This window comes from Zea mays, chromosome 3 (genome assembly GCF_902167145.1).
Source record: "Zea mays cultivar B73 chromosome 3, Zm-B73-REFERENCE-NAM-5.0, whole genome shotgun sequence".
NCBI classification, from domain to species: domain Eukaryota; kingdom Viridiplantae; phylum Streptophyta; class Magnoliopsida; order Poales; family Poaceae; genus Zea; species Zea mays.
The window spans coordinates 212,338,439-212,477,236 of record NC_050098.1 but is presented as its reverse complement, the minus strand read 5'-3'; the positions used below and the strand labels follow the sequence as shown (position 1 = coordinate 212,477,236).

General features: G+C 47.2%; 16 protein-coding genes and 2 long non-coding RNA genes across 22 annotated transcripts in view; 15 read left to right on the top strand and 3 right to left on the bottom strand.

Moving 5' to 3' along the window:
- Window positions 1-15,904, top strand: part of LOC103651322 (LEAF RUST 10 DISEASE-RESISTANCE LOCUS RECEPTOR-LIKE PROTEIN KINASE-like 2.1) — a 16,829-nt gene extending 925 nt beyond the window's left edge. Inside the window, exons 1-4 of one of the 2 annotated variants that reach the window (XM_008676941.4) lie at window positions 1-84; window positions 6,645-6,674; window positions 7,254-7,689; window positions 15,676-15,904. The exon at window positions 1-84 is cut by the window's left edge and continues 923 nt beyond it. In XM_008676941.4, coding sequence (XP_008675163.1) covers window positions 1-84; window positions 6,645-6,674; window positions 7,254-7,689; window positions 15,676-15,691 — 566 coding nt within the window. In that variant the 3' untranslated portion in view covers window positions 15,692-15,904. Of the gene's footprint in view, window positions 85-6,644; window positions 6,675-7,253; window positions 14,465-15,675 lie in introns of those variants that run through there. The other variant, XM_035966431.1, reaches the window with a different exon arrangement.
- Window positions 15,905-43,990: 28,086 nt separating this feature from the next.
- On the top strand, window positions 43,991-52,431 carry LOC103651319 (uncharacterized). The gene is made up of 19 exons (XM_008676937.3): window positions 43,991-44,197; window positions 44,286-44,402; window positions 44,523-44,691; window positions 45,714-45,936; window positions 46,020-46,076; window positions 46,445-46,588; window positions 46,664-46,744; window positions 47,588-47,675; window positions 48,161-48,498; window positions 48,604-48,679; window positions 48,763-48,956; window positions 49,192-49,355; window positions 49,428-49,500; window positions 49,590-49,703; window positions 50,956-51,036; window positions 51,164-51,223; window positions 51,480-51,563; window positions 51,649-51,791; window positions 51,882-52,431. The coding sequence occupies exons 1-19, from the start codon at window positions 44,182-44,184 to the stop codon at window positions 51,961-51,963; spliced, it is 2,304 nt and encodes a 767-aa protein (XP_008675159.1). The 5' UTR covers window positions 43,991-44,181; the 3' UTR covers window positions 51,964-52,431.
- Window positions 52,432-53,259: 828 nt separating this feature from the next.
- On the top strand, window positions 53,260-58,938 carry LOC100274310 (uncharacterized). Of its 2 annotated transcripts, none has more exons than NM_001148673.2 (10): window positions 53,260-53,653; window positions 53,856-54,002; window positions 54,111-54,178; window positions 54,897-54,954; window positions 55,450-55,560; window positions 55,642-55,692; window positions 56,750-56,893; window positions 56,978-57,073; window positions 57,733-57,804; window positions 58,637-58,927. In NM_001148673.2, the coding sequence occupies exons 1-10, from the start codon at window positions 53,573-53,575 to the stop codon at window positions 58,718-58,720; spliced, it is 912 nt and encodes a 303-aa protein (NP_001142145.1). In that variant the 5' UTR covers window positions 53,260-53,572; the 3' UTR covers window positions 58,721-58,927. The 2 variants fall into 2 exon arrangements, 1 of the variants encoding a protein (NP_001142145.1); NR_157841.1 differs by having other exon boundaries at window positions 53,441-53,653; window positions 54,897-55,166; window positions 58,637-58,938.
- Window positions 58,939-62,037: 3,099 nt separating this feature from the next.
- On the bottom strand, window positions 62,038-62,810 carry LOC103651318 (uncharacterized). The gene has a single exon (XM_008676936.3). It carries the CDS (start codon window positions 62,606-62,608, stop codon window positions 62,237-62,239), a length of 372 nt encoding a protein of 123 aa, XP_008675158.1. The 5' UTR covers window positions 62,609-62,810; the 3' UTR covers window positions 62,038-62,236.
- A 2,698-nt stretch (window positions 62,811-65,508) lies between these two features.
- Window positions 65,509-66,626, bottom strand: LOC100856957 (glutathione S-transferase GSTU6). The gene is made up of 2 exons (NM_001254843.2): window positions 66,101-66,626; window positions 65,509-66,005 (listed from the first exon to the last, which is right to left on the bottom strand). Exons 1-2 carry the CDS (start codon window positions 66,425-66,427, stop codon window positions 65,625-65,627), a joined length of 708 nt encoding a protein of 235 aa, NP_001241772.2. The 5' UTR covers window positions 66,428-66,626; the 3' UTR covers window positions 65,509-65,624.
- Window positions 66,627-70,784: 4,158 nt separating this feature from the next.
- LOC118476759 (transcription initiation factor IIB-like) lies at window positions 70,785-71,319 on the top strand. The gene has a single exon (XM_035966430.1). The coding sequence runs from the start codon at window positions 70,785-70,787 to the stop codon at window positions 71,220-71,222; it is 438 nt and encodes a 145-aa protein (XP_035822323.1). The 3' UTR covers window positions 71,223-71,319.
- A 3,347-nt stretch (window positions 71,320-74,666) lies between these two features.
- Window positions 74,667-75,458, top strand: LOC103651320 (uncharacterized). Its single transcript, XR_002268482.2, has 3 exons — window positions 74,667-74,949; window positions 75,201-75,262; window positions 75,345-75,458. It is a non-coding gene; the product is annotated as an uncharacterized lncRNA (long non-coding RNA).
- Window positions 75,459-75,815: 357 nt separating this feature from the next.
- LOC118476758 (transcription initiation factor IIB-like) lies at window positions 75,816-76,268 on the top strand. Its single transcript, XM_035966429.1, has one exon. The coding sequence runs from the start codon at window positions 75,816-75,818 to the stop codon at window positions 76,251-76,253; it is 438 nt and encodes a 145-aa protein (XP_035822322.1). The 3' UTR covers window positions 76,254-76,268.
- Window positions 76,269-79,177: 2,909 nt separating this feature from the next.
- LOC109945334 (protein ORANGE, chloroplastic-like) lies at window positions 79,178-80,499 on the top strand. The gene is made up of 3 exons (XM_035966428.1): window positions 79,178-79,979; window positions 80,231-80,292; window positions 80,375-80,499. The coding sequence occupies exons 1-3, from the start codon at window positions 79,934-79,936 to the stop codon at window positions 80,492-80,494; spliced, it is 228 nt and encodes a 75-aa protein (XP_035822321.1). The 5' UTR covers window positions 79,178-79,933; the 3' UTR covers window positions 80,495-80,499.
- Window positions 80,500-80,845: 346 nt separating this feature from the next.
- Window positions 80,846-81,298, top strand: LOC118476757 (transcription initiation factor IIB-like). Its single transcript, XM_035966427.1, has one exon. The coding sequence runs from the start codon at window positions 80,846-80,848 to the stop codon at window positions 81,281-81,283; it is 438 nt and encodes a 145-aa protein (XP_035822320.1). The 3' UTR covers window positions 81,284-81,298.
- A 3,118-nt stretch (window positions 81,299-84,416) lies between these two features.
- On the top strand, window positions 84,417-86,324 carry LOC118476756 (uncharacterized). The gene is made up of 4 exons (XR_004857367.1): window positions 84,417-85,010; window positions 85,262-85,323; window positions 85,406-85,492; window positions 85,609-86,324. It is a non-coding gene; the product is annotated as an uncharacterized lncRNA (long non-coding RNA).
- Window positions 86,325-90,575: 4,251 nt separating this feature from the next.
- Window positions 90,576-91,110, top strand: LOC103651317 (transcription initiation factor IIB-like). The gene has a single exon (XM_008676935.3). The coding sequence runs from the start codon at window positions 90,576-90,578 to the stop codon at window positions 91,011-91,013; it is 438 nt and encodes a 145-aa protein (XP_008675157.2). The 3' UTR covers window positions 91,014-91,110.
- Window positions 91,111-94,456: 3,346 nt separating this feature from the next.
- Window positions 94,457-95,254, top strand: LOC118476823 (protein ORANGE, chloroplastic-like). Its single transcript, XM_035966598.1, has 3 exons — window positions 94,457-94,739; window positions 94,937-95,052; window positions 95,135-95,254. Exons 1-3 carry the CDS (start codon window positions 94,694-94,696, stop codon window positions 95,252-95,254), a joined length of 282 nt encoding a protein of 93 aa, XP_035822491.1. The 5' UTR covers window positions 94,457-94,693.
- Window positions 95,255-95,605: 351 nt separating this feature from the next.
- On the top strand, window positions 95,606-96,058 carry LOC109945335 (transcription initiation factor IIB). The gene has a single exon (XM_020551182.1). It carries the CDS (start codon window positions 95,606-95,608, stop codon window positions 96,041-96,043), a length of 438 nt encoding a protein of 145 aa, XP_020406771.1. The 3' UTR covers window positions 96,044-96,058.
- Window positions 96,059-98,967: 2,909 nt separating this feature from the next.
- On the top strand, window positions 98,968-100,289 carry LOC118476755 (protein ORANGE, chloroplastic-like). Its single transcript, XM_035966426.1, has 3 exons — window positions 98,968-99,769; window positions 100,021-100,082; window positions 100,165-100,289. Exons 1-3 carry the CDS (start codon window positions 99,724-99,726, stop codon window positions 100,282-100,284), a joined length of 228 nt encoding a protein of 75 aa, XP_035822319.1. The 5' UTR covers window positions 98,968-99,723; the 3' UTR covers window positions 100,285-100,289.
- A 346-nt stretch (window positions 100,290-100,635) lies between these two features.
- On the top strand, window positions 100,636-101,088 carry LOC109945333 (transcription initiation factor IIB). Its single transcript, XM_020551181.1, has one exon. The coding sequence runs from the start codon at window positions 100,636-100,638 to the stop codon at window positions 101,071-101,073; it is 438 nt and encodes a 145-aa protein (XP_020406770.1). The 3' UTR covers window positions 101,074-101,088.
- Window positions 101,089-104,553: 3,465 nt separating this feature from the next.
- LOC118471906 (neutral ceramidase-like) lies at window positions 104,554-110,291 on the top strand. 3 transcript variants are annotated; one of them, XR_004857365.1, is made up of 9 exons: window positions 104,554-104,799; window positions 105,051-105,112; window positions 105,195-105,281; window positions 105,398-106,177; window positions 106,931-107,418; window positions 107,699-107,965; window positions 108,271-108,362; window positions 109,336-109,757; window positions 110,117-110,291. XR_004857365.1 is itself a non-coding variant. In XM_035966425.1 (2 exons), exons 1-2 carry the CDS (start codon window positions 109,411-109,413, stop codon window positions 110,196-110,198), a joined length of 429 nt encoding a protein of 142 aa, XP_035822318.1. In that variant the 5' UTR covers window positions 109,378-109,410; the 3' UTR covers window positions 110,199-110,237. The 3 variants fall into 3 exon arrangements, 1 of the variants encoding a protein (XP_035822318.1); XR_004857366.1 differs by lacking the exon at window positions 104,554-104,799 and having other exon boundaries at window positions 105,052-105,112; window positions 106,931-107,001; window positions 107,329-107,418; window positions 110,117-110,284; XM_035966425.1 differs by lacking the exons at window positions 104,554-104,799; window positions 105,051-105,112; window positions 105,195-105,281; ... (2 more) ...; window positions 107,699-107,965; window positions 108,271-108,362 and having other exon boundaries at window positions 109,378-109,757; window positions 110,117-110,237.
- A 1,435-nt stretch (window positions 110,292-111,726) lies between these two features.
- On the bottom strand, window positions 111,727-113,016 carry LOC118471889 (probable glutathione S-transferase GSTU6). Its single transcript, XM_035966424.1, has 2 exons — window positions 112,423-113,016; window positions 111,727-112,266 (listed from the first exon to the last, which is right to left on the bottom strand). Exons 1-2 carry the CDS (start codon window positions 112,744-112,746, stop codon window positions 111,892-111,894), a joined length of 699 nt encoding a protein of 232 aa, XP_035822317.1. The 5' UTR covers window positions 112,747-113,016; the 3' UTR covers window positions 111,727-111,891.
- Between the last annotated feature and the right edge of the window lie 25,782 nt (window positions 113,017-138,798).

The following is a 138,798-nucleotide window of genomic DNA, read 5'->3' as shown; positions in this document are numbered from 1 at the left end:
GACGGTGTGGCTACAACAGATCTGGGGAATTCGTGACTTGCCTGTGCGCCGACGGCCACGTGAGCGACCATGAATGCACCAAAGGTAAGCCCTCTCTGTCCTTTACGACCTTTAGAGGATGTTTGGTTTTTAGGGACTAATGTTTAGTCCCTGCATTTTATTCCATTTTAGTTTTAAAATTAGTAAATATAAAAACTAAAACTTTATTTTAGTTTCTATATTTAGCAATTTATAGACTAAAAAGGAATAAAATGAAGGGACTAAACATTAGTCCCTAGAAACCAAACACCCCCTTAGTTTTCTCCTTCCTTGATTTTTCAATTGGGGTCTATATATTACCTTGCTGCTTCAACATTTGTACTCCTAGGCACTAGGGTAGCTAAAGCAAAAACTTGTTTTTGTTTCAAATTTTACCTTGAAATCAGATCTTTCTTGACCCTGAACAAAAGACTTGGATTGATTTCTGAAAACAGAAGCGTTACAGATGGATCTTAAATGGAAGGATGAAAAATCTGTAGAAATCAGTCAACCGGTTAGCAAGTTTAGCCATATTCTGTTAGCATGACCACCAGCTCGATACATCTTGGGCCTACTTCATTTTCTTCCTCGTGTGCCTTCCATGTAGGTTTCCTTCCAACCCTATGTCTGCAACCGCGTTAAGTTCTGTTAGCATGACCAATCTGTAATTTTGCAACTTGCAAGCTCCTTGATTCATCAGAAAATCAAGAATTTTTGTTTACGTGAGTTAGATTCCAGTTCAAAGTGGCGTCATGACCTATCTGATCACAGGCTCACAGCAAGCCTGCAGCTGTACGTGGGATGCAAATAAAATCAATATCCGAACTAGCCAGTAGCCACTCTGACCAGAAAGTCCACAACCTGGACGCAGTGTGTTGTTGTGGAACTCTCTGTTCAAAGTCCACAGCTTGGACCGAGTGTGCTCATTTCTCCACGGCTGCTGTTGGCGGGAATGAGACAGCTTGACCCAGGGCCTGCGACTCCAGCCGCATCACCTGCGTGATCCTTGCCAATCGTAACAATATGCCCTGTCTAAGTGTGTAAAGGTAGACACTTAGACAGGGCATCATTCCAATATGGCCAATCGTAACAATAGCAATTGTTTCTGACTGGGATAACATGTGTTAGTCCTAGCCAACAACTTCTGACCTACTGGGAAGGGTTTAGATCCCCTCAGATAGTTGCATGGCCATGGAATTTAAACCTCTATGACTAGCTCAAGGTTCGCTATCTTGTCGATTGTGTAGCTTAGGAGGAGCCATCATAACCCATATGCAATCACTCCCTGGGGATAACAACCAATCTTATCAAGTACTTACTGTTGAAGGAGATGATTGCATTGATGACCCCATAATCTAGAATCATATGTGCTCCATTAAACCCATGTTAGCTACGAATTTTCTGAACATGCGAGATGAAAGCCCTATATTGAGTGGATACGTAAGCATTTGCTTTTAATATGCTCAAGTTCAATTGTTTGATCCTAGACGTTCTCCTTACAATATAATACTTAATATCAATATGTTTAACAACAACACTTGACTTGGTGTGTATAAGTGTAAAATATTGTTGGCTCATTATTGAAGTATAACTTAATTTGTTTCGTTATGTTGTCTATCACTTTTTAACCAATTACAAATTTCTTACGTCATATAGCCTTCTATGTTACCTCATAACATGCAATAAACTCAGCACACAATGTTGACCATGCAATGATAGTTTGTTTTGAGATTTTTCACGATATAGATCCACCTACAAGTATGAATATGGAACTTGACATAGACTTCCTATGTTCTTTATATCCCACATAATTCGACACTAAGTATCATATAATCCAAAGCCTATTCTATTTCTATACGTTAACATGAGGCTTTTTGTACCTTGCAAATATCATAATACTTTCTTAATAGTTTTTCACTGGTCTATCCCTAGATTCTTCTAAAATATTTAAGCATCTCAGTTGTGAATACCAAGTTTGTGTACATATATGAACTCGTTGTTCCAAGGCGAGCTCCCGAAGCCGCCTGCTGGACCGTAGCGCACTCTAGGAGTCCCTGATCTCACCGTGGATTCGGCGCCTCTCGATGGTGGATGGTTCTGACATTGTTCGGAGCAAGATTGTTGTCGCAATAAGGTTCTGGCTGGCCTTGTGAAAGGCTAGAGGGACTTCAATCTCGTCAACTTCCATGATGCGACGGTGGACATCGTGTGTGCCTTGGCGCGTGCTCCCTCGTCAGGGGTTCTCCCTATCGCTTCCCGCACAAGAACTTGCCGAAGCTGTTGCAGCCATTGCTGCTCTTCCCGAGCTTGGCGTGCAGCTCACGAAGCTGCTCGAGGTGGGCTATGTGACTCCCCGCGTGGGTCTAAGCCGCACCCTGCTCCCTTGGCTCTCCAGCGTGCGGGGGCGGTGCCGGGGCGTTCTCCCGAGGCATGTCGAGTTGGTTCCCTTCGTCATGCTCCTCGTGCCCCGCATGAAAACACTCTAGAGTTGAGTCGTAACCCTCCTCATTGGAGTTGTAGTCGTTGGAGCCATCGGAGAGGAGGTCGTCGCATGCGAACAGGAACTGCAGCATGGCTTCAGGATCACGAAGCCTGGAGAAGTCCAAGCCAAGACCCGGACCGTCTTCCTCCTCGGAGTCTAGGCACCCTGAGTGAAAGGGGAGATTAGCATACATGTTGGTGAAGGCGCTTGTGTCAAAGCTTGCTAGAAAGAGGATAGGGTTGAACACTGATGGTTCTCCCCTAATGGTGAAATCGGCACCTCCTGGCCCGGAGTAGGGGGAGTTGGCGCCTCCCAAACCATAGGAGGAGTCAGCGAAGCTGGCGCTCCTAGACCCGCAGGTGGGAGAGCCGGTGAAGCTGGCGCCCCCATGCTACAGGGGGAGGAACCAGCAGAGTCGGTGCTTGGGAGACGCGTGTTGACGTCGATGCTCTAGCTGTGAGCCTAACGCTCGTCAGGTCCCTCGCAAGGGAGTCTGCGTCGTCAGCTGGCTTGGGAGCGTCGACCAGGCATGGAGTGCTGCCTGTGACGCGATTGCGGTTGTTCCGTCTTCGTCTCCTACGATGAGGAGGTGGAGGGTGGAAGTCTGGTCGTTCCTCCATGGGCCAGGGGAGCAGGAGTGGCCTCGCTCCCCTTGGCTGCGAGAAGCGGAAGTCAGCATCAGCCGGGTGTCTGGGTGGGAGGAGCATCATGTCGTACTCGATACCGAGTGACATGAACTCAAGACTCCCAAACCCGAAAAGGGTGCTGGGGGTTGGCCATCTAGAGCCTTGGTGGGAACGTGGTGTCTACACGCAGCCACCCCTACCTACCGTGCCAACTCGGTGTTTTGATCCGAAGATCCTACTGACTAGTAAATTAGTGATGCGTGCCCTGGCCCAGATGGGTGATGCAAGGAGACACAAGTCTTTATCCTGGTTCAGGCAAGAGAAGACCCTATTTCCAGCAGAGGGGGACGAGACTTATATTTCTTGCACCTAAGTACTTGTAGTAGGGAATACAATCTAGTCGGGGGAGGGAAAGGATCCCAAGTCCTTGGGGTTGATTGAGACAAGTGCCAATATCAGTGTGGAGGTGAAAACTATGAAGTGTTCTCCCCCTGCCTGAAGACCTGGGCTCCTCTATTTATAGCCTGTCGGAGGGTCACCGGGAGCACCAAGGCTTGTCGTATACGGGAGAGGAGGCGTGTCCAAGCCCCTGTAGCCGGTATGGCCTTTGGTATGACCTTTGTACTTGCTATTGACTTGAGCCGGGAAGGGATGTCCGGTTCCTGTATTTGCATCTTTGACTGTGCAGAGAGCCGAGGCTAATGCCCGAGGCTCAGTCGTGTGCCCAAGCCTATCTGATGGAGGAGTTGTCTGAGTTGTAGTGGTTGGAGTAGTGACAAGTATGGCAAAAAGCTCTTGGCAATACGTAGGGTATCCGACGTCAGCTCTACAACTTCTGATGACATCTAGCGTCCTTTCGTCGGTATTATTAAGGCCGAAGCCACGCTTGGTCGAGGCAGAAGTCTTCCCGAGGCCATGGCCGAGCCTGCTCTGGGGTTCGCAGTCGTGTAGGGAATAGTTGAAAGACTGGCCTTCTGTGGGATTCGCAGGGTGCAGGTGGGCGATGCCGGGCTCGGGCGAGGCAGAGTTTGTTCCAAGGCTGAGGTCGGCTTTGGGCGAGGCGTAGTTTCTTCCCGAGGGCCAGACCATGATGTGCCATACGCGCGCCCCATCCGGAGTTGGCAGACAGCGTGGGGGAGCAGTAGCCGTTATTACCGGGCATGCGTCATCATAGTTGGTGAAAGTGGATGGGACCGTGGTCCTATCACTCTTGTTCGCCTGCGATGTCACGTGGGCAGGTATTTACATTGAATGCTTATGTCCCCGCGGTTCCCGCAACCTTTGACTGAGGCCGGGCTCGGGGTTGTCCTCCTTGCCTGAGATGGGCTTGGCCGAGGCGGAAACTGTTGTTCCGAGAAGAGAGGACCTCGGGCAGGACGGGGATTTCCCCGAGTGTCGCCTTGGCCCGAGGGCAGGCTCGGGCGAGGCAGAGTTTTAGGCGACTACCGAGCGGGGGCTCGGGCGATTCATGGCTCATACTTAATTGACCTCAGGGAACGTGTCTCGCAGTAGATTAGGGGTTAAGCGTGTTTAGGGGTGTAATCCAGGTACCCCTAATTATGATACCCAACACCAATGTTCTATCCCTATATTCTTTTAAAATCTCCATCCTAGTTATGAATGCTAAGTTGTGCGAGTACTTATTTGAACATACATTGTATTTCTAACAACTAAAGCGTATGAAACTATTCTTATTCGATCAATCTCATATTGATTCTTGGAACCCTGTTCACTTCTCAACTTATCCTCTATGACTACTAGCATGTGTGTGGTTACGCACATGCATACTAAATTTCTTAAGAATATCTTGTATGTATGTCTTTTTATGGTAAACCTAATACCCCTTTCGTTCTATCTCGGTGAATCTCAATTTCTAAGATATAAGATGTCTCATGAGATTTTTCATATCAAGATGGGAGGGCATAAAACCTCTTAGTTTCCAGTAGCAAATTCTTGTGACTACTAGCTAACAACATATCATCCACATACCACATTAGAAATATGAATTTTCCATTCTTAAACTTTGCATAAATACAATTGTACTTCATATTGTCCTTAAATCAAAACATTTTAATGGTATTATCAAACTTTTACCAATGACTTGATGTTGGTTCCAACCCATAAATGAATTTCTCTAGATGACATCCTAGATTTCTTTATGCCTTTCATGACAAATTTTTGGGTTGATCCATATAATCATTTTCAATTAAATTTTCATTATGAAATATTATCCTTACATCCATATGATGCAACTCTAAATCATAATAGGCAACAAGCGCCATAATTATTTTAAAAGAATCTTTTGTCAAAACATGTGTGATCTCATTATAATCGATTCCTGTCTCTAAGTCAGGCCTTTAGCTGCAAGCTTAGCTGTAGGTGAGCATGCCACCATTGAACTGCCTCACGATGGTGCCCTAAGACCTGCACACGCCTACATCTGTGGTCCGACGACTACAATGCCTCTTCCCCTGGTTTGTCGGCATCATGGATGACCAAGGTAAGCTTGTGCGTGAGAGAGATTTGGGGATCTTAGGGTTAGGGTTTGGGAGATTTGGGGACTACGACTTAGGGTTAGAAATTATGTCTTAATTTTAGCCTTCTCTTCTATTTGTTGTTCTAATAAGATATTGACACGAATTCGAGACTTTTGAGGTGATTTGGTTAGACTCGACCCAAAGCTGAAGGGTATGAACTTTTAGGTTAGGATTGTATCCCAAAATCTAGTGCTCTGATACCACCATTAGTTTTATGGAACCTTAACTTGTAACCTTAGCAACTAGAAGATAAAAAATTAGGGAGTATACCTTGAGGATTGAGGGGAGTTACCATGAGTAGGATTACTTCGGCGGCCAGCATCGGAGTCAACAATTCTAGTAGAGTAGGATCGGTGACATTTCCCTCACTTCCATGTAGAGATAGATCACAGCTCGTTAGATTTCATGTAGGCGAGGAGGTACGACGAACATCAGGACAACTAATACGACCGTTTTGCCCCCGATCAGGGAATGAGAGTGGTCCAGCTCGATCCTTGACCAAATCTAGATGATATCAACCCAACGCACCCCAAACTCTTTCTCCTAATGACATGATGTATGCTGGCCCAACACCCATCTACCGATTTAAAGGCTGCTCGACCAATCGGTCAAATTTTAATGGAAGAAGGAAACAACAAAGAGAAATTTACTTTTGCTGCTTCTAGCTCTTGCTATCGCATCATATAAATAAAATTGTGTTTATACAAATGGAACTCTACATGACCACATCCAATACTCAACTACTAAATTTTCACAAGACCTGGACAGTTGAATGAAAACAACTAGCAAAATTCTCGGTTTGCACTTGATTTTTTACATTTTCTCTCTTGCATGAATTTTCTTTTGGGGCAATTTTTGGTATATTCTGCCTTGTTATTTCGAGTAGAATGTAGTATATTTGTGCTTTGTGTTTCTGTTTGACGTAAATCAGATTAATCTTGTTCAAATCTGACATTAACTATTGTTTGTTGGCATATACAGGATCAAAACGGAAAAAAGCAATTATTGCCGGTAAGCACTACGCAGCCTAGAGTCAGTACCCATCTTTATTTAGTATGAAAGAACATAAGAAAATCATATAATGAGTTTGCATGTTATGTTTTAAAATATATAATTCTCAAAAAAAATTAGCAATGTAGATAAGTTACATCCTTCATTTTGGCAATAATCTGATGGGTTTCCTCACTAGCTAGTGGTGCATTTGTTGCAAATGCGTTAATAGCATGTTAGACTATCTCTAGTAGTTTACTCATACTCATACCTATATTCAAACTCTACTCTGCGAACAATGCAGTCTACAGTGCAAAACAATGCAAAACAGGGTTTATGGGTGAACTGCTGTAGTCGGCCTTATATCTCCAGTAAGGTTAAACCCCAGGACATGTTTGGGAGCAAGATGATTGAGAGAGCTAAAATCTCTTTCTATTCAATTTTAAATAGTAAAATATTCTAACCCCTCAATCCCCTTCAATCTTCTTGCCCCCAACCAAGCCACTAGGGTCGAGTTTTTTATGGCACATTTGTTCTTTGCAAATTGATTTTTTAGAATGCTTTGCAGTTGAATTCGCTTGTGATGTTTCTGTGATGCAGGTATTCTTGCAGGCACGCTGTCGTCCCTTCTATTCTTGTGTCTAGTCATTCTCACATTCTTCTCTGCTTACAAATACGGGATGCTGCCATTCAAATCGAAGGACGAACCAAGGATCGAGTCCTTTCTACAGAAGAACGGGAACCTGCATCCAAAAAGATACACCTACGCAGATGTGAAAAGAATGACAAGATCCTTCACCGAGAAGCTAGGCCAAGGTGGGTTCGGAGCCGTGTACAGAGGCAGCCTCCACGATGGCCGCCAGGTAGCAGTCAAGATGCTAAAGGACACCAAAGGCGATGGCGAGGAATTCATGAACGAGGTGGCCAGTATCAGCAGGACTTGTCATGTCAACATCGTGACACTGACGGGGTTCTGCTTGCAAGGATCCAAGAGGGCGCTTGTTTACGAGTACATGCCGAATGGTTCGCTTGAAAGGTACGCCTTCAGGGCTGCAAGATACATTGAACTTCGATGCCCCCTCCCATGGCGAGCGAGTGCCCCCTCCCCGCCATTGCAGCCGACCCCCCCACCTCAACCCAGCTCCCCACCTCTCTCCTCCACCGCAGATCGATAGATCAACCCGCTACCTCCCTCCCAAGCCCTGTCTCGCCTCGGCCGACGCGCTCTCCTACCGCGCCCCCGCCCTGTCTACCTCCGCCTCCGCCGCCGGCAGGATCACAGAGGAGATCTCGCCCAGCCTCAGTTATTGTGGTTCCAGAGGCTTGCACTGCTGTCTCCTGCCAACCGGCCACCCCCGCTCCCACCAAACGTGTGCGCTTCGCCATTACTCCTCCCCTGCACTGCATCTCCGCCGCGCCGCGCGCATCTGGCAGCAGACCCACATTCACTGCGGCCCCCCTCTCTGCGACACCCGCGAGCTGCGGCAGGCCTGAACACGTCGCCGTAGATGCACTGGATGGCTGGACAACGGTCCGGCGCAAGCGCTCGCATGGTGCCCGCGAGCATTCAAGACGTCCAACCACCAGGCCGTCGCTGCCTTCAAATTCGGCCAGAGACAAATTGCTGGTAAGTCTGAGCGGTAAATGCTTCCGTTGTCTGGGCAGAGGACATCGTGCTTCCTCCTGCAGGGACCCTCTGTGTTGCTTCGGATGCGGAGGCCCCGGCCACAAAGCTCGGCTCTGTCCCAAGGCCAAGACCTCCCAGAATACGACTGCCCAGCAACCGCCTCCCAGACTCCACAGCGACGACTTCCCTCCGCTCGTTCAAGCCACCATGCCTCGTCCAGGCGAGCCAGGGACGCGCCCCAGTGAAACCTTCGCCGTCGCTGCTTCCACCGGCGACATGGAGGCAGAGCTAGAGAGGCTCTCGACCCACGCCGTCGTCGCCTGGCTGGGGCGGGACCGGCCTGAGGTAAGCGCCGACAGGATGAAGAGGGCGTTCTGCCACTAGTTCTGCGTGCGCCCCGACGACATCTCCGTAGCAAGACATCACCCAGCGGACTTCGTTGTCACCTTCTCCCATCAGCACCACAGGGAGACGGCTTTGGAGCGCAGGGAATTCCTCTTCGGCAACCTCGACATCCGCGTTCGGCGGTGGCTTCCGATGACCCAAGCAGACCCTGTGGACCTCAGGTATCACGTCCGGCTATGCCTGGAGGGGATTCCCCTTCACGCTTGGAACGAGAGCATTGCCAAGAGTGTGGTGGCGAGGGCCTGCGATCTGGACTATGTCGAGCTTCAGTCGCTGAGGAAGGAGGACACGCGCGCCCTCTGTCTCTGGGCCTGGACAGAGGACCCGTCCCGCATTCCTAAGGTAACTTGGCTAACTATCTCCCGCAGATCGTCGTTGGTTCGAGATGGAGCTACTCCACCAGCTCGTCGCTCTGGCTCCCACTTCCGAGTCATCGTCCACCTCGACCTCGTCGAGGATCCACCGGAAAGTGACGGCCGCTGCTCCACCCGCGAGTTCAGGTGGGCGTTGGGCGTTGTTGACGGGGAGCGCACACCTCGGGATCGCCACGACCCGGCTCCGGTCGCCATTGTTGGTCGCCGTGACGAGGATGATGACGACGAAGAGCGTCGCGGTCGCCGCAGCCGTAAAGAGGACTCATGGAGCTCCCGTCTCTTCAGGAGCCTTTCACGCGCTCCCCATAGGGAGCGAGACCGCTCGGAGCCACGCAGGGATCGCCATGGCGACAGAAGATCGACCACCGGCGGCCGCCGGCACCTTACTTGCTCTGTGGATGACAGCTTGCTGCAGCGGAACGGGAGCAAGCATGTCAGCCTGGACGTCTTCCCCGACCGCGTCGCGCCACGCCAGCCTGTGTGCATAGATGGCTCTGCAACAAGTGGAGGCGGCCGAGAGCAGCGGCATCGCCAAGTCAGAGGCAGGAGACAGAGCATGAGCCCGTCGCCGCGTCCCCGCCAGGACGCCTACCCTAACAGTGGAATGGCCACGGCTGCTCGCGGTCGCAGCCGAGAACGGATGCCTCGTCGACGCCCTGGGAGGCGCGCGCGGTCCGTACCTCGACGTCAACACGGGACCGGTCTGGACTCTACCGCTGAAGGTTCACGCTGTACCTCGGATGCCCGCCGCGACGACCTCGACAGCACGCACCCACCTCCCCCAAGCCCGCCGGCGATTGGCACCACCATGCCGGCGGGGTCGACCACACCCGTGCGCCGCTTCCGCCCAGGATGCGTCTACCGCAGACGCAGCAGATCGGCGCCGCGCCAGGAGCTGCAAGCGGCGACGTCTTTCATCGACAGCATCTCCGCCCCTGTCGCCCAACCTATATTACGCCCGCAAGATCAGGGGTATGAGCTCCCCAAGAAGACACAAAAAAGTTTCAAGGGAAGTGCAGGAACTTCTACCCGCAGGAGCGCGAGGCTGGCGACCATCGCTTGGCCGCGTGGAGACATTCAGAGCCGCGCGCGCCAAGTGCTCATGAAGCGGCTTGGAATACTTCCAGAGTCGGACTCTGATCAGATGCAGAACCGGGCAACTGACGAGGAGCTCAAGCGCTACTTCAGCCTGTTCAATGGCCCGCTGACCCTCCCAGCCACCAAGGCTTTGGTCGCCCTATGCGGATTGGATGACCCTAATGAGGCTGGGCTGCAGTCATCTTGAGCTGCAGAATGATGTTGTGGGAAGCAACTTTTCCATGTTAGGTCTGTTTATTGTCATCTGCTTGGTATGTGGAAAGTGTGCACACCTCTGCTTGTTCCAGGGGATGCGATTTGCCACTTGTATCACTACATTAGTTCTTGTTAGCTCGCTGGGGCATGAGGTAGCAGCCAGAGGCCTTCAGCTACGGACTACCAAAGCAAGCTTTATCTACATATGCGCCTGCAAGTGTGTTTCGCGTGTCCGGCTGGACGGCCACAGACTCCAGTCGTCCATTGCTATCTGCATGTACCCTACTTCAATATATCCAGCGGGTTGCTCCACTACTTCTATGCCATCAGCGCTCGCTGTGTTTGTGATGTTCACCTTCAGTTCCAGATCCTGCACGCCAGTCCGTATGACGGGCGTTGCAGTTGGGTTTTCTCTGGTACAGGAATGACTCAACGCCACTACCAAATCCTGAGCTGGAATGTGAGAGGCCTAAATGAAGGGGCGAGAAGGGACACCGTGCATGATCTTGTTCGTGATACAGGTAGCACAATCGTATGTCTCCAAGAAACAAAGCTGTCGATGGTAGACCACCATGTCATCGCACGCACTTTAGGGTCAAAATTCCTTACTAGCTATGTTGCTCGGCCAGCAAACCAAACCAGAGGGGGCATTCTGCTTGCTGTGTCGGAAGACTTCTTCACACTCTCTAACGTATCTACTTCCGACAACGCCATCACAGCCATGATCACCATGAAAGCGGACGGCACAGAGTGGTGGATTACAGTGGTCTACGGGCCCCAATCCGATGCAGACAAGCTCCTGTTTCTTCAGGAATTGAGGGCCCTTGCCTCCCAGGGACACGAGAGGTGGCTGGTCCTTGGGGATTTTAATCTCATTTACCAGGCTTCAGACAAGAACAATCTAAACCTAAACAGGCGCCTCATGGGTTCATTCAAATCCACCATAGATGACATCCACCTTAAGGAACTTCGTCTGAATGGCCGCCAATTCACCTGGACCAATGGGCAGGCTGAACCAACCATGACAAGAATTGACAGATTCTTCTGCACGCCCGATTGGGAGCTTCTCTTCCCAACCTGCTACATCCACTCCCTACCCTCCCTCATGTCGGACCACACCCCTCTGCTCTTGCAAGGAGAGATAATGCGCAAAACAAACAGTTCCTTCCGCTTCGAGAACTTCTGGACACGCATTGACGGATTCAAAGAAGCGGTATATTCGGCCTGGAATAAGACGTTACCCTCTGTCCAGCAACCACTCTTGCGCCTGCACATCAAACTGGCACGAACGGCCAAGGCCATCAAAGCTTGGAGGAGAGTGAAAGTAGGAGACACGAAACTTCAGCTGGCCATAGTCAAGGAAGTGATTCTTCGCTTAGAAACTGCTCAGGAAGCGCGCACTCTATCTCTTGTCGAACTGAACCTCCTCAGAAGATTGAAAGCTAAATCCTTGGGGCTAGCACTCGTTGAGAAATCACGAATCAGACAAAGGTCCCGCTTGACCGCCGTCCGCCTTGGGGACGCCAACTCAAGATTTTTTCATCTCAGGGCATGCTCTAGGGCAAGGAAGAACTTCATCCAAGCCTTGCAAACTGAGACTGGCTTGGTCGTCACACAGGAAGGAAAGGAGAAGGTCATCACTGACCACTTCATGCAGCATTTGGGCACAACGGCCCCTAGAGCAAGGACGTTCGACTGGAATTCGCTAGGCTACCACCACATTGATCTTTCCTCCCTGGAAGCTCCTTTCTCCCAGGAAGAAATTAAAGAGACTATCCTCTCAATGCCTCGCGACAAGGCGCCAGGCCCGGACGGGTTCACAGGTACCTTCTACAGGGCATGCTGGGACATCATTAAGGACGATTTAACAGCAGCGTTTAACCAGCTCCACAATTTAAATGGGCAAGGATTCAAACTTCTGAATGCAGGCAACATTGTTCTCATCCCAAAAAAAAAGGATGCTTTGCGGGTGAGCGACTTCCGCCCCATCAGCCTCATACACAGTGTTGCCAAAATTTTCTCAAAATTATTGGCCAACAGGCTTGCGCCCCACCTAGACGATCTTGTTTCAAAGTGTCAAAGTGCCTTCATTCGGAAGAGATGCATCCAGGATAACTTCTTATACGTGCAAAATATTGTCAGGCAATTCCAAAAGAACAAAACACCAGCACTATTCCTAAAGCTAGACATCCAGAAAGCGTTCAACACGATAAATTGGAGCTACCTTTTAGAATATCTACAAGCTCGCGGATTTGGTCACCGTTGGCGCGAATGGATTACCATCCTTTTTAGCACGGCGAGTTCCAGAGCCCTGATAAATGGTGTTCAAGGAGAAAGCTTCGACCACAGGCGGGGGGTGAGACAAGGGGACCCCCTCTCTCCCATGCTGTTCATCCTTGCCTTTGACCCACTGCAAAGGATTTTAGACCTTGCTTCAGAGCATGGTGTCCTGACACCTCTCCCTCTTGCTGCAGCTAAGCTCAGAACCTCCCTCTATGCTGATGACGCGGCTATCTTCATCAATCCAACCCGTAATGACCTGCAAGCGGTCAAACAGATCCTCAATGCGTTCGGAGCTGCAACGGGTCTAACAACAAATTTTGAGAAAAGCTCCATCCACCCCATCCGTTGTGAAAATGAAGATTTGTCCAACATCCTCCAGCCGTTCCCGGGATGCTGCAAAACCTTCCCTTGCCAATACCTCGGCCTTCAACTCCACACCCGCCCACTACAAAAAATTCATGTCCAACCACTAGTGGAGAAGATCGGACAGCGTCTTGCCGGATGGAAAGGTCCACTGCTTAACCGCGCAGGACGCATCACCCTTGTATCTTCAGTGCTCTCCTCCATGCCGATCTACCACCTAACCATATTCCCCCTTGCGAAATGGGCCACAAAGCAAATTGATAAGATTCGACGCTCTTTCCTATGGAAAGGCGAGGATAACGCGCACGGGGGGCACTGCCTTGTTAATTGGAAAACGGTGGCTAGACCAAAGGACCTAGGAGGTCTAGGGGTGCTAGATCTTGAGAAATTCAGTCGTGCCCTCCGGCTCCGTTGGCTTTGGCAAGAATGGACAGACAGCTCAAAACCTTGGGAGGGGCTCCAGGTCCCTTGCAACAAGCTTGATCGCCTGCTGTTTCAGGCATCCACCACAGTGGTGATTGGGAATGGCATCAAAGCGAAGTTCTGGCACCATGGCTGGCTGGATGGGGAGGCTCCACGCAACCTGGCACCTCACCTCTACAAGCTGATCAGAAGGAAGAATAAATCTGTGGCCCAAGAACTAACTAACAGTGCTTGGATTCAGTCTCTGAGAAGGAAAATCACAACCACCACGCAACTTGAGGAATTTGTCTACCTCTGGACTAGGATCCGTCAGGTGAGCTTGCAGCCGGATGTAGAGGACACTTTAGTCTGGAAATGGACACAGCACGGTCTCTACTCCTCCAACTCAGCCTACAGAGCCCAATTCTTGGGATCCTATATCAACCACAAGATCAGCCTCATTTGGCGGGCTAGAACAGAGAACAAATGTAAATTCTTCGCTTGGGTGCTCATCCAAAATAAACTCCTCACTGCAGACAACCTAGTACGTCGTGGATGGCCACACCACCCATCTTGCGCCCTATGCAATGGACCTATAGAATCAGGACTCCATCTATGCCTAACCTGCCCCTTCGCTCATGAGGTCTGGAACACAGTTCTTGCTTGGGAAAGCTTTTCCCTGCCGCAACATGTGGTTTGGAGCAACATCTCCAGCATTAGCGAGTGGTGGGAGAAGACGGAGACTCTCTTTCCGCAGGATCGCAAAAGGGAGTTCAATGGCCTGGTCATCTACACTATGTGGAACCTTTGGAAGGAGCGCAACCGAAGAATCTTTGAGCATTGCTCGCTGCCACCGCTCCAGATCGCAGAGAGAGTAAGAGAGTGTGTCTTGCTCTATAAAAGGGCGTCCAACCGCCTTGGCTTGTACTAGGGCTGTCTGTCGTGTTCCTTCTTAGGTGCCCAATCCTATGGCCTGAGGGTTGCCGCCCCTATGTACTCTAACTTTTTTCCTCTCTCTCTTAATTGAAAGGCAGAGCTCCTGCCACTTTGTTCAAAAAAAAAAAGGTACGCCTTCAGAAGCGACATGAAGGCCGAAAACACACTGAGCTGGGAGAAACTGTTTGACGTAGCGACTGGCACGGCCAGAGGACTCGAGTATCTCCACCGGGGATGCAACACTCCAATCGTGCATTTCGACATCAAGCCGCACAACATCCTGTTAGACCAGGATTTCTGCCCTAAGATCTCTGACTTTGGATTGGCCAAGCTATGCCCGAACAAAGCGAGTAGTGCTGTCTCCATTGTTGGCGCGAGAGGGACAGTAGGTTACATCGCCCCGGAGGTTTACTCAAAGCAATTCGGAGTAGTAAGTAGCAAGTCCGACGTCTATAGCTATGGAATGATGGTGCTTGAGATGGTTGGGGCAAGGGACAAGAGTACAAGTGCAGATAGTGAGCGTAGTAGCCAGTATTTCCCTCAGTGGATCTATGAACATTTGGACGACTACTGTGTCAGTGCTTCTGAGGTTGATGGTGGGACTACAGAGCTCGTGAGGAAGATGATAGTTGTAGGTATGTGGTGCATACAGTTGATCCCAACGGACCGGCCAACAATGACTAGAGTCGTCGAGATGCTGGAAGGAAGCACGAGTAATCTGGAATTGCCACCCAAAGTTCTGTTGAGCTGGCAAGCTAGCATAGATGTTTTCCTATTAAGACCCCAACTAATCAAAGGTTATATAAATTAGACAAAAATTTGGCTAGTAATAGTTCCAGGCCGACAGTGGATCTATAAATTAGCCAAGACATCAAGAGGTTCTACAGAAGGATTGGTTCCAATTTGCTGAACAAGATACCAAGAGGCCCTGTCAAGTGTCAAGACAAAATTTAAATAAAATACACTCCCTGAGGATACATCAATAGTTCCCTTTGAAGGATGCATGGATGGACCTACCATATAGTCTGTAACAGAATGGGTGAACACAACCCCACAAATGTGAAAAGTAACTCCATTTGGGCTAGGAGAATTCAGACTCATTTCTACCTTCTATAGTCATAGAGAATCACCCCAAATCTCCTTGGCTCTTTCTTATTTCAATAGGTCAAATGTCTATGCGAAACTTTTTATCTGGAATGGAAATGAACATTTCTCTCAGCTCTTCTGGGATGTCCAAGTCATCAAAGACCTTAGACTTTCGTGCAAACTTCCCCATCGATAACTTGCTGAAGCTCTTGATCTTCACCAAATTGTTCCATGCTTTCTTCTGGAATTTCAGGTTCGTGAATGTCTGACTAAATGGTTGCAGAAACTCTGCAGGTATCTGCTTATTGCCCACAACATGATCAACTCTTAAGATGAGCACTGTCTTAGAGAATGATAATAAATCTTGATATGATCACATGATCAGAATTGGTTGCTAGTATATGTTGATTATGAATTTATGATGTTCAACTTGATCGATATTACCACTGAGAATATACAAGTGCAGTGCATCTAGTGAGAAAATAGCAAACCTTTAGCATCTTGAAACCTTGTCTTCTTGCTCCCTGCACCGTAAAACCTGGGTAGAAAGGATATGGTACCACGACGCAAGACCGCAAGACAATTTAATAAATAATACTACATCCGTTCTTAAATATTTATCGTACACTAGTTTATTTTTGAACTAGATGATGATAAATAAAAGAGAACGGAGAAAGTACTGGCATAGCGTTCCTAATTTTTACTGCAAATTTCAAACCCACCGATACTAAAATAGACTAGTAGAGAGTAGCAACCGTTTAAAAGTAAGAAAGGAACAGTGGTACACTGGTACTTGTATCTTGGACAAGTTACCTCGAGTTGCTACATGCTACGGGACGACGGGGGATTTGTGCGGTTCCTTCTATAGATGGCCAAATGGCACTAACACGGTGGGTCGGCCCGGGCACGACACTAAAAAGCACGGCCCAGGCAAGGCACGACCCGTTCCTTTTAGTGCCAGTGTCGGGCACGACCCGTAAATAGTGTCGTGTCTGGGCCACCAATTGGGCCCGTAGTGTCGGCCCAGGCACGGCACGGCTAACTGGGCTGGCACGGCCTCGGCACGGCCCATTTGCCAGCGTGCGTGGCCCAGGCGCGGAGCCGCACCGCCCCACCGCGTCCGCGTGTAAACCGCCCCAGCCCCCAGCCGCGCAGCCGCAGCACTCAAACCCTAACTCGCTCACTGCCTCACTCGCTCTCTCTCAGCCGCGGGCGATTCGGCGGTGACCGGCGAACTCTCCTCTCCCTCGTTCCCTCCGCCTCCGCTAAGCGCTCCGGTCTGCGGTCTCCATCTTCGCCTCCGGTCTGCGGTCTCCGGCTCTCCGCCTCCGCTCGGATCGATCGTCGCTCGTCGGAGATCCTCTCCGGCTCTCCCCCGCTCGTATCTGCACATTTGTGAACTGGGTAACTCAGATCCATAACCCAAGCTCCTCTCTCCTGTCTTCTTCTCCCCCTCCGGTGTGATTTGCGGAGATCCCGGTGCTCCGGCTTATTAGGGTTTACACGCGCACGGTGCATGGATCTGCGCATTTGTGAACCGGTGTGATCTGCACTACTGCGGAGATCCCGGTGCTCCGTTCTCCCTCATCTGTCTCCTCTCTCCTGTCTTCTTCTCCCCCTCCAGCCTCCGGTGTGATCTGCGCTTCTGCGGAGATCCCGGTGCTCCGGCTTACTCCGTTGAGGAACCGGGACTCCGGGGTCCGGTACGGCGGCACTGGCACTGGTACTCTCCTCTCTCCTAGCTTTGGTCTCCCTCTCCTCTCTCCTAGCTCCGGTCTCCCTCTCCTATCTTCTTCTCCCCCTCCGGTACTGTCCGGCACTGGCACACAGCTCCGGTCTCCCTCTCCCCCTCCGGCCTCCGGTGTGATCTGCGCTTCTGCGGAGATCCCGGTGCTCCGGCTTACTCTGTTGAGGAACCGGGACTCCTCTCTCCTATCTTCTAGCTACGGTGCTCCGGTCTCCCTCTCCTCTCTCCTAGCTCCGGTCTCCCTCTCCTCTCTCCTAGCTCCGGTGCTCCGGATTCAAATCCGTGGAGGAACCGGTTGGCCGGACCGGTCGTCCTCTTCTCTCTCCGAGGTGGGTCGATGGCTGTCTCCGACGATGAAACTGTTGAGATCGACTGCAACGAGGAGCGACGGTTGTGCGGGTTGGCCGGAGATGACGATGAGGATGACCTCCGGGAGGATGCTGCAGCGCTCTTTGGCCATAGCAGTGAGCATCCCGTCCATGTCGATGATGAACAACAAGTCGGTGGTCAGGAAGGTGAAGGGGATGAACACAGTGCCAAGCGTTGTCGTCCTTCTACTTCTGCAGTCAGGTTAGATTTCGAGAAACTTTTCAAAATCGTGAACGGTAAGAAGGTAAGGTTTGCAGCTAAGTGCATACATTGCTCTAAGCAATATTCTGTTCTCTCTAGTGGTGGCACTGGCCACCTCACCCGACATAGAGATAGATGTCCCAGGAGGCGTGAAAAAAACCCGCATGTCTCAGTCTCAGATATCTTTTAATCCTGATGGTAGTATGCGTAACTGGGAGTACTGTCCTATGGTTGCACGTAATGAATTGGTTTGATTGCTTGCTAGGCTAGAAATTCCTATTAGTTTGGGTGAAAATGCTGCATTTGAACACTACATTAGAACTGCTCATAATCCTAAATTTGTGAATGTCTCTAGGCAAACCACCACCAGAGACATGGTTAAATACTTCACTGACAAACAGGGCTGGAAACGAGCCGAGCCGAGCTCGGCTCGGCTCGGCTCGACGTGGCTCGGTGCAGCTGCGAGCCGAGCCAGGCTCGGTCATTTTGCGAGCCCGACCTAGAGGCTCGGCTCGGCTCGGTAACGGCTCGCGAGCTGGCTTGAGCCAGCTCGCGAGCCTCACACTAAATCACGTTTAGAGTATAAATTATATATTTTTTTTATTATATATAAGATAAAAATTATATATAATATATTTTTAGACTACAATATAAGTGTATCACGTATCAAGTTCAAGAAATTCAATAAAATAGTTCAAAACATAACAATAATATGGTATAATAGTATACTTGACGTTGTTAGCTCGGCTCGCGAGCCGGCTCGCGAGCTGGACCGAGCCGGCTCGGCTCGGCTCGCAGTTCTGGCGAGCTACAAAATCAGGCTCGGCTCGGGCTCGTTTTGGCTCGCGAGCCGGCTCGAGCCGAGCCGAGCCTCACCGAGCCCGAGCCGGCTCGTCGAGCCCGAGCCAAATTTCCACCCCTACTGACAAAAAGGCTAAGCTTGTTGAGACTCTTACTTCTACTGATGTTAATTGTGTGTGTTTGACCTCTGACATTTGGTCTGGTAATGCCAAAGAGGACTACCTTAGTGTTGTTGCCCATTACATAAACCCTGATTGGCAACTAGAGAAAAGGGTGCTTGCTTTAGTGCTTATTGATGTGTCACACAATGGACAAAACATTGCTGATCATGTTGCTGGTGTGCTTGCTGATTATGGCTTGACTAATAAGGTGTTTGCTTTTACCCTAGACAATGCATCATCTAATGCTGCTGCCATGAGGTTGCTTAGACCTATAATGTCACCATATCTTGGTATTGATAATGGGGCAGAATCTGAAATGTTCTTGCATCAGCGTTGTGCATGTCATATAATCAATTTGATAGTTAAAGAGGCCCTAGATGCTCTTAAGAATTTGACTGAAACATTTAGAACTGCAATATCTTTTTTAAACTCCTCTAATCAGAGAATTGCTGCATATAAAAGTTATTGCATTGCTACTAATATTAGGCCTAGAAAATTCCAGTTGGACATGGAGGTTAGGTGGAACTCTACATATCTGATGCTTAAGCATTTGTTTCCTCATAGGATACCTTTCACTACTTTCATTCATGCAAACTATCCTAGGGCTGAAGGTGATCAATTTATTTTAACTGATGAACATTGGGTTATTGGAGATAAAGTACTTAAATTTCTTGAGCTATTTTATGATTCTACAGTTGCATTGTCTGGTGTTTATTATCCTACATCTCCACTTATGCTTCATTTTCTTGTTAAGATTGCTATATGTCGGGGACCATAATTAGGGGTACCCCCAAGACTCCTAATCTCAGCTGGTAATCCCCATCAGCACAAAGCTGCAAAGGCCTGATGGGTGCGATTAAGGTCAAGGCTCAGTCCACCCAAGGGACACGATGTCGCCTCGCCCGAGCCCAGCCTCGGACAAAGGCAGCCGACCCCGGAGGATTCACGTCTCGCCCAAGGCCCTCTCAAGCAACGGACGCACCTTCGGCTCGCCCGAGGCCCAGTCTTCGCAGAGAAGCAACCTTGGCCAGATCGCCACGCCAACCGACCGTATCGCAGGAGCATTTAATGCAAGGATCGCCTGACACCTTATCCTGGCGTGCGCTCTTCAGTCGACAGAGCCGAAGTGACCGCAGTCACTTCGCCGCTCCACTGACCGGCCTGACAAGAAGACAGCGTCGCCTGCGTCGCTCCGACTGCTGTGCCACTCGACAGAGTGAGGCTGACAGCAGCCAAGTCCGGCCTCGGGCGCCATAGGAAGCTCCGCCTCGCCCGACCCCAGGGCTCGGACTCGGCCTCAGCCCTGGAAGACGACGAACTCCGCCTCGCCCGACCCCAGGGCTCGGACTCGGCCTCGGCCCCGGAAGACGACGAACTCCGCCTCGCCCGACCCCAGGGCTCGGACTCGGCCTCGGCCCCGGAAGACGACGAACTCCGCCTCGCCCGACCCCAGGGCTCGGACTCGGACTCGGCACCGGAAGACGACGAACTCCGCCTCGCCCGATGTCAAGCGCCTCGACGCCCAACGTCGCTGGACCGCGGCTACGCAGTTCGTAGTCGCGCTCCAGACCTTCACCGTGAGGGATTCCTCACCGGTGGCTTGAGAGAGGCAAGGGAGAAGAGCAGTTTTGGATAATTGATCTTTCTTGATTTATTCCCTGCTGCCATGCGGCTTATAAATAGCCCTATGGCTAACCAACTTCTCCTACAAACTCTCAACTAACTCCTACTTTCTTGGACTTATCTGATGCTAACCAACTCTCCACAATTCTCTCATTTCGATCTTATTCTCTAACCTTATCCGAGCTCATCTCAATCTTATTCTCTAGCCTTATCCTAGCCTGGCTGTTGCGTCTCGCTCCCTATGATGCCCATGACACCCGACCCCAGGGCTCGGACTCAGCCTTGGCCTCAGACGATGGTCTCCGCCTCGCCCGACCCAGGGCTCGGACTCGACCTCGACCTCGGAGGAGCCTCCGCCTCGCCCGACCCAGGGCTCGGACCGACCACGTCACAGAGGGGCCATCATTACCCTACCCCTAGCTAGCTCAGGCTACGGGGAACAAGACCGGCGTCCCATCTGGCTCGCCCCGGTAAACAAATAATGATGGCACCCCGCGTGCTCCATGACGACGGCAGCTCTCAGCCCCTTACAGAAGCAAGGAGACGTCAGCAAGGACTCGACAGCCCCGACAGCTGTCCTTTCGCAAGGCTCCAGCGCTCCTCCGACGGCCACGACATCACATGAACAGGGTGCCAAAACCTCTCTGGCTGCCACGACGGCATGTACTTAGGGCACTAGCTCCTCTCTGCTAGACACATTAGCACACTGCTACATCTCCTATTGTACACCTGGGCCCTCTCCTTACGCCTATAAAAGGAAGGTCCAGGGCTCTCGTACGAGAGGGTTGGCCGCGCGGAGAGGACGGGACGACGCGTAAAGTCCCTCGCTCTCTCCCACGCGGATGCTTGTAACCCCCTACTGCAAGCGCACCCGACCTGGTCGCAGGACAACACGAAGGCCGCGGGTTTCCCCTTTCGCCTGTCTCCCTTTCCCCCCCCCCTTCGTGCTCCGTCTCGCGCCGACCCATCTGGGCTGGGACACGCGGCGACAATTTACTCGTCGGTCCAGGGACCCCCCGGGGTCGAAATGCCGACAGTTGGCGCGCCAGGTAGGGGCCTGCTACGTGTTGACGAACAGCTTCCCGTCAAGCTCCAGATGGGTAGTCTCCAGCAACCTTTCCGGCCTGGGACGGTGCTCTGTTTCGGGAATCTTGAGTTCATGTCCCTCGACGGCAGATACGACATGATACTCCTTCCTCCGCCGCGTGACAGCGACAATGGCGGCCGATGACCCGCCCGCCAGCGGCGGAATCAACGACGTCTTCCCCACGTGGCGAAAGAACAACATTCGGGTTTGTCCCGTCTCCTCCCCCGCCGACGGAGGAGGAGGCGGGGCAACCAAGGCCAAGCAGGAGGCGGCACCTCGTCGGCTGTCGAGCGAGTCGACGGCGCCAGCGCCCCTACGGGGGACACGTTGGGCGTCGACCTTGTGTCTGAGACGAAGACGAGCGCCGTTTCCCCGCAACACGCCAACTCCGAGCAAACGAACGACGCCAGCACGCTCGCAAGGGACCTGCTGGGTGTCACCCTCGTACCTGAGACGACGATGCAGTCTGCCCCTGACGCGACTTCGTCACCGCCCGTCGACCAAGAGGTACCGACCGATTCCCATCTCGTGCCTTTTGGATTCAGCCTCGACCCACCAAGCGACTTCGCTTTGGTGGAAGCCTTCATAGAGGCATGTCCAAACCCTCCGGGGTACGGTATGCGGTCACCCTGGGACCGGCTGACGGCCGTCTCGACCTATGGACCCTCGGGTTCCGAGGAAGATGACGAGCCCGACTTTTGTTGGGATTTCTCCGGACTCGGTAACCCCAGTGCCATGTGGGACTTCATGACCGCATGCGACTACTGCCTTTCCGATTGTTCCGACGGTAGCCGCAGCTTCGGCGACGAGGACTGCGGACCAAGTCGTGAATGTTTCCACGTCGATCTAGGGGGTCCCAGCGAAGGCAACCATCTTGGTATACCGGAAAACGGTGATCCCCCTAGGCCTGCGCCTCGCGTTGACATCCTTCGGGAGCTAGCTATGGTCCCAGTCCCTGTGGAGGTCAGGACGCACAGCTCGAGCAAATCCGCGAGATGCAGGCCAGGCTCGACGAGGGAGCAGGAACACTTGAGCCGTTCCGGCGGAACATCGGGCAGGAATGGGCAGACCAAGCTCCGGCCGGAGAAGCGCGTCATCTACCCCAGGGCATCCAGCACCGCATTGCCGACGACGTCAGGGCAAGGCCGCCACCGGCTTCTAGTGGTGTCGGCCAGAACCTGGCTGCGGCAGCGATACTACTCCGCGCGATGCCGGAACCATCGACCATCGAAGGGCGGCGTATCCACGGAGAGCTCAAGAATCTCCTGGAGGATGCCGCGGTCCGACGGGCCGAAAGCTCAGCCTCCCGAAGGCAGGGGTACCCCTCGGAGCATCGCGCCGCGACTTCCCGATTCATGCGGGAAGCCTCGGTCCACACCGGGCGCACGCACAACACAGCGCCTGCGGCCCCGGGTCGCCTCGGCAACAAGCACCACTACCGCAACTGTCGAACCCACCTTGACGAGAGGGTGCGCCGAGGCTACCACCCCAGGCGTGGGGGACGCTACGACAGCGGGGAGGATCGGAGTCCCTCGCCTGAACCACCCGGTCCGCAGGCTTTCAGCCGGGCCATACGACGGGCGTCGTTCCCGACCCGGTTCCGAACCCCGACTACTATCACAAAGTACTCGGGGGAGACGAGGCCGGAATTGTGGCTCGCGGACTACCGGCTGGCCTGCCAACTGGGTGGAACGGACGATGACAACCTCATCATCCGCAACCTCCCCCTGTTCCTCTCCGACACCGCTCGAGCCTGGCTAGAGCATCTGCCTCTGGGGCAGATCTCCAACTGGGACGACCTGGTCCAAGCCTTCGCCGGCAACTTTCAGGGCACATACGTGCGCCCTGGGAACTCCTGGGATCTCCGAAGCTGCCGCCAGCAGCCGGGAGAGTCTCTCCGGGACTACATCCGGCGATTCTCGAAGCAGCGCACCGAGCTGCCCAACGTCACCGACTCGGATGTCATCGGCGCGTTCCTCGCCGGCACCACCTGTCGCGACCTGGTGAGCAAGCTGGGTCGCAAGACCCCCACCAGGGCGAGCGAGCTGATGGACATCGCCACCAAGTTCGCCTCTGGCCAGGAGGCGGTTGAGGCCATCTTCCGGAAGGACAAGCAGCCCCAGGGCCGCCCGCCGGAAGATGTCCCCGAGGCGTCCACTCAGCGCGGCGCCAAGAAGAAGGGCAAGAAAAAGTCGCAAGCGAAACGCGACGTCGCCGACGCGGACCTTGTCGCCGCCGCTGAGTACAAGAACCCTCGGAAACCTCCCAGAGGTGCCAATCTCTTTGACAAGATGCTCAAGGAGCCGTGCCCCTATCATCAGGGGCCCGTCAAGCACACCCTCGAGGAGTGCGTCATGCTTCGGCGCCACTTTCACAAGGTCGGGCCACCTGCGGAAGGTGGCAGGGCCCACAACAACGACAAGAGGGAGGATCACAAGGCAGAGGAGTTCCCCGAGGTCCACGACTGCTTCATGATCTACGGTGGGCCAGTGGCGAACGCCTCGGCTCGGCACCGCAAGCAAGAGCGTCGGGAGGTCTGCTCGGTAAAGGTGGCGGCGCCAGTCTACCTAGACTGGTCCGACAAGCCCATCACCTTCGACCAGGGCGACCACCCCGACCGCATGTCGACCCCGTCATCGGCAACATCAGGCTCACCAAGGTCCTCATGGACGGAGGCAGCAGCCTCAACATCATCTACGCCGAGACCCTCGGGCTCCTGCGGATCGATCTGTCCTCGGTCCGGGCGGGCGCAGCGCCTTTTCACAGGATCATCCCTGGGAAACGCGTCCAGCCCCTTGGACAACTCGATCTGCCTGTCTGCTTCGGGACTCCCTCCAACTTCCGAAGGGAAACCCTCACGTTCGAAGTGGTCGGGTTCCGAGGAACCTACCACGCAGTGTTGGGGAGGCCATGCTACGCCAAGTTCATGGCTGTCCCCAACTACACCTACCTTAAGCTCAAGATGTCGGACCCCAATGGGGTCATCACCGTCGGCCCCACGTACCGACACGCGTACGAATGCGACGTGGAGTGCGTGGAGTACGCCGAGGCCCTCGCCGAATCCGAGGCCCTCATCGCCGACCTGGAGAGCCTCTCCAAGGAGGTGCCAGACGTGAAGCGCCATGCCGGCAATTTCGAGCCAGCAGAGACGGTCAAATCCGTCCCTCTCGACCCCAACAACGACGCCTCCAAGCAGATCCGGATCGGCTCCAAGCTCGACCCCAAAAGGAAGCAGTGCTCGTCGACTTTCTCCGCGCAAACGCCGAAGTCTTTGCGTGGAGTCCCTCGGACATGCCTGGCATACCAAGGGAGGTCACCGAGCACTCACTGGATATCCGAGCTGGAGCCCGACCCGTGAAGCAGCCTCTGCGCCGATTCGACGAAGAAAAGCGCAGAGCCATAGGCGAGGAGATCCACAAGCTGATGGCTGCAGGGTTCATCAAAGAGGTATTCCATCCCGAATGGCTTGCCAACCCTGTGCTTGTGAGAAAGAAAGGAGGGAAATGGCGGATGTGTGTAGACTACACTGGTCTAAACAAAGCATGTCCGAAGGTTCCCTACCCTCTGCCTCGCATCGATCAAATCGTGGATTCCACTGCTGGGTGCGAAACCCTGTCTTTGCTCGATTCCTACTCAGGGTATCACCAAATCAGGATGAAAGAGTCTGACCAGCTCGCGACTTCTTTCATCACACCTTTTGGCATGCACTGCTACGTTACTATGCCGTTTGGTTTGAGGAATGCGGGTGCGACATACCAAAGGTGCATGAACCACGTGTTCGGCCAACACATTGGTCGAACGGTCGAGGCTTACGTCGACGACATCGTAGTCAAGACGAGGAAAGCCTCCGACCTCCTTTCTGACCTTGAAACGACATTCCGGTGTCTCAAGGCGAAGGGCGTAAAACTCAACCCCGAGAAGTGTGTCTTCGGAGTCCCCCGAGGCATGCTCTTGGGGTTCATCGTCTCCGAGCGGGGCATCGAGGCCAACCCGGAGAAAATTGCGGCCATCACCAACATGGGCCCCATCAAGGACTTGAAAGGCGTACAGAGGGTCATGGGATGCCTTGCGACTCTGAGCCGCTTCATCTCGCGCCTCGGCGATAGAGGCCTACCCCTGTACCGCCTCTTAAGAAAGGCCGAGTGCTTCACTTGGACCCCCGAGGCCGAGGAAGCCCTCGGGAACCTGAAGGCGCTCCTCACGAACGCGCCCATCTTGGTGCCCCCCGCTGCCGGAGAAGCCCTCTTGATCTACGTCGCCGCTACCACTCAGGTGGTCAACGCCGCGATCGTGGTTGAGAGACGAGAGGAAGGGCATGCATTGCCCGTCCAGAGGCCGGTCTACTTCATCAGTGAAGTACTGTCTGAGACCAAGATCTGCTACCCACAAATTCAGAAGCTGTTGTACACGGTGATTCTGACGCGACGGAAGTTGCGACACTACTTCGAGTCTCATCCGGTGACTGTGGTGTCATCCTTCCCCCTAGGGGAGGTCATTCAGTGCCGAGAGGCCTCGAGTAGGATTGCAAAGTGGGCGGTGGAAATCATGGGCGAGACAATCTCGTTCGCCCCTCGGAAGGCCATCAAGTCCCAAGTCTTGGCGGACTTTGTGGCTGAATGGGTTGACACCCAGCTTCCAGCAGCTCCGATCCAACCGGAACTCTGGACCATGTTTTTCGACGGGTCGCTGATGAAAACAGGAGCGGGCGCGGGCCTGCTCTTCATCTCGCCCCTCGGGAAGCACCTCCGCTACGTGCTGCGCCTCCACTTCCCGGCGTCCAACAACGTGGCTGAGTACGAGGCTCTGGTCAACGGGTTGCGCATCGCCATCGAGCTAGGGGTTCGACGCCTCGACGCTCGCGGCGACTCGCAGCTTGTCATCGACCAAGTTACGAAGAACTCCCACTGTCGCGACCCGAAGATGGAAGCCTACTGCGACGAGGTTCGGCGCCTGGAGGACAAGTTCTATGGGCTCGAGCTCAACCACATCGCCTGACGATACAACGAGACTGCAGACGAGCTGGCTAAGATAGCCTCGGGGCGGACAACGGTTCCCCCGGACGTCTTCTCCCGAGACCTACATCAACCCTCAGTCAAGACCGATGACACGCCTGAGCCCGAGAAGGCCTCGGCCCAGCCCGAGGCGCCCTCGGCTCTGCCCGACGCGCCCTCGGCCCCCGAAGGTGAGGCACTGCGCGTCGAGGAAGAGCAGAATGGGGTCCCGCCTAATCGAGATTGGCAGACCCCATACCTTCAATTTCTCCACCGAGGAGAGCTGCCCCTCGACCGAGCCGAAGCTCGACGACTGGCGCGGCGCGCCAAGTCGTTTGTCTTGCTGGGGGACGAGAAGGAGCTCTACCACCGCAACCCCTCAGGCATCCTCCAGCGATGCATATCCATCACCGAAGGCCAGGAGCTCTTACAAGAAATACACTCGGGGGCTTGCGGTCACCACGCGGCGCCTCGAGTCCTTGTTGAAAACGCTTTCCGACAAGGTTTCTACTGGCCGACCGCGGTGGCCGATGCTAATAGAATTGTCCGCATCTGCCAAGGGTGTCAATTCTACGCAAGGCAGACCCACCTGCCCGTTCAGGCTCTGCAGACAATACCCATCACCTGGTCGTTTGCTGTGTGGGGCCTGGACCTCGTCGGTCCCTTGCAGAAGGCACCCGGGGGCTGCACGCACCTGCTGGTCGCCATCGACAAATTCTCCAAGTGGATCGAGGTCCGACCCCTAAACAACATCAGGTCCGAACAGGCGGTGGCGTTCTTCACCAACATTGTCCATCGCTTTGGGGTCCCGAACTCCATCATCACCGACAATGACACCCAGTTCACCGGCAGAAAGTTCCTAGACTTCTGCGAGGATCACCACATCCGGGTGGACTGGGCCGCCGTGGCTCACCCCATGACGAATGGGCAAGTAGAGCGTGCCAACGGCATGATTCTGCAAGGACTCAAGCCACGGATCTACAACGACCTCAACAAGTTCGGCAAGCGATGGATGAAGGAGCTCCCCTCGGTGGTCTGGAGTCTGAGGACGACGCCGAGCCGAGCCACGGGCTTCACACCGTTCATTCTAGTCTATGGGGCCGAGGCCATCTTGCCCACAGACTTAGAATACGGTTCCCCGAGGGCAAGGGCCTACGACGACCAAAGCAATCGAACAAACCGAGAAGACTCGCTGGACCAGCTGGAAGAGGCTCGGGACATGGCTTTACTACACTCGGCGCGGTATCAGCAGTCCCTGCGACGCTACCACGCCCGAGGGGTTCGGTCCTGATACCTCTAGGTGGGCGACTTGGTGCTTCGGCTGCGACAAGACGCCCGAGGGCGGCACAAGCTCACGCCTCCTTGGGAAGGGTCGTTCGTCATCGCCAAGGTTCTGAAGCCCGGGACATATAAGCTGGCCAATAGTCAAGGCGAGGTCTACAACAACGCTTGGAACATCCGACAGCTACGTCGCTTCTACCCTTAAGATGCTTTCAAGTCGTTCGTACACCTTGTTCACATACAAAGTCTAACCATCAAGGAAGGGTCAGCCTTGCCTCGGCAAAGCCCGACCCTCCCTCTGGGGCTAGAAGGGGCGAACCCCCTCCACGTCAAAATTTTCCTCGGAAAAGGTCTTTTCTGCCAGAACGTCTTTCGTGCTTTTGGACTACTTCGAAAGTGGGATCTTGAAAACGACGGAGTACACGTAAGCAGCCAAGGCTGACCGAGCCGAGGGACTCCTACACCTCCGGGATACGGATACCTCACTCATCACCTTCTGCGATAAGTAATTCACGCTCGGATAAGCGATTCCGCGGACCGAACAAGTCTTGACGCTCGAAAACTCTTCTGCCGAAACGATTTTTCGTGCCTTCTCGACTATATCGATAGCAGAATCCTACGGACGAGTAAGAGTACACGTAAGCGGCAAGGTCGACTGAGCCAAGGGACTCCTACGCCTCCAGGATACGGATACCTCACTCATCACCTTCCGTGAAAAGTAACTCTTGCTCGGACAAACAATTCTGTTACCGACAAATAAGTCCAGATACTCGAAACAAGAGGAAAAGAAACGCAGCTTTACAACGCGACAACAGTATGTCTGGGCCTCGGCGGCCGCAGAAAACATACGCACACTACAAGATGAACCGATCCTGCAGGCTCAGACGTCGACGGAGGGGGAGCAGCATCACCCTCGGCGTCAACTCCACCTTCGGCGAAGTCCGACCGAGCCTCGGACGGCAACACGGTCGGAGGGTCTCCACTCCGAAGGACGACGTCAGCACCACGCCCGGGCCATCGCCGCCGGGGTCTCCTCCAGGAATCCGGCCCAAGCAGACGGCTCGGCCGGCCGCCCCGAAGCCTCAGCCAGCTGTCCTCCGAGGACACCAGCCCGGCTCGTGGCCTCGGCAACTCGACTCCGACGTCGGTCCCGCCAGTGGACGGCCCGGCCAGGCTCTGGTCGACGAAGTCTTCTTTTCGAGCCAACTCTGCCTCTGTCCATGCTAACACCGCTGCCTCTGGCTTCGGCTCATCGAAGAGCGGCCGAGGGTTTCCCTTAACTAAGCAAGAGAAGCCTCGGGCGGCAAGGCCGACTGAGCCGAGGGACTCCTACGCCTCCGGGATACGGATACCTCACTCGTCACCTTCGCACGAGGCAACTCACGCTTGGTGAAGCGGTTCAGTTAGCCGACAGGCGAGTCCTAGTGCTCGAAATGAGGAAAAAACACGGCTCCGTGCCAAAAAATACATACATGTTCAAGCCCCGATAGCCACAATAAACAGACACTGACACTCAAGGTGCCATTACAAACGGAACTCCGGTTCCACCTCCGCAGGTACAAACAACCCCCCACGTTGGAGGGCCTGCGGAGCAACAGAAGGCCGACGGATGGCTCGCCGACGCCCGCTCCGGCAGCAGCGACAACAACCTCCGCTCCAGGTGGCCAAACAGCAGCAGCGATGGCCTCAGGACGGACGCTGCTGCAACAAGGCCCTCGCCCACGTCCCCGCTCGAGGGGCGAGGACAAGCTATCAAAGCCAAAGAGCCGGAGGCCCGGAGCGCGGAAGGTGGCGTTGATCCATCGGCGACGAGGACTTCTTCAGCCACCACCACCTCAGCGCCGACGACGGAAGCCATCTGCCCACCGGCAGATCCCCACTCGGATCCTCCCGGACGAGCGCAGAGGCGCCGTACCGGGGCAAAGGCAGGACCGCCCCAGAACACGAACGCCGCCCTAGCAGCGCGCGACGTCTTGGGCGGTCCTCCGGTGCGCGCGGCGCGACAACCGCTCTCGCGGCAGGAGGGGCACCGGGAGCCGAGCCAGAGCCAGCTGAGCCAGCGAGTCCAACGCGCTGAAGCTGACGACACTCGCCGCCGACCAGCCCCGCGTTGTCGAAGTCCGACCCTCCCGCTAGGCCGGTGAGCGCCCTCTCCCTTGAATGCTGAGGGAGAAGGTGACCCACGAACCCGCGCGGGAGGTAGAGCTACGGCTCAGCCCGGCCTCCGCCCCAGCCAGGATGATGAAGATCCTTGAAGCTGAGGGCGGGACCAAGATCGCAGCCCAGCTCGCTTCTCCCCACCATCGAACTGGTGGTCACCGTCTTGGGTGACCACCGGCGAGGGGATGCAGCCGGGCTGCCTGATGAAAATCCTTGAAGCCGAATGATGGCTGAAAGGTACCAACTTCCGCGAAGTTGTGTTCCTCCAACGACGACAAGGCGAAAGAACCGCGGGCGCCCCCCATCCGGGGGCTCGGAAGGTGGAAAGACGCGATGCATGAGGGGAGCACGAAGACATGGTTGCCTTTCAAGGGGGTCACCCTCCTTTAAAAGGCAACTCTCCCACTTGCATCCTCAGCCGTCGCGGGCTGAGTCTTCTCCAACACGCTCCAAGGTCCTCCCCCTATGACACGGGGGCTAGGTCCCACGCATCGTGCAAGCTGCCCAGGACAGAAGGAGCCAAAACCGCCGCGCGCGATGCGCGCAACTGCCCAGCGGTTACGAGCATTCCTCCACTTTCGCCCAGACCAGCGGGTGAAAGGGCGGACCGCCATGCAGGCGGCATGCAACCGCACCAAGAGGGCGCACCCTTTCGACTTTGACGCGTCCAGCATGGAGGCCCAGGCCCACACGTCATGTAACCGGCGCGCCGGTTACTACGTGCAAGAAACTGCATCGCCACTTGCGCCAGTACCGCGCCTTCTTGACTGCGGAACCGGTACCGCGACTCGAGGTGACCCTGCGCATGACCCGACAGTGCCAACCGAGCACATCGGTCACAGGTCAGTCAGCCGCAGGAGAAGGCGCTACGGTCGATACGGCCAGAAATGGGCCGACAGTAATGGCGGTGGCAGGCGGGCGGAAGCAGCGGTCAAGTCGTCAGCTAAGCTCACGTCCCCTCCTGGGACAGTGAGAGAACCCTCTCCCACGACGTGAAGACGACGCGCCCGTGTTCCGTTCCTCGAACGGCTCGCGCACACACGACGGCCGCCCCGCGAGCCACTCGTCCCGTCGCATTAACTCTGCGGCAGGACAAGCGGCACCCTTGGTAGGCGAAGCAGGCGACGCTTCACCTCCGCCATAATGACCGCGTCAAAAAAGGTGCGCCACGTCGTTCGATTTCGTATCCTTTTCCACTTCCTCTTTCTCTCTCTTGCCACAGGGACCGGGAAAGGGGATACTCCGAAAAGGATCCTTCTCCGCGAAGGAAATGGGCCCCGAGCCCCCTACTGATCAAAGGTTCGAAGGCTGGCCCCTCAGAAGGGTTCAACAGCCGCCTCAGAGCACTCGGGCTCCGCGCCCACTACTGGTCAGAGGTTCGAAGGCCGGCCCCTAGGAAGGGTTCAACGGCCGTCTCAGGCCACTCGGGCTCCGCGCCCACTACTGATCAGGGGTTCGTAGGCTGGCCCCCGAAGGGTTCGACAGCCGCCTCAGACGCAGAGCGAGGGATGACCCAGGGTACGTTGGATACATAACCAAGGCTCGGGCTATGCTCCCGAGGTACCCTAGGACATTTCCGAGACCGACGAGAACGATTTTGTGAAAGGGAATTAGGCTTACACCTAGTTCCTAAATAATTTTGGTGGTTGAATTGCCCAACACAAATCTTTGGACTAACTAGTTTGCTCTAGTGTATAAGTTATACAGGTGTCAAAGGTTCGCACTTAGCCAATAAAAAGATCAAATTTTGGATTCAACAAAGGAGCAAAGGGGCAACCGAAGGCACCCCTGGTCTGGCGCACCGGACTGTCCGGTGTGCCACCGGACATGTCCGGTGCACCAGGGGGACTCAGCTTTAAACTCTCCACCTTCGGGAATTCCCAGAGGCGACTCGGCTATAATTCACCGGACTGTCCGGTGTACACCGGACAGTGTCCGGTGCGCCAAGGGAGATCGGCCTCGGGAACTCGCCAGCCTCGGGAAACGCCAACGGCTCGTCCGCTAAAATTCACCGGACTGTCCGGTGTACACCGGACTGTCCGGTGTGCCAGCGGAGCAACGGTCATCTGCGCGCAACGGTCGACTCTGCAAAGTGTACAGTTGAATTCAGAGTGTCAGAGCAGAAGCCAGAGGGGCACCGGACTGTCCGGTGCTGCACCGGACTGTCCGGTGCCACATGAGGACAAAGCCTCCAACGGTCGACCAGCTCCAATCTCAACGGATAGGATGACGTGGCTGGCGCACCGGACATGTCCGGTGTGCACCGGACTGTCCGGTGCGCCCATCGCCAGCAGCTTCTCCAACGGCTACAAAATTGGATGGTGGCTATAAATACCACCCCAACCGGCCACTTCATTGTGTGGGAGTCCAAGCAACATTCCAAGTCATCTAGTTGACATACTCAAGCCCTCCCAACCACCTATATTCATTGATCCATCCTATACACAAGATTTAGTCCACTACAACCAACACAAGTGCCACAAAAGAGAGAGCAAGCAATTGAGAGCTACTCAATTGAGTTTAGCCCTAGCGCCTTGTGAGATTCATTGAGAGATAGTGTGTGCTACATCTTTGTGTTCATTTGCGCGTGGAGTTTTTGACTCCCATTCGAACTTCCTCCAAAGTGTTGGAGGCTTGTAAAAGCTAGCAAGAGACACCAAAGATTGTGGTGGTCCTTGTGGGATCGAGAGTGATCCTTGAGAAGAAGAAGAGCTCGCCGATCCTTGTGTGATCGGGAGAGAGGGAAAGGGTTGAAAAAGACTCGTCCTTAAGTGGACTCCTCAACGGGGACTAGGCCTTCGAGGGCCGAACCTCGGTAAAACAAATCACCCGTGTTCATTGTGCTTTTGCTTGTGATTTGTTTGCTTTTCCTTACTCTAAGTTCTCTTGCACTATTCTTTGCTCATATCAATTGGTGTTGCTTCAAGTTAAAATCTCATTTAAGTGAAGCAACACTCCGCAAGAAAAGAACTTGAGTTAGTGCTCTTTTTCATCTAAGCTTTCTTGCTTTGTTATCATAGAATTATTAGTTGTATTGATCACTTCCGCATTATTTGAAAGCTATACTCTTTACTAGCAAGAACTTAGTTCTTATACTCCGATAATTGTTCATCTTGTTCTAACCACTAATCAAAGGATCTAGTTGGGGGATAAAGTTTTAATTTTCAGATTTCGCCTATCCACCCCCCCTCTAGGCGACTTACAATTGGTATCGGAGCTAGGCACTTCATCTTGAGTCTAACAACTCGAAGTGATGGCTCGAAGAAGATCCCAAAAGAACAAGAAGACAACTTCAAAGGAAAACAAGGAGGTAATTCTTGAGATATTACTTTCCGATTGTTCTAATTATGATTCATGGTCTACTAGAGTAGTAAATGCTTTTAGAAAAATAGATCCACAATTAGAACAAATCTTAGACAAGAGTATTATCCCTCCTAGTTATGATAGGGAAAATGTTTCCGATGAAGACCAAAGATGTATTCGCTTAAACTATCTAGCTTTTGACATCTTGGTTAATTCTCTTAGCAAGGAAGATTATCATGCCCTCATAATGAATCATTATGAACATATTCCCGATGCGCGTGATATTTGGACTAGAATTAAAAGCAAGTTTAATAAGTCCAAAAATGATAGTTCATTTTGTGCTTCTACTTCCTTTGGTATTTGTGATACTAACCCTTGCAAGGAAGAAGAAGAAAATGAACGATGGAGACCAAACGATGAATCCACCTCTCCAAAAGGTTTGTCTTCCCATTTCGATTCCCACATATGTTGTGTGGCTAATGAAAATGATAGCGGAAGCACAAATGAGGATGAGGAGGAAGAAAGAAGCTTTGTGCATCTCTACGCTCGCCTAAGCCAAGAAGATAAGGCGGTCATGCTCAAACTTCTAGAGAGAGCAAGAGAGCAAAGCGAAGCTCGTCAAAGGCTAGAAGATATTCTCTCCATAAAGATGCAACACTTTGACGAGTTGACTAAAGAACATGAGGAGCTAAAGTGCTCTCATGTTGATTTGGTCCAAAGGTATGAAACTATTTCAATTGAGCAAGATAACGCTTTACATTGTATCGCTCAATTAGTAAATAGGAATACCTTGCTCAAGGACCAAGTAGAAAAGCTAAAAGTTGAAAATCTACCTTTTCAAGATAAATATGATATGCTTCTATGTTCTCATGAAAATCTTATGGATTATCATATCATATTAAACATTGCTCATGAGGTTGTGATAGAGAACTTAAAATCCCAACAACCTCATTCGTGCACATGTATTCAAATTGATACTATATTACCATGTGCTAATGCTTGTTATTTGTCAACAAGCAAATCCTCCTTTGAGCTAGAACTTGCAGGAACAAATGATGATACATATCAAAAGCTCAAGGAAGAAAATGAGAGGCTAAAAATAAGCTTGACACAACTAAAAGGGAAGTGCATTGCTCAACCTTCTCAAGATAACCGTGATCACATGGTGAAGAAGCTTGAGACGGGAACAACCGTGGCATGCACTACATCCCTTGAAGAAAATGTCAAGGATTTGAGGATTGCCAAGAGGAAGAAACAAAAGAAGAAATTCAACACCTCCTCCAAAAGCCTCAACCACGCCTCCACAAAAGGTAACATCCAAGGTAATGATCAAGCCACACTTCACATTAAGAGGTGTAGTGAATGCTTTAAAGAGGGGCACTTGATTAGGTCATGTCCCTATATTAATGGCTTGATTATTAACAAGGATGATAGACTTTGTTTTAAATGCTCCAAGAAGGGACACTTGCTTAGATCTTGTCCCCATTTAAAACAAAAGGGCATAGGGTTAGAAAAGAAGGTTTCTACTAACCATGTAGCAGGCAACAAACAAGGAAAGAAGAAAACTTCAAAACTTGAAAAACGCCTATGCTACACATGCCGAAAGAAGGGACATCAATGCAAGGATTGTCCCATTGGTAACAATTCCACTCCTAACTTGTCAATTGATTTTCATATAACTAGGCAACCCAAAATTGCAACTTGTGCTAGAAATGTAGTGAGTTTACCTAGTGCTAACACAAAGGACTTTTGGGTTCCTAGATCTTTGTTTACTAACCTTAATGGACCCATCAAGCGATGGGTACCAAAATGTGCTTGACAAGATTTGTAGGAGAAGGAGATGGTATGAACCTTTGGAGTGCTTGAGGGAGTTAATTCAATTCTTATCAACTCAAGCTATCAATCTTCAAATGATCTACATATTCAAGATTGACCCAAGGTTACTTCAGTTTATTGTATTCAAAACTCATATCATCTCGGGAAGATATTAATGTTGTAGGAAATAAAGAATCATCATGTGCGGAATATCAAAGCCTACAACATGGAGGAAAGTCAAGGGATGGTAACACTTATATTCTTAAGTGCAATTATCTTAATTTGTCATGTGTCTTGTGTAGTCACATAGAAATTGAAAGCACTTAAGGATGTTTTAAAATTATGTCATCATTCTTTGAAGAAATTCCTCTCATATGGTAGATTGTGTACTTATCAATTCTATATTATGACAATCTACATGTTTTAAATTGTTGCAAGTTCACATGGCATGTCTTTACATTAATTATTCTATTATTGCCATATTCTAGATATAGAGAGATATTTCATGTTCTTAAAAGAATAAGGTGTCATGTAAGAAATTCAAATACTTAGGACACTTATAAAAGGAAAAATTCTCTCTATAGCTAGAAAAGTGAGACTAATGTTTTTATCTAAGTAATTTAAGTAGTCTCAATTATGAGAATAAGTTTCTCTTTGGAAGCATGTAATCTAACATGAAAAGAAAAATCAATCCATTGTTTTATGATGTATTTCTACTTGCTCAAATTGGATATGATTCTTTCCCATTTATCGCTTTCCAAATCATGATTTAGATTTATTCCTATAATCTCAAAGGATTATTTATGCTTGTTTTATGAGTTAAAATTGAGCATAACATCATCTATGGATAATCTAGTTCATGCTATGGAGTTTCCATGTTTTGTTAATCTAACTTCTCATTCCTTACCAAAATGACTACAAAAAAAAATGGAAACTAGTGCTTGTGTTGCTACTAACATTTCTCTTGAGTTCAATTATGAAAATCTACAAGAGAGAAAGTGCACAAGCCTCAAAGGGTACTCTTCACCAAAAAGGAAGAAAGGTAAAAGCAAAGGTATGTGAACTCATCTTCTTAAGTTTGGTTCCCATCTCAATGGGTATTTAATCTAAATTATCATATTCTACCCTTGTGAGGAATAGATTCTTTATTGGACCGAAATTAACTAAGTGTGCATTCAATGTCATTCTCATAAATGCGCTTGTTCATTAGAATCTAATTCATGCCTTTGCTATATCCATTCTCATATTGATGCGCTTCTAAGTCATGATAATAATTATGAAAAAGTAAAATTCCTTTGATTGATCAAAAATGATTAAAAAGGTGCTCACTCATTTTTCTCAAATGAAATGCACTAATGTTGAGGATTTTACTTCATGTCTGTGTGACTTGTGGATGATGAATTTTGTATGCTAATTATCTAAAGTAATCATCCTTCACCATTTACTCCCTTGCGCTATTAACATGTCTCTTGAGTATTTTCAATAAGTTTGGAAGGAAAAAGAGACAAATACAAAGGGAGGACACTCAAATGAAAAAGGAAAAACATCAAGGATAACAACACCTACTTGGACAATAAGGTCTTCACAATAATCAATGGTGTGGTTGTAAGCATTCTAAATTCTTTTTCATTATGAGATTACAAGGCTTAAGTTGTTTATTGCTAAATTTATGAGCCTTGATCAAAATGTATAATGCTTCTCCCTTTATGTCCTTAAAAGTGAATGCATCGAAATCAATTCTTTCAATTACTTGATGCATATCTTTAGGGGGAGTCCATTATTATATTTTGATTATGTTGAGACTATTGCTTTATCTTAGTAATTTCATATAGTCTCTTGCATGAGAATAATGTTTCTCATATAGTATGCTACTTCACATCAATCAAACTTGTTAAAGTAATATCGCCTTTATCAAGGATTGTTGCTTTCATTTCTAAAAGTAGCATGCTTATTGGATTCTCCTATTTTTAAACTTGATTGAAAATTTAATGCCTTTGTTGTTCTCTTGATCGCATATTGGTTGATCATTAAACAACTTCGATTATCACTTATGTTTCTTAGTGCCTCATGTAATTTCAATTTGATCTCAATTGGTAATTTTAATTGACATCTATCTTGATATGCACTAAGGAAAAAGGAGAATTCATGATTCATTTATGCAACTTGTGATCCATTTGATATATGCTAACAATAACTTGAAAAAGATCACTAGTTGTAGAACTCTCTCTTGTGCAAAGTATTCCCATATATTGTCATCAAGTATAGGTCTTAAGCAACTAAGACTAAGGACAAAGCACAATGAAGAGAGCGTCTCTATGTGAAGGTACAAAAGGGTAAAACCACTTCCTTTCATTCAAACTTGTACCTAAATCTTCCTTTTTTTCTATACTTTCTTTACATATCTTGTATAAAAGGAAGAGAAAGCATGTCCATGCATATCCCTGCTTCATATCTAGTTTAACTTCTCAAAAATTCATTCATGCTTCAATGCATCTTTGTTGAAACTAGATGAAGCGATTTAATTGTCAAAGAGCTTAAAGCTTAACCTTGTAACGAGGATAAGCTACCTTTGTTCCAAAGGTGGATGGTCCTTAAGTCTCTTTGAAATCTTTAAAGAAAAAATGCTTAAAATGTTTGCAACATGCTTTCATAAGTGCATAAACTGTCTTGAGCATCACACATATATTATGACACAATGCACCTCACTTTCTCTATGATATAGACTTGTTCTCATTAACCTAATTATGTGCACTTGGCATTTAAGGCCAAAATAAGTATTCCTCTCAAGGCACATATTTAGGGGGAGAAATCTATATTATATAGAACTATGATCATACTTAATTAACATATCTCTTGATCATATCTCTTTCATTTTGGTACAAATGCATATATCCTATTATTCCCGTACCATGACTACGACTAATATGTTTCCAAGTATATTACTATGCTAAGTCGTAGATTGAAAGGGAAATGGAGTCTTCAGCGAAAACAAAGGCTTCCACTCCGTAAATCATACTTCGCCATCACTCCAAGCAACTCTCTATTCTTTGGGGGAGAAATGAGCATCAAAGAAAAGGACTTCGTCTTTGGAGAGAGTAAGAGCCCAAAGCTAAAAGACAGGACTTCGCCTTTGGTATAATCTTAACTCATTTATTTATGCCCAAAGGGGAAGATAGCACTTCAAGGGCTCTAATGATTCCGTTTTTGGCGATTCATGCCAACAAGGGGGAGAAATGAGCCCAAAGCAAAAGGACCGCACCACCACCAATTTCAAAAACTTAGTGCTTTCCAAGAGTATTTATCAATTGGTATCCTATTATGTTCAAAAGGAGGAGAAAATTAGTTTTTCAAAAATGTATATCAAAACCCTCTTGAACACTAAGAGGTGGATCTCTTTTAGGGGGAGTTTTGTTAAGTCAAAAGAAAAGCATTTGAAACAGGGGGAGAAAATTTCAAATCTTGAAAATGCTTTACAAACTCTTATTCATTTACCTTTGACTATTTGCAAAAGATCTTTGAAATGGATTTACAAAAAGAATTTGCAAAAACAAAACATGTGATGCAAACGTGGTCCAAAATGCTAAATAAAGAAAGAAACATTCCATGCATATCTTGTAAGTAGTTACATTGGCTCAATTCCAAGCAACCTTTACACCTACATTATGCAAACTAGTTCAATTATGCACTTCTATATTTGCTTTGGTTTGTGTTGGCATCAATCACCAAAAAGGGGGAGATTGAAAGGGAATTAGGCTTACACCTAGTTCCTAAATAATTTTGGTGGTTGAATTGCCCAACACAAATCTTTGGACTAACTAGTTTGCTCTAGTGTATAAGTTATACAGGTGTCAAAGGTTCGCACTTAGCCAATAAAAAGATCAAATTTTGGATTCAACAAAGGAGCAAAGGGGCAACCGAAGGCACCCCTGGTCTGGCGCACCGGACTGTCCGGTGTGCCACCGGACATGTCCGGTGCACCAGGGGGACTCAGCTTTAAACTCTCCACCTTCGGGAATTCCCAGAGGCGACTCGGCTATAATTCACCGGACTGTCCGATGTACACCGGACAGTGTCCGGTGCGCCAAGGGAGATCGGCCTCGGGAACTCGCCAGCCTCGGGAAACGCCAACGGCTCGTCCGCTAAAATTCACCGGACTGTCCGGTGTACACCGGACTGTCCGGTGTGCCAGCGGAGCAACGGTCATCTGCGCGCAACAGTCGACTCTGCAAAGTGTACAGTTGAATTCAGAGTGTCAGAGCAGAAGCCAGAGGGGCACCGGACTGTCCGGTGCTGCACCGGACTGTCCGGTGCCACATGAGGACAAAGCCTCCAACGGTCGACCAGCTCCAATCTCAACGGATAGGATGACGTGGCTGGCGCACCGGACATGTCCGGTGTGCACCGGACTGTCCGGTGCGCCCATCGCCAGCAGCTTCTCCAACGGCTACAAAATTGGATGGTGGCTATAAATACCACCCCAACCGGCCACTTCATTGTGTGGGAGTCCAAGCAACATTCCAAGTCATCTAGTTGACATACTCAAGCCCTCCCAACCACCTATATTCATTGATCCATCCTATACACAAGATTTAGTCCACTACAACCAACACAAGTGCCACAAAAGAGAGAGCAAGCAATTGAGAGCTACTCAATTGAGTTTAGCCCTAGCGCCTTGTGAGATTCATTGAGAGATAGTGTGTGCTACATCTTTGTGTTCATTTGCGCGTGGAGTTTTTGACTCCCATTCGAACTTCCTCCAAAGTGTTGGAGGCTTGTAAAAGCTAGCAAGAGACACCAAAGATTGTGGTGGTCCTTGTGGGATCGAGAGTGATCCTTGAGAAGAAGAAGAGCTCGCCGATCCTTGTGTGATCGGGAGAGAGGGAAAGGGTTGAAAAAGACCCGTCCTTAAGTGGACTCCTCAACGGGGACTAGGCCTTCGAGGGCCGAACCTCGGTAAAACAAATCACCCGTGTTCATTGTGCTTTTGCTTGTGATTTGTTTGCTTTTCCTTACTCTAAGTTCTCTTGCACTATTCTTTGCTCATATCAATTGGTGTTGCTTCAAGTTAAAATCTCATTTAAGTGAAGCAACACTCCGCAAGAAAAGAACTTGAGTTAGTGCTCTTTTTCATCTAAGCTTTCTTGCTTTGTTATCATAGAATTATTAGTTGTATTGATCACTTCCGCATTATTTGAAAGCTATACTCTTTACTAGCAAGAACTTAGTTCTTATACTCCGATAATTGTTCATCTTGTTCTAACCACTAATCAAAGGATCTAGTTGGGGGATAAAGTTTTAATTTTCAGGTTTCGCCTATCCACCCCCCTCTAGGCGACTTACATTTTGTAACGGAATCCCACCAGAGGGAGGCATCGAGCCCTCGGACCCCGTCAAAAGGGGACCGGGTCCGGCAAATCACCCGCAGGTACTTTTGGAGCGCGCCTCCGGGCCACTAGCCGACCCCTAACGAATGGGGCACGGGCGTCCACTCGGATTACCCGTTAGCAACTCACCGGAGACACCATGTTCGGCGCCCTCCGAGGGCAACATGGCGCTTTCCCCCCTCCTCCTTGCGAAAAGGCGACGCAGGGGCGTATGTAAAAAGCCGAGTCTGTCCTTGACCGTCCTCTCGCTCTGCGCGGAGGCTCAGGGGCTGCTCTCGCAAACCCGACTCCGGCCAAACCATTGACAACGTCAACATACCAGTCCGAGAACTTGGGACTCGACTGTGCACCCGGGCTACGACCAGTTCGCATGAGGGAACAACCAGACCGACCGAGGCATTACGAAACGCGCTAAGACCTCGAAGGAGTCAAACCACTCCTCCGAGGCCTCGGGGGCTACACCCGGCGGGTGCGCTCGTGCGCACCCACCAGAACGAAATGCAACCGAGAAAGGCCGGTCCCCTTGCAAAAAAGTGCAATAAAAGCCTCCAAGCGAGTATTAACACTCCCTTCGAGGCTCGGGGACTACTGTCGGGGACCATAATTAGGGGTACCCCCAAGACTCCTAATCTCAGCTGGTAACCCCCATCAGCACAAAGCTGCAAAGGCCTGATGGGTGCGATTAAGGTCAAGGCTCAGTCCACCCAAGGGACACGATCTCGCCTCGCCCGAGCCCAGCCTCGGACAAAGGCAGCCGACCCCGGAGGATTCATGTCTCGCCCGAGGCCCTCTCAAGCAACGGACGCACCTTCGGCTCGCCCGAGGCCCAGTCTTCACAGAGAAGCAACCTTGGCCAGATCGCCACGCCAACCGACCGTATCGCAGGAGCATTTAATGCAAGGATCGCCTGACACCTTATCCTGACGTGCGCTCTTTAGTCGACAGAGCCGAAGTGACCGCAGTCACTTCGCCGCTCCACTGACCGGCCTGACAAGAAGACAGCGCCGCCTGCGTCGCTCCGACTGTTGTGCCACTCGATAGAGTGAGGCTGACAGCAGCCAAGTCCGGCCTCGGGCGCCATAGGAAGCTCCGCCTCGCCCGACCCCAGGGCTCGGACTCGGCCTCGGCCCCGGAAGACGACGAACTCCGCCTCGCCCGACCCTAGGGCTCGGACTCGGCCCTGGAAGACGACGAACTCCGCCTCGCCCGACCCCAGGGCTCGGACTCGGCCTCGGCCCCGGAAGACGACGAACTCCGCCTCGCCCGACCCCAGGGCTCGGACTCGGCCTCGGCACCGGAAGACGACGAACTCCGCCTCGCCCGACCCCAGGGCTCGGACTCAGCCTTGGCCTCAGACGATGGTCTCCGCCTCGCCCGACCCGGGGCTCGGACTCGACCTCGACCTCGGAAGACAGACTCGACCTCGACCTCGGAGGAGCCTCCGCCTCGCCCGACCCAGGGCTCGGACCGACCACGTCACAGGGGGGCCATCATTACCCTACTCCTAGCTAGCTCAGGCTACGGGGAACAAGATCGACGTCCCATCTGGCTCGCCTCGGTAAACAAATAATGATGGCGCCCCGCGTGCTCCATGACGACGACAACTCTTAGCCCCTTACGGAAGCAAGGAGACATCAGCAAGGACTCGACAGCCCCGACAGTTGTCCTTCCGCAAGGCTCCAGCGCTCCTCCGACGGCCACGACATCACATGAACAGGGTGCCAAAACCTCTCCGGCTGCCACGACGGCATGTACTTAGGGCACTAGCTCCTCTCTGCTAGACACGTTAGCACACTGCTACATCTCCTATTGTACACCTGGGCCCTCTCCTTACGCCTATAAAAGGAAGGTCCAGGGCTCTCGTACGAGAGGGTTGGCCGCACGGAGAGGACGGGACAACGCGTAAAGTCCCTCGCTCTCTCCCACGCGGACGCTTGTAACCCCCTACTGCAAGCGCACCCGACCTGGGCGCAGGACAACATGAAGGCCGCGGGTTTCCCCTTTCGCCTGTCTCCCTTTTTTCCCCCTTCGTGCCCCGTCTCGCGCCAACCCATCTGGACTGGGACACGCGACGACAATTTACTCGTCGGTCCAGGGACCCACCGGGGTCGAAACGCCGACACTATACATCTAAAGAACTATGCTAATGACACTCACATCATAGGTGTCATTCAACCTATGATAGATAAATATAATAAATATTGGAGGAACACCCCTTTACTTTACTCTTTTGCATTCATCTTGGACCCTAGAGCTAAAATGAAAGGTTTTAGTAGAGTGCTTAGAAGATTAATGAACCTGACAACCTGATAAGTACAGATTATGTTGTTTATCAGGTTACCACTAGAGCTAAGCTTACTGATGTTTATAATAAATATGAAGAGAAATATGGATCTGTTAGATTGAACAGGGTTGTCCCTCCTAACTTGTCTGGTAAGAAACGGTCTACTTGGGATGAAATTTATGATGATGTTGATGATGTGGGTACTTCTGTTGGTATGCATTCTTTTGCTTCTACTCTAAACATTGCTAGAGATACCTCTGCAACTGCTCTACTGCATGCTGCAAGCTCTTCAGCTTCTACTGCTTCTGAACTCATTTCTTACTTAGATTGTGACACTGTCAACCAGTTAACTGATGATTTCAACATCTTGCACTGGTGGCATCAGCACAAACTCACTTATCCAGTACTGTCAATTATGGCTAAAGATATTTTAACTGTTCCTGTGTCTACCATCTCTTCAGAATCCACTTTTAGTTTAACTGGCAGGATCATCGACGAGCGGAGGAGGAGGTTGAAGTCTGATGTGGTTGAGATGTTGACATGCATTAAAGTTTGGGAGGATGCTGATGCAAGGATGCAACACATGGTGGATGACAAAGAGCTTGAAGAAACATTTGAAAATCTTTATCTCGATTAGTCTCTTACTCTCTTTGTGACCATTTCTGTAATGGGACTGTAATATTATGCACCTGGACTTTGTTGTAAGGACAATAAACTTTTTAATGAGCTGGGCTGTACTCTTTTTTCCTGTCTAGGGTTTCTCACAAGGGTGAGTTTTACCTAGACAGGTTTGTAACGAGGCAGTCATTGCACTACAACTCATAATAAAATTGTTGTTTGATTAGTCTCTTACTCTCTTTGTGACCATTTTTATGTTGTTTGAAACTGTCAATTCATAATAAAATCATCTTATATATGTTGTGACAATTTTTTTTTGTGATTAGTCTCTTACTCTCTTTGTGACCATTTTTTCTGTACATAGTGCCCGTGCTGGCACTAGCGCTGGCGTGCCGCCGTGCCTGGTGGCACGACACGGCACGGCTAGACGCTGTTAGTGACGTGCCTGGGCCGAGGGTCCAACACGGGGGCACTAACAGACACGACACGGATCTTTTACCGTGCCTGGTCGTGCTAGTGCCAGTGCCGTGCCGTGCGGCCCGGTTGGCCATCTATAGTTCCTTCCCTACAACTACAGCACTATACTTTTTTTTTATAATTTTTTTATGAAATGTAACAGCACTGTACTCTGACTGAACCCCGAACCTCTGCCGACCGACCCCCGTGATTAATTCGGTCTCTCGAAACCCGTTTACGCCAGCCCAACAACCAATGTCGGTTCGCCAATGTTTCGGCCTGGCCCGCGATATATTCGCCGAACCCCTCAAAGCCCACGCGGGAGTTCGGCACGCTGCATCAAAGCCGACGCACCGCAGACTGCTTCGCTGAATCGTATTCTCAACAGTTCTCACCGCGACACCGCCCATCCTCTCTCCGACATCGATTCGCGCCGAGCCGCCGACCACCTGCCGCCGTCTCCTCCTTGGTCCCAGCCATGGCCGGCGGCGACGGTGAGGCGGCGACCCTAAACCCAATCTCCTCCATGTACAGCCTACAGCCTCCCCTCGTGACGCCGTTCCCTTATCTCCTCCCCTGCAGGCGATCGGCATCGCGCGCCGAAGCGGCACAAGTCCTCGACGCCGTCGAAAGCGGCCCTGGTGGACGAGAGCGCCGAGTTCGACTACGCTGATGACTTTGATGACGACGCCCACGATGGTACTGACCGCGGGCTTGATCGCTCCTAAATCTACCGGCTTCCCCCGAATCTGTGCGGTTTCCGCGGAACTTTTTATTGATTGATGGGGGAGTTTGATTGGTTTTCTTGTTCTTACGCAGCTGATACGGAGGTTAAGAAGAGGGATTTTACGAAGCTCGAGTTGAAGGTGGACCACGCGAGCCGTCCGCTCTGGGCGTGCGCCGACGGCCGCATCTTCCTCGAGACCTTCTCGCCGCTCTACAAGCAGGCTTACGATTTTCTCATCGCCATCGCCGAGCCTGTGTGCAGGTTCCCTCCAGCCTCCAATCACTTCCATACTCAAATACCACCAGCCTTGGTTGCAGCTTGTATTCAGACTGCTAATGTTTGTATCCGGGTTGTACACAACACAACCTGAATTCCAGCAGCTGATTTCTCCATGAAGTTCTAATAACATGAACTAGGACTGTAGTAAGACGGCCATGCTTTAAATAGTTTTGGTCTGATTGATTTAGTATGCATTGTTGACACACTGGCTACAATGAATTTGGCTCGTCTTTGGATGTCATGGACCAGGAGATGTCTTTCTGAGTATTTCCAAGACTAGATTGAGGGATTTGCAATATTCCATTCAGACCCTTACTACAGTTTGAATTTAGGATGTGTTTTGCTTTTGGGTGATTTTTTCTATCCCATGTGAACTTTTGATCATGTGATAAGAGTTAACAAGATTTCACATGAAGGAATTTGTGTGAAATTGGTTGGGATGGATACATATGCTGGGAGTTGGGGGGGAGAAAGACACCAGTGTTTTCTTAATTTAATAAATTAATCAACTATGATTATTACAAACTTTTGGTTTAAGTGCTTGAGTGTAGCTGTTGCAATTTTTTTTTTTTGTATTTTTTCTCCGAGCAGAGTTTATTGCTTGTTAGTTATGTCATTTGTTTATGAAGTGGACTCGAAGTAAATATGTGGACCAGTGGACCACTATCTAAACTTGACTAGAGTAAGTTGCAATACTTGTGATGTTTTTTCCTGGCTAACGATTGTTAGGACAGTAGGATTTGCTTATTTTGGAGGATTGAATGACGTCATTAGAGGTATCAGGAGTTCATTACTCAATTTATCTGGAACGGCAATGAACATAAGTAAAAATTGAAACTGAATCTGAGCTCACAAGGCGCTATTAATCTACAATCTAAGAGATATTTGAATGACTATGTTTTTTCTTCAAAATTTCATGGATATGTGTCGAAGGTTTGAAATATATTTGATGGCACATTTGCAATTTTTATTTCTGAAAATTTGACTCTGTTGTTATTGTGCAGGCCAGAATCTATGCATGAATACAATCTAACTCCCCACTCATTGTATGCTGCGGTCTCAGTGGGACTTGAGACAAGCACTATCATCAGTGTCTTGAGTAAACTATCTAAAACCAAGTTGCCCCGTGAAATAATTGATTTCATCCATGGATCAACTGCTAACTACGGCAAAGTCAAGCTTGTCTTGAAGAAGAACCGATATTTTGTCGAGTCTCCATTTCCTGAGGTTGTATCACTTGGCTTGTGCATAAACTTCTGATCACTCTGCTTTTTTTATTTAATGAGAGAACTGTGACACCTGTTGTGCAGGTATTGAGTACCCTTCTGAGGGATGAAGTTATATCTAGAGCTAGGATATCTCCTGAGGTATTATCTAGTTTAAGTGCATTATCTCTTAGTGAAACAAACTAGTCATAGGTAGAGAAGAACTTTGCAGTGTGAAAATGTGTGTTCATGTCATCCGTTTCTTTGTTTTATTTCTTCTGGTCTGTTTTCCCTTTTTTGTTTACTTTTGAGTATCATATACTTCTCTTCCCATATCGGCTCCCAACTTCTTTGGCATTGGACATTTGAAACCATTGTGGCTTGGTTAATTGTGAGTTTGTGACCTACCTCACTAGTCTCCTAGATAGAAGTTGTTTCCCTGCTAATTTGTCTACACTTGACCATTACTATCAATTTAAGTTAGTTGTTTGCTTTACAATGTCATCTAATTTTATCCTAATTTTCTTCAGGATTCCCTTGGGGCACCTTCATTTACTGTTAGCAAGACATCTGGCCAAATAGCTAGTGGACATGAAGACCTGTTAAATGGAATGGAAATTGCTGCTGCAACTGAAGACAAGGAAACACATTCTTTTGAGATTGATCCTTCTCAGGTATCTCTCCACCTCTATTGAAGCTTGGAAACCACTTAGTTACTGAGGGACTGATGTTCCATTCATTTCACACAGGTTGAGAATGTCAAGCAACGGTGCTTACCAAATGCATTGAACTATCCCATGCTGGAGGAGTATGATTTCAGAAATGACACTGTAAGTTTGTCTAGTCTGAGGAGACAGTCACTGCATATATTCTTCTATTTTTGTAATTGATGACCATATACTAGAAAGTTCAGCTCCTCTTGAAGAATGCAAAAAATCCAGACCACATTAGCTCTTTGCCAAATAATGCAAGGGGTGGGATTGGCCCTTGTCTGTCAAAAGAATGTAATAGATGAACACATACCAATGGAAATAAAACCTTGCTCTCTCTGGTCGTAGAAAAATGAAATCTTTGGACATGGAAGCATGACTTATACAACTAATCTTATTGTAATATAATTTGGAATCTGATAAAGTTGTTATGTGGGTGTTTTCAACACAAAGCATGACTTACTCAAAGATGCTCATGAAGATTGTTGGTCTATGTTTATAACCGTTGACTGCATACAACATACATTATGAAATGTCGCTTATATATTGGAGGTATCTCATTCACTTCTGTGATTCTCTTAACATTATATGTCATGGAAATTGTCATCCATGTACAGAACCTTGTGTAATTATATGCATATAGAAAAAGCAATTTGTCAAGCTTTCTATTGAATAAAATGCGCCCTTGGTACTACAGGAAGTTGTTTTAAATAATTTTACTGATTTCTGGCACAGTAAAACTAAACATAGACAAATAGGAACTATATAGTCTGCTATTTGTTTCTGATATTGAAGTAATCTCAACCTGTCAATCTGTAATTGTCCTACCCAAGTAGGTAGCTTATATAATTCGTAAACATAACTTACACACTGTATTCTGTAGCGATTTATCAGCATGATCTATGTGTAGCTATTTTTGCATGGTTTAGTGAACTTAGTTTTCTTTGTCTACTTTGATTGTAGGTAAACCCAGATTTGGATATGGAGCTAAAGCCGCAAGCACGGCCTAGGCCATATCAAGAAAAGAGTCTCAGTAAAATGTTTGGGAACGGTAAGTTCATAATGTAAAATCGAGTTTCAAACAATCATTACTTTGTTAAGAGACCTATATATGGAGACAAAGCTTTCACTGAAGAATTTGCCAGTAATCAGCAGCGAATTCAAAATTGGATGTACCTGATTGCACATGGCTGATATGTGACCATGTTCAAAATGAAAATAGATCTGCCTTGTATGAAATGGTCTTACAGTGTCTTGTTTATATGGCATCCTGTATTGTGCTATTGTTTAGTGCTAGTGAATTTCTAACTGAAGCTAATGTAAGTTTTGAACTGCTAGCAATATATATATATATATATATATATATATATATATATATATATATATATATATATATATATATATATATATATATATTGCTAAGAATGTGTTTCTTAATTTTAGGATTTTTTTACGCTTGCAGGGAGTAACAAATTTGACATACTTGAATTAGTCCGTGCTACCATTACTAATTTGATCTAATTTGTAATTATGCAGGACGAGCAAGGTCTGGAATTATTGTGCTACCTTGTGGTGCTGGCAAGTCCTTGGTTGGTGTATCTGCAGCCTGTCGTATTAAGAAGAGCTGTTTATGTTTGGCCACAAATGCTGTCTCCGTAGATCAATGGGCATTTCAGTTCAAGCTTTGGTCGACCATAAAAGATGAGAACATTAGTCGTTTTACATCTGATAACAAGGAGAAGTTTACAGGGATGGCTGGTGTGGTTGTTACTACATATAACATGGTTGCATTCGGTGGTAAAAGGTCTGAAGATTCGGAGAAGATCATTGAAGAAATCCGAAACAGAGAGTGGGGCTTGCTTCTAATGGATGAGGTGGATTAATCTATTATCTGATTGTTGAGGTGTTTATGGTTCCATGTCTTAATAAAGCGTCACACTCACTTTTTGTCTCCTTTTCTTGTGTATATGTGTTTTCAGGTCCATGTTGTCCCTGCACATATGTTCAGAAAAGTCATCAGCATTACTAAATCTCACTGCAAGCTGGGTCTTACTGGTATGTTCCCATCATATAATCCTGCATGATTTCACTGTTTGCCTTGGTGTATTATAAATTCACTAGGGTTAATATTATGACAGCTACCCTTGTGAGAGAGGACGAACGTATTACTGACCTGAATTTTCTAATTGGACCAAAACTGTATGAAGCGAATTGGTTGGATTTAGTCAAAGGTGGATTTATTGCAAATGTGCAGTGTGCAGAAGTATGGTGTCCTATGACCAAAGAGTTCTTTGCTGAGTATTTGAAAAAGGAAAATTCAAAGAAGAAGCAGGTGAATCTATGTTCCTGCAGAGAAAACACAAAATTCTGCCCTTATTGTGCACAAAATGAGGTTCACATGTTCCATTTGATACTATTGTTACTCACCTTCAACAAGATATACTCTTATACTTTTGTCATAAGTAAACAACAATTTTTTTATGTTTGATAGTCTCACTTCATTTAATTTACTTAATTGTCCTTTATCTCTTGTCCGGAGGATCCCATCTTACTAGCTCACATGCCAGGTACTGTATGTCATGAATCCGAACAAGTTCAGGGCTTGTGAATTCCTGATTCGATTCCATGAGCAACAACGTGGAGACAAGATAATTGTGTTTGCTGATAATCTGTTTGCACTAACTACTTATGCGATGAAACTGCGCAAGCCAATGATTTTTGGTGCCACAAGGTGACTTCACATTTGTGCAGATGTTACCTATTTTCTTCTAATTTTGCCCTTATTTATCTTTGAATCATTTAGCCATGCTGAGAGGACAAGAATTCTCTACCAATTCAAGAACAGTCCAGAAGTCAATACAATTTTTCTTTCAAAGGTGTGCTTAGTAACTATCCAAGCTTGAGTGTATATTTGGAATCAATTTATTATCAGCAATCTTTGTGACTATATGTTGTTCCATGTTAGGTCGGTGATAACTCGATTGATATCCCAGAAGCTAATGTTATCATACAAATATCATCTCACGCTGGTTCGAGACGTCAAGAAGCTCAGCGTCTGGGCCGTATTCTCAGAGCAAAGGTACTGTTGGCTGCTGCTTACTACCATTCCCTCAGTTTGTTGACAAGCTCAATTGCCGCACTTGATCCTTTGGCATTCAAAATTCTGTGTGGGTGGTTGTGTTCCTTTTGGCACTCAAAATTAATGTGGACATTTATATTCCACTCATGTGGGAGCCTCCGGCACTGAGCCTGTCCTTTTTTATTTGTATTCCAGGTTCTTGAGTTCATCATGAATGCAAACACATTATGATGAAAAGTCTTGCTACTAGAAAGAGATTCTTAGAGGAAATTTCTCATTTAGTTTCAACTAGCAAGTAACACAGTAAACCTCAATGGTATTAATGTCGTATCGACACCTGACAATATATTGGATTGATTTTACTGTTGTGATGTTGCATGCCTTGCAATAGCCCCTCCCGTGTTTGTAAATTCGAACATGCCACGTGGTGTCAGAAATGAAAAGTGAACTCACGTTTAGGTTTTAATTTTGTCACGAAGCATGAATGCAGGACCCACAACCAAAAAAAAAAACTGAGAACATCTGATGGTGAGAGAAATCTGCCTTTTTAATTGCATTCTTTGTTGTTGTTGTGGATCACACTAAGGTCTTGTTCGTTTGTGCCGGATCGATGGGTCGGAACGATTCCTAACCGGATTGCTTCTCTAATTTATATAAACTTTGATTAGCTGGAACGATTCCGGGTACAATCCGACACAAACGAACAAGGTCTAAACGACTTTGCACTGTGACCTCCAACCATGGAACCCTCCGCCTATGGTTTGATGCACCACTTCAGCTGCTCTAACTGAATTATCGCTGATGATGACCTGGTATTTGGAATAGTTGCACATAGGTGTTCATGTATATGCACACTACCTTATTTACCTGTATAGAGCTCCCGGGTTACGTCCTGCGCGCCACCCTCCGGCTGGGCCGTTTTTGAGTGGGCGGTCCCTCCGGCTGGGCCGTTGCAGAGTGGGCGGTGACGACCCGCTAGTGATGGGGGCCAGAGTTCGGGGATTTTCTCGGCCAGGACCATGTTTCGGTCTCTTCTTAATATAATATCGGGAGGACGGTCTTTCCCTACCCGACCTAGTTTTTAGAGCTACCATCGTGTAGTTAAGTTTCAGCTTATAGTTATCAGATTAATTACCTTGATTTGGCTAATCAAATTGGGAAAAATTGTAGGGAGTATGGAACGCAGCTTACAGCATTCCTTTAATGAATATCATGAATTATATTCTCGTTCCTGTAAATTCTGTGACTTCAGGGTAAACACCAAGATAGGATGGCTGGAGGAAAAGAAGAATACAATGCTTTTTTCTATTCCCTTGTATCAACTGACACACAGGTTTGTCTCACTTGATTACTTATTTCCTCTTTTTTTCTTCTAGAAACACCAGCATGTAGATATGTCATAACAGCACTGCAAATTATCTTTAGCATATCAGCATTATATGTTGTTTGTGACGACACAGGAAATGTACTACTCAACAAAAAGGCAGCAGTTTCTTATTGACCAGGGATATAGCTTCAAGGTATGGCTTTTGGAGTTTCTCAAGTTGGGAAGGTAGATTGTTCTTTAGGTACTTTTTAAAAGGCAGATCCAATGCTGAGGCTCCCATACGAATGGGGTCTAGAGAAGGGATAAACCGAATAACCGACACAAGCCTTTCTCTCGCAAATGCGGAGAGGCTGCTTCGAACCCGTGATCGGGTGACTCAATGAGACCACTGCACCAGACCTGCATTTCCCTTTTGGTACTTTTTAGTGATGAAATATTGTACTTTCCAGGTTATCACTAGTTTGCCGCCGGCTGAAGAAGGACCTAATCTGAGCTATTACACACTTGATGAACAACTTGAGCTCTTGAGCATGGTGGGGCATTTCTGTACTCACTGGTCGTAGTTTTGTTGGCTATTATTAATCGTGTGCAGATGGCCCCATTCACCTCTACCAACAGGCGCTGAATGCAGGGGATGACATGATTGGTGTTGAGCGCTTAGAAGAAGATTCTGATGGCAAGGCTCTTATTAGAGCACGACGCTCTGCCGGATCAATGAGTGCCTTCTCTGGAGCTGGTGGAATGGTCTACATGGAGTACAGGTGCTCTCTCTCTCTCTCTGATTTTTATTTCGCACCCGAGTCAATCCCTTTTAACTGCATGCGCACCGGCCCGTGATCTTTTCTTTCCAGCACTGGGAAGGGAAAGGGTGTTCAGAAGAAACACAAGGACCCGTCAAAGAGGCATCATCTGTTCAAGAAACGCTATGCGTAGCCTGTTGTGCTTTGCTAGAAATGATTTGGTTCATGACAACCTTGTTTTGGCATCAAAGTCGTTGGTTTAAACACACAAGCCCATGTTATGCACAGTTGTTGCTCTTGGTTAGGACCATCCTAAAGCAATTGTTTTCTCTGTTTGAGCAAGGTTACTGAGCTACTGTAGCGAAGAACAATTTTGGTCTCAGGTTTACACATGCTGCTTAAAGTTGGCATACCCGGCTTTCGGGCGGGACAACAGGACGTGTCTTCTTGAATTGCCTTGTATTATACAAGTATAAACAAACAAACGCTAAATCGCAACGCTTCTTATGTGCTGCTGGTTCTGGCGTGCTGTATTTCACCTGATTAGTTTCCGATCATCTTGTGTATGATGCGGGATTGTCTATGGTTCTTCCTATGGTTCAGTTCCATAATTTGTAATGGATTACGACTAACAATGTAGTATTTGCTCGGTTTTTAATCAGTTTTCGATGTTAAAAAATGGGCGATGATGTAATTCGTTAAGTAGTACGTGCACGCGTGTGAATGTGTCTCATTAACTCAGCATGATCTATAGTTTATTTGTAAAATACTTCCATTCTAAATTGTAAGCCGTTTTGGTTTTGGCTGCTCTAGATGTACACTTCTTGTTACCTCTCTCTTAAAAAGAATATAAATATATAAATTTTTATGTTAAAAATATCTAAAATTTAACTAAATGTATAGAAAAAGTATCAAGATTTATGACAACAAATATATGTTCTCCCTTCGTTCCTTTAAAAATGCAATTCTAATATAATGTATGATTTAGTATCAGTTGTATAGAAAAGTTTTGTAATAAATAAATACTATTATACACCTTCTGTTCCAAAATAAATTTCGGTTTAGATTATTAATGAATTCATACAATACATAATATATGTGCTCTTTATATATATATATATATATATATATATATATATATATATATATATATATATATATATATATATATATATATATATATATATATTCATGACCGCCCATTTGAATATCAACATTAAAACCTAGAGCTAAAACGAATTATAATTTGGGATAAAGAGAGTATTAACTATAAAATATATTTTAATACTTTCTCCGTTTTAAAATAATAGTTGTTTTAGCTCTTAGTTTTAATGTCTAAATTCAAATGAATGATAATAATTTTAGATATGAACTCACTAATTTTCAAAATAATTTTTATTTTGGGACAGAGAATAAGTTAATTTAAAGCCATAAATATGAAAATGTATAAACTCGATCAAAATTCAAACGTGAACCACTTTAGTCCGAGAAGAAAAAGGAAACTGAAGAAGAGACCTCGTCGTCTCGTGCAGCCGCAAGCACGAGGCTGTGAGCGAGACAGCCAAGGTGCTCATCGACTCCAGCCAGCCGCCCAAAGCCAGCCGCCCAAAAAGCCAGGCGCAAATCACAACCTCGCCTCCTGTCCCCTCCCCGGCTCCTCGTTCCCCTCTCGCCGCTCGCCTCCCCGCCGAGATCGAGGAGGCGCCAATAGCGAGAGGGTTTCCTCTTCCCTCCACGGCTCCAACGAGCCCCCGGCCCCTCCGCCTCAAATCCCACGCGCCCGGTTGGCCGCCGCCCCCGCCATGGATGTGGATCTGTGGATCTCCAAGGTCAAGGAGGGCCAGCACCTCGCCGAGCACGAGCTTCAGTCGCTCTGCGAATACGTGAGTCCCTACCCTTTGACTCTCTCGTTCCGCCCCTTAGGGTTTTTGTTACCTCGTTGCTCTCCAGGGCGGCGGCACACGAGCACACAGCTTGCGCGGCTGTGGTGCTAGGGTTCTTCGTGGGAGGAGGTAGATTGGAAGAACGGCTGCTTTTGCTGGCGGTGTCTGTGTGTAACCATGGTCTGCTTTACTGGTTGTCCAGGTGAAGGAGATCCTCATCGAAGAGTCGAACGTTCAACCGGTGAATAGCCCTGTGACGGTTTGCGGTGACATCCATGGGCAGTTCCATGACCTGATGAAGCTCTTCGCGACGGGGGGCCACGTCCCAGAGACGAACTATATTTTCATGGTGCGGATTGCGGAGCTTTTTTCTTCATTGCTATTTCATGAGAGCCGTGTTTGTTGGGAAGGTTTGGCATGACTATCTTTTCTCAATCTAGCCGTTGTTCACTCGTAGGGTGATTTTGTGGACCGTGGCTTCAACAGTCTGGAGGTTTTCACCATCCTGTTGCTACTAAAAGCGAGGTATTTAGTCAGTTTCTTGTTTGGCATACTCAGTTGTTTACTTGATTGTTGCAATGTTTCTTCTGCCTAGCTTCTATTGTAATAGCTGCTTCACTGTTTCGTCTTGTTAGTGCAATAGAACCTCCTTAATGTTTGATGCACAATCATTTTTATTATAACACAACCTTGTTTTAGGAAAATGGTTGCTGCTACATAATTAACCATAGTAGCTTATTTAAATAGAATTATGCTAAATGACTTGTATTGGTTGATTGCCAATTGACTATCCATATCCTTTTGTGCCTTGTTGACTCACTTTTTCATAATACATTTCCTTAATTATTGGCTTCTGTGCGGATCAAATTATCTTTAAGTTTACCATGCAGTGAAAACTTAAATAATGTATGCTGTTTTGATTTCTGAGAAATACAGATGATATCCTGGAGTTGATCTGAATATGTTTAACCATGGTTGGCACTGTCCACCCAACATATGTGGTAGCTGAATGAGTTTACTATGTTCTAACATAGAAACAGAAATTTCCTACCCTTTTTAGGCAGCATGAACCGCAAGTGTGGAACATCCATTCTCATACATTTTCCCAATGAACCAATGCAGTGATGAGATAGTTTTGATTCTCATAGTTCTCATCGTTACTATAGTTTCCATCAAGAATTTTTCCAAGAATTGTCACCATCTATGGCTAATTCTTGCTGATGGATGTTCCAATTGTCATTAGGTATCCTGCACACATAACCCTTCTGCGTGGAAATCATGAAAGTAGGCAGTTGACACAGGTATATTCTTGTATGTGAAAAACATTAATTCTGTACAGTTCATAGTTTTTCTGATTTAGGCCACTTTGGTTGCAACTAAATGCCTTGAGTGGCTGAGTCCAATATATGTCTCCATGATTCTTTGTTCTGCTCTTTACTTGTGAGCTCAAAAGGTGTTGTATTCATCTGGTCACCCTCCACTGTGCCCTCAGAATTGTGAATAGGGATGCAAGGTACACATATGGTTATTGAAGTCTTATGATTCTCAAGATAATATTATCTGGTAATCGGCCTGTGTGTTATGCTTAGGTTTTCTTTAGCCAGTGCCTGTTAAATTACCTGTCAACATTGTTCTTGTTATTTTCCCCCCTGGTTATGACTCTATATGGCTATCTCTTTTAACTCTCAATTTACATTGCATGTTTGTATCCATACTGTACCACAAATGGCTGAAAACACTTGACATGTCTTAGCTTACCATGCTGGCATACTAATAATAATGTGACTTATCCTTAGGTGTATGGTTTCTATGATGAGTGTCAGAGGAAGTATGGCAACGCCAATGCATGGCGGTATTGCACTGATGTTTTTGATTACCTTACGCTATCAGCAATCATTAATGGTCAAGTAAGTACCTCTAGGGAAAAAATACAGGTTTTCATATCATGCTATCTCGGCAAGTCTACCTAAATTATATGCTGGATTCAGGTCCTCTGTGTTCATGGCGGTCTTTCTCCTGATGTACGTACTATTGATCAGGTCGGTGACTTCTCTTCCATAACTTTATTATAACCATCTGTGAACACATTTGTTTATAAATGAATAAACCCTTAAGTATGACCCTTCCAATCTCATCGGGTGCTGAGCTTCGTGTCTTGTAGTTTGCCATACATGACAGATACCTCAAGAATTACAGTTGTTTGAAAACTTCACTGTTATCGGTGATAAATAAAATGCTTCAGTGGATAAAAATTTCGACCTGCGGGGGGTAAGACAGCCCCCGAGCATTGCATTAAGAGAAGACTTTCTTACACAAGTCGGAAAAAACCCTGAACCCCTGTCCCACCCATACATAATGGCACCGTAGCCCATGTGAGAAGACTGCATGGTTTTTAAAGTGGTAAGGCGAGACAAGGTGTTGGACCACCGCCTGAACGCCTAGGCGAGGTAGGCGGGCAAGGTGCCTAGGCGTTGGACCACCGCCTGGACGCCTAGGCGACGCCTTAAGAACAGTGGAAGACTGTGATTGTCGCCGGACCTTACACCTGTGCTTTAGCATGGGAAAAAACGAGGGAATTTTTTGTAACCCTATTCTGATATTTGCTCCCACGCCAGTCGAACTCAGGACCTGTGGAATGCTACCTAGTCCACCTAACCAACTCTGCTAGAGGCCCTTTCATTACTAGTGGCTTGCCATTGGGGGCCTTCGCGCGTTGTCCAGCTATTATTGCTTCGGTGGATATATCTTGGAAGTTTGGAACTTTTAAGTAGTAAACAACAGAACGGGTATTTATTATGTTGTTTTCAGTGATTTTTAGTTTTCTGTTTTATGTTCAGCTGGTTGTGCTAACTGTATTTTTTTGGACATGTTTCTGATATAATTTTCTTTGGTAGTAAGAATGCTTATCATCAATGAACTAGCATTGCTGACTCATTTTTTGAAGAATACTGAGCACATGATTCTGGGGTTGATTTGGTTCGTAGCATTTCTGACTCATTTCTTGAAGAACAGTAGAGTGCATGATTATTTGGATGATTCTTATTTTGACTAATTGTTTCAATGAGATTGAAGCTTTGATTATCTTTTTTTTACCAGATACGAACAATTGATCGCAATTGTGAAATTCCCCATGAAGGTCCTTTCTGCGACCTTATGTGGAGTGACCCTGAGGAGATAGAGACATGGGCTGTTAGTCCCCGTGGAGCAGGTTGGCTGTTTGGATCGCGCGTCACAGCAGAGGTTTGTATGCAATGTAGGCTTATTTTTATTATTATGGATTGTTTTTTTATTCTCTCCTTGTGGATGTCACCTTTTGCCATGCAGTTCAACTTTGTTAACGGTATCGAGCTAGTTTGCCGGGCTCACCAGCTGGTCCAGGAAGGCTTAAAGTACATGTTCCAGGAGAAGGGCCTTGTCACTGTGAGTTCTTGTTCACATATAGATGAGCACTCATGTTAGTAGTATGGAACTATGTTTTTTCAAGCATTTGGCGTTCTATGTGATAAGAGTGTACTACAGAAGCTAAAAGACAAGTTTTTTAGAAGCTAAAAGTTTTTTAGAACGATGATTAGACCTGCTACATTGTATGGTGCAGAATGTTGGCCTACAAAAAGATGACATGTTCAGCATGACAAGTGTTGCGGAAGTGTGTACGTTGCGTTGGATTTGTGGCCATACTAGAAGGGATCGACTCTGGAATGTTGATATACGTGATAGGCTAGGTGTAGCGTCAATTGAAGAAAAACTTGTCTTGAAATGGTTTGAACATGCCCAAGAGGCACCAGTGCGTAATGGGATCCTAAGACGCGATAGCAATGGGTAGGGAAACAAAAGAAGACCGAAGTTGACATAGGAAGAGGCAGTAAAAGGAACTCGAAAGGATGACATGTTCCCAAAGATTTAGCCTTGAACAGGAGTGTCTGACCTTGACTTGTGGTTTGTGTTGTGTTTCAACTTTTGCCTACTCTAACTTGCTTGGGACTAAAAGACATTGTTGTTGTTGTTGTTGCATTTTTATTTGAGTGTGATCATATTGGATTGTTATGATGCCCCATAGTAACTTCCTTTTTCCTTTCCAGGTGTGGTCTGCACCTAATTATTGCTACAGATGTGGCAATGTCGCTTCTATCTTAAGCTTCGATGAGAAGATGGTATGTCAGTTCTTTTGTCTTCAAGGATCTGCTAGAAGCATTACACACACCTGATTACTTTTGACTTTTGAGTCAATTTATACAATAAGTTTATCTCAATCCTCAGTAGGTTTTAGTGTGCATTTTTACAAGCAACTTTTGTACGGTTAATTGTTTCTGATGTGCAACCAAAAGATATATTATGCAACCAGTGTTTCTGGCTAATATTTTTGTGTATTTACATTAGTGTAGATTTTATAAAAATTAATGCTATGGTACAGCTAAGTGGGGTCACCAGCTGCTGTCTTTTGCCATAATACATCAAGTTTGTGCTGGACATTTTTCATGTACTTTCGGTTCGAAATAGGTTGGCTTGTCTTTTCTAGATACATAGCAAAAACTGTGTACCAAAAAAAAACGCCCAATTATTTGAAATGGACTACTTGCTAGTGACATGCAGAGGTTGGACCTGAAACGAGCAATGAAGGTATGTAGGGAGAGGGTTTCAGTTTGACTGTTCATGAAATAAACGAATTTATGTATAAGTGCATCAACCATACTTAGGGCTTGTTCAGTTAATCCCCAAACCGAGAGGATTGGATCCCCTGCAACAAGTCAAAACTCCCCTCCAGCCCCCTTGACTTGGAGTTCAACTGAACAAGGCCTTATTGGGGAAACAAAAACCATTTGAGATTTAGTAGTTAATCAGCATTATGCTTATTGTATCTTTGCTCCTTCTATGGTAGCAAACGGCCAACAAGTTTTGTCCCACTGCTTTCTCAAGTTGCCTACTAATGTTTCATGAGATATATGACTTGATGCCGACTTACAATATGTTTTGCACTGTTACCAGGAAAGGGATGTCAAGTTCTTCACAGAGACAGAGGAGAACAACCAGATGCGAGGCCCAAGGACCGCAGTCCCATATTTCCTATGACTTCAATTGTACAATTTTAGAAGTCTATTCGAATCTGTAAGGGCTAAAGATCAATCAGATGTGTTTATTGTTTTAGGTCCAGATTATAGTGCAATCTGATGCGTTTGATTTCTGTTTTCCTTTAACCACATGTACAATAGACCATCGGGACAGTCATATGTTCCTGTATCTCTTCGGTGACACTGCCAAAGTTTTGTTTGTGATTTTGTTCCCGTGCTATCCATTTTGGACTGTGCTTGCGTTGTGCAGCAGAAGAGTCAGGCTGGTTATATCTTTTATCTCATTTGAGATTGTTCATTCATGTGACAAGATATTTACGTGTACGTAACTCCTGGCATATATTCAATTTAATTAAATGGCTCCACTTATAAGCTGTGTAAACTAAGCTTTAACGCACCTAGCATGTCCACATACGGGTCTCTAATGACATGTTCAATGAACGTCCAAGATAACATTCGTTGATAGAAAAGTTGTTTCCTCCAGTGTAAATTGGTGCGCAAAAAAGGCTAAAGCGTAAAAAGGATCTTGTCCTTGCAGACACCTTCGCAGATCAACACGAGGGAGTTTGATTTTGGTTTCGCTCTATTTTTTGACTTATGGGACTATCAGTGGGACCACTAGGGATATTTTCTGGAGTTGTTTGGGAGAAGGGGATCAAACAAGCCATCATAGCGATAAGAGCAACTCCAATAGTTATGTAAATTTTAGCTCTCTAAATCACAGATTTAAGAAGTTGCTAAATAACTTTGGGAGTAAAAAAATGTAAGTTCTCCAATAGTTCTCTAAATATAGGTTGTAGTTATGTTTTGTATCTATCCACATAAAAAAAATAAAGTCAAAAATGTCATCAATTACCTTCATTATCTACGTAATGCAGTAAACATTTTTGTTTAGGGAGTTGCTAAATGGTTGCCAAATGTAGAGAGAAAATAAGGTTAGATGAGAAGTTGTTAAATTTAGAAAGTTCATTTAGAGAACTGTTGGAGATAAATTTTTGTGTTAGCTACTTAAATTGTTGATTTAGAAAGTCTATTAGAGAACTACTGGAGTTGCTCTAAGAGAACATTCCCGTCTTTAGAGATAAGAGAGACATCAACTTTCCTTTCCGTCTTTAGCGATAAGAGACATCGACTTTCCTTTCCGTCTTTAGCGATAAGAGACATCGACTTTCCTTTCTTCCTTTCTTTACGTTGTGTGACTACGTTTTCTGAAACATTTTTGGTAACAAGAAGATTTAACAATAGAGTTATGTATCGACAAACTTAATGGAGTAAGCTATTTTAGCTACATGTGGCATGCTCACCTAGGAAAATCTTTTAAATTAGATTGAGCTACTTGTGAGCTTGATTTTTGTTTCACTCTCGTCTTTTTTTAAGCCTATTCACTCTAATCTTTCACCTATGGAGGGAATTTAATGGTGGGGAGCAAAAAACATGTCACAATTGACATTTCTGAATGAAAGATGTGAATGCACACATATTCGCACACATATTTTTCACTCTAAGCATAATTCTTATTCATTTGTGATCATCCTGTCCACTAAACTCCTATTTTTTTTCTCCATTCCTCCCACTCTCACTAAACAAATAGACATAACAAATATTGAAGGGATAAAAGTGGATATCTAAATTGTTAGGATATATTTAATATTTTAAAATAAATATGTATGAAATCCGATGATGACCTTTTCTTATGTTATCAAACACATTATTGCAAATACAAAAAAATGTATAAATTGTTTTATGCATTATTTGCCCTCTACAAAAAAGGTGAATAAATATCTGAATTTGTAACCGAATATGCATATGAGTTTTAAATCTATCATAAATTTGAGATTTACCTTTTATGAATCTTTTGAAGTTCAATGTTAAAAACAAGAATACAAATTTGCATAGCAGATTCTATATCCTATTTATTTGCAATTAAAGAAAAAAAAAATAAAAAAAATGATAATCAAATAAGTATCCGTTTTCATCCCATTCCCATCACCACCTATTCTCTCTCGATCAAATGCACCATAGGGAAAACAAAACTATTTTCGGCTCCATGCCTTCGCTAGAGCGTCTCACAGTGCACGAGTAATTTGGCTAAGGACCACTCTAAACTTCTTGGAATCGAAAAAATGCCCTCTTGTCCAACAATCTCAAGGTGCATATTATTAAATTTGACATAGATGAATAAAATTTGACTACTAAGTTCATCGATAATAAAAGTGAAATGAAATCAAAATACATCTCTAATAATATATAATACCGAAGTGAAGTAAAATATGATAGATAATATTTAGCAAAACGAAAATGTGAAAATGTGAAGTGAAAAAACTAAATACAAATGATAGGTGACGAGTAGCCAACCATTTTGCTTTATCATATTTTTATAATTAGAAAAGTAGAGAACAAAGTATTTAGATATATAACATAGGTCATAAAAATAATATACTTATCAATAATTATGTGATATATAAATATATCAATTAAACAATCATTTTTTATCTAATAGTTACCATTAAATTATAAATTTTATAGAAACAATCTACATCAGAAAAAACAAAGTAAAATGTCATAGTGATTGACAACAAAAAATATATATCAGGTTTGAACTAAACTAGAGAAGAACTAAAATTAATTTAATATTTCTATATTAGCGGTGGTACTTAATTAATATTAAAAATACTTATAAAAATACTACCAGTAGTTTCAATACATATTTATTAATATTAAATTAAATAATTAGTTACTAGTCAAAGAGAAAAAAAAATCCTTTTTAAATAGATTCATTATATCTCGTTCTTCACAAACATGGATACACGAATTTGGATACAAGGTTTTGGTATCTATATAAAAAACAATATTGATATGGATATTCATAGTACAAGTTTTAATAGATACCACAAATTGAGCTAATTCGAAACTGCACACGGCTATTTCCACCACTAGTCGCGGTAACAAGAAACGCGCACGGCGTCTCGCACGTGTCGTGCCGCTTTTCCAACGGCGGGGAGAAGGCATTGCCGCCCTCGGCATGCGGTCTCCTCCCTCGCCCATGCGGCCGCCCCGCCGGCCGAGCCCGGACGAATCCTGGACCTCAAGCGATACGCACGAATGATGCCCAGCCAGCAGGGTTTGGCAGACCGACCGATAGTGACGGCTTTTGCATCCCCCCTTCTTGCTCCTTTTTAGTTCGTTATTACTTTTGTGTTTGGACGGCGCTCGCTCGTCAGATCACAGATGAGATATTCGTCGTCCCCACGTGAACCCGAGCAGCCAAACTCTCTAGGCTCCCCTCGTTTCAACAGAGCTTTGGCAGGTTGTGTGGGGTTGTGCCAGTAAACACGCATGTTTATCTTTAGCGATGAAAATTGAATGCACGATAAGTACTACGTTACATTGACCAGCTGCAACGGAATTGATACTTCACAAGACCTCAGTCCACTTCGAAGCCGTATCAGTGAGTGTTACACACAGCCCACAAAATCGCAGAGGAGAAAAAAAAACAGAGAGAAGATGATGAAAAGTGTCAGTAACTGGCTAACTTGGCGCTACCTCCTCCGACCGCGCCGAGGGCTGCTGCCCCCATTGCCCGCCCGCCGGCACCGCCCTGCAGGAACTCCCCGACCTCGGCGTCCGAGAACGACGACGAGACCCCCGGCGCGAGCCGCCGCCGCGTCCACCTGCCGCAGCACCGCCGCGCGACGCGGAGCGGGGCGCGCGCCACGCAGCAGAGCACGGCCACGGGGAGGCACGCGCAGAGCACGCAGCACGCCGCCGCGCACTCCGCCATCGCCGCGCCGCTGCCGGCGGCGTCCGCGGGGGGCGCCGCCGGGGACACGCCGGCCCCGCGCACGCCTCCTCCTGCCTGCCACTTCTTCGAGGCCGGCTTGGAGTCCATGCCCCTGGCTGCTCGCGTTCTCCCCTTGCGGCTTGCTTCGCTTCCGGTGCGGGCGATTCGCGTAGGAGAGGCGTGAGGGGTCGTGGCCTAGTAGTGCCTCTCGGGAAGGACCGGGGTGGGAGGGGAGTAGGGACGGAGTAGTACGCTGCTGCGTTGTGCTGTGCTGTCTGACGTCTGTTGCTTCGCGTTTAAATTCGGGAGGAAGGCATCTCGTGCGTGCGCGCGCGCGCGGGCGGATCTTTTTTTTTAATATCTCTGAACAGATATAAAACTTGATTCTATTTTTCCTTTTGATTATCCATCCAAAACAAAACTAGAGAAGAGATAAATAAATCTCGGTTCGAGTTTTGGCAACTTATTCGCCAGCCTTTTGGCGTACACGTTTACCAGCCGAAAGCTCGTTTGCTGAGACCGCATCGTCGCAGGACTGCGACAGCAGTCGCACTCTGAGGAATCTCGGTATATTTCGCAAAAGAAAAAGAGATTTTTTTTTAAAAAAAAAAGGTGCTAAACGGCAGAAGTATTTTTATAGCATTTGGGCTGGACGCTTTGCCGTTGCACCGTACAACTCATCTAGTCAACTGTAAGATAAGAGTAATTGTCCGGTCAAAACGTGGTCGTGTGTGCGCAGGGCGGTTACAGTTGACCTGAATTTGGTCTGTTCGTTTCAGATTAAGAGATTAAGGGTATGTTTGTTTATCTTCTATATTATATAAATTAGATTATAGTGAAGGGTAGTAGGTTAAAATATTATTTTGGGATTATAAATAAACTAAAAAACGCATATTGAGTAGCTTATTTTAGCTTATTTATAATCTTAAAGTCATATTTTACTCATCTACATTTTTCCATAATGCAATTTATATAATCCATGAGAGAAATAAACAAAACCTAGCTGTGTTGGACTGCTGAGTAATACATATTAAAATCATGCGAAAAGACTAGAATGCCCTCGCGGGACTGGCTAGTGGCCACCCGGTGGCGGCTCGGGGAGAACAGGGATGCATCAAATAAAGCGTGTCCCGCACGAAGCTGATGTGGCCACTACGACGATGGCGATGTCCTAGGCCGGCCGGCGCTTTGCTTTTTAGGTATCGTTCCAAATATCTAGACCTAATTGTTAGCTAGGGCACGGTGGCCGCACGACGCTTCGCTTTTTTAACAAATCATTAACTAGCTAGATTGAGGCAACTAAAAACTAGTTATTCGAGATCAGGTATAACTTATAATTAGTTGGTCTATTAGCTGATCCGTTTTAAGGGTTATTTGATTCGATGTCTAATTTATCATATTTTATTTAATATTTTCTGCTTTAAGGGTAGTTCTTCAATTCAAATGACTAACCTTAAGTAAAATATAACTCAGTTAGCCGTGAACTAAATAGATCTTAAACCTTTTAGCCAACCATGTTATAATTAACAGTTAGTTGATATATTAGTTGACCAAGTTTTGACCGAATAATTTTAGCTGATTTTATTAGTTCTAGAGGTTTAGAACAGGGCCTAGGCTAATGCCGAGGTGCGTGCCTTTAGCTCAATTTAATTAAATATAATAAACAATATTATTCTCTAAACGCATAAGAGAGTTGTACATTTTTATATATTTATATATTAGAGAGGGAAAGATAAAAAAACAAAAACAGAAGTCTTACAAGGCACGACTTGCTGAGCAAGGTCCAAAATCACTCATAAAAGAGAAAATTACGTTCCAATAACATATTTGTTGCAAGTTATCATATTTTGAAACCCTAGAATATTGTTATAAGTTCGCACATTTTTCAAACTCAAAATTATCAAATGATCTTGAATCTTAACATGTTCTATACTAAAGATATAGTTGTCAGTACGATCTGCAACTCCTTAGATAATATTATCAATTTAAATTTCTCTCAGTAAATACAGAGTTCTGCACTGTGGGACACTCTCTCTCTCTTACAGAAGCAGCCCGCGGATTCCCTAGGAGATGGAGCACTCCGGAAGCGCCTTCTCAAGAGTCTCCACCGCACCGCAAGGATGGCGTTCTTGAACGTCTGTGCCCTGTCCCTGTCCTCCGCGGTCTTGAACTTGAAGCACGGCTCCCACGATGGGAAGAACCGCAAACAAATTATACACGTCGATGCTAAAATGCCGAGATCGTAATGTATCTTCTTATGTGCTGCCAATAAAGTCGATTACTGTGAACACGAAAACAAAAGGCGTCCTTGTCGCTGCGCCGAGGACAAGTAAACTACCTTGTTATCGATGTAGGCGGCCCAGAAGCGAGCCTAAAAGTGCTCGTACGGCAGGCCCGGCCCACGCCTCGTCCACGGTAGAAGTGCAGGCACGGGGCGCAGCGCAGCGGCGGCGCAGCACAGCACCGCTCGCTCTCCTGCTCCAGGTCCTCCCTCCGGTCACCCCCTTCATCGCCAGGCGCCAGCGCCTGCTTCACCCGTATGGCCGTATGCAGATGCAGTACGCGCTCAGCCAATCGCCTACTCCCCCAGCAGCAGCCAGCAGCAACCCCGCTCCCGCTGCCGCTCGTCAACTCGTGCCAGTAACTGAAGCTTGTTGCTCTGCCTCTGCTGAGGCAGGAAGAACCGAAGAAATAGAATGGGCCACGCAGAATGCAATCTGGCTGCTGCCATTGCAGAATTACGGAGCTGTTACCGAGCGGTCGTTGGGTGCTGATATATGCATAAACTATGCAATAGATTAGCTTGAGCGACCATCGACGTTTCCTTTTGACTGTCCGAGTGGACGGTTTGGAATCGCTGATGACGAGCTGCCTGCCTTTTTTTTATCTTAAACCTCAGGCGTCAGCGCTGACGCCGATTAGGCTCGGGCTTTATTGTCTTTTCCTTGCGCGTATATGGGATTCAGGTACGAGCGGATGATGCCAGAACCATCATCAGTAGCATTTTAGCCCCCAAAGACATCCGTTTATTCGTCTGGACACAATCAAAGCCTTTCTTGAACCCCAGTACACACCTATTAACGCACGGAAAAGTACACGAACACTGAGCTTCCTGTTACAGCGATCAGTAACCAGCAGGTGAAGGTGGAGCCCGTTTAGCCAGAAACCCCTTGTAGTGCTCCAACAGCCTTCCAGCGTCCGGCATCACCTCCCTCACGGCGTCCACCGCCAAGAAGCGCTCCGCCCACGCCGTCAAGGCCGGGAACTTGGCCTCGTCCAGAAGCTTTACGCCGGCCGCCTCGTCCACCACCCTGATCCACACCACGAAGCTCCCGAGCGCGATGTCCACGAGCCCGACGGCGTCGCCGCCGAAGAAGGGTTTCCCCCTGGAGCACTCCCTGAACGCCTGCTCCAGCGTCTCCACCACGGGGACCACGCCGCCGAGCGCCTCCGCCGCCTTCTCCGCCGTCGTCGACCTGTACAGTTTGATCCACTCCTTGCAGAACTGCATAAATAGCGCAGAACCATTCGGTGTCAACTAGAACTAGCGCAAAGAAGCAAGGTTAGCTTGCGGCCGGCCTCGCTCTGCACTATTATTACCTTGTCGTCGACGTAGGCTGCCCAGAAGCGAGCCGTGGCGCGGTCGTGGGCGTCGGCAGGAAGGAGAGGGGTCCCGGTGCCTGCTGCCCAGGTCTCGTCGACGTACTGCACGATGACGAGCGACTCGCACACGGGGCGGCCGCCGTGGACCAGGACGGGCACCTTCTTGTGCACCGGGTTGAGCTTCAGCAGCAGGTCGCTCTTGCTGAAGAGGTCCTCCTCGATGAACTCGTAGATGAGCCCCTTCAGCCCCAGCGCCACCTTGGCGCGGATCACGTAGGGGCTGTACCATGAGCTCAGCAGCTGCAGCTCGCCTCCGGCCGCCATTGCAGTCTTAGCAGTTAGCAGTTTAGCACTCGCAGGCTCGTAGGACTTTCGTTGGAAATTCTAAACTGTTTCACGATTTGCGTCGAGCGGAAGGGGCGACTGGGCGAGCGCCGAGCGACCATATATTTAACGAGCTGAGTTGACCAGTCAACTTTGAATCGTTGATTGGTGAACCGACGTTGCTAGTCGGCGGGCGCGCTTTGTTGGCACGGCTTGGGCTCCAAGCAGGGACGGAGGCCGTAATTTTTTTTATTTGGACCCTTTTCTTGAAAAATTCTCACGTTTAGATCTTTGAATAACTTAGGGCCCGTTTGGCAAAGCTCCAGCTCCTGCTTCTTTAGCTCTAGATCTTGATCCTTGTGAGGAGCTGATCCTCCTGATTCTCCTAGAAAATCAGAATCATTTTTAAAACCGTTTGGCAAGTAAACTGATTCTTGTCTTCTGAGAGTTGGTGGTCTGTGGCGATTGTCTGTTTTACTCTTTGCAGTTCAACTTTATTACAAATCAATAAGTAGGATGCATATACGGGGAAAAAATATGAAAAAATAACATATAAAATATTCCCATCATAGTAGTGCATAAAATGGTCTCAAATGTTTAATCCATAAATTGGCTCGTTATGTTTTTGTCCAATGGCAATTGCGGGTAATTTCGATCAAACTTTAAGGGGAGATCTATATTTGGTTGGTTGAGGAGCTGTTTTAAGGGAGGGTAGAGCAGGTTTTTTTAGATCCCACCTTTCTTCACAAAAACGACTCCCGATCTTTCGGCTCCACACGAGAATCAGTTTTAAAAAATACCCGTTTGGCACGGCTCCTCCAGATCCTCGCTTAGAATCAGGAGCTGGAGCTGTGCCAAACGGGCCCTTAATTTCGATTTTGAACACTTTGCTCGGGGCCAAAAGCTGTGGCGACGAGGTAACACGGCTCAGCGCCATAAATTTTAGCGCCGAGGTGTGTCCTTCGCTGGCAACGACAGGCTGACGCAGCGTTGACGTGGCTAAACTCGGCACCATGATTTATGGCGCCGAGGTCCGATCAAAATCAACCGAAACGATCGTCAAACTGATGACCACCAGTGAAATTTAATTTTTTTGAGCTAAGAGATTATGCAGTCGGTCAACACATAAACAAGGGTTCAGTCTCAAATCATGAACAGTGAATAATCATCGCCATATAACAAACAAAAATGTGTGGTTGATCTTGACAGGACGATGAAATTTTTGGCTGATCAGTCAAACATGAGCAGTACAACTGCATGCTGGTGTGTACTACTTTAGCAATTGCATATACACCTAGCGTGAAGCAGCTGCCGACCGAGCTGCATCCAGCAGTTAGTATTAACTAGTCTTTCCCATGTTTGGTCGCCGGTACATCGTCTGCGTGTGTCTGTCTGTCTGTCGGATAAACGCATGCAACGCCTTAGCTTGCGCCGAGGAAGCAACATGCATCGTCCTAGCACTGGCACACATGCAAGTTGCTCGATCCCATGGTCGCATGCGCCTCCTCGTGTATTTTTACCATTTAATTCTGGAAGATCTCCGCTGGGGTAAAAAATGACAACCGCTGAGTGTGAGTGCTACCTATTGTTACACTTTTATGTTTGACCGGACATCGGCGCCATGAATTATGGCACCGAGCTCGACCACGTCGACACCGCGTCAGCCTGTTGTTGCTAGCCAAGAACGCACCTCGGCGCCAAGGTCTGTGACGCCGAGCCGTGTTACCTCGGCGCCACAACCTTTGGCGCCGAGCAAAAAATCCAAAAAAACGAGATTAAGTCATTTAGAGGTGAGCATTTTTCAAAAAAATGGTTAAAATACAAAAAAATACGGGGACAGAGACACGGTGGACCGGGCCGGACTCCATCTACCACCTCCGAGCCCATATAGCTTTAGCTTTATTAGAGTCTCTCCTATAATTTAAAATACACAAAATATAAATTTAGAATGATCCTATACTCTATCGATTTAGTTTAGTTCTTCCTATTTTTTTTTGATTTCGTCCCTACCTCCAAGATAGATGCAAATAAAAAGTTTCCTAAAAATTAAAATAATACATTATTTAATTTGTTTAAAGAACTAAAAATAAATTAATCTCTAACAGTTAAACTACTTTGTCTACTGCTTCGTCATCTTTGTAGAGGATTTTCACCTTGAGGTCCACTTCTAGCAGCGTTGGAGTGGGTAGGAGATGGGGATAATGCTCGTTGACATCACAACGATCGCCAGCAACCCCATATAGCTCCTCGTTGCCGCTGCTCCATCATGCGCGATCAGCAAGGGCCGCTATCCTTTTGCTTCCACTACCACCGCTACACAGCCACAATACTACCATGGTGTCTTCTTCCTACCGCGTCGAGGCCACCACGTCTCGATGACCCCTGTGCCTCGACGAGCGCCGCCATGTCGAGGACACCTAGTGTGGGTTCTTGTGACTGCGCTCGATGTTCTTCACGGTGTTGTGCCGCTAACATGCAAAGACCAAGTGCCACGGTGTCAAGGAGAGCCAGCTTAGACCACCACACATGTAAAACGGGACACCAAAACCACTAGAGAGGCTTATTTATCTGTTTTCACAAAGTTTAGGGTGTACAATATAGTTTTATAGGTCGAGGTTCGATGTATCTACCACTATATAGTTTAGGGGGTTATATAATCTTTTCCCCCTTGCTCCCTCACCCTATCGAAGAGTTCCTCTCGCGCTCACCGCCCCTCCAAAAAATGAAGCAGGTTTTGTTTTTGTTCGAAAGCTTTCGCTTCTATTTCTAGTGGAGATTCGAGGCCTACGGTGAAGATGGCATCTAAGAAATTTGGGGAGAAAGTGACTAGCTTCACCATGACATGCAGCCTGTTGAGCCGCTACATCAGGTCGAACGGCGCCACCGCCATGGATATTGACCTCACCATCAGAGATGAAATCTCTTCCATTGTGAGGTACTTCTGCATAGTAGTCGTATCATCTGAATGGATTGTTCTTGGTGGCTAGGAGATGCTCATGAACCTTGAGGGCATGGAATACTTGCACTGGTTTGTGTTGCACATCAGTTGGGAGATTCATGAACAAGGAGACACTCATGAACCTTGAGCGCATGGGTTTCTCGATGTTGATATCGATGCCGCACATGATGCGTTTGATTGGAATGCTCATGAGATATGCCATGAATTGCTGCCTTTTTGTTCAGAAGGACAATAGTACATTGTGATAGTGAAATGGATGCACATCTAATTATGGTTTTCTTGGACAATAGACATGCAAATGTGGACATGGTAATTATTAAGACGGATTTATCTCCCCTTGTTAAGGATTTAGAACCTGTAAATCATCAATGAAGAGGCTACTATACCATAGTAGTTCTTCAAATTGTTTGTAGTGCTTTGAGGCTCTTTGATGAATGCAAGTAATTATAGTGGTGGCTACTATCTTATGTAATTCGTTGTTGTTTCTTGGCAGCTAGGACTTTTCCCTATAGACACGTGGTTTGGATCATGGCTCTAATCCTTCATATAATGTAGATGTTTCATTCATCACACAATGCACAAATTTTTGTCTCTAGAAAATGGTGAGCAATTTATTAATGATCTAAAACTTAATACTTTAATGATCTAGAAAATGATGAGCAATTTATCGAGCATTCGTTTGGTATTCTGAAGATGAAGTGTCGTATTCTTCTAAACCTACATCTTATCCAATAGAGAAGCAATCGAAGATAATAATTGCACGTATGGCGCTACACAACTCCATTAGGGATAGTGCCTTACACAATGCCGACTTTGAAAACTATGCCGACCTTGAGGATAACATAGGAGGACAATATAGTACTAGTGGACCAGTTGATAATTTAGACATGGGAACCTTTAGTGATTATATCTAGCCGTTTTGGTTGGTTGAGCCTGTAATCATTGTACAATCTTTTTCTAGCGCTATATGGGGATTCAAGTACGACACAGTGGTTTCGTAGTCGATACATGCTCACATCAGCTTGAACAAAATGCTTTGCAATTATATGTCAACTCATGCCTCTCTGTCTTTTTTAAATCTATACTACCTATTAAGGCTCTAAGGGGTAGGCTGCCTCCCCTGGTTCTGCCTTCAGCCAATCTGCACCGTCCATCAATATGCGTCAAATCATCACCGTCCGACACCGCCGCCGCGCCTGGCTCCCCCTCCTCCTCGCCCCACTCGCCCTGACGCACGCCACGGTGTCCCTGCCCCGCTCGCGATGCATCCCCCGAAACCCTAGGCCTTCCGCGATGAGGAGTCGCCTCCTCCTTCCTCCGTCGTGGCGTTCTCGGGCGCCGCCTCCGCGAGCAAGACGCCTCTCCCGCCCCTGCCATCCTCGCCCCGCTCCCCGCGAGATGAGCGACTCCTACTGCCCCGACTGCAAGAAGCAGACGGAGGTGGCATTCGACCACTCGGCGGGGGACACGGTGTGCACCGAGTCCGGCCTCGTCCTCGAGGCGCACTCCGTCGACGAGACCTCCGAGTGGCGTACCTTCGCCAACGAGTCCAACGACAACGACCCTGTCCGCGTCGGCGGCCCCTCCAACCCGCTCCTCACCGACGGCGGCCTCTCCACCGTCATCGCCAAGCCCAACGGCGCCCAGGGCGACTTCCTCTCCTCCTCCCTCGGAAGGTGGCAGAACCGCGGCTCCAACCCCGACCGATCCCTCATTCTCGCCTTCCGCACCATCGCCAACATGGCTGACAGGTACGCCTCTCCGAAACTCCCTTTCTTACGCTACAGCTTCGATCTGGTTCTATCCAAGTATGTAGTAGTTTGTGCTGATTTCTAGGATATACTGTGCCGCGTGCTTGTTCGCCTGATTTTGGGTCTGGGACGATGGATTTAGGTGAGGAATGTGACATGGGGTTTCAGGGTTGGTTATCACCGCGGGGGGTCTAGATTTGGAACATCTGATTGATATATTTTCGTCGACGGCTTTTTCTATATTCTTGCTGGGTTTGGTGCTGGATGATTGTCCCTTGGATTGGATGGAGGTTGATTATCGTCCTACTTCAGTTCAGGCTAGAGTTCTGCCAGCTCCCACTGTAATCCTTCTTCCATATCTACATGTGAATGATTTGTGCTGCTGCTGCTGTTATCGTGATGCTCGCGATGACAGGGCCTATGGTCGCGGAGGCCATGTTCGTGAACAGGGAAGAGATCCCTGTGTACCCGCTGTACAGAGATCCTGTGAGTGTATATTCCACTTGATTCCATTTTTTATTGTTTTATTTTTCTCTCCCAGTGCTAATGCCATATTGTTAACCCAAATTTCTGTCCTCTTCTCTGCAAACAGGTACATGATTTTGGTTTTTTTTCGCTATGATCCAGGTGCCATTAAGTTTCTTAAGTATGATGAGATTCAGCTGGCACCTGAAGCAGCATCAGTCGGGCTAGAAATCTGGGTTGTCGGAAATGACAGCGGGGAAAATGTTCCATGAATTATATCTTAATTTCTGCTGTTATGTACCCCTAAAATATACGTCCTTGTTATACACCACAGACCACAGCAGTTGCGTATTTTTTTGAATTGTTACCTGTCAAACCTTAGTGCCTTAGATTTCTCCTTTTTGTGCACTGTGAAACAAATCTTCTGCTTTTGCAATATCCAGAACTCACGGAACTAAGGTTCCACCCATCATACACTCCATCAAAAACTTATTTAGTTAGATTTTAATTGACATAGGGATGCAAATGGTAGGATATTTTCTGGTCAACTGAAGCAGAATAGGGCAAATATGGAAGCGACACCGATTTTCAGACACTATCAATGTCTGACTCCGATTCCAAGAAAATAATATGGGATGATAATATGAGATGCTACATTGATACTTGAGAGGCATCCATCAGAAGCATCAAATGTTAGATGTTGAAGTACTCTATTATGATTTTGCTCAAGACCGCCAATAAATAGGCTTGTTATCACATACGAATGGGAGTTAAAAATATCATGCTCTTAGTTTTCACATCTTGGCAATCACGTTTATTGTGCTCACTCTGATTGCACCCGTAATATGTGAGCTGGCCACAAATGCCTATTCATTGATTAGAGGATACCGCATTCCAAACTTTAGGCATAATTCTCATTGATTGCTCTTGTTTTTTTTTGAAATCGTGTGCAACTCACTTTGGGTTGTAACTTGATATGCAATCATGTGAAAATATGCTCAGCGTCGTGAAGCCGTCCGTGATCCAGCTGCGGGGGCCCACCAAGGTCAGCGTCTTCATCGCCAGCAACGACGCCGAGCAGGCCTGCGACTTCAGGATCACCGGCATCTACCACGACGGTACAAACCTTGCACCTTCTTCGACTCTTCCCGTCTGATTTGACTATCTAAAACTGTTGTTTCTGATTCGGTGCGCTGGCGATCTGGTCGCCCACAGGGAGTTCGTGAAGAAGAACTATGGTGACATCAAGGCCTGCAACCCCTCCCTCCCCTTCCTTGTCCGCGAGTGCTCCGGTGTCCAGCCCCAGCTCTGGGCGCGCTACGGTACGTGTGCATCTATTTCGTCCTCTTTCTCCTGCTGTGGCTAAAGATTTGATTTTTACTGGTTGGGGCATTTTTGGGTGAATTTCATATCTTTGCCTGCCCTGTGAAATGGCTCAATCTGCCCTGTGCATTTGAGGGAAGAGGAATTTAGGCAATTATATTTATGAGAAATAAGTTATAAATGTAAGTTCCATGTTGGTTTGTCATACTCAACTACAAAACTGCTAGAGTCTGTGCAATGGTAACCTGTTGGGGCCAATCCGTACGTTTATATGTGCTCTGCATCATCATCCTGGTCGATCACAGTGGTCCATACCAGCATTTTGTTCAGTTTACTGCTAAATTTCTGGTGGAGCTCCCTGTGGTTTTATGTGATGTTCAATATTATTGTAGAGTAGACAATTACAGTTATGGCTAGACTGATCCTCCACACATTCAGTGTCTTGTATTCCCCCTGTTCCAAATTAAATGTTGCATTAGCTTTGTCCTAAGTCAAACTTTTTTTTTATCTTCGACCAAGTTTATGGAAAAATGCACCAACATCTACAACGTCAGATTAGTTTCATTAAATTCACCATAAAATATGTTTTGGTACTTTAGTATTGAACCTGTAGATGTTAATATAGCTTCCTAAATGTTTGGTCAATTTACATAAGTTTGGCACAGAATTAATCTAAAGTGATCTGTAATTTGGAACGCGGGACATAGATTGTGTTTTGTTTCCTCAGTTGGCTTACACAGTTTGATTTTATATATTAATGACATGATTTAGTTTCACAGCCATATTACAGTTCATGTAGTAAATAAAATACCATGAAATTTGCTCTTAAAAAGTTAAGCGCACTATGACCAGAAGCACATACGAAACTATACTAAACTAGGTCAGGAGTGCTAAGCCTTCAAAAGACTTATGATCTGTTGCTTATAATCCCCAAACCCAACTTATTCGATATGTGCAGTAAGCTATTCTTTTAACTTAGTATTTTGTGGTCTTTCTAACTACCGAGAACCGCCAGGATTACGGAAATATCATAATTCCAAAAGGTCAAGATACCATAAAACCCTATCTTAGTTTGTGTAACAGGAGTACCAGATGTGGTTGCTGGTGCAGGCTTGGTTTGTGGACCAAAATACATGCAAAGAATGTGAGATGAGGAGGTAACCAAACTGTAACGAGCTTCAAGGAAGATAGCATCCGCTTGGAATGGCTTCATATGCATTAAGCCAACCACTCCCTGGCACAATTTGGAAAGATGTAGGATTAGTATCAGAATCTCACCTCTTAAATTCACTAATGTCTTCTCATGATCCATGCCCTGAGCATTAGGTTTCAGAGGAACTAGATTTTATGCTTCTGAGCTAGCCAATCTGGAATAACTTCTGATTATGGTATCAACTTTATCTTATTTTGGCAGATAAGTAACTCGTAGGCTTTCACTAATCAGTGGTGTTAGAAACTAGATCAGCAATCTACACCATCCGCTCGCTTCGGTAAATCTACACCGTTCCTCCCTACACCTCATCCTCCATCAATGCGGCTCCAGTACCCATTCCTCCATCGGCGCGGCAGCATCCAGTTCATCTGCGACGACAAGGCGTCTTCACCAACCACACCCTACTACAAGTGGTGTCAGTCCATCTCAGATAAGTGGAGTAATTTGTTTGTATATATATCTTCTATATTATTTATGCCCTAATCCTGATTAATAGCCTAATCACGCGACAACTAATACATGTTGATTTCTTTCCTTAGACGGCGTCATGCACATGTGAGATCTAGGGAGAGGAAGAGGAGGAAGGGTTGTGGGGACCGGGGGTGCGAGATGGTGGATTCACCTGCAACTACAAGAAAACAAAGAGCGAGAGATTTACAGAAACCTCTAGAGCCGTGGAGGAGGAGGAGATTTGGAGGATCTCTACGACACTGACGGATTAGTTAAGGAACGAAAGATCACATCGTGTCCGGTAACCAGATTCAGATGTGGACGCCGTGCGTGGGTGCGAGGCCAAGCCGAGGTGAAAGAGGTAATGTAGACCTTTCAAAAAATAAAGCTTGAGATATGCATTGATGTTTGCATGTCTTGTGCAACTTCTTTGATTCTGTAATCTGATTGAGTGTTTTAATCTATCTTATAGTTGGTTCTGGTTGCAGTGGTACCAGAAAATGCATCATAAGCTATTTTTTGGTCTTATATCCTTAGTTTCGTGTGCTCTGTTCATAGATTCGACGATTGAGAATACATCAAAGAATAAAAATGTGGAACTCGTATTTTCAGATGAAGAGCGTGACCAAGAACTTCCTGATTTTTCATCATTTATTCCATTCTTACCTCCTCTGGTATGTATGTGTGCCTTTCAGCACTCAAATACTAAGATGCTTGATTGTTACTAAGGTATAAACTTCTACCTTATGTGAACAGAGTGCAGCTAATCTAAAGGTCTACTATGCCACACGTTTCACCATCATAGTTGGGATAATGGTGTTCGGTGGTTTTCTTGCACCAATCGTAAGTCACAGTTCTCAATTTTGGAACCACTGATGGTTACTGTCATAGTTTTATTTTGCCATATACTATACTACCTATTAAGGCTCTAAGGGGTAGGCTGCCTCCCCTGGTTCTGCCTTCAGCCAATCTGCACCGTCCATCAATATGCGTCAAATCATCACCGTCCGACACCGCCGCCGCGCCTGGCTCCCCCTCCTCCTCGCCCCACTCGCCCTGACGCACGCCACGGTGTCCCTGCCCCGCTCGCGATGCATCCCCCGAAACCCTAGGCCTTCCGCGATGAGGAGTCGCCTCCTCCTTCCTCCGTCGTGGCGTTCTCGGGCGCCGCCTCCGCGAGCAAGACGCCTCTCCCGCCCCTGCCATCCTCGCCCCGCTCCCCGCGAGATGAGCGACTCCTACTGCCCCGACTGCAAGAAGCAGACGGAGGTGGCATTCGACCACTCGGCGGGGGACACGGTGTGCACCGAGTCCGGCCTCGTCCTCGAGGCGCACTCCGTCGACGAGACCTCCGAGTGGCGTACCTTCGCCAACGAGTCCAACGACAACGACCCTGTCCGCGTCGGCGGCCCCTCCAACCCGCTCCTCACCGACGGCGGCCTCTCCACCGTCATCGCCAAGCCCAACGGCGCCCAGGGCGACTTCCTCTCCTCCTCCCTCGGCAGGTGGCAGAACCGCGGCTCCAACCCCGACCGATCCCTCATTCTCGCATTCCGCACCATCGCCAACATGGCTGACAGGTACGCCTCTCCGAAACTCCCTTTCTTACGCTACAGCTTCGATCTGGTTCTATCCAAGTATGTAGTAGTTTGTGCTGATTTCTAGGATATACTGTGCCGCGTGCTTGTTCGCCTGATTTTGGGTCTGGGACGATGGATTTAGGTGAGGAATGTGACATGGGGTTTCAGGGTTGGTTATCACCGCGGGGGGTCTAGATTTGGAACATCTGATTGATATATTTTCGTCGACGGCTTTTTCTATATTCTTGCTGGGTTTGGTGCTGGATGATTGTCCCTTGGATTGGATGGAGGTTGATTATCGTCCTACTTCAGTTCAGGCTAGAGTTCTGCCAGCTCCCACTGTAATCCTTCTTCCATATCTACATGTGAATGATTTGTGCTGCTGCTGCTGTTATCGTGATGCTCGCGATGACAGGGCCTGTGGTCGCGGAGGCCATGTTCGTGAACAGGGAAGAGATCCCTGTGTACCCGCTGTACAGAGATCCTATGAGTGTATATTCCACTTGATTCCATTTTTTATTGTTTTATTTTTCTCTCCCAGTGCTAATGCCATATTGTTAACCCAAATTTTTGTCCTCTTCTCTGCAAACAGGTACATGATTTTGGTTTTTTTTCGCTATGATCCAGGTGCCATTAAGTTTCTTAAGTATGATGAGATTCAGCTGGCACCTGAAGCAGCATCAGTCGGGCTAGAAATCTGGGTTGTCGGAAATGACAGCGGGGAAAATGTTCCATGAATTATATCTTAATTTCTGCTGTTATGTACCCCTAAAATATACGTCCTTGTTATACACCACAGACCACAGCAGTTGCGTATTTTTTTGAATTGTTACCTGTCAAACCTTAGTGCCTTAGATTTCTCCTTTTTGTGCACTGTGAAACAAATCTTCTGCTTTTGCAATATCCAGAACTCACGGAACTAAGGTTCCACCCATCATACACTCCATCAAAAACTTATTTAGTTAGATTTTAATTGACATAGGGATGCAAATGGTAGGATATTTTCTGGTCAACTGAAGCAGAATAGGGCAAATATGGAAGCGACACCGATTTTCAGACACTATCAATGTCTGACTCCGATTCCAAGAAAATAATATGGGATGATAATATGAGATGCTACATTGATACTTGAGAGGCATCCATCAGAAGCATCAAATGTTAGATGTTGAAGTACTCTATTATGATTTTGCTCAAGACCGCCAATAAATAGGCTTGTTATCACATACGAATGGGAGTTAAAAATATCATGCTCTTAGTTTTCACATCTTGGCAATCACGTTTATTGTGCTCACTCTGATTGCACCCGTAATATGTGAGCTGGCCACAAATGCCTATTCATTGATTAGAGGATACCGCATTCCAAACTTTAGGCATAATTCTCATTGATTGCTCTTGTTTTTTTTTGAAATCGTGTGCAACTCACTTTGGGTTGTAACTTGATATGCAATCATGTGAAAATATGCTCAGCGTCGTGAAGCCGTCCGTGATCCAGCTGCGGGGGCCCACCAAGGTCAGCGTCTTCATCGCCAGCAACGACGCCGAGCAGGCCTGCGACTTCAGGATCACCGGCATCTACCACGACGGTACAAACCTTGCACCTTCTTCGACTCTTCCCGTCTGATTTGACTATCTAAAACTGTTGTTTCTGATTCGGTGCGCTGGCGATCTGGTCGCCCACAGGGAGTTCGTGAAGAAGAACTATGGTGACATCAAGGCCTGCAACCCCTCCCTCCCCTTCCTTGTCCGCGAGTGCTCCGGTGTCCAGCCCCAGCTCTGGGCGCGCTACGGTACGTGTGCATCTATTTCGTCCTCTTTCTCCTGCTGTGGCTAAAGATTTGATTTTTACTGGTTGGAGCATTTTTGGGTGAATTTCATATCTTTGCCTGCCCTGTGAAATGGCTCAATCTGCCCTGTGCATTTGAGGGAAGAGGAATTTAGGCAATTATATTTATGAGAAATAAGTTATAAATGTAAGTTCCATGTTGGTTTGTCATACTCAACTACAAAACTGCTAGAGTCTGTGCAATGGTAACCTGTTGGGGCCAATCCGTACGTTTATATGTGCTCTGCATCATCATCCTGGTCGATCACAGTGGTCCATACCAGCATTTTGTTCAGTTTACTGCTAAATTTCTGGTGGAGCTCCCTGTGGTTTTATGTGATGTTCAATATTATTGTAGAGTAGACAATTACAGTTATGGCTAGACTGATCCTCCACACATTTAGTGTCTTGTATTCCCCCTGTTCCAAATTAAATGTTGCATTAGCTTTGTCCTAAGTCAAACTTTTTTTTATCTTCGACCAAGTTTATGGAAAAATGCACCAACATCTACAACGTCAGATTAGTTTCATTAAATTCACCATAAAATATGTTTTGGTACTTTAGTATTGAACCTGTAGATGTTAATATAGCTTCCTAAATGTTTGGTCAATTTACATAAGTTTGGCACAGAATTAATCTAAAGTGATCTGTAATTTGGAACGCGGGACATAGATTGTGTTTTGTTTCCTCAGTTGGCTTACACAGTTTGATTTTATATATTAATGACATGATTTAGTTTCACAGCCATATTACAGTTCATGTAGTAAATAAAATACCATGAAATTTGCTCTTAAAAAGTTAAGCGCACTATGACCAGAAGCACATACGAAACTATACTAAACTAGGTCAGGAGTGCTAAGCCTTCAAAAGACTTATGATCTGTTGCTTATAATCCCCAAACCCAACTTATTCGATATGTGCAGTAAGCTATTCTTTTAACTTAGTATTTTGTGGTCTTTCTAACTACCGAGAACCGCCAGGATTACGGAAATATCATAATTCCAAAAGGTCAAGATACCATAAAACCCTATCTTAGTTTGTGTAACAGGAGTACCAGATGTGGTTGCTGGTGCAGGCTTGGTTTGTGGACCAAAATACATGCAAAGAATGTGAGATGAGGAGGTAACCAAACTGTAACGAGCTTCAAGGAAGATAGCATCCGCTTGGAATGGCTTCATATGCATTAAGCCAACCACTCCCTGGCACAATTTGGAAAGATGTAGGATTAGTATCAGAATCTCACCTCTTAAATTCACTAATGTCTTCTCATGATCCATGCCCTGAGCATTAGGTTTCAGAGGAACTAGATTTTATGCTTCTGAGCTAGCCAATCTGGAATAACTTCTGATTATGGTATCAAATTTATCTTATTTTGGCAGATAAGTAACTCGTAGGCTTTCACTAATCAGTGGTGTTAGAAACTAGATCAGCAATCTACACCATCCGCTCGCTTCGGTAAATCTACACCGTTCCTCCCTACACCTCATCCTCCATCAATGCGGCTCCAGTACCCATTCCTCCATCGGCGCGGCAGCATCCAGTTCATCTGCGACGACAAGGCGTCTTCACCAACCACACCCTACTACAAGTGGTGTCAGTCCATCTCAGATAAGTGGAGTAATTTGTTTGTATATATATCTTCTATATTATTTCTGCCCTAATCCTGATTAATAGCCTAATCACGCGACAACTAATACATGTTGATTTCTTTCCTTAGACGACGTCATGCACATGTGAGATCTAGGGAGAGGAAGAGGAGGAAGGGTTGTGGGGACCGGGGGTGCGAGATGGTGGATTCACCTGCAACTACAAGAAAACAAAGAGCGAGAGATTTACAGAAACCTCTAGAGCCGTGGAGGAGGAGGAGATTTGGAGGATCTCTACGACACTGATGGATTAGTTAAGGAACAAAAGATCACATCGTGTCCGGTAACCAGATTCAGATGTGGACGCCGTGCGTGGGTGCGAGGCCAAGCCGAGGTGAAAGAGGTAATGTAGACCTTTCAAAAAATAAAGCTTGAGATATGCATTGATGTTTGCATGTCTTGTGCAACTTCTTTGATTCTGTAATCTGATTGAGTGTTTTAATCTATCTTATAGTTGGTTCTGGTTGCAGTGGTACCAGAAAATGCATCATAAGCTATTTTTTGGTCTTATATCCTTAGTTTCGTGTGCTCTGTTCATAGATTCGATGATTGAGAATACATCAAAGAATAAAAATGTGGAACTCGTATTTTCAGATGAAGAGCGTGACCAAGAACTTCCTGATTTTTCATCATTTATTCCATTCTTACCTCCTCTGGTATGTATGTGTGCCTTTCAGCACTCAAATACTAAGATGCTTGATTGTTACTAAGGTATAAACTTCTACCTTATGTGAACAGAGTGCAGCTAATCTAAAGGTCTACTATGCCACACGTTTCACCATCATAGTTGGGATAATGGTGTTCGGTGGTTTTCTTGCACCAATCGTAAGTCACAGTTCTCAATTTTGGAACCACTGATGGTTACTGTCATAGTTTTATTTTGCCATATACTATACTACCTATTAAGGCTCTAAGGGGTAGGCTGCCTCCCCTGGTTCTGCCTTCAGCCAATCTGCACCGTCCATCAATATGCGTCAAATCATCACCGTCCGACACCGCCGCCGCGCCTGGCTCCCCCTCCTCCTCGCCCCACTCGCCCAGACGCACGCCACGGTGTCCCTGCCCCGCTCGCGATGCATCCCCCGAAACCCTAGGCCTTCCGCGATGAGGAGTCGCCTCCTCCTTCCTCCGTCGTGGCGTTCTCGGGCGCCGCCTCCGCGAGCAAGACGCCTCTCCCGCCCCTGCCATCCTCGCCCCGCTCCCCGCGAGATGAGCGACTCCTACTGCCCCGACTGCAAGAAGCAGACGGAGGTGGCATTCGACCACTCGGCGGGGGACACGGTGTGCACCGAGTCCGGCCTCGTCCTCGAGGCGCACTCCGTCGACGAGACCTCCGAGTGGCGTACCTTCGCCAACGAGTCCAACGACAACGACCCTGTCCGCGTCGGCGGCCCCTCCAACCCGCTCCTCACCGACGGCGGCCTCTCCACCGTCATCGCCAAGCCCAACGGCGCCCAGGGCGACTTCCTCTCCTCCTCCCTCGGCAGGTGGCAGAACCGCGGCTCCAACCCCGACCGATCCCTCATTCTCGCCTTCCGCACCATCGCCAACATGGCTGACAGGTACGCCTCTCCGAAACTCCCTTTCTTACGCTACAGCTTCGATCTGGTTCTATCCAAGTATGTAGTAGTTTGTGCTGATTTCTAGGATATACTGTGCCGCGTGCTTGTTCGCCTGATTTTGGGTCTGGGACGATGGATTTAGGTGAGGAATGTGACATGGGGTTTCAGGGTTGGTTATCACCGCGGGGGGTCTAGATTTGGAACATCTGATTGATATATTTTCGTCGACGGCTTTTTCTATATTCTTGCTGGGTTTGGTGCTGGATGATTGTCCCTTGGATTGGATGGAGGTTGATTATCGTCCTACTTCAGTTCAGGCTAGAGTTCTGCCAGCTCCCACTGTAATCCTTCTTCCATATCTACATGTGAATGATTTGTGCTGCTGCTGCTGTTATCGTGATGCTCGCGATGACAGGGCCTGTGGTCGCGGAGGCCATGTTCGTGAACAGGGAAGAGATCCCTGTGTACCCGCTGTACAGAGATCCTGTGAGTGTATATTCCACTTGATTCCATTTTTTATTGTTTTATTTTTCTCTCCCAGTGCTAATGCCATATTGTTAACCCAAATTTCTGTCCTCTTCTCTGCAAACAGGTACATGATTTTGGTTTTTTTTTCGCTATGATCCAGGTGCCATTAAGTTTCTTAAGTATGATGAGATTCAGCTGGCACCTGAAGCAGCATCAGTCGGGCTAGAAATCTGGGTTGTTGGAAATGACAGCGGGGAAAATGTTCCATGAATTATATCTTAATTTCTACTGTTATGTACCCCTAAAATATACGTCCTTGTTATACACCACAGACCACAGCAGTTGCGTATTTTTTTGAATTGTTACCTGTCAAACCTTAGTGCCTTAGATTTCTCCTTTTTGTGCACTGTGAAACAAATCTTCTGCTTTTGCAATATCCAGAACTCACGGAACTAAGGTTCCACCCATCATACACTCCATCAAAAACTTATTTAGTTAGATTTTAATTGACATAGGGATGCAAATGGTAGGATATTTTCTGGTCAACTGAAGCAGAATAGGGCAAATATGGAAGCGACACCGATTTTCAGACACTATCAATGTCTGACTCCGATTCCAAGAAAATAATATGAGATGATAATATGAGATGCTACATTGATACTTGAGAGGCATCCATCAGAAGCATCAAATGTTAGATGTTGAAGTACTCTATTATGATTTTGCTCAAGACCGCCAATAAATAGGCTTGTTATCACATACGAATGGGAGTTAAAAATATCATGCTCTTAGTTTTCACATCTTGGCAATCACGTTTATTGTGCTCACTCTGATTGCACCCGTAATATGTGAGCTGGCCACAAATGCCTATTCATTGATTAGAGGATACCGCATTCCAAACTTTAGGCATAATTCTCATTGATTGCTCTTGTTTTTTTTTGAAATCGTGTGCAACTCACTTTGGGTTGTAACTTGATATGCAATCATGTGAAAATATGCTCAGCGTCGTGAAGCCGTCCGTGATCCAGCTGCGGGGGCCCACCAAGGTCAGCGTCTTCATCGCCAGCAACGACGCCGAGCAGGCCTGCGACTTCAGGATCACCGGCATCTACCACGACGGTACAAACCTTGCACCTTCTTCGACTCTTCCCGTCTGATTTGACTATCTAAAACTGTTGTTTCTGATTCGGTGCGCTGGCGATCTGGTCGCCCACAGGGAGTTCGTGAAGAAGAACTATGGTGACATCAAGGCCTGCAACCCCTCCCTCCCCTTCCTTGTCCGCGAGTGCTCCGGTGTCCAGCCCCAGCTCTGGGCGCGCTACGGTACGTGTGCATCTATTTCGTCCTCTTTCTCCTGCTGTGGCTAAAGATTTGATTTTTACTGGTTGGAGCATTTTTGGGTGAATTTCATATCTTTGCCTGCCCTGTGAAATGGCTCAATCTGCCCTGTGCATTTGAGGGAAGAGGAATTTAGGCAATTATATTTATGAGAAATAAGTTATAAATGTAAGTTCCATGTTGGTTTGTCATACTCAACTACAAAACTGCTAGAGTCTGTGCAATGGTAACCTGTTGGGGCCAATCCGTACGTTTATATGTGCTCTGCATCATCATCCTGGTCGATCACAGTGGTCCATACCAGCATTTTGTTCAGTTTACTGCTAAATTTCTGGTGGAGCTCCCTGTGGTTTTATGTGATGTTCAATATTATTGTAGAGTAGACAATTACAGTTATGGCTAGACTGATCCTCCACACATTCAGTGTCTTGTATTCCCCCTGTTCCAAATTAAATGTTGCATTAGCTTTGTCCTAAGTCAAACTTTTTTTTATCTTCGACCAAGTTTATGGAAAAATGCACCAACATCTACAACGTCAGATTAGTTTCATTAAATTCACCATAAAATATGTTTTGGTACTTTAGTATTGAACCTGTAGATGTTAATATAGCTTCCTAAATGTTTGGTCAATTTACATAAGTTTGGCACAGAATTAATCTAAAGTGATCTGTAATTTGGAACGCGGGACATAGATTGTGTTTTGTTTCCTCAGTTGGCTTACACAGTTTGATTTTATATATTAATGACATGATTTAGTTTCACAGCCATATTACAGTTCATGTAGTAAATAAAATACCATGAAATTTGCTCTTAAAAAGTTAAGCGCACTATGACCAGAAGCACATACGAAACTATACTAAACTAGGTCAGGAGTGCTAAGCCTTCAAAAGACTTATGATCTGTTGCTTATAATCCCCAAACCCAACTTATTCGATATGTGCAGTAAGCTATTCTTTTAACTTAGTATTTTGTGGTCTTTCTAACTACCGAGAACCGCCAGGATTACGGAAATATCATAATTCCAAAAGGTCAAGATACCATAAAACCCTATCTTAGTTTGTGTAACAGGAGTACCAGATGTGGTTGCTGGTGCAGGCTTGGTTTGTGGACCAAAATACATGCAAAGAATGTGAGATGAGGAGGTAACCAAACTGTAACGAGCTTCAAGGAAGATAGCATCCGCTTGGAATGGCTTCATATGCATTAAGCCAACCACTCCCTGGCACAATTTGGAAAGATGTAGGATTAGTATCAGAATCTCACCTCTTAAATTCACTAATGTCTTCTCATGATCCATGCCCTGAGCATTAGGTTTCAGAGGAACTAGATTTTATGCTTCTGAGCTAGCCAATCTGGAATAACTTCTGATTATGGTATCAACTTTATCTTATTTTGGCAGATAAGTAACTCGTAGGCTTTCACTAATCAGTGGTGTTAGAAACTAGATCAGCAATCTACACCATCCGCTCGCTTCGGTAAATCTACACCGTTCCTCCCTACACCTCATCCTCCATCAATGCGGCTCCAGTACCCATTCCTCCATCGGCGCGGCAGCATCCAGTTCATCTGCGACGACAAGGCGTCTTCACCAACCACACCCTACTACAAGTGGTGTCAGTCCATCTCAGATAAGTGGAGTAATTTGTTTGTATATATATCTTCTATATTATTTCTACCCTAATCCTGATTAATAGCCTAATCACGCGACAACTAATACATGTTGATTTCTTTCCTTAGACGGCGTCATGCACATGTGAGATCTAGGGAGAGGAAGAGGAGGAAGGGTTGTGGGGACCGGGGGTGCGAGATGGTGGATTCACCTGCAACTACAAGAAAACAAAGAGCGAGAGATTTACAGAAACCTCTAGAGCCGTGGAGGAGGAGGAGATTTGGAGGATCTCTACGACACTGACGGATTAGTTAAGGAACGAAAGATCACATCGTGTCCGGTAACCAGATTCAGATGTGGACGCCGTGCGTGGGTGCGAGGCCAAGCCGAGGTGAAAGAGGTAATGTAGACCTTTCAAAAAATAAAGCTTGAGATATGCATTGATGTTTGCATGTCTTGTGCAACTTCTTTGATTCTGTAATCTGATTGAGTGTTTTAATCTATCTTATAGTTGGTTCTGGTTGCAGTGGTACCAGAAAATGCATCATAAGCTATTTTTTGGTCTTATATCCTTAGTTTCGTGTGCTCTGTTCATAGATTCGACGATTGAGAATACATCAAAGAATAAAAATGTGGAACTCGTATTTTCAGATGAAGAGCGTGACCAAGAACTTCCTGATTTTTCATCATTTATTCCATTCTTACCTCCTCTGGTATGTATGTGTGCCTTTCAGCACTCAAATACTAAGATGCTTGATTGTTACTAAGGTATAAACTTCTACCTTATGTGAACAGAGTGCAGCTAATCTAAAGGTCTACTATGCCACACGTTTCACCATCATAGTTGGGATAATGGTGTTCGGTGGTTTTCTTGCACCAATCGTAAGTCACAGTTCTCAATTTTGGAACCACTGATGGTTACTGTCATAGTTTTATTTTGCCATATATAGATTGCTTTGAATGCTTAACAAGTTGATGTGCTCTCATGCGGCTGGAAGTTAAACTTGGTCTAGGGGGCACATCTTATGAAGACTCCATCCGAAGCGTTCATCTGTCGACGTATTTGAGGTACTGCCACTTTTTCATTGTCCATTAATGTATCAAGGTTCATCTAGCAACGGTTGGGACTGCTAGGATCTGGGGTGCGCAATGGTTTCAAACCATCATTTTTTTCTTGTTTTCTGCATCACATATAGCTTGTTTTTCTTCTTTTATCTAAATTCTAACAGAGATTTTCAAATTCAAATGGAAAATGGCAAGAAGTTTATATGTTTAGAAGAAAAACATGAACATACACTAGCAACATGTTCTACTGAGTATTTGTTAATTTCTTTTTATTTCTTTCATGCACATAAGATCTTGTTTACTCCTTTTTGTTTAAGATATAGACTATTTATTGCCATTTAAAGGCTACAAGTGCTTGAATTTTTGTGGCCATGTCTGCTCGTGCTATTTCTGGACATTGCAAATTGCAAAAGTGCACTCATGTTATACACCCAGTAAAGAGCAAGACATTTGAAAGCTCATGGGCCACCTGTGTTGCTATTGATGCAAGCGAAAGTTGGCTGGTATAACTTTCAGTTCAAACTCTTTACTAAAATGTTTTAAACTTATGTATGTCAATATCTTGTTACTTATAACCAGTTTGCTTTTCTTAAAGGTTGAGTTTTGTTACGTGTTGGCTGACAGATGTAGTGATGTTCTCGCATGTTAACCACGACTACATCGACTGCGGTGCCTAGGGCCTTGAGGCCTTCCTCCTGCTCCTTGACTGGAAGGTGAATTCTGTCGCAGATTTTCCAACTCGCTGTTAAGCCTCATGTGTGTTTTGGTTCCATTTTGTTTTGCTAGATCTGTGAGATTCATGGGTGCAGATTGATACTAAGTGGCTGAGTTGTTTTGATGGCAGCTCAGACTCTAACGAACAATGCCTTCTCCCCTTTGTTTGGACTGGACTTAATAACAACTACAGGTTTGCTAATTTTGCACAATAAACAATTAAATGGAATCAACATAGAATTATGAGTCATGACCCACACAATTTATCTTGGAGTACTTGTTCTCGTTCCCTCAGATTCTAATGGTTGGCATATTGATGATGTGATATCGATGTACTAAATATCGTATAGTGGGTTGTTGTTAGAGGTAGCAGATCATTAAATCTAAATTTAGGTATATATATCTTGAATAATGGGTATAAATAGACATTTAACTGTACTAAAATTATAATGTCGTGCATACTTAAATTGTGAAAAAATATGGTGCCATTTAAACCATACGTATGTTAAGTAAATTAGAATTATTTGTTTGTTTCATACTGTATTCATACGTCGTAGCTGTAGCTGTAGGAGGCCGCTACAATCGCTATTTAGTTCCATGTGTGATATATATTTAGACATTTGATTGTTAACTCGCACAAGATGTGAATCCTCCTTTGACATTCTAAAAATTCTATAGAAATTTTAATTCAACCATCAAAAAGTGTCAAACATAAATGGTTGCTAATTAATGGTGTTCTTGCTTTCTTTCAGGTGCTACTCCCAAATTGTGTGTTCCGTCTCCGGGGAAACCACGAATCCTTTAATATGGTTTCGAGAAGGAGGTAATGACTAAATACAAAGATAAGGGCCCTCAACTTTATCGAAAGTTTTAAAGATGTTTTGAGGATCTTGCTCTAGCGGCAATAATAGTAGGATGTGTGTACACTGCACGTGGAGGTGTCTTCCGTAGTTCCGTGGAACAATTGTAGTGCCATCAAATAATTCAAAAAGGAGAAAATACAAGGCGAATTTTACTGTTGATCATGACTTCCATGAAACTTGGATCATTGGATGAGTTATTGAAAGCAAGGAGCAGTACAACTGCATGCTGGTGTGTACTACTTTAGCAATTGCATATACACCTAGCGTGAAGCAGCTGCCGACCGAGCTGCATCCAGCAGTTAGTATTAACTAGTCTTTCCCATGTTTGGTCGCCGGTACATCGTCTGCGTGTGTCTGTCTGTCTGTCGGATAAACGCATGCAACGCCTTAGCTTGCGCCGAGGAAGCAACATGCATCGTCCTAGCACTGGCACACATGCAAGTTGCTCGATCCCATGGTCGCATGCGCCTCCTCGTGTATTTTTACCATTTAATTCTGGAAGATCTCCGCTGGGGTAAAAAATGACAACCGCTGAGTGTGAGTGCTACCTATTGTTACACTTTTATGTTTGACCGGACATCGGCGCCATGAATTATGGCACCGAGCTCGACCACGTCGACACCGCGTCAGCCTGTTGTTGCTAGCCAAGAACGCACCTCGGCGCCAAGGTCTGTGACGCCGAGCCGTGTTACCTCGGCGCCACAACCTTTGGCGCCGAGCAAAAAATCCAAAAAAACGAGATTAAGTCATTTAGAGGTGAGCATTTTTCAAAAAAATGGTTAAAATACAAAAAAATACGGGGACAGAGACACGGTGGACCGGGCCGGACTCCATCTACCACCTCCGAGCCCATATAGCTTTAGCTTTATTAGAGTCTCTCCTATAATTTAAAATACACAAAATATAAATTTAGAATGATCCTATACTCTATCGATTTAGTTTAGTTCTTCCTATTTTTTTTTGATTTCGTCCCTACCTCCAAGATAGATGCAAATAAAAAGTTTCCTAAAAATTAAAATAATACATTATTTAATTTGTTTAAAGAACTAAAAATAAATTAATCTCTAACAGTTAAACTACTTTGTCTACTGCTTCGTCATCTTTGTAGAGGATTTTCACCTTGAGGTCCACTTCTAGCAGCGTTGGAGTGGGTAGGAGATGGGGATAATGCTCGTTGACATCACAACGATCGCCAGCAACCCCATATAGCTCCTCGTTGCCGCTGCTCCATCATGCGCGATCAGCAAGGGCCGCTATCCTTTTGCTTCCACTACCACCGCTACACAGCCACAATACTACCATGGTGTCTTCTTCCTACCGCGTCGAGGCCACCACGTCTCGATGACCCCTGTGCCTCGACGAGCGCCGCCATGTCGAGGACACCTAGTGTGGGTTCTTGTGACTGCGCTCGATGTTCTTCACGGTGTTGTGCCGCTAACATGCAAAGACCAAGTGCCACGGTGTCAAGGAGAGCCAGCTTAGACCACCACACATGTAAAACGGGACACCAAAACCACTAGAGAGGCTTATTTATCTGTTTTCACAAAGTTTAGGGTGTACAATATAGTTTTATAGGTCGAGGTTCGATGTATCTACCACTATATAGTTTAGGGGGTTATATAATCTTTTCCCCCTTGCTCCCTCACCCTATCGAAGAGTTCCTCTCGCGCTCACCGCCCCTCCAAAAAATGAAGCAGGTTTTGTTTTTGTTCGAAAGCTTTCGCTTCTATTTCTAGTGGAGATTCGAGGCCTACGGTGAAGATGGCATCTAAGAAATTTGGGGAGAAAGTGACTAGCTTCACCATGACATGCAGCCTGTTGAGCCGCTACATCAGGTCGAACGGCGCCACCGCCATGGATATTGACCTCACCATCAGAGATGAAATCTCTTCCATTGTGAGGTACTTCTGCATAGTAGTCGTATCATCTGAATGGATTGTTCTTGGTGGCTAGGAGATGCTCATGAACCTTGAGGGCATGGAATACTTGCACTGGTTTGTGTTGCACATCAGTTGGGAGATTCATGAACAAGGAGACACTCATGAACCTTGAGCGCATGGGTTTCTCGATGTTGATATCGATGCCGCACATGATGCGTTTGATTGGAATGCTCATGAGATATGCCATGAATTGCTGCCTTTTTGTTCAGAAGGACAATAGTACATTGTGATAGTGAAATGGATGCACATCTAATTATGGTTTTCTTGGACAATAGACATGCAAATGTGGACATGGTAATTATTAAGACGGATTTATCTCCCCTTGTTAAGGATTTAGAACCTGTAAATCATCAATGAAGAGGCTACTATACCATAGTAGTTCTTCAAATTGTTTGTAGTGCTTTGAGGCTCTTTGATGAATGCAAGTAATTATAGTGGTGGCTACTATCTTATGTAATTCGTTGTTGTTTCTTGGCAGCTAGGACTTTTCCCTATAGACACGTGGTTTGGATCATGGCTCTAATCCTTCATATAATGTAGATGTTTCATTCATCACACAATGCACAAATTTTTGTCTCTAGAAAATGGTGAGCAATTTATTAATGATCTAAAACTTAATACTTTAATGATCTAGAAAATGATGAGCAATTTATCGAGCATTCGTTTGGTATTCTGAAGATGAAGTGTCGTATTCTTCTAAACCTACATCTTATCCAATAGAGAAGCAATCGAAGATAATAATTGCACGTATGGCGCTACACAACTCCATTAGGGATAGTGCCTTACACAATGCCGACTTTGAAAACTATGCCGACCTTGAGGATAACATAGGAGGACAATATAGTACTAGTGGACCAGTTGATAATTTAGACATGGGAACCTTTAGTGATTATATCTAGCCGTTTTGGTTGGTTGAGCCTGTAATCATTGTACAATCTTTTTCTAGCGCTATATGGGGATTCAAGTACGACACAGTGGTTTCGTAGTCGATACATGCTCACATCAGCTTGAACAAAATGCTTTGCAATTATATGTCAACTCATGCCTCTCTGTCTTTTTTAAATCTATACTACCTATTAAGGCTCTAAGGGGTAGGCTGCCTCCCCTGGTTCTGCCTTCAGCCAATCTGCACCGTCCATCAATATGCGTCAAATCATCACCGTCCGACACCGCCGCCGCGCCTGGCTCCCCCTCCTCCTCGCCCCACTCGCCCTGACGCACGCCACGGTGTCCCTGCCCCGCTCGCGATGCATCCCCCGAAACCCTAGGCCTTCCGCGATGAGGAGTCGCCTCCTCCTTCCTCCGTCGTGGCGTTCTCGGGCGCCGCCTCCGCGAGCAAGACGCCTCTCCCGCCCCTGCCATCCTCGCCCCGCTCCCCGCGAGATGAGCGACTCCTACTGCCCCGACTGCAAGAAGCAGACGGAGGTGGCATTCGACCACTCGGCGGGGGACACGGTGTGCACCGAGTCCGGCCTCGTCCTCGAGGCGCACTCCGTCGACGAGACCTCCGAGTGGCGTACCTTCGCCAACGAGTCCAACGACAACGACCCTGTCCGCGTCGGCGGCCCCTCCAACCCGCTCCTCACCGACGGCGGCCTCTCCACCGTCATCGCCAAGCCCAACGGCGCCCAGGGCGACTTCCTCTCCTCCTCCCTCGGAAGGTGGCAGAACCGCGGCTCCAACCCCGACCGATCCCTCATTCTCGCCTTCCGCACCATCGCCAACATGGCTGACAGGTACGCCTCTCCGAAACTCCCTTTCTTACGCTACAGCTTCGATCTGGTTCTATCCAAGTATGTAGTAGTTTGTGCTGATTTCTAGGATATACTGTGCCGCGTGCTTGTTCGCCTGATTTTGGGTCTGGGACGATGGATTTAGGTGAGGAATGTGACATGGGGTTTCAGGGTTGGTTATCACCGCGGGGGGTCTAGATTTGGAACATCTGATTGATATATTTTCGTCGACGGCTTTTTCTATATTCTTGCTGGGTTTGGTGCTGGATGATTGTCCCTTGGATTGGATGGAGGTTGATTATCGTCCTACTTCAGTTCAGGCTAGAGTTCTGCCAGCTCCCACTGTAATCCTTCTTCCATATCTACATGTGAATGATTTGTGCTGCTGCTGCTGTTATCGTGATGCTCGCGATGACAGGGCCTATGGTCGCGGAGGCCATGTTCGTGAACAGGGAAGAGATCCCTGTGTACCCGCTGTACAGAGATCCTGTGAGTGTATATTCCACTTGATTCCATTTTTTATTGTTTTATTTTTCTCTCCCAGTGCTAATGCCATATTGTTAACCCAAATTTCTGTCCTCTTCTCTGCAAACAGGTACATGATTTTGGTTTTTTTTCGCTATGATCCAGGTGCCATTAAGTTTCTTAAGTATGATGAGATTCAGCTGGCACCTGAAGCAGCATCAGTCGGGCTAGAAATCTGGGTTGTCGGAAATGACAGCGGGGAAAATGTTCCATGAATTATATCTTAATTTCTGCTGTTATGTACCCCTAAAATATACGTCCTTGTTATACACCACAGACCACAGCAGTTGCGTATTTTTTTGAATTGTTACCTGTCAAACCTTAGTGCCTTAGATTTCTCCTTTTTGTGCACTGTGAAACAAATCTTCTGCTTTTGCAATATCCAGAACTCACGGAACTAAGGTTCCACCCATCATACACTCCATCAAAAACTTATTTAGTTAGATTTTAATTGACATAGGGATGCAAATGGTAGGATATTTTCTGGTCAACTGAAGCAGAATAGGGCAAATATGGAAGCGACACCGATTTTCAGACACTATCAATGTCTGACTCCGATTCCAAGAAAATAATATGGGATGATAATATGAGATGCTACATTGATACTTGAGAGGCATCCATCAGAAGCATCAAATGTTAGATGTTGAAGTACTCTATTATGATTTTGCTCAAGACCGCCAATAAATAGGCTTGTTATCACATACGAATGGGAGTTAAAAATATCATGCTCTTAGTTTTCACATCTTGGCAATCACGTTTATTGTGCTCACTCTGATTGCACCCGTAATATGTGAGCTGGCCACAAATGCCTATTCATTGATTAGAGGATACCGCATTCCAAACTTTAGGCATAATTCTCATTGATTGCTCTTGTTTTTTTTTGAAATCGTGTGCAACTCACTTTGGGTTGTAACTTGATATGCAATCATGTGAAAATATGCTCAGCGTCGTGAAGCCGTCCGTGATCCAGCTGCGGGGGCCCACCAAGGTCAGCGTCTTCATCGCCAGCAACGACGCCGAGCAGGCCTGCGACTTCAGGATCACCGGCATCTACCACGACGGTACAAACCTTGCACCTTCTTCGACTCTTCCCGTCTGATTTGACTATCTAAAACTGTTGTTTCTGATTCGGTGCGCTGGCGATCTGGTCGCCCACAGGGAGTTCGTGAAGAAGAACTATGGTGACATCAAGGCCTGCAACCCCTCCCTCCCCTTCCTTGTCCGCGAGTGCTCCGGTGTCCAGCCCCAGCTCTGGGCGCGCTACGGTACGTGTGCATCTATTTCGTCCTCTTTCTCCTGCTGTGGCTAAAGATTTGATTTTTACTGGTTGGGGCATTTTTGGGTGAATTTCATATCTTTGCCTGCCCTGTGAAATGGCTCAATCTGCCCTGTGCATTTGAGGGAAGAGGAATTTAGGCAATTATATTTATGAGAAATAAGTTATAAATGTAAGTTCCATGTTGGTTTGTCATACTCAACTACAAAACTGCTAGAGTCTGTGCAATGGTAACCTGTTGGGGCCAATCCGTACGTTTATATGTGCTCTGCATCATCATCCTGGTCGATCACAGTGGTCCATACCAGCATTTTGTTCAGTTTACTGCTAAATTTCTGGTGGAGCTCCCTGTGGTTTTATGTGATGTTCAATATTATTGTAGAGTAGACAATTACAGTTATGGCTAGACTGATCCTCCACACATTCAGTGTCTTGTATTCCCCCTGTTCCAAATTAAATGTTGCATTAGCTTTGTCCTAAGTCAAACTTTTTTTTATCTTCGACCAAGTTTATGGAAAAATGCACCAACATCTACAACGTCAGATTAGTTTCATTAAATTCACCATAAAATATGTTTTGGTACTTTAGTATTGAACCTGTAGATGTTAATATAGCTTCCTAAATGTTTGGTCAATTTACATAAGTTTGGCACAGAATTAATCTAAAGTGATCTGTAATTTGGAACGCGGGACATAGATTGTGTTTTGTTTCCTCAGTTGGCTTACACAGTTTGATTTTATATATTAATGACATGATTTAGTTTCACAGCCATATTACAGTTCATGTAGTAAATAAAATACCATGAAATTTGCTCTTAAAAAGTTAAGCGCACTATGACCAGAAGCACATACGAAACTATACTAAACTAGGTCAGGAGTGCTAAGCCTTCAAAAGACTTATGATCTGTTGCTTATAATCCCCAAACCCAACTTATTCGATATGTGCAGTAAGCTATTCTTTTAACTTAGTATTTTGTGGTCTTTCTAACTACCGAGAACCGCCAGGATTACGGAAATATCATAATTCCAAAAGGTCAAGATACCATAAAACCCTATCTTAGTTTGTGTAACAGGAGTACCAGATGTGGTTGCTGGTGCAGGCTTGGTTTGTGGACCAAAATACATGCAAAGAATGTGAGATGAGGAGGTAACCAAACTGTAACGAGCTTCAAGGAAGATAGCATCCGCTTGGAATGGCTTCATATGCATTAAGCCAACCACTCCCTGGCACAATTTGGAAAGATGTAGGATTAGTATCAGAATCTCACCTCTTAAATTCACTAATGTCTTCTCATGATCCATGCCCTGAGCATTAGGTTTCAGAGGAACTAGATTTTATGCTTCTGAGCTAGCCAATCTGGAATAACTTCTGATTATGGTATCAACTTTATCTTATTTTGGCAGATAAGTAACTCGTAGGCTTTCACTAATCAGTGGTGTTAGAAACTAGATCAGCAATCTACACCATCCGCTCGCTTCGGTAAATCTACACCGTTCCTCCCTACACCTCATCCTCCATCAATGCGGCTCCAGTACCCATTCCTCCATCGGCGCGGCAGCATCCAGTTCATCTGCGACGACAAGGCGTCTTCACCAACCACACCCTACTACAAGTGGTGTCAGTCCATCTCAGATAAGTGGAGTAATTTGTTTGTATATATATCTTCTATATTATTTATGCCCTAATCCTGATTAATAGCCTAATCACGCGACAACTAATACATGTTGATTTCTTTCCTTAGACGGCGTCATGCACATGTGAGATCTAGGGAGAGGAAGAGGAGGAAGGGTTGTGGGGACCGGGGGTGCGAGATGGTGGATTCACCTGCAACTACAAGAAAACAAAGAGCGAGAGATTTACAGAAACCTCTAGAGCCGTGGAGGAGGAGGAGATTTGGAGGATCTCTACGACACTGACGGATTAGTTAAGGAACGAAAGATCACATCGTGTCCGGTAACCAGATTCAGATGTGGACGCCGTGCGTGGGTGCGAGGCCAAGCCGAGGTGAAAGAGGTAATGTAGACCTTTCAAAAAATAAAGCTTGAGATATGCATTGATGTTTGCATGTCTTGTGCAACTTCTTTGATTCTGTAATCTGATTGAGTGTTTTAATCTATCTTATAGTTGGTTCTGGTTGCAGTGGTACCAGAAAATGCATCATAAGCTATTTTTTGGTCTTATATCCTTAGTTTCGTGTGCTCTGTTCATAGATTCGACGATTGAGAATACATCAAAGAATAAAAATGTGGAACTCGTATTTTCAGATGAAGAGCGTGACCAAGAACTTCCTGATTTTTCATCATTTATTCCATTCTTACCTCCTCTGGTATGTATGTGTGCCTTTCAGCACTCAAATACTAAGATGCTTGATTGTTACTAAGGTATAAACTTCTACCTTATGTGAACAGAGTGCAGCTAATCTAAAGGTCTACTATGCCACACGTTTCACCATCATAGTTGGGATAATGGTGTTCGGTGGTTTTCTTGCACCAATCGTAAGTCACAGTTCTCAATTTTGGAACCACTGATGGTTACTGTCATAGTTTTATTTTGCCATATACTATACTACCTATTAAGGCTCTAAGGGGTAGGCTGCCTCCCCTGGTTCTGCCTTCAGCCAATCTGCACCGTCCATCAATATGCGTCAAATCATCACCGTCCGACACCGCCGCCGCGCCTGGCTCCCCCTCCTCCTCGCCCCACTCGCCCTGACGCACGCCACGGTGTCCCTGCCCCGCTCGCGATGCATCCCCCGAAACCCTAGGCCTTCCGCGATGAGGAGTCGCCTCCTCCTTCCTCCGTCGTGGCGTTCTCGGGCGCCGCCTCCGCGAGCAAGACGCCTCTCCCGCCCCTGCCATCCTCGCCCCGCTCCCCGCGAGATGAGCGACTCCTACTGCCCCGACTGCAAGAAGCAGACGGAGGTGGCATTCGACCACTCGGCGGGGGACACGGTGTGCACCGAGTCCGGCCTCGTCCTCGAGGCGCACTCCGTCGACGAGACCTCCGAGTGGCGTACCTTCGCCAACGAGTCCAACGACAACGACCCTGTCCGCGTCGGCGGCCCCTCCAACCCGCTCCTCACCGACGGCGGCCTCTCCACCGTCATCGCCAAGCCCAACGGCGCCCAGGGCGACTTCCTCTCCTCCTCCCTCGGCAGGTGGCAGAACCGCGGCTCCAACCCCGACCGATCCCTCATTCTCGCATTCCGCACCATCGCCAACATGGCTGACAGGTACGCCTCTCCGAAACTCCCTTTCTTACGCTACAGCTTCGATCTGGTTCTATCCAAGTATGTAGTAGTTTGTGCTGATTTCTAGGATATACTGTGCCGCGTGCTTGTTCGCCTGATTTTGGGTCTGGGACGATGGATTTAGGTGAGGAATGTGACATGGGGTTTCAGGGTTGGTTATCACCGCGGGGGGTCTAGATTTGGAACATCTGATTGATATATTTTCGTCGACGGCTTTTTCTATATTCTTGCTGGGTTTGGTGCTGGATGATTGTCCCTTGGATTGGATGGAGGTTGATTATCGTCCTACTTCAGTTCAGGCTAGAGTTCTGCCAGCTCCCACTGTAATCCTTCTTCCATATCTACATGTGAATGATTTGTGCTGCTGCTGCTGTTATCGTGATGCTCGCGATGACAGGGCCTGTGGTCGCGGAGGCCATGTTCGTGAACAGGGAAGAGATCCCTGTGTACCCGCTGTACAGAGATCCTATGAGTGTATATTCCACTTGATTCCATTTTTTATTGTTTTATTTTTCTCTCCCAGTGCTAATGCCATATTGTTAACCCAAATTTTTGTCCTCTTCTCTGCAAACAGGTACATGATTTTGGTTTTTTTTCGCTATGATCCAGGTGCCATTAAGTTTCTTAAGTATGATGAGATTCAGCTGGCACCTGAAGCAGCATCAGTCGGGCTAGAAATCTGGGTTGTCGGAAATGACAGCGGGGAAAATGTTCCATGAATTATATCTTAATTTCTGCTGTTATGTACCCCTAAAATATACGTCCTTGTTATACACCACAGACCACAGCAGTTGCGTATTTTTTTGAATTGTTACCTGTCAAACCTTAGTGCCTTAGATTTCTCCTTTTTGTGCACTGTGAAACAAATCTTCTGCTTTTGCAATATCCAGAACTCACGGAACTAAGGTTCCACCCATCATACACTCCATCAAAAACTTATTTAGTTAGATTTTAATTGACATAGGGATGCAAATGGTAGGATATTTTCTGGTCAACTGAAGCAGAATAGGGCAAATATGGAAGCGACACCGATTTTCAGACACTATCAATGTCTGACTCCGATTCCAAGAAAATAATATGGGATGATAATATGAGATGCTACATTGATACTTGAGAGGCATCCATCAGAAGCATCAAATGTTAGATGTTGAAGTACTCTATTATGATTTTGCTCAAGACCGCCAATAAATAGGCTTGTTATCACATACGAATGGGAGTTAAAAATATCATGCTCTTAGTTTTCACATCTTGGCAATCACGTTTATTGTGCTCACTCTGATTGCACCCGTAATATGTGAGCTGGCCACAAATGCCTATTCATTGATTAGAGGATACCGCATTCCAAACTTTAGGCATAATTCTCATTGATTGCTCTTGTTTTTTTTTGAAATCGTGTGCAACTCACTTTGGGTTGTAACTTGATATGCAATCATGTGAAAATATGCTCAGCGTCGTGAAGCCGTCCGTGATCCAGCTGCGGGGGCCCACCAAGGTCAGCGTCTTCATCGCCAGCAACGACGCCGAGCAGGCCTGCGACTTCAGGATCACCGGCATCTACCACGACGGTACAAACCTTGCACCTTCTTCGACTCTTCCCGTCTGATTTGACTATCTAAAACTGTTGTTTCTGATTCGGTGCGCTGGCGATCTGGTCGCCCACAGGGAGTTCGTGAAGAAGAACTATGGTGACATCAAGGCCTGCAACCCCTCCCTCCCCTTCCTTGTCCGCGAGTGCTCCGGTGTCCAGCCCCAGCTCTGGGCGCGCTACGGTACGTGTGCATCTATTTCGTCCTCTTTCTCCTGCTGTGGCTAAAGATTTGATTTTTACTGGTTGGAGCATTTTTGGGTGAATTTCATATCTTTGCCTGCCCTGTGAAATGGCTCAATCTGCCCTGTGCATTTGAGGGAAGAGGAATTTAGGCAATTATATTTATGAGAAATAAGTTATAAATGTAAGTTCCATGTTGGTTTGTCATACTCAACTACAAAACTGCTAGAGTCTGTGCAATGGTAACCTGTTGGGGCCAATCCGTACGTTTATATGTGCTCTGCATCATCATCCTGGTCGATCACAGTGGTCCATACCAGCATTTTGTTCAGTTTACTGCTAAATTTCTGGTGGAGCTCCCTGTGGTTTTATGTGATGTTCAATATTATTGTAGAGTAGACAATTACAGTTATGGCTAGACTGATCCTCCACACATTTAGTGTCTTGTATTCCCCCTGTTCCAAATTAAATGTTGCATTAGCTTTGTCCTAAGTCAAACTTTTTTTTATCTTCGACCAAGTTTATGGAAAAATGCACCAACATCTACAACGTCAGATTAGTTTCATTAAATTCACCATAAAATATGTTTTGGTACTTTAGTATTGAACCTGTAGATGTTAATATAGCTTCCTAAATGTTTGGTCAATTTACATAAGTTTGGCACAGAATTAATCTAAAGTGATCTGTAATTTGGAACGCGGGACATAGATTGTGTTTTGTTTCCTCAGTTGGCTTACACAGTTTGATTTTATATATTAATGACATGATTTAGTTTCACAGCCATATTACAGTTCATGTAGTAAATAAAATACCATGAAATTTGCTCTTAAAAAGTTAAGCGCACTATGACCAGAAGCACATACGAAACTATACTAAACTAGGTCAGGAGTGCTAAGCCTTCAAAAGACTTATGATCTGTTGCTTATAATCCCCAAACCCAACTTATTCGATATGTGCAGTAAGCTATTCTTTTAACTTAGTATTTTGTGGTCTTTCTAACTACCGAGAACCGCCAGGATTACGGAAATATCATAATTCCAAAAGGTCAAGATACCATAAAACCCTATCTTAGTTTGTGTAACAGGAGTACCAGATGTGGTTGCTGGTGCAGGCTTGGTTTGTGGACCAAAATACATGCAAAGAATGTGAGATGAGGAGGTAACCAAACTGTAACGAGCTTCAAGGAAGATAGCATCCGCTTGGAATGGCTTCATATGCATTAAGCCAACCACTCCCTGGCACAATTTGGAAAGATGTAGGATTAGTATCAGAATCTCACCTCTTAAATTCACTAATGTCTTCTCATGATCCATGCCCTGAGCATTAGGTTTCAGAGGAACTAGATTTTATGCTTCTGAGCTAGCCAATCTGGAATAACTTCTGATTATGGTATCAAATTTATCTTATTTTGGCAGATAAGTAACTCGTAGGCTTTCACTAATCAGTGGTGTTAGAAACTAGATCAGCAATCTACACCATCCGCTCGCTTCGGTAAATCTACACCGTTCCTCCCTACACCTCATCCTCCATCAATGCGGCTCCAGTACCCATTCCTCCATCGGCGCGGCAGCATCCAGTTCATCTGCGACGACAAGGCGTCTTCACCAACCACACCCTACTACAAGTGGTGTCAGTCCATCTCAGATAAGTGGAGTAATTTGTTTGTATATATATCTTCTATATTATTTCTGCCCTAATCCTGATTAATAGCCTAATCACGCGACAACTAATACATGTTGATTTCTTTCCTTAGACGACGTCATGCACATGTGAGATCTAGGGAGAGGAAGAGGAGGAAGGGTTGTGGGGACCGGGGGTGCGAGATGGTGGATTCACCTGCAACTACAAGAAAACAAAGAGCGAGAGATTTACAGAAACCTCTAGAGCCGTGGAGGAGGAGGAGATTTGGAGGATCTCTACGACACTGATGGATTAGTTAAGGAACAAAAGATCACATCGTGTCCGGTAACCAGATTCAGATGTGGACGCCGTGCGTGGGTGCGAGGCCAAGCCGAGGTGAAAGAGGTAATGTAGACCTTTCAAAAAATAAAGCTTGAGATATGCATTGATGTTTGCATGTCTTGTGCAACTTCTTTGATTCTGTAATCTGATTGAGTGTTTTAATCTATCTTATAGTTGGTTCTGGTTGCAGTGGTACCAGAAAATGCATCATAAGCTATTTTTTGGTCTTATATCCTTAGTTTCGTGTGCTCTGTTCATAGATTCGATGATTGAGAATACATCAAAGAATAAAAATGTGGAACTCGTATTTTCAGATGAAGAGCGTGACCAAGAACTTCCTGATTTTTCATCATTTATTCCATTCTTACCTCCTCTGGTATGTATGTGTGCCTTTCAGCACTCAAATACTAAGATGCTTGATTGTTACTAAGGTATAAACTTCTACCTTATGTGAACAGAGTGCAGCTAATCTAAAGGTCTACTATGCCACACGTTTCACCATCATAGTTGGGATAATGGTGTTCGGTGGTTTTCTTGCACCAATCGTAAGTCACAGTTCTCAATTTTGGAACCACTGATGGTTACTGTCATAGTTTTATTTTGCCATATACTATACTACCTATTAAGGCTCTAAGGGGTAGGCTGCCTCCCCTGGTTCTGCCTTCAGCCAATCTGCACCGTCCATCAATATGCGTCAAATCATCACCGTCCGACACCGCCGCCGCGCCTGGCTCCCCCTCCTCCTCGCCCCACTCGCCCAGACGCACGCCACGGTGTCCCTGCCCCGCTCGCGATGCATCCCCCGAAACCCTAGGCCTTCCGCGATGAGGAGTCGCCTCCTCCTTCCTCCGTCGTGGCGTTCTCGGGCGCCGCCTCCGCGAGCAAGACGCCTCTCCCGCCCCTGCCATCCTCGCCCCGCTCCCCGCGAGATGAGCGACTCCTACTGCCCCGACTGCAAGAAGCAGACGGAGGTGGCATTCGACCACTCGGCGGGGGACACGGTGTGCACCGAGTCCGGCCTCGTCCTCGAGGCGCACTCCGTCGACGAGACCTCCGAGTGGCGTACCTTCGCCAACGAGTCCAACGACAACGACCCTGTCCGCGTCGGCGGCCCCTCCAACCCGCTCCTCACCGACGGCGGCCTCTCCACCGTCATCGCCAAGCCCAACGGCGCCCAGGGCGACTTCCTCTCCTCCTCCCTCGGCAGGTGGCAGAACCGCGGCTCCAACCCCGACCGATCCCTCATTCTCGCCTTCCGCACCATCGCCAACATGGCTGACAGGTACGCCTCTCCGAAACTCCCTTTCTTACGCTACAGCTTCGATCTGGTTCTATCCAAGTATGTAGTAGTTTGTGCTGATTTCTAGGATATACTGTGCCGCGTGCTTGTTCGCCTGATTTTGGGTCTGGGACGATGGATTTAGGTGAGGAATGTGACATGGGGTTTCAGGGTTGGTTATCACCGCGGGGGGTCTAGATTTGGAACATCTGATTGATATATTTTCGTCGACGGCTTTTTCTATATTCTTGCTGGGTTTGGTGCTGGATGATTGTCCCTTGGATTGGATGGAGGTTGATTATCGTCCTACTTCAGTTCAGGCTAGAGTTCTGCCAGCTCCCACTGTAATCCTTCTTCCATATCTACATGTGAATGATTTGTGCTGCTGCTGCTGTTATCGTGATGCTCGCGATGACAGGGCCTGTGGTCGCGGAGGCCATGTTCGTGAACAGGGAAGAGATCCCTGTGTACCCGCTGTACAGAGATCCTGTGAGTGTATATTCCACTTGATTCCATTTTTTATTGTTTTATTTTTCTCTCCCAGTGCTAATGCCATATTGTTAACCCAAATTTCTGTCCTCTTCTCTGCAAACAGGTACATGATTTTGGTTTTTTTTCGCTATGATCCAGGTGCCATTAAGTTTCTTAAGTATGATGAGATTCAGCTGGCACCTGAAGCAGCATCAGTCGGGCTAGAAATCTGGGTTGTTGGAAATGACAGCGGGGAAAATGTTCCATGAATTATATCTTAATTTCTACTGTTATGTACCCCTAAAATATACGTCCTTGTTATACACCACAGACCACAGCAGTTGCGTATTTTTTTGAATTGTTACCTGTCAAACCTTAGTGCCTTAGATTTCTCCTTTTTGTGCACTGTGAAACAAATCTTCTGCTTTTGCAATATCCAGAACTCACGGAACTAAGGTTCCACCCATCATACACTCCATCAAAAACTTATTTAGTTAGATTTTAATTGACATAGGGATGCAAATGGTAGGATATTTTCTGGTCAACTGAAGCAGAATAGGGCAAATATGGAAGCGACACCGATTTTCAGACACTATCAATGTCTGACTCCGATTCCAAGAAAATAATATGAGATGATAATATGAGATGCTACATTGATACTTGAGAGGCATCCATCAGAAGCATCAAATGTTAGATGTTGAAGTACTCTATTATGATTTTGCTCAAGACCGCCAATAAATAGGCTTGTTATCACATACGAATGGGAGTTAAAAATATCATGCTCTTAGTTTTCACATCTTGGCAATCACGTTTATTGTGCTCACTCTGATTGCACCCGTAATATGTGAGCTGGCCACAAATGCCTATTCATTGATTAGAGGATACCGCATTCCAAACTTTAGGCATAATTCTCATTGATTGCTCTTGTTTTTTTTTGAAATCGTGTGCAACTCACTTTGGGTTGTAACTTGATATGCAATCATGTGAAAATATGCTCAGCGTCGTGAAGCCGTCCGTGATCCAGCTGCGGGGGCCCACCAAGGTCAGCGTCTTCATCGCCAGCAACGACGCCGAGCAGGCCTGCGACTTCAGGATCACCGGCATCTACCACGACGGTACAAACCTTGCACCTTCTTCGACTCTTCCCGTCTGATTTGACTATCTAAAACTGTTGTTTCTGATTCGGTGCGCTGGCGATCTGGTCGCCCACAGGGAGTTCGTGAAGAAGAACTATGGTGACATCAAGGCCTGCAACCCCTCCCTCCCCTTCCTTGTCCGCGAGTGCTCCGGTGTCCAGCCCCAGCTCTGGGCGCGCTACGGTACGTGTGCATCTATTTCGTCCTCTTTCTCCTGCTGTGGCTAAAGATTTGATTTTTACTGGTTGGAGCATTTTTGGGTGAATTTCATATCTTTGCCTGCCCTGTGAAATGGCTCAATCTGCCCTGTGCATTTGAGGGAAGAGGAATTTAGGCAATTATATTTATGAGAAATAAGTTATAAATGTAAGTTCCATGTTGGTTTGTCATACTCAACTACAAAACTGCTAGAGTCTGTGCAATGGTAACCTGTTGGGGCCAATCCGTACGTTTATATGTGCTCTGCATCATCATCCTGGTCGATCACAGTGGTCCATACCAGCATTTTGTTCAGTTTACTGCTAAATTTCTGGTGGAGCTCCCTGTGGTTTTATGTGATGTTCAATATTATTGTAGAGTAGACAATTACAGTTATGGCTAGACTGATCCTCCACACATTCAGTGTCTTGTATTCCCCCTGTTCCAAATTAAATGTTGCATTAGCTTTGTCCTAAGTCAAACTTTTTTTTATCTTCGACCAAGTTTATGGAAAAATGCACCAACATCTACAACGTCAGATTAGTTTCATTAAATTCACCATAAAATATGTTTTGGTACTTTAGTATTGAACCTGTAGATGTTAATATAGCTTCCTAAATGTTTGGTCAATTTACATAAGTTTGGCACAGAATTAATCTAAAGTGATCTGTAATTTGGAACGCGGGACATAGATTGTGTTTTGTTTCCTCAGTTGGCTTACACAGTTTGATTTTATATATTAATGACATGATTTAGTTTCACAGCCATATTACAGTTCATGTAGTAAATAAAATACCATGAAATTTGCTCTTAAAAAGTTAAGCGCACTATGACCAGAAGCACATACGAAACTATACTAAACTAGGTCAGGAGTGCTAAGCCTTCAAAAGACTTATGATCTGTTGCTTATAATCCCCAAACCCAACTTATTCGATATGTGCAGTAAGCTATTCTTTTAACTTAGTATTTTGTGGTCTTTCTAACTACCGAGAACCGCCAGGATTACGGAAATATCATAATTCCAAAAGGTCAAGATACCATAAAACCCTATCTTAGTTTGTGTAACAGGAGTACCAGATGTGGTTGCTGGTGCAGGCTTGGTTTGTGGACCAAAATACATGCAAAGAATGTGAGATGAGGAGGTAACCAAACTGTAACGAGCTTCAAGGAAGATAGCATCCGCTTGGAATGGCTTCATATGCATTAAGCCAACCACTCCCTGGCACAATTTGGAAAGATGTAGGATTAGTATCAGAATCTCACCTCTTAAATTCACTAATGTCTTCTCATGATCCATGCCCTGAGCATTAGGTTTCAGAGGAACTAGATTTTATGCTTCTGAGCTAGCCAATCTGGAATAACTTCTGATTATGGTATCAACTTTATCTTATTTTGGCAGATAAGTAACTCGTAGGCTTTCACTAATCAGTGGTGTTAGAAACTAGATCAGCAATCTACACCATCCGCTCGCTTCGGTAAATCTACACCGTTCCTCCCTACACCTCATCCTCCATCAATGCGGCTCCAGTACCCATTCCTCCATCGGCGCGGCAGCATCCAGTTCATCTGCGACGACAAGGCGTCTTCACCAACCACACCCTACTACAAGTGGTGTCAGTCCATCTCAGATAAGTGGAGTAATTTGTTTGTATATATATCTTCTATATTATTTCTACCCTAATCCTGATTAATAGCCTAATCACGCGACAACTAATACATGTTGATTTCTTTCCTTAGACGGCGTCATGCACATGTGAGATCTAGGGAGAGGAAGAGGAGGAAGGGTTGTGGGGACCGGGGGTGCGAGATGGTGGATTCACCTGCAACTACAAGAAAACAAAGAGCGAGAGATTTACAGAAACCTCTAGAGCCGTGGAGGAGGAGGAGATTTGGAGGATCTCTACGACACTGACGGATTAGTTAAGGAACGAAAGATCACATCGTGTCCGGTAACCAGATTCAGATGTGGACGCCGTGCGTGGGTGCGAGGCCAAGCCGAGGTGAAAGAGGTAATGTAGACCTTTCAAAAAATAAAGCTTGAGATATGCATTGATGTTTGCATGTCTTGTGCAACTTCTTTGATTCTGTAATCTGATTGAGTGTTTTAATCTATCTTATAGTTGGTTCTGGTTGCAGTGGTACCAGAAAATGCATCATAAGCTATTTTTTGGTCTTATATCCTTAGTTTCGTGTGCTCTGTTCATAGATTCGACGATTGAGAATACATCAAAGAATAAAAATGTGGAACTCGTATTTTCAGATGAAGAGCGTGACCAAGAACTTCCTGATTTTTCATCATTTATTCCATTCTTACCTCCTCTGGTATGTATGTGTGCCTTTCAGCACTCAAATACTAAGATGCTTGATTGTTACTAAGGTATAAACTTCTACCTTATGTGAACAGAGTGCAGCTAATCTAAAGGTCTACTATGCCACACGTTTCACCATCATAGTTGGGATAATGGTGTTCGGTGGTTTTCTTGCACCAATCGTAAGTCACAGTTCTCAATTTTGGAACCACTGATGGTTACTGTCATAGTTTTATTTTGCCATATATAGATTGCTTTGAATGCTTAACAAGTTGATGTGCTCTCATGCGGCTGGAAGTTAAACTTGGTCTAGGGGGCACATCTTATGAAGACTCCATCCGAAGCGTTCATCTGTCGACGTATTTGAGGTACTGCCACTTTTTCATTGTCCATTAATGTATCAAGGTTCATCTAGCAACGGTTGGGACTGCTAGGATCTGGGGTGCGCAATGGTTTCAAACCATCATTTTTTTCTTGTTTTCTGCATCACATATAGCTTGTTTTTCTTCTTTTATCTAAATTCTAACAGAGATTTTCAAATTCAAATGGAAAATGGCAAGAAGTTTATATGTTTAGAAGAAAAACATGAACATACACTAGCAACATGTTCTACTGAGTATTTGTTAATTTCTTTTTATTTCTTTCATGCACATAAGATCTTGTTTACTCCTTTTTGTTTAAGATATAGACTATTTATTGCCATTTAAAGGCTACAAGTGCTTGAATTTTTGTGGCCATGTCTGCTCGTGCTATTTCTGGACATTGCAAATTGCAAAAGTGCACTCATGTTATACACCCAGTAAAGAGCAAGACATTTGAAAGCTCATGGGCCACCTGTGTTGCTATTGATGCAAGCGAAAGTTGGCTGGTATAACTTTCAGTTCAAACTCTTTACTAAAATGTTTTAAACTTATGTATGTCAATATCTTGTTACTTATAACCAGTTTGCTTTTCTTAAAGGTTGAGTTTTGTTACGTGTTGGCTGACAGATGTAGTGATGTTCTCGCATGTTAACCACGACTACATCGACTGCGGTGCCTAGGGCCTTGAGGCCTTCCTCCTGCTCCTTGACTGGAAGGTGAATTCTGTCGCAGATTTTCCAACTCGCTGTTAAGCCTCATGTGTGTTTTGGTTCCATTTTGTTTTGCTAGATCTGTGAGATTCATGGGTGCAGATTGATACTAAGTGGCTGAGTTGTTTTGATGGCAGCTCAGACTCTAACGAACAATGCCTTCTCCCCTTTGTTTGGACTGGACTTAATAACAACTACAGGTTTGCTAATTTTGCACAATAAACAATTAAATGGAATCAACATAGAATTATGAGTCATGACCCACACAATTTATCTTGGAGTACTTGTTCTCGTTCCCTCAGATTCTAATGGTTGGCATATTGATGATGTGATATCGATGTACTAAATATCGTATAGTGGGTTGTTGTTAGAGGTAGCAGATCATTAAATCTAAATTTAGGTATATATATCTTGAATAATGGGTATAAATAGACATTTAACTGTACTAAAATTATAATGTCGTGCATACTTAAATTGTGAAAAAATATGGTGCCATTTAAACCATACGTATGTTAAGTAAATTAGAATTATTTGTTTGTTTCATACTGTATTCATACGTCGTAGCTGTAGCTGTAGGAGGCCGCTACAATCGCTATTTAGTTCCATGTGTGATATATATTTAGACATTTGATTGTTAACTCGCACAAGATGTGAATCCTCCTTTGACATTCTAAAAATTCTATAGAAATTTTAATTCAACCATCAAAAAGTGTCAAACATAAATGGTTGCTAATTAATGGTGTTCTTGCTTTCTTTCAGGTGCTACTCCCAAATTGTGTGTTCCGTCTCCGGGGAAACCACGAATCCTTTAATATGGTTTCGAGAAGGAGGTAATGACTAAATACAAAGATAAGGGCCCTCAACTTTATCGAAAGTTTTAAAGATGTTTTGAGGATCTTGCTCTAGCGGCAATAATAGTAGGATGTGTGTACACTGCACGTGGAGGTGTCTTCCGTAGTTCCGTGGAACAATTGTAGTGCCATCAAATAATTCAAAAAGGAGAAAATACAAGGCGAATTTTACTGTTGATCATGACTTCCATGAAACTTGGATCATTGGATGAGTTATTGAAAGCAAGGAGAACCGTTGTTGCCCCTCCTTGGGAAGGCTCAAATTTGATCCCTAGGGATGTGTTGTGGTTTGACCCTTCCCTGCAGATGGGTCTTTCTCTGAATAAAGAACAAGGCATTGGTTTGCTTTCGGGTCCTGATATCACTCAACAATTTCTGAGAACAAATCATTTGAAGGTTCGTTTTATTTCATTTATTACTCTTCCTGTTATATTTCAAATTGTTTGATCAGTAGAAATATTTTTTTTACTGGCGCAGCGCCTGTGGGTACGCCTCCTTCGCCTCTTCCCTGTTTCTTCTTTCTCTTTAGTAGCAAATTTTGAGGCCTGTGTAGATATGTCAATGAGTATTGCCATAGGGATTCTGAAGGAATAAGTGTTGTTATAGTTTTCCAAATGATGCTACTTAGCTGTAAAAATTAACTGATGAGCAAAAGTTTCTATGTATCCTTATTCAGTGTCGACACTGTTTCCAACATGGAAGCCACCACGGAGGCCGAGCTGCGAGAGAACGATTTCTGGAGCACGCACCACACCAAGCTCATCTGCACCATGGGTCGTTGGCCGGCGCCTCGCCACCATGGAGGTGCCCAGGTGGTGGTACCTCTGCGACATCCTGTCCCTCCCTCCTCCCCCTCACTGGCGCAGCAGTAGCAACTGTCTCTGCCTCCGTCCCCTGCCGGACCACTGAAATCCGCCCGGGTTTGGGCTATTCTGCTGTGATGGTAAGGATGCTCGCCCTTCACTCGCTCAGATCCGCTTGTAGAAATCTATATGATTTTTATTGCAATTTCTAATCATAGTGATCACCCGGTTTGGTCATTGCGGTTGTTGTGGTTAAAGCTTTCTCATAGTGTACAACAGTTACCCTCAAAAGGTCTCAAGCTGCAGATGTATCTAAAGAAGAGAAAAACAATATCCTGAAAGATTTAGAAAAAAGGAGACAATACATGCACTACGAAGGCATAAAATGGGTGTTGTTGATTTTGAATTACTCACCATTATTTTGTTCTTTCCATTCAATGTGCAGGTATAATACTAGCATGTGTTGATGGACTTGACTGTGCTATAAAGAGGTAAAAGAGTGTACATCTGACAAACCACCTTGGCTTATTTATTGATGTAAGTTTGGTTAACTGTGCATGCGAATTTATTTTTTCTACAAAATCCATCATGATTTTTTCCTACAAAACCCACCATGAGCCTAAAGTTCATGAGATATTTTCAATGACTACTTGATGATTCTTTTCCTTTCTTGTTAAGGGTTTTATTTTTTATTTCTGTATATATTCAGATTGCAATATAACCTCTGACTCGACGTAGAGCCACCACTCACCACCCTCGCCACTGTGAATGTATTTGTTTAATCATATGTTGAAGGTTGAAGACTCAATTAGAATGTTTAAAAGTATAAGGATCCGAATGAATCTTAAGTAAAACATGGGACCAATAACAACATTTATTCAATTAATTTTACCTGACAGCAATATTTAGGTTGTGACCCCATACATGCAATTCAAGGATTGTGAGTGGCAACTTGAAGAGACAAAATTTCAGTATGTCTTGGTATTTCTGGAGCCTGTGCGAAAATACTAGACTCTCAATAGTGTTTTTTAGCATGCAATATCATAGCAGTGGAAAAAGAGAATGAAGATGACCCTCGCCTGTCGCCTCCCAGGCTCCCAATTCCCACCCTCTAAATCTGCCCACTCCCACCGCTACTCCCCCTCTGCCGCTGCCGGAAATTCATGTTAACTATTTTTTTGGTGCGTCTACATCAGAATCTCATAAGGTCGAATTACTTTGTCCAATAATAACGTTTTGTATGCTCGACATATCTTCTTGGCTGTGATTCAGAGATCTATTTTTTGTTTAATTTATCTACTAGGGATCTGCAGCTATTTTTGGTAAACATTAGCTCATGTATGTTAGTATATTGTGTTCATGTGGAGAAAAGAAATGCAATTAGTACATTCCTGAAAAATCACATGATTTCATTTTCTTACTTGCTTGGATAACGCATATCCTCCCCTCCCTTCCATTATGATCTGTGAGTTTTTCTAATAGAATAGTTACCAACTCTTTTCTTTTGCAGTCTGCAGTCAATTTGTCAGCTTATTGAGACATCCAACTTGCATGAGTTGATCAACAAGCCCATCCCTGGTTCCTGATGGAGGCATCATCTTCCTTGTGTTTCCAAGTTTCTGGTTTTAGTTTGTCCAAGATATGGCTATGCCTTTTTCTGGTACTCGTTCTTCAGAACTGCAGCCCAGCACTTTCAGATTCACCATATTTGGTCGGTATGGGGAGCTATGACATAACAGGGCCAGCAGCAGACGTTAACATGATGGGATATGCAAATGCTGAGCAGATTGCATCAGGAATTCACTTAAGGCTAAAGGCTCGTGCCTTTATCGTTGCTGAGCCTAACAGCAAGCATGTCGTGTTTGTAAATCTTGATGCTTGCATGGCATCACATCTTGTTACTATAAAGGTGCTTGAAAGGCTTAAAGCAAGGTAAGAGTGATCACTCTTGAATCTTATATCAGAAAATTGCCTCGCTCCCTCTCTCTGTTTGATCATATATTTGTATAGCCTGATCCATCATACTTTGCACACACAGGGTATCATTCATATAATTGTTTAATGATTTTTGATTTATTCACTAAAGAACTAATCCCAAATTTTTCTTTGTATTGGAGATAGCCACATTTCAACACTGCGTGATAAATGGCAAAGTCTTTAGCCATTTTACATTCTACTGAACAGGGTCAAGACATAATGTTGATTAGATGGATAATTATATATTTTGCAAATGTAAGCTTTCTTGCACCCTCATGATGGTGTAGCTGACTATGCAAACCTCAATTTGGCAGGTATGGAGATCTTTATAATGAGAGTAATGTGGCTATCAGTGGAATCCATACGCATGCTGGTCCTGGTGGTTATCTGCAGTAGTCTTCTTCGGCTCCTGGTGTACTTCTAATGTTTGTTTATTTGGTCAATAGTCATTCTGGCTCGTTTTTTTGTTTTTTTCTTGAATGAGCATCGTAAAAGGTTGCATAACTTTGGTTTTGTCCATTATTCTCATAATCAAAATATCGTATTGTGGAAGTTCATTATTCTCATAATCAAAATATGATTTAGGAAATATCATTTTTTTGTAAAAACATTTCAATTGTGTACTAATACGATATTCAAATTTATCAAATTCGAAAATAAAAATTACTTCGTTTTTGCATTACTTATGTAAGTATAAATTGTATGAATATGAATATTACAAAAAAATATATAGTATATGAATTCTGTTAACACTATAGATATAGAGGATCGAATTTAGAGGACGTTGCTGGTGATGAAGAAAATATAGAGGATGAAATCTTTTAGAGTATTTTGTAGAATACAGAGAATATTCATTTAAAAGATAAAATTTAAAGTACGCAGCAGTCTCGTTCCCCTCCGACCGTGGACCCAAGCATCAAGGTTCTCCATCTTCAGGTGACCCCTCCGCCTCGATCCCGTAGGATTTTCCAGCTGATTTCTTCGCCAAGCGGCATGTATACCCGTGTTTGTGAACGATTTGGGCTTGCTGCCTGCCGCTTGTGATGCGATCCGGTACTTTTTGGTGAATATTGCGGAGTGCTATGCGTACAAAGAAACATCATGCGGAGAGCACAATGGAGCCACATTCAGTTATATTTTACATAGCTTCTTTTAAAGGGTAAAGGGTAGATGGATGATAATTCTGCATGTTTTTGTTATGCTCTTTATGTTACATTCAACGACTTCTCCATACTTCACGCTTGTATTTGTTGGGGGACAAACAGTAGGTGGCTACTTTTGCCTCTCTTTTCTTATTTTCTTGCTTCTTGGCTACAATACCAGTCTCCCTCTACCTATCCAACTCCATGTTTAAGAAAGTATTGTCAATGTAAATTGTCTGTTTTCACCCTAACATATTGTCACAAAACATTGTAATCGTTGTGAACTAACATTTTATCAAATAATTGACATGTCGTAGCAACGCACGGGCACTATACTAGTAAAAATATAAGAACCATTTGTGAACACAAATTGATGCCCTTAACTACACGAAAGTTGAAGGGGATCCTATGGACATTTCTTGTTTTCGGAAATAGTGGTAGTTGCTTATTTCCATTGGATTTTACTATTTTAAGGACTAGTTTTGAAACTATTTTTTTTTCAAAGAATTTTCATTTTTCTAAAGAAAAAATGAACTTATTTCTCATAAAAATGTGGTTTCTAAACTAGCCCTAATCAGAAAACAACTGCTTGGTTTTGCAGATAGGGTTATTCCTGTTCCAATCTACCAACTTTGACCGGCTCATCATATTTATTTTTATGAAAAATAGAAAATTCTTAACAATATTTAATGTATATTATATATGCTAAACAATGTCACAGTAAAAATTAATAATAAATTAGAATTTTTTAATAAAACAAACCGATAAAACTTTAAGTAAAAAAGTCAAATAAAGTATAAATTGCAACGGAGGAAGTATAAAAAACATTCGTTTATTCGTCTGGACTCTGGACAGAATCAAAGCCTTTCCTGAACTCTAGTACACGTTAACGCACGGAAAAGTACACGAACACTGAGCTTGCTGTTACAGGCTTACAGTTACAGCGTTCAGTAACCAGCAGGTGGAGACCGTTTAGCCAGAAACCCCTTGTAGTGCTCCAACAGCCTTCCGGCGTCCGGCATCACCTCCTTCACGGCGTCCACCGCCAAGAAGCGCTCCGCCCACGCCGTCAAGGCCGGGAACTTGGCCTCGTCCAGAAGCTTTACGCCGGCCGCCTCGTCCACCACCCTGATCCACACCACGAAGCTCCCGAGCGCGATGTCCACGAGCCCGACGGCGTCGCCGCCGAAGAAGGGTTTCCCTTTGGAGCACTCCCTGAACGCCTGCTCCAGCGTCTCCACCACGGGGACGACGACGCCGAGCGCCTCCGCCGCCTTCTCCGCCGTCGTCGACCAGAACAGCCGGTTCCACTCCTTGTAGAACTGCATATATAGCGCGGAATCGTTCGGTCAACTGAACTAGTACTGACGACCCCCAGTCCCAGAGGCCCAGCAGACAGATTCTCGGCGCAAGAAGAAGAAAAAGGCAAGGATTAGCATTTTGGCCGGCCGGCCGGCCTCTGCAGTCACCGTTATTACCTTGTCGTCGACGTAGGCTGCCCAGAAGCGAGCCATGGCGCGGTCGTAGGCGTCGGCGGGGAGGAGAGGGGTCCCGGTGCCTGCCCAGGTCTCGTCGACGTACTGCAGGATGACGAGCGACTCGCACACGGGGCGGCCGCCGTGGACCAGCACGGGCACCTTCCTGTGCACCGGGTTGAGCTTCAGCAGCAGGTCGCTCTTGCGGGAGAGGTCCTCCTCGACGAACTCGTAGCTGAGCCCCTTCAGCCCCAGCGCCACCTTGGCGCGGATCACGTAGGGGCTGTACCATGAGCCCAGCAGCTGCAGCTCGCCTCCGTCCGCCATTATAGACTCTCGCTCGCTTCGCAGGCTCCTTCGATGTCGTTGGAATGGAATTTTCTCAATAGTTTCACGATTTGAGTCGAGCGGAAGGGGCGAGCGGAGCCGACCGTATATTTAACGAGCTGAGAAGTCGAATTTGAATTGTTTACTGGTGAACCCACGTTGCTTGTCGGCGCGGCGGGCAGCGATTTTGCGTCAGCTCTGTCGTGGCCTCGTGGGCGCATGAGGGAAGGAGACAGCGCGTTAGATCGGAGTATGGGATCCTGGTCCTGGCCCGCAGAAGCCAGGCTACAGTGGTGTAGACGTGTCGTTGTGCCTATATTATTGGATGTCACTATGTCAGCACCAGCACAAGCTGCCCACACGAAACACGTGTTTATTTTGCACTGCCCGGCCGGCCGTACCTCCCCGCGACTCTTTTACGAGCCGGCCTGTCAGGAACCAGATTTCATTCTCGTTTCTTAGAGCCAGTCCGGCGGTGGATAATTACATGACACGGACCAGAACTAGTCAGATAAACAGCCAATCAAAAATTATACTAATCGTATCTGACGGATTAGGTAAGAGGGAAATAGACAAGCAAGCAAGCAAAGTGGACAGCTGGCCATTGAACGAACGAATCAAGGAATCATTGAGGACACGTCAGACAGCACTAATCTGTCTCGAACCTTCTAAAGCCAGCAACATGGCTTTCTGCCTTTCTTTTCTAAAAAAAAAGCAACTTCGTTTCATGCAGCACATGCCCCTGCTACATAGCTACTATTTAATGCTGTTAGCAGGACATATGCCCGTCAAATATATTAGGGTTGATTTGGTGACAAGAGAATCACGAGAGAATTCGAGGAGATTGAGTGAGAAATAAACTAATTTCCCTTCAATCCACTCCAATACTCACGTGATCACAGATCACTAAATCAGCCCTTAAAGAAGACAAAAAGATAAAGTATGAGCGAAAGTACTGTTGGGTGTGTCCTCTACAGCTGGTCATCAGTGACCGGATTAGGCTAAACCCAACTATCTATCTCTTTAAATGGGCCCTTGATTGGGAGGGCCCACGCTAACCTCGGTTGGAGCCCCCAGACACACGACGCTATATATAGGACTAAGAGGTCGCAGGAAAGACTAACGCTAGTACCTCACCCCAAAACCCTAGTCCGCAGAGGCCCCCATCGCCTAGGCGTCGAAGTGCATGGAAACGCGACAACCTACAGCGGCTCGGATCCCGATGCTGCTGCTTCTCTGCAGGGCGACGATATAAAGATAGCAACAGCAACAATAAGGTGTGTTCCTCGTTCCTCTTAGTAGATCAGTAGATCAGATCTACACATCATCAAGGTTTTAATTTCAGTTACGGATTAGTATTCTAGGGACTTAGGAATCGATTTTAGACAGAATAGAATCTAACAATGGTATCAAAGCCGTCCTAAGAACCCTAAATCTCCAAATCTGCATTCGGTTTTATGAGATCACTCAAAGTTCGTTACTCTCGGGTTAGGATTTAACCTAACCCGAGTTCTTGAGTGTTAGGCCACTATAAATAGACACAGGGTCTCGGCCATACCCATGCCAGAGTAATAGTTCATCAACGGTCTAGGGTTAGGGTTTTCCTCTCTAACCCTAGTTAACAGATCGAGACAACAGAGACCTCAAAGGGTTCGGGATTTTGAATCCATGACCAAGAAACAAGATCAAGAAGAAATAGAGATCGAATATAACGCATTAGGGTTCGTGACCCAGTTTCCACAAATCGAAAATAAATAGATTAGGGTTACTGACCCAAACAGATTTTACCCAAATTGGTCGGTAAGTGCACAGAGGCACTGCTCGAAGCGTCAGCAAGTTGTTCGCACCAGTTGGGTCTCAGGACCAGTAATATTCGCCAGAAAACACAAAAAATGGACCCACATCCACGCATGACAGACTCCAAAACTCGACCCGATATTACATCTCATCCATTTCATATATGCATTCATCACAGAAAAGGGGTTCGAGTTAATGGAGTTAGATCCGAGCGATAGAGTGTCACAAACAAGAACCAGAGTAGAGCCGCCGACCGAACAGAGGTCTGATTCTACCGATTGTAGGAAGAAAAAAAATAACAATGGCCAGCCGCCGGTGCTTCCTGAGGCAGCCGGTTTTGGCTATTGGCAACAGTAAAAAAAAAAGGAGAGAAGACAGTGCCGGTCGAGTTCAAATGCACAGTGCCAATGTCCAGTTCTCCCTGGCGGCCAAGTACTAGTGCGGCAAGAAAAAAAATAGAATTACAAAAGAGCACGTAATAGAAATAAAAAAAGGAAAGAAAACAGAGAGTGCATGGGGCGGCTGTGCTGCAATGTGCAGGGCGCAGTCGGCCAGAGGCCAGCCGCTGGTGCTTCCTGGCGGCCGAATGAAAGTGAGAGGCCGGAACAAAGAAGAAAAGGAAGTGGGAGGTGCGGTCGGCAGAGCCACAGCTCCCAGGCGGCTGAAAGAGAAGAAAGCCGCCGACCAGAGGTTTCGGCTGGGTGAGTAGAAAGCCTAGGTTTTCACCGGTAACCCCGAGATTTTCGTCTTTTATAGACCTAGCTATAGTAGCTCGACTAATCCTGGTCGCCGGATTTGATCCAAGGGTAATGTACTTGATCACAATAAGAGTCTCATCTAGGATCCTATTAAGGGTGCTATTCCAGAATACGAGACATTTCATGATCAGTAAAACACCTGTCTAAATGGACAAGTGCTATATAGATCAACTCACGACACAATGTGTCTAGAAGGAGGAAAGGTTGATAAGTCAAATAAGTGATTCTATCAATCTTTCCAAACTAAGAATCCTCAAACAGAACAAGACCTCTAAGAAAGGTTCAAGAATAAGATCAAACATGATCTAAATGTTTTCTATACACAACAATCAGACTGTTTCTCAGATCCCCTGAGACCTGTCTCTATTGCAAGAAGACAGGGCATACAATAGAAAGTGTCCAGAATTCCTGCAAAAGATGCTACAGAATGCAATTCCGTACAAACCTAAGGCTCCTAAAGGGCTGAAAATAGTTACAGTGGTTAACGGAAAGCAAGTAGACACTTGACTTCAGTTTCGTGATTAGACAATCAGCACATCCAATATCACTTCGGTGATAGAGACTGTGTTATTCAGTTTTGATAATAAAGATGTTGGTCTCGCCATCTGACGAGACATGCTTTATTAATCTTCACACAATGGTGCTACATACGCCAGAAAATAAACCAGCCAACATTGGCAGGAGTAAGAAAACAATGTGATGGAGAAACCTCGTCGAAATTATGGTACTATCGTTTGAGCCATATTTCGAGGGGGAGAAAAGAAGTATCGTTAAGGGACGGATTCTTCATCACCTAGACTTCACAGACTTAGAGCAATGCAGAGATTGCATGCACAGTACGAGAGTGTTAGAAATTATTCATATAGATATATGTGGTCCTTTTCCAGTTAGGACAGTAGATGGGTTTGACTTGTTCATAACCTTCACATATGACTACTCTCGCTACGATTATATTTACCCTTTTTTTAAGGGACAGATCATAATATGTAGACAAGTTTAAATAGTTCAAGGCTGATGTAGAAAAACAACACGATTTGAACACAAAGATTGTCATATCAAATCGTGTGGGGGAGTACTGTGGGCACCATACTGAGTATGGATAGGTCCCAGGATCCTTTCGCGAGGTTCCTAAGTGAAAACAGTATTGTAGCTCAGTATTCAACACCTGGTGAACCGCAACAGAATGTGGTTGCCTAAAGGCGTAAGAAGAACACTGATGGACATGGTAATGAGTATGCTTAGTTACTCTAACTTACCATTGGGTTTATGGATGGAGGCTTTAAAAACCGCTATGCAAATACTCAACAAAGTTCCTAGCAAATCAGTGGCTAAAACTCCATATGAGATGTGAACTGGCAGAAAGCTCACGCTCAACTACTTCCACATATGGGGTTGTCCAACAGAAGCTAGAATATTTAATCCTAGGCAGGAAAAGCTAGATGAGAGAACCACTAGCTACCATTTTATTGGCTATTCTGAGAGATCGAAGTGTTACAGATTCTACTACCCAGGTAGACAAATCAAGTTTATAGAAACCAGACATGCCATTTTCCTAGAAGATGACATGATCAAGGGGAGTAAGGTAGGGCCGGTGGTCGCCACCAGTATCTGGCGGTCGTTGAGCTTTTGTTGTCTTTTGTTCTCCTGCGACCCATGTCCGCCGAAGATGACGTTGACCTCCCTGTCAACGCGCGGGAAAGCTCCTCCTCCCCCCTCCTCCGGCTGATGGGGCTGTCGTGGTTCACCTGGTCCTCCCCTCGGCGGAGGAGGCGGTAGGGGTTGGAAGGGTCGACCATGTCCGACGGAGTGCTTGAAGTCCCGGCAGTTACGTAGAGTATGGCGCATGTCCTTGTGGTACGGGCACTGGGCGTCGAGGATGTCGTCCAGCGTGCGCTCGCCTCCGCGAGGTCCTCCTCGGGCGCGAGAGGCAGGCGGTCCGGCGGCGTGTACTTCTTCGCGAGGCCTCTTCTCCCAGCGTTTGTCGGGTGGCTGGTTCGCGTCGCGTCGTGGTGCTGTCGGTGCGGGTTTTGCTCCTCCGATGAGGTCCTGGGCCCGCTCGTCGGCGGTGATGTAGAGGTCGGCTTCCCGGAATAGCTCCTCGGAGGTAGTCGGCGCCTTTTGTAGTATGGCTCGGACGAAAGCCGAGTCGTTAGATCCTCTGTAGAAGTCCTCGATCACGGCCGCCTCCGTGACCTCGGGGATGCAGTTTCTCATGGTCTGGAACCTTTTAAGGTATGACCGGAGAGTCTCGTCTCCCCGGCGCTTGATGGATTTGAGGTCCCATGGTTGCGCTGGCTTGTCGGAGAGAGACTGGAAGTTGGCGGTGAAGCATCGACTGAAGTCTCCCCAGTCGTCGATGCAGTGCCGGGGTAGATGTCGTAGCCACTGCAGCGCATCTTGCCCAAGGACGATGGGCAGGTACGCGGTCATAACGTCTTCGGATGCTCCGGCAGCCCGAGCAGCGGTGGTGTAAACGGCTAACCAACCCCCTGGATCCTGCTTAGGTTCATATTTGTCGACATTGGATACCTTGAAGTTGGGAGGCCATTGGATGGCCCTAAGGCGCGGAGTAAGGGCGGATACTCCGCACGTGTCCTCCTGTCGTCGGGGATGACGTCTGTCCCGGGGAGGGGAGTGGCGGTGGTGGTTCCTCGACCGTCCCCGGGTGGTACCACCAGTTGAAGCTGTTGCCGACTCAGTTCGGGTGGCCTGGCTTTGAGTCGGGAAGCCATGATCTCGGTCATACTCCTCCCGACGGCGAATTTCGTTCTCGTGCCGCCGTTCGCGTGAAGCGTTGATAGAGCTTCGCGCGTCTCGGCGACTGTTGATGGCGTGCCGCAAATCGTTCGGCGGGTGAGCGAGTGGTAGAAGATGGTTGGCTGCCTGAGTGAACAGGCGTCGGTATCCCTCGGCGTCGGGAGTCCGAGGAAGTCCGTCAGCTATCCGAGCTAGAACGCCTCCGACTTCGCTCGGCGTGTTCATAGCTCGGGCGAAGTCGGGGTTCAAGTTGCGCCCGAAGAGCGGATTCTCGCGTCGTTGCCTTGCATCTTGCTCGGCTTGCTCCTGAGTCCGACGGCGATCACGTCGCCGGGAGTTCCTTCGTTCCCTGAAGACGCGTTCTTCCGGAGTTTCTCCTATCTCTGAGACCTCGTCTCGCGAGACAGGCTGCTCCGGATCCCGTTCTCCAGCTGCGTGATGTCGTCGAACGTTCCTGCGTCGGTTCCTTCGTCGGCGGGATTCTCGCTGAGGCGGTTCTTCTCCAGGCGTGGTCGGTTCATCGTCGGAGACGGCGGGCGACTCTGCTCTCCCGATGAAGAGGACGTCGGGGTAGAACGGTATTGCTGCCGCGGCGACTTTGTTTCCGTTCTCCTTTGAGGTCGGAGGAACGGGAAGAACAACCTGCCTCTCCCTGGTCTCCTTCTTTCTCACGACCCGTGTCCATTCTTTCGTCGGGGAAGTAGACAGCGGAGTCTTCCGGGTCAGCGAGCTTCTAGCTCCAGCCTCCCCGGAGACGATCTTTTTCCGAAGAGCCGGAGGTAGCTTCTTTCCAGCATTTTCGGAGTTTGTTGGAGGAGACTTCTGTTCCGGCAGATCTGCGAGGCGGTGTAGAATTCCCTCTTCGTCCGCTACGGATGAGATTTTCCGAAGCAGAATACAGATCCGGGACGCACGGCGATCTTGCTGTGGAAGGTGACGGCCATTGAGCTAGCTTGGATCGTCGACACACCCCCTACCTGGCGCGCCAGCTGTCGGTGTTTTGGGTCCGACCGCGCACCCGGGGTTGCCCCTCAAGGTGTTTTTAGGAGTAGGACGGTGTCAACGACTGTAGCAAAATGGTTCATGCCGATCGCACGAGGGACAATGGACAAGATTTCCAGGTTCGGGCCGCTTAGAAGTGCGTAACACCCTACGTCCTGGTGAGTGTATGAGCGTGGTTACAAGAGGGTTCTCTGGATAGAGGGCGCAGAGAGTTTATGTGGGTGGCTAAGTAGAACAGGGTCGATCGTTCTGAAGGGGTGCCCCCTAGGCCTTATATACTCGACCGTGGGGCAGTGCATGTGATATGATAACAACAAGTAGCTAAAAGATAGTGAACCTCTTGAGTTTATCCCTACGCAATCCTCGCCGACTTATCCTCGCATAGCTCCGTTGCATGGGGGCTTCAGCGCGGGAAAGTAGGGTCTCTGTTGCGATTCATTCGTTCGACGTTGTGGGCCGTCTGGGTTTGCACTAATCAGTCTCACGTCTTCTTTTCTTTGTTGGTTGTCTTTCCCTAGGCCCACGAAAGAATGACCTTACGAATTATTGGGCCCTTGGGCCTTTCGTGAGGCCTTTTACTTCTTTAGTGGACCCAGGGGATATCTATCCCCCACAAGCCCCCGATCTTTGGGTTGATTTAGAGATAATCAACTCAAAGATCCAAGGTCCAAAAAATGACTTCCTGCTGTCTTCTCTGGCTCTGATCACTCGTTCGACCAAAGTTTGGTTTTGTGCTTGTGCCTTAGAGGTCGGCATTTTGGATTGTAAGACTCTGGACTTCATTGGGTGCACCGGAGGTGCACCCAATGGGTGTAGCCCCCGACCTTTGAGTAGATTTTAGAAGATAATCTACTCGAAGGTCTTCTTCCAAGGGTTATCTCCATTCGCGCCCCTGCATCTCGGTTGAGGATTGGTCTTTTCAATCTTGCTCTACGCCTTAGAAATCGGCGCTATATCGGTTTAGAATCATACTCCATGGGGTGCACCGGAGGTGCACCCAATGGGTGTAGCCCCCAACCTTCAAATGGATTTTTTAAAGATAATCCATTCGAAGGTCTTCCTTTCGCTTGTGGAAACTGGCATGAAGCTATTTTGCATTATGCTTTGGAGGTCAGCATTATGTCATCAATATTTTGCTGCAAAGGTCAGCGTATATTTTGTCTTTAGCAGCCGAGTTTGCAATCCATCCATATCTTGCTAGGTAGTGCAATTTATTTGCTTCTGCGATTGATTGGACGTTTGACGGACGTTCTCTGTCTAGTCTTCACGTCGCTTCTGTCGGCCATATCTTGTACTTTGCTAGCTATATTTGGCTTTCCTCTGATCCTTACTGATATCTCATTTTTGTCTTGAGGTATTCACTGCATGCCCTGCACGGATGTGACCGTTTTGAAAAATATACTGATAATTCCTGGGCGTCCCCCCCCAATGGGTGTGGGCAAGGGACGGCTTGGTACGCTGAGTGTTTTAGCCGGTTGCCTCTGAGTAGTAATGCGATGGGACGGCTAGTGTAATCATATCCTTTGCGCTGTTGACTGGAGTCCCAATGGGTGTAGTGTTGCATGAAACGGCGTCCGCCGTCTGACGTGTCTTCAGATGGGTGGAAGTGCTTATTGAATGCCTTGTGACTGTTCAGTGACCGCGGTTAGAAGTGAGCGGTTGCCTTTCCCTTCTATAAATAACCCCTTTGCTTCTCTGGTTTCTTCACATCTCTTCGCTGCTCCTTACTGCCTTCTTTTCCTCCCCTCTGTCTGCTTCCGCCATGGGCAAGAACAACAAGCGCAAGCGCGAGCCGACTCCTCCATCGGAGGATTTCGGTGACTCGGAATACTCGGAGGAGGAGTTCTCCTCCGAGTCCGAGGGGTCTCCGGCTCCCGTCTCTCCCCCGGCGTCGTCCGATGACTCGGACGACTCCCAGGGGATAGCCGCGGAGGTCTGGACGTACATCCGGGCCGTCGAGCGCTCCGGGCTCGAGGGCTCGGATGAGTCGGAGTACTCCTCGGATGAGGAGGACTCGAACGGCGGCGACGAGGATGAGGACGACGACAACGGCGACGGTGACGGCAGCGGCAGTGGCAGGGGCGGCGGCGACGGCAGCAGGGGCAGCACCAAGGGCGACAGCAGCAAAGGCAGCACCAAGGGCGGCAGCAGCAGGGGCAACACCAAGGGCGGCGGCGGCAGGGGCAGGGCCAGTGGCTAGACGCCACTGGTCTTCTTAGATGTTAGTATAGTTTAGTATAGCTAGAATAATGTAGTAGTAATTAGTGTATTTTAGTAGTAGTAATAATGTAGAGTAGTATAGTGTAGTTTAGTAGTAGTAGTAATGTAGAGTAGAAGTAGGGAAGTACCAACTCGTGAAGAGTTGGTTTGTAAACTCGTTAACTTCCCTTTAACGAAGAACTGTCGTTGATCCCCCCTTTTCGATGACTTGTCGTTGCTTTTCCTGAATGTTGAACTGATTCTTTTGATATAGTAGAAACAACGCCGAGCGATGTGGAGGTTGACATCAGCGTTTTAGAAGTAACACCAAGCAATCGAACACAAGATCCGCGTTTTAGAGGCAATGCCGAATGATAGAAGGTCGGCATCGGCATTTTAGAAGTAATGCCGAGCGACAGAATACGTGGTCGACGTTTTAGAAACAACGCCGAGTGATTGAAGGTCGGCGTCGGCATTTTTAGAAGTAATGCCGAGCGATTGAACACGTGGTCGGCGTGTTAGAGGACACGCCGAGTGATTGAAGGTCGGCGTCGACATTTTAGAAGTAATGCCGAGCGATTGAACACGTGGTCGGCGTGTTAGAGGACACGCCGAGTGATTGAAGGTCGGCATCGGCATTTTAGAAGTAATGCCGAGCGATTGAACACGTGGTCGGCGTGTTAGAGGACACGCCGAGTGATTGAAGGTCGGCGTCGGCATTTTAGAAGTAATGCCGAGCGATTGAACACGTGGTCGGCGTGTTAGAGGACACGCCGAGTGATTAAAGGTCGGCATCGGCATTTTAGAAGTAATGCCGAGCGATTGAACACGTGGTCGGCGTGTTAGAGGACACGCCGAGTGATTGAAGGTCGGCATCGGCATTTTAGAGGCAACGCCGAGCGATTGAACACGTGGTCGGCGTGTTAGAGGACACGCCGAGTGATTGAAGGTCGGCGTCGGCATTTTAGAAGTAATGCCGAGCGATTGAACACGTGGTCGGTGTTTTAGAGGCAACGCCGAGTGATTGAAGGTCGGCGTCGGCATTTTAGAAGTAATGCCGAGCGATTGAACACGTGGTCGGCGTTTTAGAGGCAACGCCGAGTGATAGCCAGCTTTACAAGTTACTTTGAGGAAAATAACCGAGTGATGAGGTGGCACGTCGGCTTTCTTGGAAATAACTGTCGGATATCCACGTGGCATGCTGGGATTTCGGAGATGACCGCCGGGTGATGACTGGGCACTTTTTGAAAGGGTATCTGGCTCAAGAATATCCCTTAAGAGTCGCGCTTTTAGCCGCCTTTGCTTTCCGTGCCCTAGTTCTTGCATTTCCGCATCTGAATCTTCTCTGCCACTCGCCTCCTACTCTGTTTCGCCAGTGAGAAGCAAGATGGCGCCCAAGAGAAAAACTGCGAACTCGTCTGCTGCAGTGATCCCCGCAATCGACCCCAACAGCCAGTTACCCTTCGCAGGTAACCACATGTCTGTAATTTCTGAGGCTGAGCTTCTCCGCCTTGTCTCCATCGGGGTTCTTCCTCCGCGGGAACTCTGTTCTTGGCGGGCTTGCCACGGGACTACTGTCCCAACCGAAGATACCCACGAGTCAGTAGTTTACACTCCTTTCCTTCTTCGCGGCCTCGGCCTTCCCATATCTCCTTTTTTCCGTGGCCTCCTTGATTTTTATCACATCAACCTGACTCATTTGAACCCTAATTCCATTCTCCAAATCTCTATTTTCGTTCACCTTTGCGAAGCTTATCTCGGCGTGCTGCCGCATTTTGGTTTATGGAAGTATCTGTATCACTGCCGTCCTGGGATGGCCGGGGGGCAACATCAGTTGGTCGGAGGTGCCAGTTTGGAGATGCGCCGTGGGCGGAAAACCGAGTATCTCGAGATACCCCTCAAAGACAGCATTAAAGGTTGGCGTCTGGAGTGGTTTATAATTGATAATTATGGAAATTCTCTCCCTTCCCGTTCAGGAAGACAGCCAGACGTTCGTACTCCGAGTTGGACTGAGTCTCCCACGGATCAAGAAGTGGCCGAGGCAGGCGTGTTGCTTACTGAAGTCGGATTACTGAAAGAGAGAGGTCTGACTGCCGAAGCTGTGGTCACAGATTTTGTTTTCAAAAACATTCAGCCGCTGAAAGACAGGGCCTATCCAGCATATCTTTATCGAGGGCTGGCTGTCACACCCGGTTTTGGAAGGCAAACCGAATGCGAACTATGTACGTGCCAGGATCAGAACTCACGTACACAGCGATTACATAAATGAACATCATCACACAATGCTCGAATAGTAACATAAAAGAGTACTTATTACATCATAGAGTCGTAGACATCCACATAGTCATTGTCTTAACAAGTAAATCAAAGTGCTAAACGAAACGCAGTAACGATAAGGCCTTCACAGGCAGCTGACTGGGGGTTGCCGCCAACCCACACCTAGAACTCATCGTAGTCTTGAAACTCCTGGAAGTCTCCTTCCACGGCTTCGCCTTCTCCTGAGCAGTGATTACAATGCGGACAACCTGGTGTTTTGTGGTAAAGCAAGGATGAGTACACATCAACGTACTCAGCAAATGTCCCGTTTGGCTGAGGTGGACTAGCTTTATGTGGGGTTAGGCTCAAGCAGTTGCTTTTAGTTGGTCAAGTATTAATCATTAGTAGAAGCCAGATTTTAGCATTAACCAACCCGTAAACCATTTCCTCATCGAGGAACATCATCATCATAGTCGAACCAAAACCATAACATAATCCTTGTATCTCGAACCATCTGTATCTCTAATCAAAGAGGATCCCAAGGCTGCTCTTAACCGTGAGCACGGCTGATATACCAGTTTCACTACCCTCTGCAGAGGTTGCACACTTTACCCATGAGCCATGATTCTCTTTCTACCCGGGGAGAGCTAATCCCCATTGACCACTACCTAGGTGGTCCGGCAGGGCATCACTACGTAGCTTTTACAAAGATTCCCTAGAGATCATAGCTGCCCGTTAGGTTTCTCCAGTTTGATAAACACAGTACCCCTCCCCGCAGGAGAGTGACTAACAAAGAGCAAAACGAAAGAACCTCGGCACTCAGCCTCGGCAGAGCAAGCACTGTGCCTGGACCCCATTGATGGCACAACGGCTAAGCAACTACACCTCTGGTTCATCCAATTAATCAGCTAAGGGCATCCCATTTCACCCTCATGGTTGCACTGTTATCCCGGGTGGTCTCTCAACGAACCAGTCCTTACGGAGAGGTACTCAGGAAACAGCCTGAGCCCCCTAGAGTATCACAAGGTCATCAACATCAACAGGATAACAGTATCATAAATAGCCACATCATGTTCATTGATTATGTTAAAGCAGTAGCAAAGTGCTAACCATAATAACCCAGTAGGTCATCAAGGACAAAGTAAAGTGTAAAGCTAGTCAATCCTTAGGTTTCAAGTAAGTAATGCGGGGTAGTAAGTTATAAATGAATAGGACATAGTGGGACAGAGGACACTTGCCTTCACCAAACTGCTGATCAGGGACTTCCTCTGCAACTGCCTCGGGAAACACAGACTGCTCGTTGTCTACGCAAAGCAATCATTCACACTATGCACTTGGGAAAATAACAGACAAAAACAATATACCAAACATATACAGCAGAGAGGGGTCACAAGTTCATAACAGAAAAGGGATAGGCACTCTAGTGTTCCCTAGGTCTGGGGGTAGAGGATTACACAAAGTGATTCATTATCCACTAATCAGGTTCAAGTCAGTGGTGGGATTAAATAATTATCTGGTTTAAGTTCCTCAACTTAAGTGTTTGAGTCTACAAACTTAAGTAATCCAACTTTTATTAAAGTCTACTCATTTCCAATTATCTTAAATAAAGTTTCAATAGTCTTAATCCTATCCTAGTGATTAGCTATAAATTAATACATGGAAACAGCAGGGAAACATTGCATAAACAGATAGATAATAATATTATGAACATTTTGCAATTTGAAGCACCTAATTTGGAGTTCATATGACAAAGTTATGAATTTTACAAGTTTAGGGGTTAAAATTATACCCTAAGGACTTATTTTTAATTAAATAAAAGGGCCAGGGACTTAACTGCGAGAAACCAGGGACGGCGGGCGCAATTTCCAGAAAACTGGGGGGCTCTTTAAGAAAAAACGCGGGCGAAGGGGTATCGGGCGCCTACAGCCGTCAGATCTAAAGCGAACGGCCAGGATTAGATCCTGCGGGCGGGCGCGCGAGCGCGCGGCGGCGGGAGCGGCTGACAGGCGGGGCCGGGCGGACAGCGCGGGCGCGGGCGACTGGCAAGCGGGGCCGGGCGGGCAGAGCGCGCGGGCGGACTGACGGGCGGGGCCGGGCGGACAGCGCGGGCGCGCGGGCGAGCTGACAGGTGGGGCCTAGCGGGCAGAGAGACGGGGTGAGGGGGCAGTGGGCCTGGGCCGCTGGATCGCTGGCGGACGGCCAGGATTAGGTCTGGGCGAGTTGAATCAGGGCCGCCCGATCTGGATTGAACGGCGGAGATCGGGTGGGCGGCCTGGGCTTCCCCTACGGCTAGCTGGGGCGGCGGCGCTCGTCCCCGCGGCGGAGGGCTCGCCGGAGACGAGGGGCACGGGCGACTGGCGGGGCTCTGGGGCAATCCGAGTGGTCAGGGAGGTCGGGGAGGGCGCGGGGAGTTCTCCGGTAGAGTTTAGGTCGGGGCAGAGGCACCGGAGGGGGGCGGTTCACGGCGGGGCGGCTCGGCGGCGGGGCTATTCTACTCCGGCGAGCAATCAAGAGCAACAGAGAGCAAAACAAGGGGCGATAGGGGCGGGAGAGGTCCGTTACCTCAAGGCGGGCTCCGGGGACTCCTCGGCGGCGACGGAGACGCGACGGGGACCCGGGTCGACGGTGGCGGCTGCACGGCGAACGACGGGTGAGCGCGGGCAGAGAGAATTAGGGAGGGGAAGGGGGAATTGGGGCGCGTTCCGGGTTGCGGACGCCAGAGCGGAGCTCACCGGGGCTAAGGGCGCGGCGGAGCTCCACCGGCGACGAGAAACCGAGCTCGGGACGGCGGGGGTTATGGCGGCGGTGCTCTGCGTGCGCGCAGCGAGGGGGGAAGAGGGTTTACTGGAGCGCAAATGGGGGAGAGGGTGAGGGCGAGTGGGGTTCGGGGCTCAAGTGGCCAGGGGCGAGGTGGGGGCGAGTCCCACGCGCGACGTGGGCGCGGGGAAGGCGGGCGCGAGCAGCTCGGGCGGCGGTTACGCGAGGAAGACGGGGTTGACAGCCCGGGCCCGCGAGCAGAGAGAGAGCGAGGGAGCGAGCGCGCGCGGGGAAAGCGGCAGCGCCGACAGGTGGGGCCGGGCGAGCAGAGAGAGAAGGGGGCGGGTGCGCGGAAGGCGGCCGCGCCGACAGGCCGGGCCCGCTGCGCAGAGAGAGGAGGGGAGGGAGGCGCGCGCGCGAGAGATGGGCCGGCTGGGCCGAAAGGCCGAGGGGGCGGCTGGGTTGGGCTGCTTTACCTTTTTCTTTTATTCTGAATTGTTTCTCCCTTTTCTTTTATTTATTCTATTTGATTCAAATTCAAATGAGCCCCAAATTCAAATTAGACCTTTTGAGAATTATGCACCAAACAAAAGTGAAATCTAGGGTTCAACATGATGCAACAAATCATACTCCCTTAGGGTTTAACATAATAAACTATAGTTACAAGTAAAATAAGCACTTAGCTCCTATAGAAATGAGAGAGAAAAGAATTAGGAAGGATGAGAAAAGGAAGTAACACCTGAATTTGTGAATATGAGCAAAGAAATTTTATACCCCCAAATTCAGGGTGTTACAAACCTATCCCCCTTAAAAGAATCTCGCCCCGAGATTCAAGGTTGGTCAGCAAAGAGTTCAGGGTATTTGGCCTTCAGGTCATCTTCTCGTTCCCAGGTTGCTTCATCCTCCGAGTGGTGACCCCATCTGACTTTGCACATTCTGATGGTATTCCTCCGGGTGACTCTGTCTGCAAACTCCAGAATCTGCGTTGGCTTCTCTATATATGTCAGATCCTCCTGGACTTCCAAGCCCTCCACTGGTAACTGTTCTTCTGGTACTCGCAGACACTTCTTCAATTGCGACACATGGAACACATTGTGCACTGCTGACAAGCTCTCTGGTAGGTCAAGCTGGTAGGCCACTTCTCCACGCTTGGCTTGAATCTGATATGGTCCGACGTACCGGGGTGCTAGCTTGCCTTTGACTCCGAACCTTCTGACTCCCCTGATAGGTGACACCTTCAGATAGACGTAATCTCCCACTTCGAAACTCAGTTCCCTTCTCCTTCTGTCCGCATAGCTTCGCTGTCTTGATTGGGCTGTCTTCAGGTTCTCCCGAACCATTTTGATATTCTCTTCGGCTTCAAGCAAGATGTCGGGGCCAAACACCTGTCTCTCTCCAGGCTGGTCCCAATGCAGCGGAGTCCTGCAACTCCGCCCATAGAGCGCCTGAAACGGTGACATCTTCAAGCTGGCCTGGTAACTATTGTTGTAGGAGAATTCTGCATAAGGTAACCTTTTGTCCCACCCTGACTTGTCTTGCAACGCACAGGCTCTCAACATATCTTCTAGGATCTGGTTAGTTCTTTCAGTCTGACCGTCTGTCTGCGGGTGATAAGCTGAGCTGAAGTTCAAATGTGTGCCCAAAGCTTCTTGTAGCTGCTGCCAAAAATGAGATGTGAACTGCGTTCCTCGATCTGACACTATCTTCTTCGGCACACCATGAAGGCAGACTATCCGTGACATGTATAACTCAGCTAACGTTGCTCCGGTGTATGTTGTCTTCACAGGTATGAAATGGGCCACCTTTGTTAAGCGGTCCACAACCACCCAGATGGAATCGTAGCCGGCCCGGGTACGAGGTAGGCCAACTATGAAATCCATCCCGATCTCATCCCACTTCCACTGAGGAATCCGCAATGGCTGCAACAGTCCGGCGGGCCTCTGATGCTCTGCTTTGGTTCTCTGACAGCTATCACAGATGGCGACATATTCTGCGATCTCCCTTTTCATACCATACCACCAAAACCTCCTTTTTAAATCCTGGTACATCTTCTCACTTCCAGGGTGTATGGAGTAGGCTGTCTCATGAGCTTCCTTGAGGATCAGTTCCCGAATAGGTTTGAGGTCGGGAACACACAATCGGTCCTTGAACCAGATTACTCCTTCTTCATCCTCTCGAAAGTCTTTGCCTCTTCCTTCTAGGATCAGCTGCCGGATCTTGTTGATGTTTTCATCATCCTTCTGCCCTTCTTTGATCTCCCGCTCTAGGGTGGGCTCTAATTCCACTGTCACTCCTTGCGTACTGTTCAGGAAACCGAGGCTCAGTCTGTCGAACTCCTTGGCTAACTCATACGGCATTGGGTGCGAGGCCAACATATTGACTTGACTTTTCCTGCTCAGAGCATCTGCAACAACATTGGCTTTGCCCGGATGGTAATGTATCTCCAACTCATAGTCTTTGATCAATTCCAACCATCTTCGCTGCCTCATGTTTAACTCTGACTGGGTGAATATGTACTTCAGACTCTTATGATCTGTGTAGATGTCGCACTTCTGCCCATACAGGTAATGTCTCCAGGTCTTTAAAGCATGAACCACTGCTGCCAATTCCAGGTCATGTGTGGGGTAATTCTTCTCATGGATCTTCAGCTGTCGAGATGAGTATGCTACCACTCTTCCTTCCTGCATTAGCACACATCCCAATCCGGTGTACGAAGCATCGCAATACACTGAGAATGACTTGTGGACATCAGGCAAGACTAACACAGGAGCTGTAGTCAATCTATTCTTCAGTTCTTCAAATGCTTCCTGACACTTTTGAGTCCACTTAAACTCAACTTTCTTCGCTAGCAACGCTGTCATTGGTCTAGCAATCTTTGAAAAGCCCTCAATGAAACGCCTATAGTATCCAGCCATTCCAATGAAGCTCTTGATCCCACGAACATCCTTCGGTGCTTTCCAGTTCAGGATATCTGCTACTTTCTTTGGATCCACTGCTAACCCATCTTGATTTATGATGTGACCCAGAAATAAGACTTCATGAATCCAGAACTCGCACTTGCCCAGCTTGGCATACAACTGATGCTCTCGAAGTCTTTGCAATACCATCTTCAAATGCTCCACATGGTCTTCCTCACTTCGAGAGTATATGAGGATATCATCGATGAACACTACCACAAACTTGTCCAGGTAATCCATGAACACACTGTTCATCAGGTACATAAAGAAGGCTGGCGCATTTGTCAATCCAAAGGACATAACTGTGAACTCATATAACCCATACTTGGTGATGAATGCCGTCTTCGGTATATCCGAGGGTCGGATTCTGAGTTGATGGTAACCTGACCTCAGATCTATCTTCGAGAATACGCTGGCACCTCTGAGCTGGTCAAACAGATCTTCTATCCTTGGCAGGGGGTACTTGTTCTTGATAGTTACTTCGTTCAAGGCTCTGTAGTCTATGCACATCCTTTTGGTACCATCTTTCTTCTCTACAAACAACACTGGAGCGGCCCAAGGCGAGGTGCTTGGCCTGATGTAACCCTTCTCTAGCATCTCATCTATCTGCTTCTTGAGTTCCACCAATTCTGGTCCAGACACTCGATAGGCTCTCTTTGAAATGGGGGCGGTACCAGGGATAAGCTCTATGGCAAATTCGACTTTTCTCTCGGGTGGCATGCCCGTTAGTTCCTCGGGAAACACATCCGGAAAGTCCGACACAACCTTGATAGCCTCGAGCGGGTTGGGCTCCTTACTATCAACTGAAATCTGGTGACAGACTCCTTCTTCTGACTTAGGCATCCTTAGCTCGGCCACTACCTCTTCTCCTGACGGGGACTTCAATGTTATGGTCCTCTTGTCACAACTAACATTTGCTTCATACTTCATTAACCAGTTCATCCCTAGAATCACATCTATCCCGGGGGTGCCTATTACTATTAAGTCACTGGGGAATCCTATCCCCCTTATTTCCACCATTATGTTTGAACATATTTTATCTGTTTGCACCTTGCCACCAACCGAATTAATCCTCATGGGTGGCATCATTGCCTCTACTGAGATGTTATGCAATTCTACCCATGTTGCAGTGACAAAAGAATGAGTTGCACCAGTATCAAATAACACTTTCGCGGGATGAGATTCGACTGAGAACATACCTACTGCCACATCTGGTGCATCCTGGATTGCTTCGGCCTCCAAGTGGTTCACCTTTCCACGGTTGTACGCTTGGTTACGATTGCCTGCTGCCGGCTGCAGTACACCTTGCCTTGTGGGAGCATTGGGGTTGGTCTGCTGCTGCGCCGTCTTCTTTGGGCACTGCATCGCCCAGTGGCCTTGATCTCCACAGTGGAAACATCCTCTGCCTCCTCCTTGTGCTGGGGCTGCTTGGTTGCTCTGATTCGCTGCTGGGGCAGGAAGGCGAGGTGCCTGGTTGTTCTGCTTCTGATACTGGTTACCTCCCTGCTGGCTGTGCTGACGATACTGCTGCTGCTGCTGCGGGTACTGTCTCTGAAACTGCTGCTGATGCGGACGCTGATTCTGATTCTGATATCCCTGTGGGTGACCAGGTCTGCCTTGCTGAGATGAACTGCCTGAGAAACGTGGACGGCTGATGCCTCCGGACTGGGGTCCACTCATCTTGCGCTTCCGATCTTCCATGTCCTTGCGCTTCTTCTCAGTCATGACTGCCCTATCGATCAGGTGCTGGAAGGTGGGGAAGGTGTGATTCATCAGCTGGTAATGCAGGGGATCCACCAAACCTCTCATGAACCTGTACTGCCTCTTGGCATCAGTGTTGACATCCTCAGGTGCGTAACGAGACAGCTGCAGAAACTTGTCTCTGTACTCACTAACAGACAGGGGTCCCTGCTTCAGAGCCAGAAACTCCTCCTTCTTCACAATCATCAGTCCCTCTGGCACATGGTACCGACGGAAACTCTCACTGAATTCCTCCCAAGTGATGGCTTCGGGGTCAGCATGGGTGGCGAGGTAGGACTCCCACCAGGACTGGGCTGCTCCCCTCAGCTGGCGGGGACCATACAGAACCTTCTCTCTGTCATCGCATTGGGCGGTGCGCAGTTCCCTCTCCACTGCGCGCAGCCAGTCTTCTGCATCCATGGGGTCAGCAGAATGGGCGAAGGTAGGAGGGTGCCCTCTCATGAACTCACCACGCTTATCTCGTGGCATCTGGGGCATCTGCACTTGCAACTGGGGTTGGGGCTGCTGTTGAGCCTGCTGCATGGCTGCCAGAGTCTGCCCAATGGCCTGCACTGCCTGGGTCTGCATCAAGAACATCTGCTCCACTGACATCGGGGGTGGTGGGGGAGGCTGCCTCTGATTTTCCTCCTGCTGGTCATGCTGCTCCAGCTGAGCACGCCTGTTGCATCGGCGCCTGTTGTCAGACATCTGTGGAAGACATTCATACATCAGCATTGATCTTACAACCCTTCAGCATAAGAAAAGAGAATACAGAATTCTTCATGACATTGAGTGAACAAAGAGCTTCACTGATCCTCATTCATGATTCAACACAGCTTCTCAGATAAGTAAGGAAAGTAAGAGTAAATGGCTTCCCAACTAAACAACTGACTTCATTAATATTACTAGCTAAGCCAAACTGCAGGGGAAACCCACATGTTGGCTACAGTCATTACAAAGATCCAAATCCAGTACAAGTTCATCATAACAAGCATGCAAGCGACTGATAAGCAAACTAAACTAAATGGAAGCAACTGATAAGCAAACTAAACTGACTACCTAAGACTAAGACATCTGACTTAAGAATTATTACAAACTTCGACGCTAACGACCTAAGGATCCAGATCTATCCTGGTCTTACAGACAGGGGAACCATAAGTGTGGTGACCACGTGGCGGTGAGCGGTATGGGTGCTGAGTCCCAACAGGAGCGGGAGAACCACCCTCCTGGTGATGGCGCTCTGCCAACTCAGCACGCAACTCCGCAATCTCCGATCGAGCCCTGCTTAGCTCGTCCAGAGAGTGATCCAGCTCCGTGTTAAGCACTGCGACTAGGTTGACTGTGCTGCTCAACCTAGGGTTAGCCTCACCAACGGGTGAGACAACCACACTCTCTGTGCTGCCAGTAGGGCGGCGGGGGTAGTACCGAAGGTTAAGACCGTCGGCCACGCCACCGAACAAAGAACAGTACTGAGAGAGTGCACGTCGTGCTGCATCCTGCATAGCCGCCTCTGCAGTGTCCCTCTCGGAGATGGAATAGTGCTCCGAAACGGCCTCCGCACCCCGGAGGTCATCCTCCGGACGGCGAACTAGGCAGGTAGCCTCCCAGCGGTCCGGGTACCTCCCGCGACTGTGCTGGTAGACTACACAACGATACTCGATCGACCAGGTGTGCCGGTCGAAAGCCTGGCGCAGCAAGGTGTCGAGTGCGTCGTGGAAGTGACAACCGCGAGCGGCGTCACGGGTGATGGGTCGGGCGACCCATCCTTCCGCCTCCTGCGGCTCAGAAGACTCCGTGCTGTGGTCTGAGTCGTCGTCGTCGGGGTCTCCTCCAGTAGCTCCTCCAACAGCTCCTCCAACAGCCGGGACGTCCCGCGGTGGAACAAGGGGCGCCTCCAGCCGGGCAACAGAGGAACGGGGCCTCACGGTCTCCACCTCTTGCTGGGGTGAGGAGGAAGAGCCCTGCTGCTCTCCGTGCTGGCGCCGGCGTTCCTGCTCCTCACGCAGGCGGTGGTGCAGCCTCTCCAGGTGACTCGACTGTCCGGACACGGTGCGGTGCAGAGGACGCTCCGCAAGTCGAGACGGCAGGAAAGGAATCACCGACTTACGTGCAGTGTGTCTAAGACGAGCCATCTACAAAAGACACCGTAAGCATAAGAGTAAGAGCAGAACTAATATGACAAGTGAATAAACCAAAGACAGAATAAGATAAAAAATTTAACAAGGTATTGTATAGATAGATAGTAAAATATAGGGTTGGTCGAGGTGACCGACTTTTTGAAGTAACATCAGATGTCAAGGTGAGGGGGAGGGTCAATAGTCCTTAGTACGGCCAGTGCTACTCTAGGTCAGCGGTCCTACAGTCAGCATGGGCTTTGATACCACTTATGTCACACCCGGTTTTGGAAGGCAAACCGAATGCGAACTATGTACGTGCCAGGATCAGAACTCACGTACACAGCGATTACATAAATGAACATCATCACACAATGCTCGAATAGTAACATAAAAGAGTACTTATTACATCATAGAGTCGTAGACATCCACATAGTCATTGTCTTAACAAGTAAATCAAAGTGCTAAACGAAACGCAGTAACGATAAGGCCTTCACAGGCAGCTGACTGGGGGTTGCCGCCAACCCACACCTAGAACTCATCGTAGTCTTGAAACTCCTGGAAGTCTCCTTCCACGGCTTCGCCTTCTCCTGAGCAGTGATTACAATGCGGACAACCTGGTGTTTTGTGGTAAAGCAAGGATGAGTACACATCAACGTACTCAGCAAATGTCCCGTTTGGCTGAGGTGGACTAGCTTTATGTGGGGTTAGGCTCAAGCAGTTGCTTTTAGTTGGTCAAGTATTAATCATTAGTAGAAGCCAGATTTTAGCATTAACCAACCCGTAAACCATTTCCTCATCGAGGAACATCATCATCATAGTCGAACCAAAACCATAACATAATCCTTGTATCTCGAACCATCTGTATCTCTAATCAAAGAGGATCCCAAGGCTGCTCTTAACCGTGAGCACGGCTGATATACCAGTTTCACTACCCTCTGCAGAGGTTGCACACTTTACCCATGAGCCATGATTCCCTTTCTACCCGGGGAGAGCTAATCCCCATTGACCACTACCTAGGTGGTCCGGCAGGGCATCACTACGTAGCTTTTACAAAGATTCCCTAGAGATCATAGCTGCCCGTTAGGTTTCTCCAGTTTGATAAACACAGTACCCCTCCCCGCAGGAGAGTGACTAACAAAGAGCAAAACGAAAGAACCTCGGCACTCAGCCTCGGCAGAGCAAGCACTGTGCCTGGACCCCATTGACGGCACGACGGCTAAGCAACTACACCTCTGGTTCATCCAATTAATCAGCTAAGGGCATCCCATTTCACCCTCATGGTTGCACTGTTATCCCGGGTGGTCTCTCAACGAACCAGTCCTTACGGAGAGGTACTCAGGAAACAGCCTGAGCCCCCTAGAGTATCACAAGGTCATCAACATCAACAGGATAACAGTATCATAAATAGCCACATCATGTTCATTGATTATGTTAAAGCAGTAGCAAAGTGCTAACCATAATAACCCAGTAGGTCATCAAGGACAAAGTAAAGTGTAAAGCTAGTCAATCCTTAGGTTTCAAGTAAGTAATGCGGGGTAGTAAGTTATAAATGAATAGGACATAGTGGGACAGAGGACACTTGCCTTCACCAAACTGCTGATCAGGGACTTCCTCTGCAACTGCCTCGGGAAACACAGACTGCTCGTTGTCTACGCAAAGCAATCATTCACACTATGCACTTGGGAAAATAACAGACAAAAACAATATACCAAACATATACAGCAAAGAGGGGTCACAAGTTCATAACAGAAAAGGGATAGGCACTCTAGTGTTCCCTAGGTCTGGGGGTAGAGGATTACACAAAGTGATTCATTATCCACTAATCAGGTTCAAGTCAGTGGTGGGATTAAATAATTATCTGGTTTAAGTTCCTCAACTTAAGTGTTTGAGTCTACAAACTTAAGTAATCCAACTTTTATTAAAGTCTACTCACTTCCAATTATCTTAAATAAGGTTTCAATAGTCTTAATCCTATCCTAGTGATTAGCTATAAATTAATACATGGAAACAGCAGGGAAACATTGCATAAACAGATAGATAATAATATTATGAACATTTTGCAATTTGAAGCACCTAATTTGGAGTTCATATGACAAAGTTATGAATTTTACAAGTTTAGGGGTTAAAATTATACCCTAAGGACTTATTTTTAATTAAATAAAAGGGCCAGGGACTTAACTGCGAGAAACCAGGGACGGCGGGCGCAATTTCCAGAAAACAGGGGGGCTCTTTAAGAAAAAACGCGGGCGAAGGGGTATCGGGCGCCTACAGCCGTCAGATCTAAAGCGAACGGCCAGGATTAGATCCTGCGGGCGGGCGCGCGAGCGCGCGGCGGCGGGAGCGGCTGACAGGCGGGGCCGGGCGGACAGCGCGGGCGCGGGCGACTGGCAAGCGGGGCCGGGCGGGCAGAGCGCGCGGGCGGACTGACGGGCGGGGCCGGGCGGACAGCGCGGGCGCGCGGGCGAGCTGACAGGTGGGGCCTAGCGAGCAGAGAGACGGGGTGAGGGGGCAGTGGGCCTGGGCCGCTGGATCGCTGGCGGACGGCCAGGATTAGGTCTGGGCGAGTTGAATCAGGGCCGCCCGATCTGGATTGAACGGCGGAGATCGGGTGGGCGGCCTGGGCTTCCCCTACGGCTAGCTGGGGCGGCGGCGCTCGTCCCCGCAGCGGAGGGCTCGCCGGAGACGAGGGGCACGGGCGACTGGCGGGGCTCTGGGGCAATCCGAGTGGTCAGGGAGGTCGGGGAGGGCGCGGGGAGTTCTCCGGTAGAGTTTAGGTCGGGGCAGAGGCACCGGAGGGGGGCGGTTCACGGCGGGGCGGCTCGGCGGCGGGGCTATTCTACTCCGGCGAGCAATCAAGAGCAACAGAGAGCAAAACAAGGGGCGATAGGGGCGGGAGAGGTCCGTTACCTCAAGGCGGGCTCCGGGGACTCCTCGGCGGCGACGGAGACGCGACGGGGACCCGGGTCGACGGTGGCGGCTGCACGGCGAACGACGGGTGAGCGCGGGCAGAGAGAATTAGGGAGGGGAAGGGGGAATTGGGGCGCGTTCCGGGTTGCGGACGCCAGAGCGGAGCTCACCGGGGCTAAGGGCGCGGCGGAGCTCCACCGGCGACGAGAAACCGAGCTCGGGACGGCGGGGGTTATGGAGGCGGTGCTCTGCGTGCGCGCAGCGAGGGGGGAAGAGGGTTTACTGGAGCGCAAATGGGGGAGAGGGTGAGGGCGAGTGGGGTTCGGGGCTCAAGTGGCCAGGGGCGAGGTGGGGGCGAGTCCCACGCGCGACGTGGGCGCGGGGAAGGCGGGCGCGAGCAGCTCGGGCGGCGGTTACGCGAGGAAGATGGGGCTGACAGCCCGGGCCCGCGAGCAGAGAGAGAGCGAGGGAGCGAGCGCGCGCGGGGGAAAGCGGCAGCGCCGACAGGTGGGGCCGGGCGAGCAGAGAGAGAAGGGGGCGGGTGCGCGGAAGGCGGCCGCGCCGACAGGCCGGGCCCGCTGCGCAGAGAGAGGAGGGGAGGGAGGCGCGCGCGCGAGAGATGGGCCGGCTGGGCCGAAAGGCCGAGGGGGCGGCTGGGTTAGGCTGCTTTACCTTTTTCTTTTATTCTGAATTGTTTCTCCCTTTTCTTTTATTTATTCTATTTGATTCAAATTCAAATGAGCCCCAAATTCAAATTAGACCTTTTGAGAATTATGCACCAAACAAAAGTGAAATCTAGGGTTCAACATGATGCAACAAATCATACTCCCTTAGGGTTTAACATAATAAACTATAGTTACAAGTAAAATAAGCACTTAGCTCCTATAGAAATGAGAGAGAAAAGAATTAGGAAGGATGAGAAAAGGAAGTAACACCTGAATTTGTGAATATGAGCAAAGAAATTTTATACCCCCAAATTCAGGGTGTTACACTGGCCGACTCAACCCGAGTTACCAATAGGAGAATTCCTTCTGTTGATTTGGTAAGCCGACTCGAGATGATCCTCAGGGGTAAAGTTTCAAACGTTGGTGCTCCAGTGGCATACTCGGCTTGGAACCTACCTTCTCCCAAAGCTTTCACCCTTTTTGTGTCCAATCCGCCCGTGACGGATAGCAATTTGGGTCTTAGAGTGCGACCCTCTGCTGAAGAGGTCCGTTCTTTAGTTGCTTCGCTCGGGGAGATACCTGATGATGAACGGCAGATTTATTTTGAAGTGCCCCTGAACCCTAGTGATGCAGACATAAATGACATGCTTGATCTGCTAGCTGAGGATTCATCTGATGCTGCTCCTGATGGTACATTGGCAGTGGTGCCCCTTCCAGAGGTTGATGCGACCTTGGATGTCCCGAAACCTGTCAGTACTCGCCCGAGGCGCCCTAGCCGAACCAGTCAGCCCGAGCCTCCTGCTGATGAGCAGAAGAAGAAGAGAAGACGCCTCCGGCGAGTATCCAGCTTTGACGAGGATGCCAGTACCTTAGCTCCTGCTGCCGAAGAAATGACTGCAACTGGCCTTGCTGACATTGATCCCAATGGGTGTGCTCCGCCTGCTGCTGACCCCAATGAGGATGCTGTTTGTGCTGTTACTGTGGAAGATGAGGAGGAAGAAAATGAAACTCCATTAACTCGGAAAAACAGTCGGCAGTTCGTCGCTAGCGGTGGAAGTAGTGGAGTTCCTTCTCCTGCCTTGTCTGCCCTTATTGGTTTGCAAGAACTGTCCATGGCCAATTTTGATCAAGCTCTAGAGGATATGGTCCCTGAGAACTTGTTGTTGGAACCTGCAGATGCTGATGCAACAGAAACTTGTGCAGCCGTGCCATATGCTGGGTTGAGGTCATCCCGTGCCTCGTCGACCTTAGAGCATGATCTCGAGGGTCGGGATGCTGACCTGGATCGTCCTGATCCCATGGAAGTAGCTGAAGGCCCGTCAACCTTAGAGGTGGTTACGGCAGAGAGCTTGGATCCCTTGAATAGTGCTGACACGTGCCCAGCCCCCGAGGATGTCGCCGGGGAGGACTCAGCTCGGGTGAGGAGTGTAGGCCACTACCCAGCCCCCGAGGGTGTTGCCGGGGATGACCCGGCTCGAGTGGGCAGTGCCAACCTTGACCCAGCCCCTGAGGGTGTCCGAGCGAGGTCTCCTTCCTGCACTTCCATGGATGTTCATGTGGGTTCACCTCCACACTCTGGCGGCATGGTGGTGGCTCAAACTCCGGATCAGGGGGTCGCTTTAGAGGGCAGCATCCCCACTGGTCTGGCGTTAGGCTCTGCTGAATGTACTGAGCTCGTTCCTACTGGTCTGCTGCAAGCTGCTTCGGGTGGTGGTCTGGCACCTGGTCATCAACTGATTTCTCCTGACTTGGGGATCCCTTCGCTTTTTTCCAACCTCCAGGTGCTGTGCTGTGCTTTAGTTTGATCTTTATGTTGCATGAATTGTTGCCATTATGTTCATCCGCTCTTCTTATCAGGCTTTGGTGGATGGAATGGTCGGCCAGCTGAAGTCGCAGGGTGCTTCCATCCCGGAGGTGGCTTCATCTCTTGAGCGTTGGAATCCGGTGTTGCTTCGGGGTCGTGTATCTGAGTTGGAGGCAACTAATGCTGGTTAGTGTCCTTTCTTCTTCTTCTTTGTTCTTGTCCATGGATTGTTTTACCTTCTGACCTCATTTTGTTTGAATACCTCTTGATAGGGATGACTCGACAGATCACAGTTCTTGAAGAAAAACATTCCCAAGATCAAGCTGAAATGGCTCG

Coding starts and splice junctions, on each gene's coding strand:
- LOC118476758 (XM_035966429.1), top strand. CDS start 75,816: ATGAGCGACTCCTACTGCCCCGACTGCAAGAAGCAGACGGAGGTGGCA.
- LOC109945333 (XM_020551181.1), top strand. CDS start 100,636: ATGAGCGACTCCTACTGCCCCGACTGCAAGAAGCAGACGGAGGTGGCA.
- LOC109945334 (XM_035966428.1), top strand. CDS start 79,934: ATGTGGACGCCGTGCGTGGGTGCGAGGCCAAGCCGAGGTGAAAGAG. Junction 79,980..80,230: donor GCCAAGCCGAGGTGAAAGAG/GTAATGTAGACC, acceptor TCGTATTTTCAG/ATGAAGAGCGTGACCAAGAA. Junction 80,293..80,374: donor TTCCATTCTTACCTCCTCTG/GTATGTATGTGT, acceptor TTATGTGAACAG/AGTGCAGCTAATCTAAAGGT.
- LOC100274310 (NM_001148673.2), top strand. CDS start 53,573: ATGGATGTGGATCTGTGGATCTCCAAGGTCAAGGAGGGCCAGCACCTC. Junction 54,003..54,110: donor AGACGAACTATATTTTCATG/GTGCGGATTGCG, acceptor GTTCACTCGTAG/GGTGATTTTGTGGACCGTGG. Junction 55,561..55,641: donor CAGCAATCATTAATGGTCAA/GTAAGTACCTCT, acceptor TGCTGGATTCAG/GTCCTCTGTGTTCATGGCGG.
- LOC118471906 (XM_035966425.1), top strand. CDS start 109,411: ATGGAGGCATCATCTTCCTTGTGTTTCCAAGTTTCTGGTTTTAGTTTG. Junction 109,758..110,116: donor CTTGAAAGGCTTAAAGCAAG/GTAAGAGTGATC, acceptor TCAATTTGGCAG/GTATGGAGATCTTTATAATG.
- LOC118476757 (XM_035966427.1), top strand. CDS start 80,846: ATGAGCGACTCCTACTGCCCCGACTGCAAGAAGCAGACGGAGGTGGCA.
- LOC118476823 (XM_035966598.1), top strand. CDS start 94,694: ATGTGGACGCCGTGCGTGGGTGCGAGGCCAAGCCGAGGTGAAAGAG. Junction 94,740..94,936: donor GCCAAGCCGAGGTGAAAGAG/GTAATGTAGACC, acceptor CTCTGTTCATAG/ATTCGACGATTGAGAATACA. Junction 95,053..95,134: donor TTCCATTCTTACCTCCTCTG/GTATGTATGTGT, acceptor TTATGTGAACAG/AGTGCAGCTAATCTAAAGGT.
- LOC109945335 (XM_020551182.1), top strand. CDS start 95,606: ATGAGCGACTCCTACTGCCCCGACTGCAAGAAGCAGACGGAGGTGGCA.
- LOC100856957 (NM_001254843.2), bottom strand. CDS start 66,427: ATGGCGGCCGGAGGCGAGCTGCAGCTGCTGAGCTCATGGTACAGCCCC. Junction 66,006..66,100: donor CAGCCTACGTCGACGACAAG/GTAATAATAGTG, acceptor CTATTTATGCAG/TTCTGCAAGGAGTGGATCAA.
- LOC103651319 (XM_008676937.3), top strand. Junction 48,680..48,762: donor CTGCAAGCTGGGTCTTACTG/GTATGTTCCCAT, acceptor ATATTATGACAG/CTACCCTTGTGAGAGAGGAC. Junction 51,792..51,881: donor ATGGTCTACATGGAGTACAG/GTGCTCTCTCTC, acceptor TTTTCTTTCCAG/CACTGGGAAGGGAAAGGGTG.
- LOC118471889 (XM_035966424.1), bottom strand. CDS start 112,746: ATGGCGGACGGAGGCGAGCTGCAGCTGCTGGGCTCATGGTACAGCCCC. Junction 112,267..112,422: donor CAGCCTACGTCGACGACAAG/GTAATAACGGTG, acceptor CTATATATGCAG/TTCTACAAGGAGTGGAACCG.
- LOC103651318 (XM_008676936.3), bottom strand. CDS start 62,608: ATGGACTCCAAGCCGGCCTCGAAGAAGTGGCAGGCAGGAGGAGGCGTG.
- LOC103651317 (XM_008676935.3), top strand. CDS start 90,576: ATGAGCGACTCCTACTGCCCCGACTGCAAGAAGCAGACGGAGGTGGCA.
- LOC118476755 (XM_035966426.1), top strand. CDS start 99,724: ATGTGGACGCCGTGCGTGGGTGCGAGGCCAAGCCGAGGTGAAAGAG. Junction 99,770..100,020: donor GCCAAGCCGAGGTGAAAGAG/GTAATGTAGACC, acceptor TCGTATTTTCAG/ATGAAGAGCGTGACCAAGAA. Junction 100,083..100,164: donor TTCCATTCTTACCTCCTCTG/GTATGTATGTGT, acceptor TTATGTGAACAG/AGTGCAGCTAATCTAAAGGT.
- LOC118476759 (XM_035966430.1), top strand. CDS start 70,785: ATGAGCGACTCCTACTGCCCCGACTGCAAGAAGCAGACGGAGGTGGCA.